We start from the raw sequence: 138,694 nt of genomic DNA, 5'->3' as shown, positions 1-138,694 counted from the left end.
AACTGGATATAAGACCTTGGCAACCTCAGAGTCGCTTGTTTCCACAAATTGAATTTCATTTTCAGCAGTTGCAGCTTTTACGAATTCTTCGTGACCAGGTCCCTGAGAACGTGTTTATCTGAGATTTATTTCATATCAATTAAAACACATCTAATAAAATCTTATTCAACTATGCGCTTGTTTTATGTACTGGTATGGTTTTTACTTTTTACGAGCTTGAATTCATGTCATTTCAAGCAGGCCAAAATTACTCTTCCCAAAAACTATATATTACGACACTAAAAGCCGAAGCTTGGAAAAGTCTGTTTTATACACTTGATTATTTCTGTCAATCAATTAGAAATTACAGTGTCGCTCAAAACAAATTTAAATGGAAAAACTTTCTTCAGAAATTTCAACACTAAATCAAATAATAATATTGATAATAACATCTGAACCTGAGAATCAGGCCATTCTGAAGTTCCATTTTATCCTCTTTCTCACAATCTCTTAAATCTTTAGACCTGGGTAATGCCTCCTATTGAAGTTAGCACTCTATCTATAAACTACAGTTCTTGCATTGGTAAAACATACTTTAGGTGAGTGTTCAGGGATATAAGTGGCATGAAAACACTTCTAATAGTGATATAACAGATATCCACGTCAAATTCATATAGTAATTTCAACAAGTCTAAGTATGAGAAACAACCATGCCACCTAATTTTCAAAATGGTTCCCAAAGTGCCAACTGCAAGTTAATTTTTTAAAGAGAACTTAACTCACATCGACTGGCAGCTAGATATGAATCAAAGAGAATTGCAGATACATCATGAGCAAGAACATCACATGGCAAGATACCTATATACCTCAAAATTTTCAAATAGCCCAACAGCATACATGGCATGCTGCTTCAGGAACTCATTTGCCTCAGTTATCGAGTCTATTCGAATGACAGGTGACCCTGTTTTCTTCCTTGCCCAGACCACCATTTCCTCTCTATTTCACAAGTAAAATCCGACAAATAATCTGCATCAGCCCGTATTCGCAAACACAAAGCAATAATGTCTGGTTATAGCAACCGATATGGCAATGCAATACAAAACAAAAATACATTCTCAATTCTCCACAACTAGCATTTGAGCCTAGAACCATAAATTCTAGTTTTCCACGCAAATGCTCATACACTGAAGTATATAGTAACTTATACACAGATCATCTTCCTCTCAGAAAAGAATTATAAATGGAATTAGACAATTTATTAAAATCAAATCGAATAAAGTAATAATGCATCCATTTTCAGCAAAGATTTATGAATGAGGCTAGGAATTTTACTAAAAGGTTAATAAAAAAAAGTAATGATACATGTGACAAAACACGTTGCACCACAATCAAGATGATAATCCACTTTTCATTCACTAGATTTATAACTCAAATCTAACAACTTCCCAATATCCAAACCACATCCAAGAATCCTCCCTTGTTCACAAACGTTATATAAACTAAAGAAAGCACAAACAAAGAAAGGGACGCTTACGATGAAAAACCGCCGGTGTAAGGCTGAAAAGTGCCATTAACAAACAAAAGCAGAGTTGGGAACCCTTTAATTCCAAGACTTGAAGCAGCCTTTGGATACCTCTCAGCATCAAGCTTAGCCATCAAAAGGGGACTCCCCAAACCCTTCAAAACATTCGCAGCCTCAGCAAATCTTGGCATTAATTCAGCACTCCTGCTACACCACGGGGCATAACCCAATACCAAAACATACTCATTTTTCTCAACAGCCCTCTCCGTATTATCACTGTTAAGCTCAAGAACTATTCTCTGGGCCTTACTCAAAACCTCGGCCTCGGATTTCTTTACGAAATCGTTGACTTCAAGATTGGTTCTGGGGTGTAAGTTATCTTCTTCTTCTTCTTGCTCGTCTAATGCTATAAGTTCTTGAATTGCCTCTAAATCATCAGCATCTTCATGTTCTAACAATGCGCTGGTGAAAATACACGGAGAGAGCAGAAGTAGGGAAATAAAAGTGAAAATAATGAACCTTGAACTGAATTTGAACTCGGACATGGCAATTTGAAGTCAAGATTGTTTGTTCTTGAGGGTTTCTGGAGCAAAGGTTGAAATTTGAGGCAAAAAAATAAATGCAGCAACGTGCAGAGTGCAGAAGAATTCGATGGATGGTTCGAGGAATCAATATTTTTTCAAGAAAAAATAAATATAAGTAATATAATCAAGAATAATACTAAAGAATATCTTAAAAATTGTATTACCAAAAAATATTGTACAAATTTATTTATAAAAATGATACTTTACTGTATGATCAACCATTGTGAACGACTTGACGGGACGCAAATCACGGCGGTGGCACCGCAACGGACAGTGATTGTTGAGAATTGAGATCCTTCTAATTATATTATGTACTTACAAAAATTTGTTAGGAGATTTACGAAATTTATTTATATTTTGTCCAAAGTTTTAATAGACATAAAATACCTGTCAGTTTCTTTTTGCCTCATAAAACAACATTGTAAAATATATCACATTGATTGAATTAAATATTTGAGAGTCATATATATATTTGGACAATTTCACTCTCTTGATCAAGTTTTTGAGGTTGAATAATATTATAATATTCAAGTCTCGATCTTAACATGTTATCAGAGTCAACTCTTAAAGCTAGCTCAAATGGAGGATTGTTCAAGTCTATATATAGAACTCTCAAAAACTTAATACAGCTGATGTAAGATATTTAATACACCATGTTCACGCCCAGAATTGAACAACTAGATCAGCGTGAAGTTTACAAGACATTATCAGATAGCTCATAGGGCAATTCAATACATAATAGTGAATCTTGGATATGATATCATGTTATAATTGAGATTTGAACTTAACTCCACCCAAAAAGGTCCAATACTTAACCTAGACAAATGCTCTGATATCATGTTAAGATTGTGACTTGAAAATATTCCACCAAAAAACATTTGGCTCTAATATCATGTTAATTAATATTGAGACTTAAACTTAACTTCAATCCAAAAACTAGCTTGAGGGGGAGAATTGTCCAAGTCCATCTGTATAACTATCAAGGACTTAAATCCATCCGATGTAGAACATTTAACACTCCTTTAACACACATTAGAATGAACTACTGGAACATGAAATTTACAAGACATTAACGGATTCTTCAGATAACAGTTTAATTTCTATTAATTTTTTCTACAAATACATCAATAATTCTAGACATCTTCGGAACTATTACCACATTACTACATGCTTGCTTAGAGGTGATCAATTTTTTTTATTAACCATCTGAATCACTCGAACCGAGTTGCACCGCATCATTTTTCCTACTATTTTATAAAAAAAAACCCCGATTAAAAATAATAATCATAAATCGCACTGCATACGTGGTTCGATTATTTTTTTTTACCAAGAACCGCACCGCCTAAACCGCTTGCCATAATATTTGGCATATGATTATAATAATTTGTAAACAACATATTCAATTAAAGAAGTCGTCATTCGTTATATCTCATCTCTCTTTAAAATTATTACTCTTATAAAGAAAACTTATCTTATTCTTAATTATTATTAATATTAGTCTTTTATTAGAGTTTTTATTTCTTTTACCACAATATTTTGTTTGAAGTTTGAAAGTAAAAAAAAAAAAAGATAAAATAGTGTAAATGTCATCTTTGTTGTGAGTGTGTGATGTTGTTAAATTATTAACTTAGTTTTGAATATTGATTATTATTTTATCTAGTTTTATCTTTTTTATGATTTGAAATATATTTTATATTTGAAGACACTATATTGTTGTTGTTTTCAAATAAATTAGAATATATGTTCTAATATTTTTCATTAAAAAATCGAAAACCGACCGCAACAGCCTGAAACTGCTCAAAATCGTAAGACTAATTCTACATGTAAAACCGCGATTATTTTTTTAAAATACTAACCGACTGCATATGACAATTCGATTTGATTTTTTTTTAAAAAAAAAACCCACAAAATCGCACCGTGATCACCCTTATGCTTGCTTATTGCATTTTTTTTGTACGTGTTATAAAAAATATTACATGATTATTTAAAATTGAAATAACAATTATAATTTATAAATTAACGATAATAACAGATAAGAAAACATATATTATTTTAATATTTTTTTAAAGCACAATCCAAATGTGAAGACCACAAAATTTCTAGTTAACGGCTCGAGTTTTGAACGATGAGAAATTCAAGTGGCGAAACTTAATGCAGCTAGAAATGTACCGGCGAAAACATTGCAGCTCAACTTGCGAGCAGCGAGACTTGCAAACAGCGAGAAATTCGGACGCCGAGACATCTTTGCGGCTTGAATTATAAGCGACGAGACTTCATCCAGCTCGATTTTAGCATTTTGTAATACAACTCGATTCTACCTAATATTTTAACGGTTTCCAACGCTAACGGCTGAATTCAATGACAAATTAAAGGTCACTTTGACCACCTTGCATAACAGTTGGAGTTATGGTCATTTAATTCATTTAAGAGGGTTGTAATGACCAATAAGTGACAGCTGATCGATGAAGGTTTTAACGAAAAATTTAGGCTATGCTTGTTTCTATCTTTTGAAATTGTTATAAAAATGTTAAAATATGGAAATATTGTTATTTTATGGTATTTTCATTTCTTCTTAAGAAATTTATTTTACATATACTAAAAAAATCATTATTTTTCAAGTCGATTTTGTACTCATATTCTAAAAATTATTCTATTATTGTATTATAATCAAAATAATTTGGTAGTTTGTTAGTATTTTTTAGCGATTTTGATGTTTTGTTATTAAATTTCTCTTTTAGAATTAAATATTTTAATATTTGAAATTTTTGTCACTTTTATAGAGAAAGTTTTTCAACGCCGTGTTAATGTCACATTAGCGACGTGTCAGAAAAAAACTAATTTTTTTTAGAAAAAAAACAAATATAGTACATTAAAATTAAAATATGTTAGCATAAAAAACCAAATTATCGAAAAACGGATATACGTGACTAAAATTCATATTTCCTCAATATTTAACGTAACAAGAAATATTTTAAATTATATTTCAAAAATTATGAGATATGATATTTTCTCAATATTTAACATTACAAGAAACATTTTAAATTATAATTTAAAAATGTTGACCAAATGCTGCCACAAAATTAATTTGCAGAATATCACATTATACGTTGTACATGACCATCATCCAACATTGTCGAGATTTTAGGATGCATGACAAAATGATAATTCCATTCAATCACATGAAATTAAACACATTGTAATATTAATTAATAATAAAACGAGTCATAATAATATCTTGATTTAAATTCATTCCCTCCTCCTATTTAATTAAAGAACAAAATACAACATTACATGAGCAAGTAACATCATTGACAGTCAGTCTTTCTGTGAATTTTAGAGAATGACTGTTTCTGATGTTATAGAGACTATATTTATGAAATCTAATATTGATGATAGATCGGTCGAATCGGAACTCAAAAGCCTCCGCAAAGAGCCAGCGGAAGAGCCCAAAAATCGACCCCGTTAACGTCGTTCCCCACATGTTGAGTGTAAGATATTGGAACCAAGCAAAGCCCTCTACTTCTCAAGTCCTTGTCTACTCTCCGGGCACCGTTGGAGTCCTGCTTGTTCATTAATGATTTAAAAGAATAATATTAGTTTAAATGGAACCATTAATTCATATATGGAAGAAATTTATTTAGTTTTTGAATATTTTCATACTGAATTACAATTACACCAAACCCCAAAACAAAGTTTAATTAATTATTATATTGTTTTATATTATATTCCTCGAATAAGTCGAGTAAGATATAGGATTAATTCCATTAAAACATGGACCTGCTAATAAAAATATTTCTTAGTTGTAACTACTATATATTGCTTATGAGATATGGCTAATTTATAGTTAATGGGTTTTATGAAAATGTTTTGATATTATATTTTTCTTAGACTATTTTGTCTATTAAAAACAAAAATAACTAAAATTATTATTCCATAAATTAATTAAAGGAAAACAATTTATGGATCCAATAGAAGCATACCTTGCCATGTTCTTCGTGAAAAAAACTATTCCTTTCTTGAACCTGGCAATAAATATAATTTTTACAGTAATTATTTTTGGCTATAAAAATAGATTATTCGATGACACTCACATTTCCCAATATATCCATTAATGTATGTTAAAAGTTTGGTCTTACATTGGAAAATGCGAAGCTAAAATTGCGCGTGTGCTACTACTTACAGGATGGTGTGCAGTATCTGCAGAGGAAGAATAGCGCATGTATGGGCCGCTCAGTGCCTTCATTTAATTTTTTTAAAAAAATTTAGAACACAAGTGTTTTTTAAAAATAAATTACAATTAGTGCATAATTTATTACATATTATGGAGCATATAATTAGTTATAATTGAACATTTAGGAATAAAATTCAACAACTTTTTATTTAAGAAAATTAATTATCTCTATTCATTTCAGACCGAGTCTCTACTTTCCTTCCACTATTTAAAGTATTTATTTGAATTTTCTCTTAACCACTTTCTGAAGTTAAATGAAATGGGAAGGAAAATCAAGCAAGAATTTTCAAAGGAAAAAAAAATAAAAAATATGTTTTATAATAAGAAATAAATTATATTATATATCATGAACTTCAACGATGTTATTAAGATAAATTTTATAGCAATGTATTATGAAATGAGAGAGGGAAAATGAAACAAATGAATTTCAAATATTTATATTTCGAGTTGATAAATAACATCAAGGTTGTATTTAAATATGTTGAGAAGAATAATTAGGAATAAAGAAAATGACCTCAATTTGAGCTTGAAGGAATCTAATATGGCGAATGGCTTCAGACAAGACAGAAGCAGTATCAGTCTGCAAAAGAGGAATATCCCATTTCACCTTCAAAGCTATTTTTATCAAACTCTACTTTATAATTTTCAAAAAGATGATTATGTAACTCAGGTGCTATTATATACATGTGGATGCCAATTCACTTCTGCAAAAATTAAATGTATATTTGTTTTTTGTAATTTTAATTCATCGTGTCATTAGATTTCACGTATTCAAAGTCACAATATAACTATCGAGGAAAAATGAAAATTGTCAAAAATTGAAAATTACACTACTAAAAACTAAATTTGGACTATTTGTAAGAAACAAACACATGGAACGAGCATTTTAATTTTCCCTTAATTTCATGCATTGTAATGAAATTTCGAAAAAGGGATAGTTATTCTTGAAAAAACATTCTTACAAATTATAATAAATCATATCCTAGCTATCAAAAATTTTGATGTTCATAAGTAGACCAAGTTTATAGTTAGAATATTTCATAGGTTCGAATACCTTTCCGAAGGGGGAAACAATCTGGTGAAGAGCTATGATTCTATCACTTAACTTCTCTTTTCTCACCTGCACCATATATTAAAAAAAAAAAAAAAGAACTTCGTGAAAATCATAAGACAAAATTATTTGAAATGTAATATATTTTTTCGACGATTATTAAATATGATTTTCAGTGGAAAAAAATGTGTGACAAAATTGGTATAAAATATTTCTGGGAATTTTGGTGCTGATTGAATATTCTTAATTTGTCACTAGCTAGGGTCATATATTCGTTTATTTTCTAAATTAGTAATTAATACATTGCATATATGTTTATTATATTATCACTGGAAATATTATGAAATGAAACTATATTTTATAGTCATTTGATTTAATTTGTTAAAGAAAGATTCCTGACCTTCAAAGCTGGTTGATGTGAAGACTGCTGAACCCTAGCTTTCTTTTGTACCCCACCATTCCCAATGCTGTTGCACTTTTAATCCAAAAAAATAATTATTAATCATGAATTAAATCTGACCCCAAATTTTAGAATCTGATAAATAAATTTTCTAAACAAATAAACATATATTTTTTAATGTTAGATGTTTTAAATATTTCGACCGTAATTTTAACAAAGAATTCAGGTTATGATTGCATGCCAAGAAAACCAATAAAGTAACAATAATGAATCTTTGAACATCAATAATTAAAGTGATCTCATCATAGAAAATGATTAATTCCTCATTCCCCTTTATTTTTTTTTTTAAAAAAAATTCATGAATTTGAAATCCATTCCATTATAATATCTCGAAACATCACTTACCTCAGACGAATGCTCCTGATTATGCAGATGGTTCTTCCGTTCGACGCCAGTCATCGTGGCCTTTTCGACCGAGAAATTCAGCAAGCTGTGGCTCAAATTTGTGGTACAAGAAGTGGGAGAAGAGACTGGCATGAGTTGATGCGGCCAACTAGAATTAATATTATTGGAGGGCTGAGATGATCTGTTGGCTTGAAATTGATGGTGATGATCATAATCTAAGTCGTAATCTTGCTTGATATCGACCCCAGAATCCCTAGTAAAACTTGGGTTCAGATTCAAAACTTGCAGGTCTTGATACAAATTCTCTTGCAGCTTCCTCTGTTGCTGAACAAGACCGTCACCAGACCTGTTCTCTTCTTCATTAACAGCCAACCCGCCTCTGACAATAAATATTTACGCGTGATTTTAGCGAAAAGAATGGCGTAAATGGTCTCAGGAAACTACAATCTGTATAGTTAATTATATATGTACTATCAGCATGTATGTATATTGTATGTATTTGTGTGGATATACAAGATACATGGATGGAAAATTAAGAAGGCTGCTAAGATTCACATAAAAGGCTTTGATTGAAGAGATAATTTAATGAAGCAGAACAAGCAGTTGAATATATAAACAGGTAATGAAAAAAGTGTCCACAGAAGCTAAGAATTGAAGTTATAGATAGGTGTGATTATTAAACAACAGAATATATACCAATTTCATACACAATTTTATACTAAAACAATCTTAAAAATTGGAATAAAGGGTTTGTGACAGAATCATTTATCTCTGTGTGTGTGAAAAGACAAAGAACAAGAAGAAGAAATTTACAGAAGAAGTTGGCTCCATGACGAACCGCGAGCAGGGAAATCTTGGTGATGTTGAATATCAGATTCAGAAGGGTTTGGAGAAAGTGAAGGATTCGAACCAAATACAAATTGAGAAGAAAATTGTGGATGCATGCTATTCATGCTCCACCAATTAGGGTTTCCAGCCATCATTTGTCACACTAAAACCCACAAAAAAATTAGTAAAATTTAAATAGAGAAGAATTCTTCAACAAAAATCACTCTCAACCCTTCACTTCATATATATAACAAGAAAACAAAGCTTTTTTTCCAATGGATCTCTCTCTTTTGTGGCAAGGTTTTCTCCCAAATTCATTTCTTGGTTTTTTCAGACCTTTCTTTTGAACTTTGTTTGCTTTCCAGGAAGAGGCTGAAGAAACCCCGTCTTTGTCAAGTAAGAGTATTTTATACTTGTGGGGGTTGAGTAAGCCTTTTGTTTGTTTCCATTCCCTCCTCCATCTTTTCCTTTTTCTTTTTGATTAACTAGTTCATATCCAGAAAAATAAAATAAATAATAATAAGGAAAATATGTATTTTCGGTCTTTTTTAATTTTCCTATCATCTATATATTTCGTCGAGTTTCAGTCTTAGTCTTATATCTTTTGATTTTTAGCCTATTTTCTGACATGCGCTAATGTTAAATTAGTTTGTATATATTAATTGGTACATAATGACATATCTATATCGTCGAGTTTCAGTCTTAATCTTATATATTTTGATTTTTAGTGTATTTTCTGATAGCGTTGATGTACACAATATCTTATAAATTAGTTTGTGTATATTAATTGGTACATAATGCCATACCAAATGATCATAAGTAATTATTTCCATAAGTCACTCTCGATCATTTAATATTAGTACATAATAGGTAGGTCTAGTATGAGCTACTCTCATATATATTTATTCGTGAGATGAGTCAATTCTGGTCATATTTACAATAAAAAGTAATATTTTTTAGCATAAAAAGTAATAATTTTTCATTAGTACGTTTATATGTCTCAAAAAATTTACCCGTGAGACCGTCTCACGTGAATTTTTTTTTTGTGATATAGATAATATAATGGCGTATCGTGTGTATGCTGTCTTTTAATGTATTCATGCTTTAAACTTTATTACAAAAGTGGGACAAAAAAGCTGCTGAGTAGCGTTTTCAGGCCAATAGAAACCAATCCTTAATCCTTATGGACATTATTTCCTTAAATTGGGGGGTGGATTGTGCGAGACCTACGTTAAATTTGGGGTAGGAATGTTTTTAGGGTCGTAATTAAATTCTTATTATTTTATTATTTTTTTAAAAAAAATTTATGGATGATATATGCTAATTTTATTAAAATTGGGGTCGGAGCCAGAAACTCAATTTAAAAGAAGCGAAAATGAAATCTTTTAGTATAAAAAAAAATATAAATATGAATTAATAATTGATATGGATGCATAAAATGATAATCATCATTATATTTGAATATAACTTTAGCAAGAAGATTCTTATAATTAAAAATAATTATCTTAATTCAGTACAACCAAAAAAAATAATGGTTTCTAGATAAATTATCTAAAAATATATATGGGCAGCGTCAAAATTATAATTTGAAATTGTTAATGCTTAATTTGTNAATAACTCATTGAGTGAGAATTTGTAAATATTGGGGCGGGGTGTTGATACAATCCCATAGGTCTAGTTAAGTAACAATAAGAAAAATTTATGTAAATTAGGTCTTTTAAGATATGGTCTCACAGATTATTTTTTTTATAAACTAGTTCATGATTATTATGAAAAATAATATTTTGGAATAATAATTTTTATGAATTGGATCGGGTCATAGATCTGTCTCAAAAAATTGATCTGTGAGATTATCTCAGCAGTGTTTTTTATGGAAAAAATAGACATTGCGGTTAAAATATATTTTTTTAAATAAAAAAACATATAAAGTCTAATCTAAGGGTGATGTAGATGTAGAAAGAATTAAGTAAATCTCAAGTACAATTGACCATTGTTATGCAATCTCATCTTTCTTTTTCAATATTTCCTTTTGTATATACTTCCAGCTCTTTTAGCTGAGATCCAAAATCCTCTCTAATTCTATAATTATAAAATCCCTAGCTAAATAAATTAAGAAAACCTAGAAAAGTACTTAAAATCTAGATAAATAGTGTATATAAGTTGAAATTTCATTTGTGCCGATACAATACAATACTATTTTTTAATTAAGTAGGTAATTGCCAGGTCCATGTCAATTAATTAACAATTTGACACCGTTAACACTAATATCGTAAAAAAAATATAAATTGTTTCGCGAATATATTTAATACATCCTCGATCCTCATAAACCAAGACTTCATCAAATATTTTAGGAAAATTGCTATTTTGATCCTCTATGTTTGTCTCTTCTTTATTTTGGTCATCTATGTTGTCAAATTTTAGTAATAGTTATTCATCTTATAATTGTTGACAATTTTAGTTATGTTTCTATGGGAGTGTTGATGTGTCACTGAACACGTCGAAAAAATTATCGAAATCGCAAAAAACAAGATAACGTAACATAATGAAATTTGCAATTTTTCTGAATATTTTTACTATTAGGTAACATAACAAATCATAATTCGTTTGAAAATTATCGTATATATATAATCGAGTAATCAAGATTAGCTTGACAGCAATTGGAGATTAAAGCTTACCTTTAGAGTTTTCTATGTTGTTGGAAGTCATTTTCTTGTTGACATTTGAGTAAACAAACAACAAAATGTTGTTGGTAATCTTCTGTGTTTTCTTTTTATATTTAGGGAGAATAATCTTTAAGGATTAAAATATTAATTTACTTATTCTAATTTAAAAAGCCACCTAAACTTTGTTATTACTTTAATATTATTGTACTCTTTGCTTTATATTTAACCTATGATTAATGTGCTATTGAACGGATATATAACATTCTTCCACGACTTCTCTGCTTCAAAAAAGTAAAAGTGTGACACATAATTTATCATCACTATTTGGAAATATTAGGAAGCTGATTAAGCTCATTAAATAACTCAAACAGAATATTAGCTTTTCAATTTATAATTATTATTCAAGTGTATACAAATTAATTTTCTGGTCACGCAACTTGCACTTTTTTCATTTTTGGTTATGTTATCTTCAATTCACAGTCTTACACCATTAACTTTTATTTTTTTTAAAAAAAATTAGTAATTTTACATTGGAATACTGACATGATATCAGCATGTGATACAACCATGGATGATTCTGGATTAAAGAAAGTACCTAAGAAGGAATGTGAACCATTAGAATTGGCAATGTGACTAATTAATTACATGAGAAAGAAGCAAGAAGTTTAAAGAAACACTTCATGAACTCGTCTTAAGCACAAGAGAAACAACTACCGGTGGAGATGATATATATGCTAATTTTATTAAATGGCCGATTCACTCATTATTAAGAATTATTTTAATGGCCGATTCACTCATTATTAAGAAAATGAAACTAAAAAATATATATTATTGTTGTTTATCACTAGTATTATTATTGTTATTGCAAAATTTATGATTGTTTTATAATTTTATTTTAAAAAAAACAGAAAAATAAAAAAAGTGACCCAGTTAAAACCAAGAAGAAAATGGGACATGTAACACATGTTTGGTCACGAAGAGAATTTCTATTTTCTAATAATGGGCATGCTACTCACATTGGTCAAATAAAGTTTCTTCTCTCCCATGATTTGGATTTGGATTTGGATCCCATTTCTTTTCAACCTATTAATTTAATCAAAGTCGACACTAAATATATCCTAAAAAACATAAAATTTGCAATACAAACTAAGTAGAAAGCGAAAAGCTGAATATGAAGTACATACGAAAAGGTGAAAGGTAATCAATCAGAAAATATAAGATATCTCACTGGCGAATTAGTCACTTTTCAATGAATTTAGTTGCCGACCACTGCGTCCCATCTAGGGGATGCAAACTAGTCAAGTCAATCTCAAGTATCATACTATTCGAGCTCGAACTCGATAGAGTATTCATTTTTCAAACTCGAGTTCAACTCGTGAAAATATCAAGTTTCTCAAACTTGATGACCTTTGAAGCATAATATTACAATTTACCGACAAAAATACTCTTAATTTTTTTTTTTAAAAAATATTTATATATATTTAAGTAGCTCGTAAACTACTCAAATAGAAAAATTAAAACTAGAACTCAACTCGAGCTCAATCAAATCAAGCTCAAGTCTGAATTCCCATCATCACTTTCGATACCACTGGAGACAAAACTAGAGAAGAATGTAAACAAAAAAGACAGGTATTTCTTGATAACCACATTTATTATCGGAAGAGACCGTACTAATATAACTAGTGATACTCATGGGGTATCAGGTTAATACGAATAGGCTGTGGTTAAATTTAATCTGATTCAATGATTTCATCACGCAACATTTCATTTAATCCTGTATTGATTTCACGCCAAACCAATGAAACAGAACACAGAGAAGCTACTGAAATCTGGAAAATGTAGCATTACCCCTGTGGATACTCAACTAAGAACCAAGGAACAACTAACAATAAATATATGTGGCATTACCACGAACTGACGGACATCTAAAGAACCACAGACATCTATGACGACAGTACCTGATATCGTCAACTAATTCAAAATTACAAGCACTTGAAACCAATCCAATCCCCCAAATTCAACGGTATCATGTTTCTGGTTAAGATACCTGAAGATACACCATTTGAGTGTATCCATTGAACACAGAATTATCAAATTGAGACAAGCCAAGCCTCTTAAAAAACCCATATCTACCATCTTCTATGATTGGAGTAGATGCACGAGCTGGATCATACCTTGTTTGATGGGTTAGCGAAGGACCAGCAACGGGAGGAAGCTCCCAGCAAACATCGAGCACTGACTCAACAAATCTGCTGTTCTCAAAATGTTCAGCATAAGCAATTGGCTTGTTGCTATGGTTAAAATCATCCCGCATATGCCCTCTTACGCCCCACCAGGCTTCTCCAGGTCCACAGAGCTCGTCTATATCAACTGCTTTGTCCCATAATTTTTTCCTTCTAAATCTTATCCTGGCTTCATCGCTATCTTTGAAACAGCTATGTCCGCCACCTGGATAGACAGATAGATTATACCGTGACTGTGGTAAACAGAAAAGGTTGCAAATAAACTGATTGAGAATGTGTGATCAACGAAATGAATGGTTTGAATGTTCAAGGAAAATGAAGAAAGAACATGCAAGATGCACTCTTTCATATACTCATACAACTACTATATTCAACTGATCAAGGTATTTACAGCCTAAGAGGGAACGAATATTGTAACTTCAAAAAAAAAATAATTTTGTGGCTGCCATTTTTTGGCTACTCTTTGAATTAATCATTAACCCTGCCACAAAATTATTTTCCTTTTGAAGCTCTGCCATTTTTTGGCTACTCTTTGCTTGGTTGAATTGATTAGAAAAAGTTGTTAGCCAGTAAAACTGTCCATCATGCACCCTTTTACTGTCAAATTATTGAATGATTTGGACAGCATACATAATAACTGAAAACCTGGAAATCGATCTGAAACCTGAAAGTTCTGTTTGGTTAGCAGTTTGAAAATTACAATCCTGGAGACTGAAACCAAACCATATACATCATAGGCGGTTTAAAGCAAACTGATCCGAACCCAAACTTAAATTTAAAAAAAAAAAAAACTGAAAACAACAAACTAAACCGCGATATTTTTCCTTAACTTATGCTGTTTTGTCTCAAAACTATGTTGTTTCTCTTTATGTGTGTGCAAATATGGAATTTATACAGACTTTCTAAATTTATTTGAACTAGTTTATATCATTATAGGCAATAGTCCTGTTATTATTCTTCATAATATCATCTTATTTCTCGAAGAAAATAAAAATTTTACATTCTCATCCGAAATTAAACCACGTGCTCTGGTTCAGCCATGGTTTGGAAAAACTCTTAAACTGAAATTGACAGTTTTGATTTTAAAGAAAATGAAACTGTCCAATTCGAACGGTGTACACTCTAAGATTTGGTAATCACTTAGTGATTTTGCATAAAAGACCAATCTATCCACGATTTTCTGCTCTACATTGCACCACGACTCAATACACGCAATCAGGTTTATGACTTGTTTTTAGCTTTACGAGAAAGTATCACTTGCCCATATAAAATTGTTCTCTCAGTTTCATGTACTCTTCGAATATGAAAGTCAAGTGGAAACCAAAAACCATCATCAGTTTCAGAAATATAAGTGAAAGGAAAAATGCATCGGAAAGCCCCCGTAGGGATGCCCTCTCTTGGAGAACACTGAGCTGATAAATCTGACATAATAGCAGTATAGAATACAAGGCAATTCAAAATCAACAGACAGATCTTGCATCGCAGGCAAGGATTCAGAGTGACCAACATCAACAGACTATGAAATAGAAAACAACATACCGCTTATGTAAAATTGATCACATATCTGCCTGAAGGAATAATGGTCCCCAGTTCCAGTATCATAGTTGTCCTCAAAAACTAGATGCTTGAAGCCAGCTTTAAGTGCTAGCTTTAATCTACCATCAAAGAATAAAACCATAACAAAAAGGATACTTAGAGTTTCATGAAGAGGAACCTGTAAATTTTATGAAGGTTTACCTTTTTACTTCATTTTGATGGTCATCAAAGAAGATCAAAGCCCGGCTGAGAACTTTTATTCTGTGTTTCTTTATCACTCTTGCCCAATCCATGCTCCCAAAATCAACAAGGTCCCTTCCAGCAAAATATGTGCAATTTCCATCAACATAAGCAGGTCCTTTCTTAAGATACTTTTCTGGATGACGTGGTGAAAGTGACACAATAGGTGTATCCGGCATCGCTTGCCTTAAAACCCACGTAGAATGTCCCTTAAAAGCTCCACTTTCAATCATCAAGTCAGGCTTAAGCCATTGTGTGATAAACCAAAGTCCAAAACTATGGTCAAATCCCATCCCATACATGTTGTTCTTTATAGGTCGGGTCTCGTATATTGGCACAAACTCCTCAAGAGCTTTGAGTAAATCCTTGGACGTCCATTCAACAGTTTTTCCATGTTTCGATCTGCCTTTAGACAAGGATAATTAAATAGGTAACAGGTATAAACTCAGACGACCTTTTTTTCTACCAAATGACAAAATTTAAAAACTAACTCACAAAACACAATGATCGACTTATTGCACTGCATGGAAATATGAATCTAAATGATTCTCGAATATTTGGTGAAGAATTAAATGTTCCCATCAGTAATTGCATAGGAAATCTCAGCATATCGATTCACTAAAGGTAAAGTTGATACAGGATTGAGTGTCCGGCGTGTTATCAAAAATCACAGAAGTCACAGATGATGTTACTCAAACACCGACCGAATATAGCATAATTGTTCATCCCAGCAATTTCATTTTGGAATGACTTCCACTTTAATAAATCAACTTCTCAAAAAACGAACTCTTTCTAGAAGAGGCAAACCGGGAAATTTAGTTGAGTGTGCAATATGAGGATTATTCAGCTGCTTTCTATACAAACTCAACTTGTTTAGCTAACTTAAGCTTCAGATCTCTCAATCATCACCCATCCCCAAAAAACAAAACAGAGCATATAATCAAGCATGGAAATCTGAATCCACATGCAATGTAATCGATAATCACAAACATAAACGAGTAAGAATAATTTTATTATTCGCATTTGGAAATAAAAATTCTAAAACCCTAAGTGGGGGTGTATTCAATTCAGACTTTTGATGACTTTTAATGACTTTTTCAAATGATCGACTTTTATGGATTTGATAAAATTTTATTGACTTTTACAGAATCTCACAGATTTATAAACAGATTTATGTGGATTCATGTAGACTTTTTTGTAAGATTTTTATAGACTTTGTGAATTTTTTTATAAAATTTTATAAATTTTGTACTTAATTACAACATATTATGAACTAATAATTAATTGACATATAAAACATAGTCAATTTGAAATATTTTTTCAATATTTATATTAATAAATAAATTTATTTATTTAAAAGTTAAATCATTTAATCTTTACATTTGTATATATATGGGTTTGTACGCATGTTTGTAAATTTTTAAAAATACATCAATTGATTAATATGTAACATTTGAATTGATAATATACATGTGAAAAGATTATTATTTATTATTGTGTGAATATAATTTTGTATAAAAATATCATAGCTTACATATTAATTGAAAATACTAAAAAAAATTAAAAAATCATGGTTGTTGTGAGGTTATTCAATTATTAAGAATTAAACAGCGTTATGAAGAAAAGATTAATAAATGAAAAATCAGTCAAAAAATGAAAAATTTGAAAAGAAAATATGAAAATATATATAGATATATTGAGATAGTGATAGAGATAGATGAAAGGAAAGAAGATAAGAAGAGAGGTGGTGTGACTGAGAGAAAAATAAATAACTTGTGTATGAATTAGAAATTTTAAAACTCCGTCCAAATCTTTGGATTAAACCAAATACAATTTTTGACAATTTATAATTATGCATTAGATTTTAATGCTAAACTTTTAAAATCTACAAATATCCCACAAATCTTCTCGTTCAGTACATCCACTAATATTTCAAAACAAATAAAGGAAAATTGCAAAAGCTGCCGTTTACTTACACCAGGGAACGCCAAGAGATCCGAAATCCGATTCGACCCCATCGAACCCGAAGAATCTCAACCGCGACGTGAGATCGGATGAGGAGACTGAGATGCAGACCAAATCACGCGTATGGTAAATGAAAGAAGAGATAATCAAGATACTAAGCCCGATTATGAAAATGGGCCAGATGTATCCAGTTCGGGCCAGGTAACTACCGATCCGCGTAGCGACTGACATGTGCTTCCGCGTCTTGGACTCGTCCCCGGTTTCCTCGCCGCCACCGTCTTCGCCGGCATGCGGCGTTCGCCTTGTAGAAAGTACTCTGTCTAGCATTTTGAAATATGGACGGACACCCACAGCATTACCGAGATGAACACTTCACTGGGCTACACACAGCACAGCAGGATTTGGATTGCTTCGTGAAAAATTCCCCATAAATTCGGTTTAATCTCATATAGCTTCCAACGGACAACTATTTTTTTTTTAATACAAAATATTACTTTTCTCTTTTTTTAACTCAAATGAAATATTAGCTCACGAAATTGACCCGCATGATTATTTCATTATATTTTTGTGTATATATTATTATAAGTTTATTTGTATTTTTTAAATCATTTAAGAAATTAATTATTTTAAGTATTGCTTATACATAACCAAAAATATTTCTTATGTTAATTTACTAGTATTATTTAACTTGATTTCCACAATATTTCTTAAGTGTGTGTCTAGAAATATCGTAGAAATCATGTTAAATAATACTAGTAAATTCAACAAAACCTTATTGTTTAACCATTAAAAAAGATATGCAACATTTCACAACAATTTAACAATAGCTCTTCCAGAAATTCATTTTCAATTTGTAAAAATTTTAGCGTTAAAAATTACTGATTTGTTGTTGTGTTGGTTTTCTACTGAATGACTGCGTAGTAGCAGGGTCAAGTCTATGTATCTTAACCAAATGTTGTTTCAAAAATTATGGTACCACCGGAACCACCATCCAGTTTGTAATAATATTTAGTTTTTCAAATTTTACACACGACAAAAAGAGTTTTTTGTACCTAGTTTTTGTTCAATTTTGAAGTGATCCTAAACTTTGCTTCATTTTTCTCAGTTTGTCATCGTGTTGTTTGCTTGAGCGGACGAGAAACTCGTAAATTTACACAATCTTCGTTGGGTAGTTCAATATCATCTTCCTCTTCCTGACCAGATTCGACTTCATGAAAGTTAGAGACGTGGCCGCCAAAATCATCACCAAACTCGAAATTTGGTGTAGTCATATCTCGCCTCGCACCTCCGACACCACCACGATTTGAAGACGACATCATCAAAATTTGAAATATTTATTGTAAAAAATTGTGAAATATTAAGTAAATAAAGTTGCATAAATAAATAGCAAAAAATATATGAATGTAGAGAAACATAAAATTAGAAGAATATGATTCTTATGTAAAAATGATAATGTATTAATGAATTCAGGGCAGTTTCGGTTCCGGTTCTTCCGTACCAGTTTCAGGCTTATCAGACTGAACCAGCCCATGAAGCACACCTACCAGAATGGGAGAGATTCTAAAGTTGTGCAAGTTAAGGAGTGCTTAAAAGATTTGATAGGTACTACTCATATCAATAAAGTGTACATTCTTTTCGAGAGGTTCACTTAAAAACTGAAAAGTTAACCTTGGTAACTTAAGGCAATTATGAGATGAGTGATCTTTAAAAAGTTTCTTAGGGTATATAAGTTAGGACATAAGCACGTAAAGTGAGGATAGTAATCGAATCTAGGATGTTACAAAATGGTATAAGAGACGCTCTATATTAGTACGGTGTGGTCCAATGACGAACCAACGGAAGCTGGTGGGAAAATGACGCCTTGGAAGAGGGCGTGGATATGGTGCCAAGAGGTTGCACTTACAAGAAGTGACTATTGAAAGACTTCTAGGCAAATGAGAATATGAATGAATCGATCATATACTGAAATAAAAGAGAGATTCCAAGGTTGTGCATGCACGAGACCATATAGTTGAGGATAACTTAAAAGATTTGTTCAGGAGTTCATAACTTAAAAACTCAAAAATTAAGTGTGCTTTGACTTGAGTAAATTTTGGGATGAGTGACTCATGAGATGTTTCTCAGGTGCATGTGAGTGAAGATATAAGCACGCTAGAAAGACACGTATTGATACAGTGAGGATAATAATCGAATATGGGATGTTACATCTAAGTTCTACTAATAATCGCAAAATCGAATTTTTGAATTCGCATATCCAAATTTCCTAATTAAATTAGTTCGGATTTAACTTAACCGAAAAAATCAAAATTTCAAATTAAAATAGTTCGGATTTAATCGAACGTTTGTTCACCCCTAATCTATGAGCATGAACATATTTTTATCAAAATATGATATTTTAATTAGCCAAATAATAGGAGGCTACCTTTAATTTGGCTTAAGCTATTAAGATCCAACATATCTTTGTTTACATCATCAATGAGGAGTTTCATCATTTTTGGTTTTCAAAATCATTTTTTATTTAATAAAATATTTAAGAATCTTTGTTGAGTTAGTGGCATAGTTTCATCATTTGCCTTCGTTCGTTTTTTGCGGGCCGTTTTGGTAATGCAAGTGGGTCAATTTCGGGCCGTTCTGGTCTTATCCGAAGCCCAATTAAGTTTTATCTTTAATTTATCTTTTCGAAGATCCGGTACCTTTCGCCGCCGAGATTCGCAAATGATCTCTACCCAATCAATCTTGAGGTAATTTTCCATAATCTACAGTCCTATTGAAGTTACGAATTAGTTTCTGTCATCAAATTTTTGTTTTCAGAATTAATTTTTTAGCTTGGAGAGCAACTAATGCTTGTGCTAAATCAAAGCCCAAGCAGTACCTTCAGGTTTAGAATTTGGATTTTGGAATAGGAATATTCATATCTACGTTTGTGAAAATTAAGTTGGATGGAGAGTTTAGCCTGATTGTTGTTTGTCATGTCGCAGAAATGTTATTTTCGCCATGATTTGAGCTATGAGTTGACAATGGATGTTAAGAAAGGAATGTTAGAAAATACCTACCGGGGGAAAGGGAAACCGGTGAAGCAGAAATGGAGAGCTGTATCTACTCAATCAAGCAGCTTTGAGCGTAAATTTTAATATTTCTTTGTTTTTTGAACAGATTTTAAGTTGTGGCTGGATTAATTAGTACGAGCCCATTTCTTTGGATCGTCATGAGTTTAGGCGAATGAACAGTAATGTTTTACCATTTAACAAATGGGTTATGCTTTGCATTGACTTATCAGCTGTACTGTAAAACTATATCTATGAATTTGAAATTTTGGTATGAGTTCAAGGTAACTTAAAGCTTTAGCCTTGACCAGGTAGGTGCCAAACTTGTGAAAATAGTTTTTGAGAGAAACTACTTGAACGTGGAGATGCTTTGTGATCATTGTTTATTTTTAGGATTATGTTATTTAGTGTGGGGTTATCTTTTTTTTTTTTTTTTTCCTGTTCTAATATGTTATAAGATTACTAGCTTCTTTCTTGGTACCATGCTTTATATAGCTTCCAATAGAATTGTATTTGTGAGAACTGTGTTTTGATATTTTTGGACTTACCTCTCTGCTTCCGGTCGTAAATATATCTGAATTTAAATGAGGAGAATATAAAACTACATTTGGAGTTTTTAAAGCGTAATTGGCTTGTTAATCATTTGATAAAGTAATTGTCCGGCTTTCAAGAAATATTAAATGTTACTGTGCAGTGTATTCGATGAAGAATGTGACAATTGACCGTGGAAGTTTACATGTTTCAGGTGATGGTGAAAAGGGTGAATTACAAATTCGATTGGAAAATATATATCCTGCTACTTCTTCAACTAATTTGACAGCTGAACGTGAAAATACCAATTCTGAAGATGTGAACGAGCCAGATCATTTCGATACGTGTATTAGTTTAGATGATGGTAATGAAGATAGATCCTTAGATGGAAAATTGATGACTCTGGAGAAGCATTCAATGTCAATGAATGTGAGTTTTCCTGTCCTTTTGTTTCATGAAGAGTATTCTAATATGTCCCTTTCTTGGTGAACTTATTCAAGGGTTTTTTTACTTCCATAAATTAGAAGGTTTAAGCCAAGTTTTTAAGCCTCAACTTTTTCATAACTTACTAGATGGGATACACAGATTGGATGCGTTACTTTTTTCCTAGAAAGAGAACTCCATTCAATTCAAAGTTTATTTGATGCTTTTCCTCAATCTCTGTTTAGTTTCTTTGTTTCCATGAACTGATGCAGTTTTTAATCTCGTCTTGTCTGTGTTTGTAGGTAGGTCAGTCCTTAATGCGATTCATTGCACGGAAAGGGTATGTACATTTACAAGTACTGTATTATTGGTGGAAAGTTGTAATCTTTGTTATAACATTTTGATCAGAAGAGGCACTCAAGAGGAGATTGAAGAGGAGACTGGAGTCAAAATTATATTACCATCATCTAGAATGGAGGAGTCTATAAGTGAGCTCTTGTTCTGGAGTCCAGGACAAATTATGTTTGCATGCATTTAATTAGTCGCTGTTTCAACTTTATGAGCCAATAATTTTATGAGTTTTTGATAGTTCAATTTAAGATTTTTTTGATCCAAAGATATACTTCTGGTTTGAATATGAATCAGGATAATGTAAGATATGATCGTTGGCTCGTGTTGTTTCTACTTTTTTTATGATTGGTCCAATTCCCTTGGGTTACTACTTGATGGTAACTTAGAAACGACAATCTGGAACTTCTATGCCTTTTCAATTATTTATTTTGGAAGAAATATACCGTGAAAACCTTTAAGCTTCAAAGAACCAGAAATTTTTTTGAGTGTTATGATTGGCAACAGACAACCTTGTTTCATTTTCCTCTGTCTGTATTATGAAACTGTCATATGTTAATCATTTTTGGTAAAGTGTGCCTAGTTAAAACCGTATCAATAGTCAATGCCATCTTTGACACTCAATATTTTTATTCTTGTAGCCAATGTTCACCTCTTCCTGACATATTCCTCTTTGGTTTTTACTTTTTATGATTGAATATTGTTCAATAACTGGATATTGACAGACTTAAGTAACCGTGCTGTGCAATTTATCTGATTAATTTGTTTGACAAATGATCTTTTATTGCAGTCATTGAAGGCAACTCTATTGAAAGTGTTACTAAGGCATCTGAGAAAGTACAAATCATTATTGATAAGGTTTTGATGTCACAACTTTCATTCTTTTTGGCTTTATTAGCATTTTTTTCCTTGGCCAAATGTAACCAATTTAACCACCGTATTGTTCATGGCTTCATTCTCTTCCAGACCTACCCTTATCTGACCACCAACGATACACACGAAATTTTATGTCTGTGAAAGGTGGTTTTGTATTAACTGTACTAACTTGAATTTATATCATAAAGTAGTTTTTGAGATACGTGTGCTCACAATGATGATGTGCTGACTTCAATGTACATTTCGAAAACTTGCCTTGCAACTGATACGATATAATAAGCACAATTCAAGTATGTGTGAACTCCTAATACAACGCAATACAATAGAACTTCTCAATGCCCCCTGACTCACTCTACTATGGCTTATATATACCTCGTTCTCTAATCAACAGCATAAGTAACAACCAAAACGTGATTACAACTCAGAATCGTAACCAGCAAATATTTCCCTTCATTCGAGACTTCGAGTGAAGTAATCGTGCATCCATGTGGGCGGCTCACACTTTCTGTTCTGGAGTGCTGGCGACCCCTCCATTTCCTCTCCCACGTGTGCGATGGTATTTTGGTTGGGCTCTCTTGTGAGTTGCTCCTGAACTTGGGCCATTTCAATAATTCTTTTTTTGGTCAATTCTCTAATTTGCTGGTCCAGTAGTTGGGAGCCCATGTCAATTTCCACGTGTTATCAGCAACTGCATCAACAAAGATAGTTATACAACTTCTCACACATATGCAGAAGTTCCGGTGTAAACTTGTGTCACCCCCAACTGTGTGAGGAAGTTACTTTTATGATCAGCAACCAAATCTTTGTACTCAGTCGAATTTTGAACAATATATTTTCAACTGACTCTCACCCATCAAGTTAAACGTTTGGCATGTATTTAGTCTTACAGTATTATTGGCATGCTTAGTTTCTTCAGCAAATCAAATCGATTTCAAGCTGATTGTCTTTTAAATGATGCTCAATATATTTTGTTCTGACTTAACATTGACTGATGCAAAGTTTCTCAATTATCAATCCAACATACAGGCTTTTGATAAATGAAAACTTTCACTGGTTTTCGAGAGAAAAATGTTTTTCTCAAGGTAGAAATTTATTTTGACAAAGCACAACAGTTCTATCAAGGGAGTGTAAAAGCTTTAAGCATCTGCATCCTGATGGAAAATGTTTTACTAAAGGAAACGGACATCATAATTTTCTATCTCGGAATCTGTTGGTTCACTGAAATTTGTTACTTGAAGTTTTTGCTTTTGTGTGATATTTGATCTGCTATATTAATGTATTGAACAGGCAGTTAATAGTCGAGCTCTCGATTATTCTCACTTTGTTTCGCTCCCTTTGGCTATTCATCCTGGATTAGTGGATAAGCTCATCAAGTTTCAGAAGACAATACTACAAATTGTGGCATGTGATAATGGAGAGAACCTTGACAGTACAAGTGGAGATAAACAACCAATGAAAGCACAAAAAATTGATGTTGTGATGAATGCTGAAAAAGGTGATGCTTATGTTGATGTACATGTTAAAAGTGATCAACACTCCAGAAAAGCATCTGTGGTCAAAGATACAGACGCTGATACACCAGTCAAAGTGAAAATAGCCAATATCCCTCTTGTAAGTTTTTATCCGAAAAAATCAGAAACTCCCATCTCACAGTCCAGCTCTTCTAAATTAAGGGGTAAGCTTAATTATTGTTTTAATCACCTTGTTTGTTTTTAACTCTTTCTCTCTGCTTCCCTGCTCCTCTCCCTTCAGTAAGGACAAAATTATGCCACTATTGATTGAAACTTTCTCTTCACTCCCTTGTGGTTTAGGCTGCTTAGGATATCCTTTAACTTTTGAAACCCGGCAATTGATCTCAGTAAATTTTATGTTCTCTCTTTTCATCCATGACTCAATTTGCATTATTTGATATTTACAAAGAATAGTTATATAATGCAATTCTTCCTCTGCCTTAATCAGACTATCTCGTGCAGATTTAGGGATTGAAAAGTCAATTTTTATAAAACCCAAGACCTTTCACTTGACCATTCTCATGCTGAAGTTATGGAATAAAGAACGAGTTAATGCAGCTTGTGAGGTTTTGTGGGTAAATATTTTTAGCCAAATTATGCATAGGTTGCAGACAATATTATTCATAGTAACACTATTCCTCCTTTCTAGAGTGTCTCGTCTCAGGTCATGGATGTTTTGGACAATCGGCCAGTTTCGATTAAACTCAAAGGGCTGGTAGGATTTCTTCTGAATTAAATTTCAACTCTGACTTCAGCATTTATTTCAGTCATTGGGTGGTTACTCTTGATTGACCAAAAAAAAAAATGCAAAAATTCAGCTACACTCCTGTGTAATCCTCTACCTGACACCCCACTAGGAATATGCAGATCTACAAACAACATATGACGCTGTTTGTGTTTCTGATTTCTGGTGGTTGTAGCATTGTATCCATTATGTTCTATTTCCAATCAATCGAAATGGTAAAACCTTTCTCGGAGACAAACACAAACACCTGCATTATGTTGTGGACGTGGCCACGTCAAGTATTTCTAAACACACTATTACATTAATATTGATAAACCATGCATGAGCCAGGGTGCATAGTTTTCCATGTCTGGGTTAGGGGTTGGTTGGGGAGAAAGCTTGTTGCAACTGTGTATTACTGTTTGGTGTGGCATAATAACTTGTCTTGTTTTTTCTCAGTGCCTCTAAAATATGCACCAATAAAGTTGAATAATATTTCTTGCAGGATTGCATGAAGGGGTCTTTGGCCAAGGCTCGTGTTCTTTATGCGCCTGTAGAAGAAGTCGATGGAGAGGACCGTCTTTTGCGTGCCAGTCGTATCCATATTTTGTGTTCAATATTTTATTTCCATGTTAATTTTTTTTACCATCCGTTTGAGTAAGAGCGAGCAGCTTGAGCTGTAAATGCTCTAATTACTTGTCAATTTTTTATTTCCTTGAACTTCCTTAGAAGTTATCATTGATGCATTTGCTGAAGCTGGTTTACTCATTGGAACAGATGCACAGCAAAAGCTGAAGGTATTTTTTCTTTTTACTAGACGAAGACAAGTCCTTTCCACTCCAGTGCGCTTGGAGATGTTTAAACATGACCTGTACTTATGGTTTCTGTGATGCATTGAACTTTAAGGCATAGAAAATTCAGTTCTAGTTCTGTCTCTGTGTGTTAGTGGATGGCTGGGTGCTCCCTGTGAAACAACTGAAAAATTCATTATTTTGAACTTGATTCTTTTTCTGTATATATATATTTGCGATGCCGCTTAATTATTTTGCTACTTGATAAAATAGGGAAAGTGGCTATATTGATTCCTTTGTTTGCAAACGAACAATTAGTAGCATACTTCTATTGTTTTTATTGAGAGTTTTCCTCAGGAGACGGAGGCGTATGACACCAGCGTTGTTTCACAATCACATATTGCAAAACAAAAAGTCTCGGAAGTACAGAATTTCCCAACCAGTCTATTTATTCATAAATAGAAAACATTGTCTATACAACTCCGAAATAATCACAGAATATTTTACAGCACCTGAATGTAAAACATTAACTATTGTGCGGAAGCATACAACTTAAAATAAACTGATAATGAAAATGAAGCTTAAACATTGACAGCGGTCTTCTTTTTCCTTACCATCCCCAGAACTATTATTGTTTTTCTTCCGCTATCTGATCTTCATTCTTATCTGAGAGGGGAGTGAGTTGGTGAATGATATGGCCGTCACTCAGGAAGCAGGGGAATTCTTCTCACCCTTTAAATTCATTTTTCAACTAAAACAGTAATAGCATACATATATAGTAATATTCGTATTTTTCAGAAATAATCATGTATCAGAATTACGCACTTAACAAATTATGAATTTCATGGCTAACTGATATCAGTCCCCTATCTGTTCTCTTCTCTGAGGGGTGAGGCCATGAATCAGGAATGTTCAGAATCTATATTCCTACCATTAGTTCACAAAGTTCCAGTGTTTCAGAAATCATATTTTAAACAATATAATACATATATGTTGGTCACTTTTAAAACATATATCCCGAGTTAAAACAGAAAGTTCACTTACAGAAATGTGCTCCAAAAACTTGAAGAACCTGCTGGATTTTTCTATAATCGGTCGCCTAAACGGAAAGTCTATGCTCCTTGAATTGGACAAAAATTTGGCTCGATAATTTGGCAGCACTCTTTCTCGAAATTTTGGTATGATTTTCTTGCATGATGTGAACCTCTATCTATAGGTCCTCAAGGGTGAGGTAAGGAGTGACTCAATTCATGGTCATTGTCTTAAATGTTATTATTCATAGTCATTAACATCCTCTTAAAAGTTAAGCATTATTCAACCAATAAATGACTAATGCATATTTTAACCTTCATTATCACCCATTAATAACCATCGCTTGGTGGTTACAATCTCATGGAGGTGAGGGGTCTCATGGCACATAATTCAGAAAGTTGGTTCGGATGAGTTTGGGCCACTGGACTTATCACTGAAGTCTGTATAGTGACTGAATCACAATGTTGATGTTTTCCCTGTAATTCATCAAAAATGAAGCTCTTTCCCACTTTAACTTGATCATTTTTCTCCTTGGAGTAAGTGCTGGCCATGCTACAATATGTACTGCTTTTATGTTCTTTCTTTCTTATACTGAAGATAGGCTACTTTTCCCTTGGAATGCAGTTACACGCTACTCTTATGAATGCCCGACACAGAAAGAGGTGTTTTTTCTGTTTGTCAGTTCATACATTTGAGTATCTTTCATTAATAAATCATTCACTTTGTTGGAAACTCTACCAAGGGTGCTTTCGTTTCTCTTTATGGGAAGCTAATCCTTTCATCATACTTGTTTCAGAAACAAGAACACAAGGAAACCCGACTCATTTGATGCTAGGGTTATTTTTGATCATTATGGTTCTGAAGAATGGGGAGAGTATCCTATACGTGAAGCTCATCTTTCTCAAAGGTTTGTGTACGATGAGAATGGATACTATCACTGCTGTGCCTCAATTCCATTTCCAGAAAATAGCAAGTAGAGTGATTCATTTACGAAAGATTTTCCTTGTATTTCTCTAGACCGAACAGTGTTTATGTAGTTTTTTTTTTATGTTGATCTTTATGTTATTTAATCTGCATCATATTGTTTTTTCAGAAACTTAATACCATATCATAGAGATTTATTCTATAAATCTCAAATCTAAATAGAACTGATAGCCATCATATCATGACGATATTGATTGATCAATGACCAACATCTGGTAATCTCTAATGCTTGCTATCAGTAGTATCTTCTGTGCCCTTTGCACTCTGTATCATGGTGGTATATGAAGCTGTAGTGTTAAAAATTGCCCCTGTTAAGAAGTCGCAAAATGGGAAGCTTGGTGTATTCTGAGAGGAAAATCACATAGTTTAATATTATTCATGAAATTTGAAAATTTCCTTTTGAAGGGGCGGCTGTCCCTTTCTCGTCTGCCATTGGTCTGGCCCGGCTGACAGTTGAGCAAAACGTGATTTGTTACGAAGTGAAGAGGTTGGTTTGTGTTAAGTATACTTGATCCCCAATTCAGTGCCATTGCCAGAGTTATACTGTGAGTATATGATTTGATCTTGATATTTACTTAGTCAACAATGTGCATGTTTAGTAGTTGCAGTGGAGGAAAGGCTGGAAGGACGGTTGATAAGTCTCAGATGTGAAATATTTTTCACTTGGCCGAAATGACAGTTGAGAAGGCTCTCAGATGTAGGATCACATCATAAATAGATGTTTGTGGCTCCCTGAGAGCCTAGACCTGGCCACGGGCCGGGTCCGGGTTTGACTCGCTAGGTTGGGTCAAGTCGGAAAACCCCGCCTGTTTGCTTGGCCATCTGTGACCTGTTATGGTCTGGATCCGGGTAACCGTCGGTTTTGGGTTTAGTTCGACCATTTTATATTTAAAAAAAAAACATTTAAATAAATTAAAAAAGAAGGCTTTCACAATTGAGCTTATAAAAACTCAATTAAATATTTTATTAGCTCAATAAAAAATATTACATTTATTCGATAAAAATTCTATTATATTTCAACTTTCAACATCTTGTATAAAAATATATTATATTTTATTGTGTTCAATAACATTCACTCGCATTTCTTTTCGTCGTTCCTGATGTTTCCTCGATTTTGTCTTGGTCTTCTTCATCACTTTTAATAGGTTGTGTTCGGTTAACGGCTTTTGGTCAATCATTGAGCAAACATTGGACTTCCAAATGTTCTGCCCTTAAGCTAGAACGTCTCTCATCTAATACTAAAAGTTTGTTTCATTGCAATCGTTGAAACGAGATAAGTTAGAATTTATTTTGCTGTTATAGACAAAATTGTATATATTTGTGTTTTTTGTGACCATCGCAAAATTTCGAAAGTTTCCTCACTTGCATAACTAAAATCAAAAGAAGTGTTAAAATAATTCTCAAGATTCTGACTGGAACTTGAGGATCTTCGTGCACGTTTCGTCTGTTCTCTTAATAAAAGTTGTACTTTAATAAGTTTAGAAGTAATATTACTAATGGTAGTGGATTATGTTTCATGTGGTTATGTGAAACATATTATCCACCATATTTGATGTTATATTCATTATAAATATCATATAAATTAGTTTTAATATTAAACAAAATCAATGAGATATTAGGAATCGTTTTCATAATATGGTTTAAAGATTCATAATATATTATTAACATTTCTTGTAAACCATTTAATTTAAGTCTAGGATCTAAAATAAAAGCATATAAAAAAATTCAGGAATTTGTAAAAAAAAATATTTTTTCCATTTTTTCATTACATAAATACATTGAACTAAAGTATCATCATTATATTTAATATGTTCACTAAAAATATATGCAATGTTGTAACAATGTATTATAACTAAATGAGAAGTATGATAATAAATATAGGATAATTGGTCACTAGCATCATAAAAACTTTTAAAATTTTACAAATATTAGTGCATATGTTCCATTGATTTGAGAGCAAATAAATATCACGAGCTTGAACATATTGATGAAAAAATATACATAATAAATCTTTATATTCAAAAAATAATAATAACAATTTATATGTTGAATTCTAACGAGTTTGAACGTCTCGCGCAAACCTTTTAGGCCTCATATCATTTATTTTGCAAAATTTGCCTAATTGTTTCATAACTTATTGTTGTATCCATAAATAATGAATCACGTTCCTAATTGGTTGAATATGTGATGATAAATTTTTTAATCCATCTTGAACACACTAACTTAAGTGTACCTAATATGTAAAAATTTACCTGATAAATATGTATACGAGGTTACCATACCGAAAAATACTGGATTTACCAAAATACTCTGTACGATATGATATGGTATTGATACTGAAATATTGTGTACGATAACGATATGAAATTTGAAATTTTTTGTATATATCGAAATACCGAAATAATATATATAAATTAAAAAATATCTTATATTTTTAAATATCAAAGTTAATTTTTTTAAAAATATATATAATGTATTTTTCCGGTATAAAATGGTATATATTGATACCGTACCGAAATCTCAATATTTTTCGGTATACCGAAATTTTCGGTACGGTATCGGTATAAATATTTTTAATGTCGTAACTTTTGGTACGATATATGGTATGAGATTTTCGATACGATATGATACGATATACGATATGCAAGTTTCAGTACGGTACAGTATACCATCCCTATGCATGATGAAATTTCCCTTTCTTTTGTCACCCCTATGACTTGATCCAACACCCGGCATTTGTATAAATATGAAATTTAAGTAATTATGAAAATAAATCAACGTCCAACTCGAGAAAATAAAATCTGGTATTTTTATGATATTAAATTTCAAGACTCTGTTATTTTTTACGGAAAAATACCTCTTGGAAATTTTTTATTAAAAAAAATGAAAAGAAAAACTCATTCTTAAAAAGTAAACAACAAAAAATATACATCAAATAAATATAATCAACAATGTGCATATACAGTCTTTTTTCATCAAATAAATATATAAAAAATAACATAGTCTTGAAATTTAATATCATAAATATACCAAATTTTATTTTCTCGAGTTGGACTTAATTGCTTACTAGTTACTTTGCACACGCGATGCGTGTATATACAGTCTTTTTTATCATTATCGATGGACTAAAGTAAAATTTGACAAATTATGGAGGGACTAAATTGATATTTGAATTGTTGAAATAAAAAAATAAAAATAAAAGTGTATGTTGAAATTAAAAAAAACAAAAAAAATGTAATATTAGTATCATATAAAAGTAAAGTTGTAAGAAAAGGTTGGTGTCATTCCTAAGTGGTTACTGTCATGTCCTAAATTTTAATAAAATAGAATTGATATAGATATTTATTATTATAATTGAGTATGCTAATAACAAATTAAAAATAATTATATATATAACAATTATAATAATAATAATAATAATAATAATAATAATAATAATAATATACTGTTCAGAAAATACGTGTATAATATTGCGACGCCAAACAAAATGTCCGGTTAAAATAAAACCCTAATCGCCCTTAAATGAACCTGGAACCAAAGATATTTCTTCAAGAGAAAAATCAAACACCAGAGCAAGGGATGCCGGGATTGACTTGCAACGCTTGCAACAAGGAGTTCCTCGACGATTCTGAGCAGAAGCTTCACTACAAATCTGAGTGGCACCGTTACAATCTTAAACGGAAGGTGCGCCGCCGTCGATTCCTTTTTCATAATCTTATTGTATGTGTTTGATTTTGTTTATATTTATGGGATTCTTTTACTCGATACTTCACATCATATTTCATGTGTTATAAGTAGTGAAAGGAGGACTCTTTTCTTTTTTGGCTTTTGTTTAAGAAGTTGTTGATGGGTTGCTTATTGTACGGAGCTCATATTTGATTGAATTCATGTTGACTATCGGTGAATGATTGGCTCTCTACCGCAGATTATGATCAGAGAAAGAAAGCTGTTTCGTAAAAAAATTGACATTTGATGTTATTTGTGGAACAGTATTGTAATGTGAGGTAATTAGAGAGTAAAAGTCAGCATATTGTCTTGAATTTGAACTGGTTACTCGTGAACACGGGGTGTCTGAACTTGAAGGATATGGATTGCCTGTGTTCGGGACTCTAGGAAGAGTTCCGTGCTTGCTTATTTTATGAACAAGATATTCTAGCTACTCTCAAGGAGATTACTCGACCAAATACATGATCGACATGATGATATAAAACTTTATTGTAAGTGCTGTTATTTATCGCCTTTGTTTGAAGCTGGTGTTTTGAGTAAGATCATGATCGCCCATGTTTTTTTTGCTTATAGTTTCATGTTAAATTGATTGTGAAAGCAAGTAGCTGTAATTATGGACATTTTAGTTGTCTTCCATAACTGAATAATTTGAAATTCTTGTCTTAGGTATTGCTCCAGAGCCATCGTGTCTGTATTCTGCTGTTGTATGTTTCTTAAATTTCTCCTGATGCTTTAATTAAGTTTCTGGTTTCGTTCAGGTTGCAGGTGTTCCTGGAGTGACTGAAACACTTTTTCTTGCTAGACAATCTGCACTTGCAGAAGAGAAAAAGAAATCAGATGTAACTCCCCTTCTGTATAGTTGTGGACTTTGTGGAAAGGGATACAGAAGTTCTAAAGCCCACGAACAACATCTAAAATCTAAGAGTCACCTATCACGCTCTTCTGAATCGACAACTAGCGAAGATGAGGGAAGTACAATTATTAAGCCACTTCCACGTGTTCCGAAGGTGCCTTTGCATCCATCGGTGCAAGAGGATGAGGATAGTGAAGAGAGTGAATGGGAAGAGGTTGATGATCTAGAGGAAGACTTGGCTGGTGAAGCCAGTGATTCTTTGGCCAAACTCAGGGTGAACGAGAGTCCTGATAATGATGATGTGGATGAGGATTATGAGTTGAATCCAACTTGTTGCTTTATGTGTGATTTAGAGCTTGATTCAGTGGAGAACTGTATGGTTCACATGCACAAGAAACATGGATTCTTCATACCTGACATTGAGTATCTGAAGGATCCTAAAGGTCTTCTTACTTATCTGAGCCTCAAGGTATTATGTGTTTTTATATCAAGGACAATTTTTTTTTCAACTATAATATTTTCTCCAACTGTTTACGTCATTTCATTACTTTTTTCTTTGTGTTTCTTTAATGTTTAAATCTTGATGCCTAAACCCACACAGGTTAAAAGGGATTTGATGTGTTTGTATTGCAATGAGAGATGTCATCCATTCTCCAGTATCGAAGCCGTTCGGAAGCATATGGAGGCAAAAAGCCACTGCAAAGTGCATTATGGTGATGGAAGTGAAGAGGAGGAAGCAGAGTTAGAAGTGTTTTATGATTATAGCAGCAGGTTTTTATAACACCAAGAAACTACGTAGTTGTGTATGAATAAATTATACGTGCGAACTTTTAACCTAACCTAGTTGGTTCTTTTTTGTTTATGCGTATAAAGTTTTGTTGACGAGGAAGGAAAGCAGCTGGTTGTGGTCGATGACATGCAGAAAGATGTTGAACTTGGTAGTGGTGGCTCTGAGTTAATTATTACCCGAAGAATTGGCGGCACAACCCTGACCAAAATGATCGGTTCAAGAGAATTTTTAATATATTACCGCCAGAAACCACGGCCAACTCCTGCAAATAGCGCCATTACTGCCGCAAAATTGGCCTCTAGGTATGTGAAATGATTGGATAGATCTTTACTTCCTACTCCTAAAAGTAAAATAAAATTGGATATTTAAGTGAAATTATACAATTTTCCCGCAGGTATAGGAGCATGGGTCTGGCAACAGTGCAATCAAGAGAACATGTACTCAGGATGAAAGTAATGAAAGCAATGAATCGGTCTGGTATTGACGCCATGCGCTCTAAGATTGGTATGAAGAGTAATGTTATACGCAACCTCCCCAACAACGTTCCGTATTAGTTCTTGTTGTATCTGTTAAAGATGTCCGGTGAAGAAAAAGATTGTTATTCCTATTCTCTTCTGTTCATTCATATGACTGCTGCATGCACACCTCAATACTGTAGAAAAGTTTCATTTGTGATGGGTTAATGTGTAATCTACTTTATTTTAATTAATTTTTTTTAAAAAAAACTTTGAAATAGCATAAGAAAAAGCATACTTTCCTTTTAAGTAGACTTTTGATTCATATGACTGCTAACTTTGTAGAGATCGTTGAGTGCAATAATTGTCTGAAAAAAAAAAAAAAAATACCAGTCAAGGATAAGGTTGATATTGTCGCTTTTCAAAAAATTATGATAAAAAAGATAATGGGAAGTGGTTGAGTATAATTGGGGGGTCTCTTTAATTTGTAGGCATGCACCGATCATTTTTATTAAAAAGTTCGACATATTATTGCTCATGACAATGCTACGTTCATCTGACATAGAAATTTCAATATTTCTCCATTCCATAAATTTTAAGACATACATAGAATTTATTAATAAGTCCAAGATTTATAATTTATACAAACTTTTCACCGATTATCCTAGAACATTGTAAGCTCCATGTATGATCTCTCCAAATGAGTGTGTTCTTAAAATTTAGAGTGTTCATATTTCTTAAAACTATATTTTGTTCAAAATAAATGATGTTTGGTTGTTTTCCTTTTTAAGAATCACATTTAAAAAACGAAGTGGGAAACAGAAAAAAGTGTAACCTATTTTGTTGGACTAAACATATGTCGTTTTACCAAAAATTACAGTTGGTGAAAACTGTGCAACTCAAATATTTTAAACTGTATAGCAGTTCAAGTACTACATTTTGATTGTTCTAACCAGCAGAACAATTATTGCACCCAACAATTTTCCTCTCAATAATTACACTTTGATACCAATTCTAGGACCGAATTGCTTGGCACTTTACCAAAAGTTATAGTTGGTGGTAACGGTGCAACTCAAATCTTTTAAACCATATAGCAGATCAAATATCACGTTTTGATTGATCTACCCAACATGAACAATTATTGCAGCCAACAGACTTTTAGACTTTTGCTTTAAAATAGGATATTTATGTCAAAAAATTACTAGAATTAGTTACGTGACTTAAATTTGTAATCTCGTACATGCATAAATGAGAAAAAAGTCACGTGTTTATGGTAATGGGACTAAAATCATGATGATATTTTCAAGAATTTGTATTACATAAGAGTATTAAATATTAATCGCTTTAGAAAGGTTAAACGACATGTACATGATGAAATTTCATTATTCGCACGCTAAATTAATTATTTCATGATCCCAATTAGGGATTTTTTTTTTTTGTCTTAGTAACTTGTCGAATTTTGATCTTGGTGTATTAATTTTTAATTTTCAACTATTTTGTTTTAATTGCTGATATATTATTATACATGTCAATAATTTCGGATGTCATGCAATATTTTCATGTGCGCTAATACTCTGACAAAATAGAATAAAAAGCAAAAAAAATAGAAAAGTTATCCACGAAACCCAAACTTTGAATACTTAGTAGACTGAAACTCGAAATGGAACAAATTATTGGATAAAATCGTTATTTTCCCATCAAAATTAAAATTCTTCAATAAATTGACTGATTTCCACAATTTTAAACTTGTTCAAAGTTGTAAATAATAATAACTAATTAATTTGCGTATGAAAAATTCATCCTTTGATCCTGAAATCAAGTTGTTCCCACTTCTGAATAGGGTCCCCTGTCTGGCAGAATAACCATTTAATCCTTAAATTAAGCTTATGATCTGAATGAAAGAAGAGTTTGAAGCCAATATTACAATCTTTATTTCATCCCAAGAAAAAAAAAAACAGAACAACAAAAATTTTATTTTTGAAATTATTATTAAAAAATTTATTATCATAGTACTATTCTAAATAAATATTTGTTTTTTAAAAAATATTAGATTCCAAGATTTATGTATATATATGTGTGCGTCACAAAGTGATCACGCTGTCAACACAGAAGATAAGTAACCTTTAGTTTTCCCTTCCGATCTCTATTTTCTTGATCATAAGCATTTGATTGTAATTAATTATGGCCGGAATCGCTTTCGGAGGATTCGATGACTCGTTCAGCATTTCCTCTTTGAAGGCATATATAGCCGAGTTCGTATCCACGCTGCTCTTTGTCTTTGCCGGTGTTGGCTCCGCCATGGCTTACAGTTGAGGCTTAAGAATTTAGTCGATAATCAGGATTGATTCATACAAACCTTTTATGTTTTTTTTTAAAAAATTTACTTGACATTTGATGTTATTTTATCCGAATATCCATGTGTGGCATGCATGATCATTTCTACGCCTAACGTCCTAGATTTCATTGTCCTTGACAGACAAGTTGACAACGGACGCCGCCCTCGATCCAGACGGGCTGGTCGCCGTGGCCGTTTGCCATGGATTCGCTCTTTTCGTGGCGGTGGCGGTAGGAGCCAACATCTCCGGTGGTCATGTCAATCCGGCTGTCACGTTCGGTTTGGCTGTTGGCGGCCAGATCACAATCCTCACGGGTATCTTCTATTGGGTTGCTCAGATTTTGGGATCCATTGTAGCTTGCTTATTGCTTAAAGTCGTCACAGGAGGCTTGGTAAGTCTAATTATGACATTTTAAGTTAGTGCCAATTGTATTATGTCTAGCCAGGAAAAGAAGGAAGAAATTAAAGAAAAACAATAAATTTAAGATCATAAATAACAGGAGAAATTGCATACCGAAATCCCGATATTGCTGAAAACCTCCATGTCTATTAACTCTACGTGTTTTCAAATCTTGAGCATAAATATTTTTGAAAACATCTACGGACAAGAGTGAGAATGTATGTAGTCAAGATTTGAAAACACGAGGTATCAATATTTTTATAGAAGTATTTTCTAAAGCATAGCTATTAATAACCACGAATATGAAAAAAAATTCTAAAATATAAATAAGGGAGAAGCCAACAAAATTCCTGATCAGTTTCTGAACCTTGGGATCGATATTGGGCATGTAGGCTGTCCCAACCCATGGTGTGGCTGCCGGAGCCGTTGAAGGAGTTATAATGGAAATAATTATCACATTTGCATTAGTCTACACAGTCTATGCTACGGCAGCTGATCCGAAGAAAGGCTCGTTGGGCACCATTGCTCCGATTGCTATTGGATTTATTGTGGGTGCAAACATCTTGGCCGCCGGACCGTTTTCCGGTGGGTCGATGAACCCCGCCCGATCTTTTGGACCCGCCGTGGTTAGTGGGGACTACTCCGGCAATTGGATCTATTGGGTCGGGCCACTTATTGGCGGAGGATTGGCTGGGACCATTTATAGTAATGTATTCATGCATAGTGAGCATATACCACTTACGCATGAGTTCTAAGTTGGATTTGAATGTTTTTATGCAATTTTTGTGATGTTTGTGTTGGAAAATGAGATATCCCTTTTGATAAGGGATTCTTTTGTAATAAGAGAGAGTTGAGGGAATTTGTTTTCTTTTTCTTCCTTTTGTTTTTATTGAATTTGGTTTGCAGCGTTTGGATCCATTTTCTTGGTGTCTTGTTTGCTTGGTAATGATCATGTGTGAAGTAAAAAAAAAAAAAATATTCTGATCAGGAAAAGAATAATGGCAAAAAATATAGAATTTAGAGCACTTTTGCCCGGACGCCTACACTAAACACGGAATTCATGCAATAATCACACTTAATTAAAAGAGTAATAAAATCCAACATATGTCCAACATGTTCATAATCCTCTAAGAAACAAGTGGAAAACCAAGTAAATGTAATTAGTTTACAACCATATATAAGGCATAATGTAAAAAGCCAAATAACAACATATATACACCTTCTCGATATCAGACACTGATTCAAGATAACCGCTGTCATGTCCATGTGGTCTGTCTAACTTAAATTTTGCCCCGAGAGAATGGGATGCTCAAGATAAAAATAAGCGCATAAACGACCTAATCGCCTGATACATAAATACAAGTATACAAACATATGTGAAACTACATGAACATGTGCTGGTGATCATGTATCAATATTAGAATCTCATGCTCAAACTTTAGGTGTCAATGTGGGTAGCACACAGCTCCATCGAATCAACTGATAACTCTCACACATGATAAGATCTCGAACTTACAATGTGACGGGTTGATGTAGTACGCTGCTCCGAAGAACCAATAGGTCGCTCCTATGCCCGATCGTCAAAGAAAAGAGGGATGGACGGCCTTACTCAACAAAATAATGTCGAAGAATATCATGATCAACGTGATATACAATGCAACATATATGCTATTAGGTATCATATTAAAGTAAAATGTGCAACACAGAAGAATGTTTGTACAATTGGATATTTCAGGCCGTACATGCGTACTTTTACATTACCTTGGGAATGTCTACGCTCTGATCCCAGATATTACATCAATGGAACCGATGGCTCTGATTTTCCGACATTTATTGATAAAGGCAGCAGAATCATAAAATTGTTGCCGCAACAAAATTATTATTCGATCCATTTTGCGATTCTGAATTCTAATATTTAAAATTCCAATCATTGTTCATCTTAAATTTTATTCTTGATCATAATCACTTTTTTTTTAAAAAAAGCTATTATTATTTAATCCCGAAAAAATAACCGGCATTCGCAAGGTAACATATATTTTCAGTGTTCCAGCAATTCAATATCGATTACTAGGGGTGAACGAATGTTCGGTTAAATCAAACTAACCGATTGACTCGAATTAGTTCGAAATCCCGTTTAAATATTTTGAAAAATCAATCAAATCGGTTCAATTTTGGTTTTTATTACTAACAGGTTCAATTTTTAACTAATTTTCAATTTATATATAGGGCCATTTTGTTAGACCATAGGATTTGGACTTCCTGGCCCAGCTTTAAGATAACCTTTCCCCTCATAGGTCTAAATCTTTTCGCCCTTTCCAAAGAATCGGAGAAAACCTTTTAGTCGAATCGTACATCGTGATAGGGACGACATATCGTATCGTACTATATCATATCGAAAATTATATATCATATCGAAAATTACGGTATTAGCAAATTCATACCGATACCGTACTGAAATTTTCGGTATACCGAAAATCGGTACATATAACTAGCATACCGATTATACCGAAATTGTACGGTGTACCGAGATTTCGGTATGGTATCGTTATATACCGTTTTATACCGAAAAAATTTTATATTCTTTAATTTTTATAAATTTATTGTTTTAAAATATTATATATATTATATTTTTTCAGTATTTCGGTATTTCGATATGTACCAAAATTTTCAAATTGCATACCATTATCGTAACGAAAAATTCGGTATTGTTACCGTACCGTACCAAAATCTTCGGTATATCGAAAATTCGATAAATTCGACATTTTTTTGTATGATAATCTCGATATACCGAAAATTCGTTATTTTTCTCTCCTCTAATCGTGATTCTGTCGGACATATTTCTATTTTTTAGTTTTTATTTTTATTTTTGAAAATATAGTTAATTCGGAACCGATAGAAATAATCGGTTTTTTTCGATTAGGTTATTTTCGTTTAAACAAAAAATTAGGTGGATTCGGTCCGATCGAAAAAAGATTCGGTTAACTCGGTTCGATTGGACCGAATGTGATTACTGAAACAGTTGGGGTTTTTCAATTATTATGATAAGCTTCAGGGGGGGACGAACGAGGAAATTTCGACAATAGTCTCATTTGATTAGTTCCCTATATCCTTCCCGAAAAGCTATCAAAACCCTAATTCAATCGCACTGCACTATTGCCAGGACATGTAATTCATTCGTTTTTCAGTATTATCCGATCCAAGTTTACCATTTCCACCATACACAGGATGATTGGTATTTCCTGTTTAGTTCCATTCTCACTATATTTGGTTATTTTTCTTTAGGATAAAATTTGGGTAACAAATGTTGCCGCGGTGGAGCAGAGTTACTGGCCGTATTTGGAGAGCTAACAATTCACAAAACATCTCGGAAGTTGTGAGGAGAGATTTTCCCCTTTGTTCGTTACAAAACTATGCGAAGGTTGCTGCTGCTGTGGAGGCAAATGTTGCTAATTCTACTGAGACAACTGGCATTGTTAAGACGGAGGTATCGAAATGCGTAACTGTTGTTGTTTTATTTTGTTTTTTCGATTATGTGTATGGCTTTGTTGTGTGTGTACTTGTTATTTGTTTATTTTTTGAATGAGAGCGCTTAATTGTTCTTAAATGGCCGAATTTCCTATTGTTTGATTATGTGTTTATTCATTTTCAAAGGGGAACGGAGGGGTGTTCTAATTTTGAGGTAAAAATGGAACTTGAAGCTTAGTTACATCAAAGGGTATGGGACTTCCAAAATTAGTAATTTGATAACTAGTGCTTTAGTGAAAGTTCGGTTCACTGACAACAATTGAGAAACTGATAACAATATTGAAGCATCTTGCCACGGGGTTAAATATTTTTTCATGCAGTAGATTTCTGTATTATCATTATGTACTAAAATTTGAACTAAATGGCTGTGGTGCATAAGGTAGAAATAATTCTGTGATATTAAAGCTTCACAGTTAATCCAGGATCACCCCATCATAAGTGTAATATGTGGGATCAAGTCAACAATTTATCACCGTATCAAAGTGAATGGACTAGTGAGAACGTAGAGAAAACTTTCACTGCATGAGTTGGGAATGGAGTCGTGTACCATATGGTTGATGCTATACTTATGAGTATTTGTAATTATATTTGTTTCCTCATCCACGTTAGTTATCAAATGTTTCATGATACTTGATTTACATTATCATATTTATTCCATTAGGTGAATCTGAGTCGGATGTTTTGGTCCAAGCCTTGTTCATTGGCATTGGCTAGTGATTCACGATATAGAGTTGAAGACCCTGATTATGAGGGTGTTAAGCGGTTCATCCTCAAATTGATGTTGTTCTACAGCAAACAAAGCCAATTCATTCGTCGGGCAAATGTTATATACAGTCGTGTAACTTATCAAGTTGATAAACCTGCTATTTATGATGGTCAGTTTATTTCTCACAGCATTCCTTGTTGCAACATTTTTTTTGGATGAGATGTTTTCCTCATTTCTTTTGAATTCTTTTTCCTTGTTTCCCTTGTCTACATCATGCTTGAAATTTTTACAAAGCTGCGTGTTCTGTAAGGTCTTGGAGGAGAGATGGATTAAGCTGGGGTTAACAGTTGAATTGTTTTCTTGGAAATTAACGTGATTTGGAGACTGAAATTAATTAGTTTACTTTCTTTAAATTGCATGGATTCTTAATGTTTCGAAGATTCTCATGTCATATTTGAACCCCAATGCAAAATTACTACCTTAATTGTGTTTTATGCACTTTGTCAACATTTACTGTTATAAGTTCGATGACAGCATTCTCTTATTTGCTGGCAGCTTTTAGCTTGGAGCAGACATTTAAAACAACGTTTTCTTTGCTTGTGCTCCATATGTGGCTTTGTTTGCGCCGGATAAAGGAAGAGGGAAAGGAAGGTGTTGAATTGGGACAGTACTTGTATGAGATATATAATCATAACCTGGAACTGCGTGTGTCTAAAGCCGGGGTGGGTAATCTGTACACTTGCATTAAAATTCATTCGTTTTTTCCTTTCTATGATCTCACAATTATGAAGGTCTGGCATAAAATGATGAGAGAAGTAATTATTATGTTTAACATTGTACATTAATTAAAATAAAAATCTAAAACTCATAAATTATTAGATGATGTATGCCTGATCATGTAGTTTTGTAGTTTGTTATTAACTTCTTTAAAACAATTAAAATAGCTATGTTTATGATTTACTATTTTGGTTTTTCTTTGACACTGCAGGTAAACTTGTTGCTAATAAAATGGATGAAAGAGTTGGAGAAAATATTTTATGGAAATATCGTTGCTTATGATGCTGCACTTGGGAAGCGGGATGAGTTGCAAACTGTCATTTGGAAGTATGGCACTCAGGAACATTTATTATTGTTTGTTTTGCATACTTTTCATTTTTATTTTGTCCACATATCTAGTTAACAACAATGCTCTTAGAACCATGACAAACTTACTCCAATTTTGGAATCCTGCCTTTACGTATTATCCTAAACTGTGTTTTGTAAGGAATATAATCTAATAATTTTGAAATATTGTTGATGAAGATTTTAAATATAATTTCGATACATTTGCTGCTTATTTGGATATAAAGCAGAAGTAGGCTTCAATTTGAGTTCGTAACAGAATATTCTTCAAACTGTTACATGTGAATTTTCTTATCCTAGTGTTTCTCTGCATTGTAGAAATGTGTTCTCTGATGATGGTTCACCAGAACCAAGTACTGCCGCCTTGCTTCCTGTCCAGGCAAGTTCTCATGTATAATGTTTCGACATAGATTCACTATTAATTTTCTACTATTGAGATACTTTGATTATTAATTCTCATTTTCTCATATGATTATCAAATAAACAAATTATTGAGTTGCACTTTAAAGCTAGTTGGGAAAAATTGCACTTGCTTCAACTTGCATTCCAATTCTTGGGTTTGATCCAAGCTGTTATTGCACTTGTTTTGATGGGTTGAGTCAACACAGATTTCATCACATTTGACAAATTTCTGTACATTCTCTTGATTATTATGACGGATTTAAGTTCTTTATATTGGATCCTTTTGAGAATCTCGCTTTTATTTCGATGTTCTTTTTTCTAGTTTGCGAAGAAATATTTGTAGTTTCCCCAAGACAAATTTAAACTGATGGGTAGTAATTTTCATTCCACGGATGGATTCTTTTGAGGTCCTATAAGTTGGTGTTAATATTAATGAGATTCTCATCATCCACATGATTCCCAAGGTTAGTTACTTGTGAATTTGAAAAGGAGTATTGCCTATTTTATTAACCCTGCATGTGTAATGATCTCATTTTTTCATATCCATCTTTCTGATATGAACTGTTTCCATTTTCTTTGAAATCGTTTGACGGAAGGGCCGTTGTATTCAAACTTTTATCACATTGAAGGTTAATGAAAGGTCACCCATGCTTATAGTTCTGTTTGTAATTCCAGGCTATGACAAGATATGTTCAACGGGAAGCTAGCTGTCTGTCATTAACTGGTATACCCCCAGTTATTCATGCCGATTTGAGTCTACATAAGATTTTGATTACTGTGCCAATTCAGCATGGAATGAAACTGACTAAATTTGAATTTGGAGACAAAAGTTGATAAGTCTGACAGTTTTTAATGTGATTAACTCGATGTTGACCAAAAAATGATAATGCTCCGTATAGTGAAGTTAAACGAAGACAATTCGTTAATAGGAAAAGCAAGGCTAGGATGCATATTTAAAGCAACTTGTGATGTGTATGATTTGAAATTTCAATTTTTTATTGCAAGAATGTTTATTGCCGTGAATAGGTAAAGTGCCCATCTATTTGTTAGTTTATTTGGGAGCTTTTTTTTATGCTGGCATCTCTGTCAAAATTGCTTAGAAAAGGTCCCTTGCCGATTAGCTAATTTCAAGTCAAGGAACTCGACTCATAAATATTTATTCAATTTTTGGCATGCTTGCAAATGTCCCCTGAGGATTACATACTTGATTCGATTATGACTCAAGCCTGTAGCATATTTTTTGCCTCTTGCATCATCAAAAGACTTGGACCATTTAGACATGATTGTCAATATGTAGATTCGAATTCATGCTTTATATGGAACACTCATAAATGGGGAACATGTAATTGTGTCCTTTTGATTCTTTAAAAAGTTTGTTCCCATGTTTATTTCTCGAACTTCATTTATTACTATGATTGTAGCAAGTCTGATTCAATTGTCTCCCAATTGACAATCTTAGTTTTATCGATCTACAGATAAAGAAGCCATTCTATCGGGAAACTTTATGTTTACATCCGTAGGGAGTTCTGGTTCTGATGCAGTGGGAAAGTAAACCAGAAAGGGAAAGATAAAGGACTCAAGTGTTCATCGAAGTATATACAAGTGAATCAAAATAATGCTGGAAATGATTTTCAGTTTTGGCTTGTATTCAAACAGCCGATCGATTATCCATTCGGTGTGAACATTGCAGCTATGATTGGGCCAAAAATTTTGAAAGGGCTTTTTCAACTTTTTAACTTATTGCTTTTGGTATTAGAAGTAATTGAAGAGTTTGAGACGGTCGAAACTTGCTCTTCTTACCTTGATGCTCAAGAATTATTATATATACAATAGTGTTTCGACGCACACAATATATAATCGTTTTGTAATTAATTTGATTTATATTAAAATAAATATAATATGTAAAAATTTGTGAGATGTTATATTGTAATTTGAGAGAGGTAATATGAATAATAAGTTGAAATGACAAATTTGGGATACATTTTTGGTTAAGGACGATTTTTGGAAACATTGACATGTAGTAAAGACATCAACTTTCGTAGGAGGAACATGTAAATATGATTGATAATTACAAGGTAACTCACCCGCAGGTGACCATGCTAAAGGTATGCTAGAAATTTGCGGCCCCTCGCAAGGATCAAATGCACACATTTGAATACGTCTGAGTAGATTGACCCACGTACCCAACCATGCTAACTAAAAAAATAAGAAAAAGGAAGCAGATGGTGATCTTGTAAAATAGCTGACAATGATGATACGAATTCATCCCTACTAAGATTCAATGACTCGTTTTCTAATCCGACCAAGTAGATGCCCACTACTAAACTAAAAAAAGATTTCGAAAAAGGCTGGTGACATCGTAATAGAGCTGACAATGATATACAAAATCAACCCGTCTAAGATCAATGACTTAGCAAGTATTGTCCTCAAACTAAACTAAAAAACATATTTTAAAAAAAGGGTGCAGATGGTTATCTTGTAACGAAAGCATATAAAAAAGAGCGAGCACCAAGGCTCTACAAAAACAATATCATGTCTTTGAGTAAGCCGCCACTGAGGTTACTTACAAGGTTAAACTTAAATTAATAGCATCAAATGATCACAATGCTACTAGCAGAAGAGGAACTAAAGTAACCACAGCGAAAGATCTCCACTAATTAAAACACAGCAGCATTACACATTATGCTTGCGCCTAATCTTGCCCTTTCCGTGATGTTTCCTTTTGGAAATCTTGATCTTCCTTTTTAGCTTCTTCCCAATAGGTTTCAAAAACTTTGAGCTTTGATTGCCATTAGCCATCTCCATATCTGCCATCCAGCAGTGGAAAGATTAGAACATTGTTTTATGAATGCCAATATAGATTGCAGACAATAAAGCTTCTTTATTTTAATAATCAATCCAGTGTATAATGATATTCTAGACTTGTGCAACTGTGCAACCAAATGGATGACAATGAACATTTGCATAAAATCGAATTTCAGCACTATATTTTGCAAGGTCCTTCCTCGCCATTCCTGCTGATATACATGGGGCTGGGATCATAGTAGGATTGTGTCCACCTCCAAACGATTAGCCACTTGGGAACTAAACCAATAATAATCAACAAATCAAATATAACAGCTAGCCTGGAAAAAACACAGAATTCTATTAACACTGAATGGATCAAATATATCCCCTAGCATAGAAAAAACACAGAATTCTTCTTTACTACGAGTGAGGATGGTGAGGTAAACAGCTTTGTAGCTCATATATCCTCAAAAGTTGTAGTAAATCAAACTCTAAAATAGCAATTGCACATCTAAAATACAGAACCAACAACAAAATACAGACAAAGCAAACCAGAAAATAAATCAAAATAGAACAGATATACATAAGATAAAGAAACGTAATTAACGACAGATTCAATGCAAAACGAGAGGAATATAAAAACCCACAAAAATTACGAAGAGAAATGATATCGTACCGTCGTCATCATCTTTAGCAAAAGAAGTGATGGCCTCGGCGGTGACATCCATGGCCTCGGCAGCAGGAGAAGCCTTGACGGGAAGCTTGGGGGCGGCGAGGGCAGCTTCCTGGGCAGCAAGCTTGGCGGCTTCTTTCTTGTCGTAAAATGGCTCAACCAAATCTCTCCTTATGGCTCTCAGCCTCTTCTCCCTCTTCGATCTCATTGATTTTGCCATATTTTGTTCCTTGAGTTCTTCGGTCTCTGTGTTCGATAAATCAGATAAAAGCTTCAGTCTTTTTCACTGGAGGCTTGGAGGACCAAATTAGGGTTTCTGGGTTCACCAAAGTTGATTTAAGCAACCTTTTAGCTTTGGATTTTCTAAATAAAAAAACACAAAAAATAATATCAAATATTTGTTTCAAGAACCGGGCGTTGTCATAGCGGTTCCACAAAAATTTGGCCCTTTTTCTATAATAAAATTTTATTTTTATTTTTATTTTTGATAAATATTATTATTTGAATAATAAAAATTAGAAACCTATGAAATTAATGTAATAATAATGTTAAATATTTACAAATTAATCATAAACATCCCTAACGGATAACATTATTTACAAATTAATCATAAATACTAGCAGATGACGTACACGCGCTGCTTTTATTAAATAATAACCAAGACACATTTAAACCAAGTGACAACCTTAACATAAATTTGTAAATATCGTCTTGTGGTTTTGGGGTTGATGGTAAGACAAAAGTCAATATTTATACATAATGTGATTATGTGAACATAGATTTTTAAATATGTTTAGTTTCATTTCTTTGAAGTGTTGCACTTATCATCTAAAACATAATATGACTCACGCATCCAATCTTCGTTATTACCAACCACTACACTTCTCTAAGAAACATATATTGGGAATAGAAAACAACTTTAGATAAAGAAAAAAAAACCCTAAGCAAATAACATGAAATATCCAACAAATTTGAAAAATGGGAAAAAAATGAGATTTAGTTATTCAATATGAATAGGCAATGTCACGCCCCGAGCCCGCGCCTGCGTGGCTGCGTGGATGCACAATGAACCTCTATAGCAACTACTTCGTATTCGTCATCGCTTTACGAAAATAATTAACTCAAGTTACTCTAGAAATCCATTGTAAACATATTATAAACTCATTTTAAATATTTAATTTTTAAGATGTGAGACAAGGGTATCATAGACAATATTGCTATAAAGAATAATAGATATTTGTAAACAATGGTAAAATGATAAACGTCAAATCTAAAAAGAATAGATATCGCTGGAAATTTTGGCGCAAAAGTGGATGAATATTCACTAAGCTACATGCCAAGTTTTTAAACTAATTTGTCCGAGAAAAATTCATATATCATCATTCTTCGTTCATAAAGTGTGAGCAACGGATATAGGTAGAAATCAGTACAAAGATGGTTTCTTACATTCCAAACTCAACAGGAGATGAAGTTTTGCATTTGAAAGATTAATATTGTCGAAAGACTGATAGCTGCAGTTAGGGTTGTTTAAATTTCGAAAAAAATTGAAAAAACCATAAATCTAAATAGAAAAACAGAAAAACAAATTTTTAAATTCGGATATAAATGTTAAAACCAAAGTTTATATGGTTTAGTTTCGGATTTTATTTGTCAAAGCCTAACCGACTGGAAAAACCTAAATTTAATTAATTTTTTTTATTTTATTTAGATTAAAAAACCTAAAAATACATCTTTAAAAATGTAGCAATAATAAATAAATACGATAAATAAATAAATAGACAAGAATTTGTTTATGTATGTTCAGATATTAATTCTTATGTCACCCCTTCTTCTCCTTGATGAGAATGATCCACTAGAAAGCTTTGATTTATGCAACTCTTTGTAAAAACCCATTTCAACTAAGAAGTTATCTCTTGCTTAATGAATTCCTAGCACACTCTCGATTGTTGGCCGTAACCTCACACTCTGCATAATATTTAATGTCTCTTATACCAAGACAACAAACACAATCTTTAATGTCTTTGTGTAAAGACTCACTCATCTAAACTTCGAAGCTCAACTCTCATATATATGTGTGAGTGATTGTGTGTGAGGATTTTTATAATGTATGGATATATCAAATATATCTTCACACTTGGATTTGCTTTCATTCTAGCTAATTTCTTTATATATATTGCTCATGCATTGAATCTCCTTCAAAAACTTGTATTTGATCTTAAATTTTTATAGGCTCCAAGAATTATATATACATTAGACACTAGAATATGACTGTTTGGAAATTTTCTGATATGGAAACTGTCATTTCCACGTTACTGGCAACTTTTCTCGATCCTAACTGATTTTGAGGTCTGCTGTCAGTTGGGCTTATCAGCTAGACTGATCATCCAGTTGGGCACGTTAGCTAGACTAAACAAATTGATGATGTGTGCTGAAATCAGCATGTGCAGAACTAGTAGACGATTCATCGTTATTTATCATAATCTCACACTCCGATTCACACTTCGACATGTGAATATTAATTTTGTAGATAATCTTCCTGAATCGTTTCATTTGGATAATCGAGCTGATCCGGCCGACCAAAATATCACAACTAATCATATTCCACTGATCATTGCCGATCATCCAAACAGATGAGCCTTGTTGCCATAAGTTTGCCTATGTTACATTCGATCTAGTCCAATAGACATGAAATACGATTTGTCTCAAATATAGTTTTATGTTCAATAGTTTTAGCGGCTGATCAATTGCGTCATCAAGTTGTGAGATATCATCAAAATACTACAGCTCACCAGATTTTGAGTTTAGCTAAATTCGAGCTTCAGTTTTCATCTTGAATTAACAACTTCACGCTTAAGTAAATATGTTCTAAACCCAATAAAAAATTTTGTTATCATAAAATTCAGGATTGTTAGATTTTCTAAACCCTATTTTTTATGATCACAAAACTTAGATAAACAATTATTTCACGTACATATTTCTCTCTTTTTGTGTGAATCAAAAAGTCATATTTTTAATCAGTTTAAGCACAAAAATTTTCTGCCCTTCAATATTTAAAATCAATCTCTCCCTTAAAATTTTAATGAGTTCTTACTTAATGAGTTCTTACTACATCTCTGAAATTTTGAAATTGATAAATGTAGATGGATAATTAACTAATTTTCTTCATAGCTCATTTTCTATCACAAAACACTTGGTACTAATTTAATGATTAAATTGCTTTTCCTCGATCATGATCAGGTTTCAAATTTTATATCATTGTGATCCTATAAAGTCTAGTTTGCAATGCAAAAAGCGATTCGGTATTTTGATACTCGAGCAAGGAGTTATGCCATTTTTCTTACGGTTGCTGCAAGCTGTTAGAAAATTCAACTCTGAATATATATGTTTGAAAAATATGAATTTTCGAATTTAAAATATCAAAATCAGTTTCAAACGCTTATTCAAGAATAACCAGCTCTGATACCACTTGATATGATCGATTGGAGGATAATCATTGAGCTACAATAGCTCGTTTTTTGAAATATTGTACACCGATAAATTAAATCGAGTTTGTTTTTTAAACTAAGTGGAAGATACTCAAAATAATCATTCGTAAAAATCGAATATACATTTTGATAAAATAGTTAAAATGTATGCAAGTTGAATGTATAAAAACATTTTTGTTTGAATTATTTTATCAAACATTTAATATACAATGTTTTGATATTTGAAATACACATAAAATGCTTCAACAATGCATCTTAAAAACAGTAGAATTAATAAGTAAATGTGATAAGTAAATAGACAATAATTTGTTTATGGATGTTCAGATATTATCAACTCCTACATCGCCACTTCTTTCCCTTGGGAATGATCCACTAGAATACTTTGATTTATACAATTCTTTGTACAAATCCATTTCAACTTAGGACATAGCTCTTGTCTAATTGAAACTCCTAGCATGCTCTCGATTGTAGGCTGCAACTTCACAATTCACATTATGTTTAACGTCTTTTATGTCAAGACTACAAACACAATCTTTAACGTCTTTGCGTGAAGACTCATTCATATAAACTTTGAAGCCTAAATCTCATGTATATGTATGAGTAATTGCGTGCGAGAATTTTTACAATGTATGTATATATCAATTGTATCCTCACACTTGGGTTTGCTCTCATTCTAGCTAATTTCTTCATGTAGGTTGCACATGCTTTAAATATCCTTCAAAAACTTGTATTTGATCTTCAAGAGGTTGTATATATAGGGTCCATAAATTATATATACGTTGGACATAAGAATATGTATAACCGTTTGGAAAATTTCTGTATTGTTTCTGATATTGAAACAGTCATTTCCGTTTTGCTTGTTATTTTTCCCGTTTAAGGCCTGCTGCCAATTGAGTTCATCAGTTAGATTTAGCATCCAATTGGGCAAATTTATAAAATTTATTTTCGCACATCATGAAGAGACGTATCACAAATTTTTTGAGTGAAAATGGCCGAAGGAAGAAAAAGGGCGTGATGAGACTCCAAATCTGCATAAATAAATACATTAAATAAAATAATAAATTTACCTGAAATATTTTGAAAACATTTGATTACAAAAAAGACAATATTTCGATTATCGTATAATTGCAGGTCTGTGGTCAGCAAACAAACCACGACATATGTCTTTGGCACCAAAAGTTATAATATCTGTTTTTTTTTTTAAAATATAATATACATGAATTAATCATAATATAAGTCGAAAATTAATAATAACAACATAAATAAATTGATCATCTCAAACTTAATAAATTTAAGGTACTGTGGTCAATAAGAACTGATCGAGGGAGACGATAAATCGATCGATCTCCGATTTTTAGTCTCCAAATACATGAGATGAGATTCATATTCGACTCTAAAGTTAAAAAAAAAAATTTTGAATTAATGTTGGTGAAGTATAATATTTATAGGTTCGGTTTAACTAATCCTATGCATTGAGTGTGTATTATACTAATTGGTCCACATTCTAAAAGAAAGAAAGCCTATTTCGATTCCAAATTAATCATACCAAAGACCAAGCCAAGATTAATATCCTTTTTTTTTTAAAAAAAAAAGGATTAATATTCTTTTATTATATTTGAATTGGGTCCAATTAGTTTCAAGAAAAGAAAACAATCAAAAAGGAAAAGAGAAAATGGGTCGCATTCAAAGTCTCTCATTTTGACTGGCAACCGATACTAGTTGAATATCGTGAGCAAGTCCCAATTGATTGGAGGAAAATGGTAATCAAAGACAAAAATTGAGCCATCATGTAAAATATTATTCATTAAAATGAGAGTAAATGAACGTATTTTTTCGATTATCTCAAATATATATTTAGTTTTTATATTTAGGGTATGTCTCCTGTGAGACGGTCTCACGAATCTTTATCTGTAAGACGGGTCAATCCTATCGATATTCACAATAAAAAGTAATACTCTTTTCATGCATGAACCAAATAAGAGATCTGTCTCACAAAATACGAACTGTGAGACCGTCTCACACAAATTTTTGTCTTATATTTAATAATATTTTTTATTAAGATACAATTATTAACTAAGTCTTAGAAATACATGTAATTTATTATGTTTTATTTTATCCAATTAAATATTATATTATGTGAGAATTTAAATATTTCTTGCATAAAACATATATTATCTGAGAATTTTGATACGTTAGCATATCTATCATATACATTTATGTGTGTCATTAACATATTTGATATGTAATTTTCTATGTTTTATTTGATCCAATAGTCGAATGACACCTCATCGGTGCGTGTACAGAATAATTGTATAGTGTATCAAAACTCATTCATACCACAAATTTGTTATGCTAATTAAGCTATGCTGGCTGAATGAATCCCTACTGGGTAACCACAACTTTCTTCCAAAACCAATGCTCTTTCCATATCCTGTCCATCTGTTCCATCGGCACATTCTTCGTCTCCGGTAACAGAAAATAAACAAACACCGTCATCACCAAGACCCACCCCCCAAAGAAGAAGAAAAGGCCAGACTTGAAACGACAAAGCATCGCCAAGAACGTCTGCCCGACGATGAAAGTGAAAAGAAAATTTACAGCCACAGTAATACTCTGTCCCGCAGATCGGATTTCCAGAGGAAAAATCTCACTAGGGATCAACCATCCTAATGGACCCCAAGAAACTCCAAAACCAGCAACGTATATGCAAATCCATGTCAAAACCGTGTAGGAGTATGCTTTGCTTAATTGATTATGATCCTCTAGTTTAGCTGCCAGTATGCCACCGACAATCAATTGAGAAACTAGCATTGTTATTCCCCCGATTATTAGCAGAAGTCTTCTCCCGGTTCTGTCGACAACCATCATTGTTATCAAGGTTGTGGTAGAACCCACAACTCCGGTAAGCACGGAAGACATGAGGGAAGCACTTTCACCCAAACCAATTGTCCGAAATAGTATAGGAGCATAGAATCCGATCACATTGATTCCTGTTACAATCTGAAAATATGGGATTGCTATCGACATCACGAGTTGAGGCCAGTAGTTCCGCTGGAGGATGATTTGGTATTGGTTTTTTTTGGTCTTTGGAACGTCCCTTGCTTTGACAATATCTTCTAGTTCTGCGTGGATATCATCTGTGCCTCGAATTCTTTGCAGTATACGTTTTGCTTCCTCATAGTCGTTTCTTCGTTGAATGATGCTGTTTGGTGTGTCTGGTAGAAAAAGTGCTCCCAATGTTAAAACTGATGCTGGAACTGCAGCCATGGCGAGTGAAACTCGCCATCCCCACCCACCAGTGATTTTTTCGGTACCGTAGTTAATAAGGCTTGCTGCAAAGAACCCTATACCTATACACAACTGGAACCCATTACTGATCGCTCCTCTGTACTTAGGCAGCGCCATTTCGGAAAGATACAATGGGACTGCCTACAAAACAATCCCGAATATAGTCAGATATACTAAGAGGAATTTCGCAGCGAACATCTGGTCAGTGTGTCGAAGAATGCAACATTTAGTGTAACGGAAGATCTGAAATGATTTAGATCTACCTGATTAGTGAAACCCACACCAACTCCAAGCAGGACTCTGCCAAAAATCAGCATGTACATATTGGCGGCAGCACCATTAAGTGCTGCACCAAGAAGAAAAGCAGCACCTCCAACAAGCATGGATGTTTTTCGTCCAAATGATTTGGTGACAAATGAGGCAAAAAGTGAAGTGATCAAGCCAGCTAAGTATAGTGAGGATGTGAACAATGTCAGCAACTGGCTGTCAAATTTACAGTAGTTGCTGATATCTCTGTCTTCTATCATCCTGGTGTAGACTTTTGAGAAGAACATCTTCAGGAACGGCTCCATAGATGTCACTCCACCTACAGGTTAAGGATGCCACTTTTTTTCTCATCATACCAACATCGAAAAATCGGATTAACAAAAGTAAACAAGAACAACTCATGCTATACAAGCTGTGGTTTATGTCAAAATCGAACTTTCTCTGTTTGTTATCTAAAGATGAGTTTCACCCTTCTTATAGAGATGAACAGTCTTTCACTTCTTCTTAACCCGTAGGCTGTATCTCGAAAATATTAGAGCTATTTCTTAACAGAAATCAAAGCTTCAAATCTTGAAAACATCCATCGATATAAATATCTATACAAACCCATGAAATGAAACCAGAGCCCGAAAAACTGACACCTAACAATAACCACCCAAGTTCTGGAACTGCATAAAAATATAATCTTTACACTCACTTAGTGTGTGAAAAACCCAAGTTCAAGAACTACACAAAGCACAAAAAACTGGATTCTATCTTCTCCACAAGAAACAGCAAAAGTGATTAATCTTTACATTCAAATAGCAAATGAAACCCAAGTAATCAAAGCTGAAAGCTGTTTCATCAGTAGAAACCTGAAACTCCAATATCATAACCAAAGATGAAGCCTCCCATGGCTGCCACTGCACAGGATAAGATCACAAATATTGTAATTCTTCCATTGTAATCCCCTGCTTCACCTGTAATCACAAAGCCCGCCGCCATCTTTCTTCAAGTTTCTTGCACAGCATCGCATATACTGATTGATATACCTATAAATATACATGTGCTACCTTTCAGACTTGCTGCAGTAATGGTTGACTGAGGACAACCAACGTCATCCATTGGTAGACATTATTCGTGTCACGTTCAAATTAACCCAATTCAAATAAAGGAATGAAAATAAATCGATTAAATGAACTCCAAGGAAACTAATATTGGTTTTGGTCGACTCCACGATTGAAATTTATTAATTTGATCATCATGCAATAAATTTTAATTTATATTCAAATATTCACCAATGAAAATTTAGGTTCTATTTTGTCATTATCAATTGAAAATTGAAACATATTAAATATAACATTAATCCATATTTATTTTCCTTTTTAGCATAATATTTTTGGTGCGAACCTACTATATATATATATATATATAGTAAAACAACCCGAACACGTACCTAAAAAATTCACTACCCGACTTTGCGGTTGGAAATTTTAGGCGTAAACACCCAAAAACAATCCCTCCACCGCATGAAAACAAACAAATAAACAATATTTTTAAAAGAAATTGACCCATTATTTTGAAAAAGATAATGAAACCAAATTTCTTTTTTGCTGATTCGGGTCCTATTCTAATTTAGCCAAGATTTATTTAATCTAATTTAAAAAATTTAGCTCAATTTTTTAGTTAGACCAGTCGGTATGTTTGTTTTTTTAAATTTTAAATGTATAATATTAATATTATATATATCACAAAATTAGAAGTAATTTTTAATCTATAATGCTACTAATATAAAATGAATTCATGTTGCGATTCTATTGAAATATCATTTATGATTTTGACTGCACGAGTGAAATTGTTGAGCAAAACAAGCACTATTGTAAAATGGAAATCCATTAGCTAATGCAACAAAATAATGAGTCCGCGTACCAAATGATGCGATTTCTTCTACCACGAAAAGCAAACACACTCAAAAACGGAGTTTCGTCCTCGATTCGATGAAACAAAGAAAATGTTGTGTTGTCTCGATCTTTTTGAAACAAGTAATGTTGTAATATTCACGTCTAAATTACGAAAAACTTAGTAACAAATATTAACGAGACCAACAATCGATCTCAAGCGAACCTTCAAAAACCCGCCTTTGACAATCAGAGTGAAGAACAATAGACAAACGCCACAAAGTGTTAAACTTTGATAAGTTTGATTTGAGAAACACACAAAGATATATACAAAGCCAATCTTTTAAATTTGAGAGAAAGGTAGAGAAAGAAGAGAAGCCGTACATGGTAGATACGATGATGAGAATATGGAAGATAGTAACATGGGTAATATTAAGATAAATATTCCATTGTTCCATGAGAAATCTGACCCGCAGGCATACTTAGAATGGGAAAAAGTGTAGAGTTTGTGTTTGAGTGTCACCACTAATCTGAACAAAAGAAGGTTAGGTAAGTGGTGGTTGAATTTCTAGAATACGTACGCTCTCATTTGGTGGGATCAACTAGTGACCACTAGGAGGAGATATAATAAGAGGTCTGTTGAAACTTGGGATGAGATGAAGAGGGTTGCCCAACCACCACTATAGAGATATGTTTAAGAAGTTGCAAAACGTGAAACAGGGTACGAGGAGTGTCGAATACTACTATAAGGAGTTGGAAGTAGTCATGATTAGGACAAATATAGAGGAGGATAGTGAGGCGACGATGACACTTTTTCTTTGTGGTTTGAATAGGGATATTCAAGATCAAGTGGAGCTTAGGCACTATGTGGACCTAGACGAGATGGTTGTTGCGTATTTTCCGCTCGCAAGCGCACGGTTATCAAATTTTAATATATGTGATAAAGTATCGTTCCCACGAGGAATGTGTATGTAAAAATATATCAGTGCTTGTAATTAAAATAGTCACGACTTTATTTAGAAGAATCAATAAAAGGTTTTGTTTATTGTAAATGAATTAATTGCAAATAAATATTAATCTAATTACCGAATCGAGAAAATATCAAAGAGATAAAATATCTAGAGGAGTGATTTCACTAAGTTTCCACGATAATTATTCTCGGTTGAATTTATATTAATGAATTTCAATTATTTAATGGCCAAGAACACTTAATTGCTTTATTCCCCCTTTCCCAAGTGACGAATAAATTGTATCATTCAAACCTTGATTTAAACATTCCTAATAAGAATCTAAGCTTAAACGATAAATGCAAACGATGATCTTACCTAGGCCTCTCTAAAGTTATACGCCTTCCGAACGATATAAACATTCAACGATGTGTCTCTAATGATCTATAATCCTAGTCCATCTCCCGAGGTATAATTAATCAGCCAACAAACAATTTATGGCCAATAAATTGCAGTCGAATAAAAACAAAGAAACACAATTAAACCAAAAGAGAATTCAATCACATAAACAATCGAGTCAAAATTCAAACACACCCTTAAAATCCTCATCTAGCACATATAACTCGTTGACATGCTCGAACCCCAAGATTTTAGATTTCAAGGTAGAAAATAGTATGTACCTTCGTGATAGTGTATCGGCCACTACGTTTTCCTTACCTTGCTTATATTTGATCAGGTAGGAGAAGGTCTTCACAAACGTCACCCACTTGGCATGTCTCTCGTTCGACTTCTACTATCCCTTAATATGCTTTAAGGATTCATGATCCGTATGAATCACACACTCCCTAGGCCTCAAGTTGTGCTGTCATATTTCAAGAGTCTTCACAAGCGTATAGAGCTCTTTGTCAAATGTTGGATAGTTCAGCGCTGCCCCATTGAGCTTCTCGCTAAAGTACGCCACCGGCTGCCTCCTTGCATCAAAACTCCACCAATACCTACACCTGAAGCATCACATTCAATTTCAAAAGTATTAGCAAAGTCAGGCAAAACAAGTTAAGGAACATTAATTAACTTGTGCTTAATAATACTAAAAGGCTTCTCTTGCTCCTCGCCCCAATGGAATGGGACGTTCTTCTTTATCACTTCCGTCATCGGTGCCGTCAATGTGCTAAAATCCTTTACAGACTTCCTATAGAATTTTGCAAGACCATGAAAGCTTCGGACTTGACCAACAGTAGTAGGCGTTGGCCAATCTCGAATAGCACTTACTTTGTCTTCATCCACTTGTATGACCTGTGAACTTACAACGAAACCAAGAAAGAAAAGTTTGTTCGTACAAAAATCACATTTCTTTATATTAGCATACAAACTTTCCGCTCGAAGTGTGATTAGCACAAGTTTTAAGTGTTCAACATGCTCTTCTAAATTTTTGCTATACACGAGGATATCATCAAAGTAGACCACAATAAATATCCCTATGTGTGCAAGCAAAACCTGGTTCATTAACCTCATAAAGGTGCTATGAGTGTTAGTTAAGCCAAAAGACATTTTCTTCAGCTCATATAACCCGTATTTGGTTTTGAAATTTTTTTTCCACTCATCACCTTCCCTCGTTCTAATTTGATGATAACCAGTACTCTTCAAATCAATTTTGCTGAAAACACATGCACCATGCAATTCATCTAACATATCATCTAGTCTAGTTATGGGATGCCTATACTTGATTGTTATATTATTGATTGTCCTACAATCTACATACATACGTCACGAGTCATCTTTCTTAGGAACTAATAAAACATGTACAACACAATGAGACATGGACTCACGCACAAAACCTCTATCTAACAACTCACTTACCTGCTGTTGAGGCTCCTTAGTCTCCTCCAAATTGCTCCTATAAGCTGGACGATTTGGCAATGCACTCCCAGGCATTAAATCGATTTGGTGCTCAATTCCCCTCAATGGTGGTAATCCTTGGAGTAGCTTCTCGGGCTATATGTTTTCTTTTTGGCATCTTTCTTCTCATTTTCTTTTCTCTCCTTTTTCTTTTGTATGGCCGTCTCACTCTTTTGATCACTTTTTTTTTCAGCCATTTCATTTTTGCTCTCAAAGGCCATCTCACTTTTTTCTCACTCTTTTTTCGGCCTCATCTCTCTTCTTTATTTTCAATTGGTCTTCCAAAACTTGCTTTAGGGACAATGAAAGTAAAACAACAGGTTCTTTCTTGAGAACAAAAGAATACATATTCCTAATTCCATCATTCGTCACTTGTCTATCATATTGTCATGGCCTTCCCAACAAGATATGACATGCATGCATTGACACCACATCACACAACACCTCATCAACATACTTTCCAGTCGAAAAAGAAACCAGCACTTGTTTGCTCACCTTCATTTCCGCACAATTATTCAACAATTGAAGCCTATATGGTTGAGGGTACTTTAACATAGGCAAACCCAATTTTTCTATCATCTCACTACCAGCCACATTAGTGCAACTTCCCCATCTATGATAAGATTGCAAACTTTTTCGTTTACAAAACACTTAGTATGTAACAAGTTCTCTTTTTGGTTCGTCTCCTCCTCCTTGACTTGGGCATTCATGATCCGCCTAGTCACTAGTGCTTCACCTACAACCGTCTCATATCCCTCATCAGGATCCTCTAATGCAGACATCTCATCATCGTCACTTTTAGTTATCACCATCACTTTGAGACTCATATTCACCATGGTCATTTAATATCATTACCTCTTATTAGGACATTGGCTAGCAATATGACCAACCCCCTGACACCTAAAACATTTAATATCCCTAGAACGATTAAGAGGAGTTTCAGATTTACCTTGCACTCCTTATTTAGGCGTCTTTTGCTTGGTCTTAGTCTTGGGTTTTGTCATCACTTTACTTTCTTCACGTTTCACCACCAAGAAGATGACGAACCCCCAATTTGATTGGTGTGGCCAACTCCTCGTCTTTTGAGATGTTGCTCCACCTTATGACTATTTGCACCATCTCGTCTAGATCCAAGTGGTGCCTAAGCTCCACTTGATCTTGAATCTCCCTGTTCAAACTACAAAGAAAACGTGCCATCGTCGCCTCACTATCCTCCTCCACATTTGTCCTAATCATGACTACTTCCAACTTCTTATAGTAGTCATCGACACTCCTCGTACCCTGTTTCGAGTTTTGCAACTTCTTAAACATCTCTCTATAGTATTGGTTGAGCACAAACCTCTTTCTCATGACCTTTTTCATATCATCCAAGGTCTCAATGGACCTCTCATTATACCTCCTCCTAGTGGCCACAAGTTGATCCCACCAAATGAGAGCGTAGTCTAAAAATTCAACCACCGCCAACCTAACCTTCTTTTGTTCGGAGTAGTGATGACACTCAAACACAAACTCTACCCTCTTTTCACATTTTAAGTATGCCTCCAGGTCAGATTTTCCATGGAACGATGGAACTTTCAAAAAACTCATTTTTGACAATCCGTGCAAGAACGATCGAAAAAGTATAAACTTTGATAAGCTTAATTTTGAACAAAGCAAAAGTTTTTATTGTTTGAGAGAAAAACTCAAGAACAATGTATTCTATCAATGAATAATCTGAATTGTGTTGAAAATTCGTCCAAAATATGTTTACATACTCAAAATATATCAATATCTAGTTACCAAAATAATTAGGACTCTAAACTAGGAAGCAAAGATTTTCCCCGCAGGTCTTCATGCTCGGACGGTAAAATGTGATCGCTAGGACGCCGAGTGTTCTGGACTTTTGGCGCTCGAGCGGTAAGATGTGACCGCTCAGGTGATGTTTTGGAAATCATATCTTAGACAGTAAGTGTGGCGCCCGAGCCGTCGCACTCGGGCGGTAAGATTTGGCTGCTCGGGCGCCGAGGCTTCTGGGCTTCTCATCATTTATCACTTAAATAATGTTCCTATTTCTCCCAAACTTACTCCCATGTATCACGAACTTTTCGGCACTTTGTACCTTGCTTATAAGCCCTTCACGACTTTTTCAAGCTATTTCGATTATTTATATTAAACTTTGATATTGTCAAACCTAAGCAGATTTTGAAAATGTTTTAACGTACGTATTTCAACCCAAACACAAGTCCATATTATTTTATTCGATAACTTAGGAGTAATTATTCGCTAGATTAATATATATTTTACTAGTTTTATTTATAGATATATCAAAAAACTAAATGAATCCTTGTCCCTTGAGGCATAATTTGAAGATTTACGTGGTAGTGTTTCATAATTTAGTTAAAATCAAATCCATGAAGGCAACCTAAATTCTTATATATACTCGAATTGAGCTCAAACTCAAATAATTAAATTAAATAATTAAATTTTTTTAATTCTAATTCAACTGAATATAATTACATAAATTAAACTTTATTTGATAGGTTTCTGCCCATTTATTTAATATAAATATTGTTTTGGACCTTATTTAATATTTGAAACATAATATGTGGTTGACCGATCTACTCCTATAGATTCTACCAGCTATAAATACAAAAATAGGGGTATATTTGTAAATTCTTATCATAAATCTGCTGAGGGGACCATGTCTGCAGTGCGTGTGTGTGAAGTGCTTGCAGTACCTGTTTATGTGAAAATTTTCGTTTTTTTTTTTTTTTAAAAAGACAAATTTCGGAATTTTTATTTTTAAAGTGTTTTTGGCTAACAAACTATAAACACATTCTTCTGATTAAATCCACTTTCATAGATCTTTTTCTCCATTGTATAGTTCAGTTTTTGCTATCCATTTTCTCTGGATTTTCTTGCATCTTCTTCTCCATACTTCACAAAATCAGCTGCATATTCTCATTCAAGCAAGAAAACCCGTCGCAGCTCCTTCCGAATCTGCATCTCAAAAAGGTATAATCTTTTGCTCCCAGCGAAAGTTTTTCACTCCAAGAACGTGATTTTTCTTCTTGATCATGCATGTATATGCGTACAAAATCATTATGCATATTAGGGTTCTTGTAAACAATGGCTCTTCTGCGAAGAAAAATGGATTCTTGGGCACTAGAAATCAATGGTTTGTGCTGTACTGAAGTTTTCGTTCTAGGGCTTGTTTGTTAGCACAGTAGAACTTCGTTTGAGTCGTTTGCGCCGGTTGATTTTTTCTACGTTTTTAGAAAATGGGTTCAGTCTATTTCTTTAATCCTTGGTCTTTGATTCAAAAACAAGAGCTGAAACTTTGCTTCGAACTTGAGATTTCACAGAACTTTACAGCTTTATTTCTTGCTGTTTATATGAAAATGCATGGAGTCTGCAGCCACTGTTAATGGTGCTTATATCCAGGTTGTTTGTCTGCTTTGATTTCTATATCTGTGACATAACCTTTCTGATACCCAGCCGCAATATTAGTTTCTTTACTATACATGGAAACAATAGGTTTTTTCAGATTTTTTCAGACAATCTGCACCTTTCTCGAAAACCCTAAATCAGCTTCAATATTTTTTCTCGTTTCTTGATTCGTTATTTGCCGAAAACCCCATTAACTTCAGCATTACAAAGCTTGGATTTTGTAAAAAAAATAGTTGGTTTTGTTCTTCCATGTTCTTATGCAGATTATGGCGATGGAAACCTATCACAGAAAACGATCCAGAAGAGCCCTCCAAAGCAACCCTGTGACTGTAAGCTCTCTCTCCTCTCTCTCTCTCCAACCTGTCATCTCACGTATGGTTTCACATCAAAAAATTCCCTTTCTTCTGTTATTTCTGTCCCACACAACCGTATCAATCTCTCACGCGCTTTCACTCTCCATGAGTTCCAATCCAGATGCATGTGTAGTGCGTGATTTTCATCATACTTGGAAAAATCCCAAATCTTTAAATCCGTTGTGTTGTTAGCTAAAGGAACAGCACGATCGAGAGGGACTTGAAAATTTTTCGAAAAACCCTTTTGGGTTCAATATTTTTATTTCTGTGATCACGCACACGCACACATGTGATAAGTATATTTTTGCATAAAATATGAGAGGAAGAAACATTTTGTTTAAGTAGAGAAGACAAAAGGTCACTGTGATTTTCGCAGGAGATGGAGCCACTGGCAAAACAAGGTGGCGGAAACGACGCCGGGAAGTCTCTGTTTGCGAACAGACACCACCTCGTACCACCGCCACCAACATCCGACCACTGTACTCTCCTGTTTAAAGGTGGAGGTACTGTTTATAGTTTTCATACATAATTTTGTTCAACTTATATTTACATGAACTTGAAAAAGGTATTGACAATATTTGTTTAATATCATGAAGTTTGGGTTTCGGGATTGGGTTTTATGGGAAAAAATGTGTGCTAAACCTTTATCTTTCAGTAGGAGGTGAAAAAGAGGAAGACGACATGGACAAGCATATTCAAGTGGGTGCATTTTACGAGATTGATCATATTCATTTACCCCCAAGAACTCCGGTCCAGCTCAGATCCGTCCGTCTAGCAATGGTAAGAAAATTCCATCAATGAAAATTACCCCGAATGTTCTTTATTTTTGGTTCTGGAAATTTTGAATAGTTATTATTTCATGGTGTTGGGTTAGGTATGCGAGAAGACAAAGCTTAATGTGGCAGTAAGGTTCCCAAGTATGGAGTCATTGAGAGCATTTTTCAGCTACAGCAAAAGGGAAACGCACCCTGCATTGGATGAGAAATTTGTGATGGGATTCGCTCTTTCTGGAAAGGTGCTTTTTCGACTTGTTTCAGAGGAGATATTTGCTGAAAAGAGTTGTTCTGAGAATTTCTGGCTGATTAGTTCTGTGGTGTGCTCGGTTAGAGATAAACAAGATGGGTATTGCTTGTCCGAGTTGAAAGGTAATGGGATGGTAAGGTGGGGGATTAGGAGGCAAGTGAAGTATTTGGGAAGGCATAAAAGTGATGGAGATGATGATAACGGTGGGAAAATTGATGCTCAGAACTCTTCTTCAAGCTTTGTGAATGGATTTGAGGAAAAAGGGATGAGATTAAGGGGTGGTGATGATAAGAGAGAGTTATCAGGAAAAGAAGAGGGACATGAAGAGAGTGATTATGATGTGATTAATGGCGAAGAAATAGTCAAAGAAGAAGAAGTAGACATGAGAGAAGAAGAAAATGAAGATAATATTGAGGAAGATGATGATGATGATGATGATGAGGAGGAGGAGGAGGAGGAGGAGGAGGAAGAGGAAAAGATTCCTGAAGCTGAGTTTAATTTGAAAAGAAAGAGGTATTCCTCAAGAAACATCAGTGTTAAGAAACGAAAGAATGAAATGATTAAGACTAAAAACCGGAAGCAGCTTGACCAGAAGAAGAATCAGGTTAAGAGAAACAAGAATGGGATCAAATTTAAAGAATCCCGTATTCTTCGAAATCCCAAAGATCGTTGGTCTGCGGGAAGGTAAGTTCGATGAATGGGTTTGTGATTGATTGATAATGTCTAGTGTATTGACACTGTGAAATGTTCAGGTACAAGCTTGCAGAGCAGAATCTTTTGGAGGTGATGAAAGTGAAAGAAGCAACGGCTGAGAAGCCTATTCTTCGGCCTCAACTGAGGGCCGAAGCAAGGAAGAGGATTGGCGACACAGGGCTCTTGGATCACCTCTTAAAGCACATGGCAGGGAAGCTTGAACCTGGTGGGAAAGAAAGATTTCGGAGGCGACACAATGCCGATGGAGCAATGGAGTATTGGTTGGAAAGTGCTGATCTTGTTAATGTAAGGAGGGATGCTGGGATCACTGACCCTTATTGGATTCCACCACCTGGTTGGAAGCCCGGTGATTCCCCAACCCAGGATCCCATTTGTGCTCGTGAGATCAAACTTTTGAATGACGATATTTGGAAAATAAAACGGTAAGAAGGTAATCCGGGAAATATGCATTTGTGATCAATAACCAGCAAGTCATATGCCCGATAGGTGTTAGGGATCTTTAAACATTAAGCCTAGAAAATAGATGTCCATTTCAAAATTGGGATCTTTCAGACATCCTCGATCGCTAGGTTGAATTCATATATTGCGAACTTTTTTCATGTTTTGTTACAGAGATTTGGAGTTAATGGCAACAAGAAAGCTATTAGAGGAAGAAATTATGAAGTTAAGGAGGTGATACTAGTTAAAACTTAAATACTTATCAAACAAAGCTTATCCTTTTCCGGACTTTGAAATTTATTGATTGTTTACAGAGAACTGGATGAACTTTCTTGTAAAACAAAGCTAGAAGAGAATCAATCAACGGCATTAATATCAAGCGGTTCTTGCAATATCAGTCAACTTGCTGTTAAATTGGTACCCCCAAAAAGTGATCTAGACAAGTCACCTCTTTCAATGGTAGTTAAGATTTAGTTTCCAGTAACTTTAGCAATTTTACGCTATTAGATCATGTATTAAATGTTCATTATGGTATGTGCTTTTCAGGAAATGTTCAAGGAACAACTCATGGCCATCTCTAATTTTGTGAAAGAAGTGGAGGTAATAAATACTTGGCCATTAATTAATACTGCATGTGAACCAATTATTGCTTTAAATAAAGAACTGCAAGTTATTTATGATTTGAATTGAATAGCTTGCTTCCAGTTATTGTCGTTTAGCATTCCTCAAGTTTATAATTCCCAATAAAAGAACATTTCCATTTTATATAATTAACTATATTCACTGAGCGATATATGGAATGTATGACTAAATTTTTCCTTTTTTTGTCATAATATCAACATGTGAGCTAGTTGTTATCTAAGAAGTCTAAAGAGTTAATCTCACATAAATTATAGATGAATTGCGTAGTTCAATGTATTGCAGAAATATTGCAAAAAGACATTTCAATCTTGGGAGTCACACACACATATATGTGTGTGTATACATATATATTTATATAAATATCCATTAAATGCAACCATTTATTGGATGTCATAACCTTTGACTCGTAACTTTATCATTGCATGGTTATGGAAATTTTCAATCAGAAAAAATATGGAAAGCTGATGACACCAAATGAGGAAGAAAGAGAGAGAACAGACTTCCCATTAATGGCTCCAACAAACCAGTTTAAATCTGAAAAGGATGAGAGAAAGAACAAGCAACCTCAAGTACAAGAAATATCAACGGTGTGGGATGAAAGATCAGATTTTGGAGAGAAACCAGCCTTCAGATCATCACCATTGGGTGACCAAAAGGCAGCAAAGATACAAAGGCTGAAGAGTGGGTTCAGAATCTGCAAGCCTCAGGGGACTTTTCTTTGGCCAAATATGGTGAACAATTACTCCGCTCCTTGTGCTAACATGTTGTCCCCTCAGCCCGATCAGGTTCCTGTCCAGGTCGACGTTCCAACCCCATCTTCAGTTTCATCCTCCACCGCCTCAGCTCCTCCGCAGCTGCCTTATCAGCACCTCCTCCACCCTTCACCGCCGATGAAGCCATTGGCCGAGAGAGGTGCAGTTGCAGTTTCACTCCCCACCGTACCTAAAGGAACAAATATTGAGGATGTCGGTGCCAACGCTTTCTCCACAACTACTGTGATCAATCTAAAGAATCTCCCCAATAGTCCTAACCATGTCATTCCTCTTGTAAGTGAATACTATATTTAGCCTCCTTTCCTTAGTCTTATATCATATGAATTGATGATAAATATTAGAAAAAATGAAATCTTGAAATTGACATTTGTATATAATAATAATATATTATGTGCACTGCAGGTGTCAACTGCTGCAAATATAAAGATATGGGAGGGCTATGTGTATGGGCCAAGAAATGCAATGGGATATGTCCAAAATCAACAGAATGCATGCTGTTCTTCCCCAGCAAGTTTGGCTTCTAAAGTTGGAAACTGGTTGGCACTTTCTGCTCCCAAATCAGGATCTGATGAATCTGCCTAACCATGGTTAATGATTTTTTCATTTCATCATATTATGGAACTTAATATATCATTTTGCCCTTTGTTTTTTGTCATATGAATTTTTGGCTTATTTTCGAATCCTATGATATATGAATCTTGTCTCATTGTGTGTGTATCATCTAGATTTAGAACATTTTATATCACATTAGGCTATTATGATTCTAATACCTGAAAGTGTTTCCACTTATATCTAAGAATCATCTAATTAATTAAATATATTTACATTATGATATAAAATTAATTATGGAAATTCCTCCAAAGACGATTCTTTAATTGTGTGTCGATGGGAATATTCAATTTTAAAAAAAATGTGTGAAATTTGAATTTCTGATTATACGAAATTTGAATGGTTTTGAAATCACTACAATTTAACAATTCTATAATATGGTTGGTTTTTAATGGAACTAATGGACTAATATGTAGCTAAATTCAATTGGCCGAAAATACAAGTTTCTTGAGAAATTGGATTAGCATATATTATTCAGCCAAACAACATACTCTATCATAAGTTAAAATTCATCACAAAAAATAATATATAAACTCGTTTATTGGAAGAGAAATTTATTGCCAACAATGAGCAATTCAAACGTCCCATGAAATCTAGATCAACCTAGTAAGGAAATGAAACTACTCTATCTTCATACATCGTTGCGTGATCAGGTCCACACCGACGAAAATATATTAACCGAATCGTTCCGTCAATATGACGCTAACGTCAAATTACATATATAGTCTAGAAAAATCGCACATTCATTTTTTGTTAAATAACATTGAGGTCAAAACCATATTTCTTTCATCCTTATCTTGATCATTTTTTTTAAAAAAATTCATTTTCTTCCTTAAATTTGGTAACTACAAAATCTATAAATCTTATGATTTGGCTTTTTGTTAAGTGGTTTTTAATTATATTTTTGATGACATATATCCAAATTTTATTATTTGATTGCAAAATGATATACATATGTTTTCAAATAATAATCTATTCAATGATAATATCTAATTGTTTTAAAAAAAAAGAGATAATATCTATTAAGACTTAAACATTTCTAGTTTTTCCATATCTATTAGAATTATAAGTAATTAAATAAAAATTTAGAATACCATCACTAAAAAAATATGTTAAAAAAATAAAATACATAAATTCAACAATTAATATTAATTGAAACACAAGTAACACGTGTACCATAAGAATTAGTATAAATTATATCTCAGAGTTCGTATGGTTTGAGAAGTCGATGATCTAAATTTTTTATAAATATAAAAAAAATTATATTAAAAATATATTATTTGGTTTCAAAATTGTTTCTACTTTTATTAGTAGGTCTCTTGTGAGACGGTCTCACGAATCATTATCTGTAAGACGGGTCAACCCTATTGATATTCATAATAAAAAGTAATACTCTTAGACTCCGTTTGGTACGTGTGATAGGATAAGTAAATGATTAATAATTAGAGTGATTAAAAAATAAGATATATGATTAATAGTATAGTGAGATAAATAACATGGTGTTTGGTATGATTTTAAAATGATGGATTAATTTTGTAAATTTTATTGTAATGACCAAAATGCCCTTAATGCATTTATTTTAATAGCAATAATATTTTTAATGTTAATATTAAATAAAAATTTAGTAATAATTACAATATTATTGTTTTTTCTTAAAATAATTATAAATATTTTTAAAATAATTTGATAGATAATTAAATATTTATAATTAATAATTAAAATAATAGTAATATTTTGAATATTAATTTTAATGTTAAATAAAATTTTAGTGATAATTACAATATTATTGTTTTTTCTTAAAATAATTATAAATATTCTTAAAATAATTTGATAGATAATTAAATATTTATAATTATAATTTATGTTTATTAAAATTAATTTAAATATATTTATTAGAAATATATTTGAAAATATTATGGTAATCATTAAATACAATAAATTAGAATTTAATAAATATGTATTTTCATAAGAGATAAGAGGATAAAAATGTAATTTGTGGCGTGTTGATAACTTATCCCACTTAAAGCCAAAACTTGTGTGAGACGGTCTCACGGGTTGTATTTGTGAGACGGATCTCTTATTTGGGTCATACATGAAAAAGTATTACTTTTTATGCTAAGAGTATTACCTTTTATTGTAAATATGGGTAGGGTTGACACGTCTCACAGATTAAGATCCGTGAGACGGTCTCACATAAGACTTACTCCCCACTTAATTTGTTAGATTAATAATCAAATAATTAATCATAAAATTAGGTTTTAAACCGTGTCAAAATGATTATTAATATATCTTAAAATTTTAACCAAACATTAGATAAGTATGTGATTATTCATCTATCATTATTTAATCACATCAACCAAACACACCCTTAGTATTAAAAATAATACTTTTTCATGGATGACCCAAATAAGAGATTCGACCCACAAAATTGATTTGTGAGACCGTCTCATAAGAGTTTTTGTGTTTTAAAAATACACATTTTTCAACATTTATGAAAACTCCATTATAAGTTCTTTGTTTTTAATAAAAACATTTTGAAAAAAGGTCTTATTTTAATTTTCTTTAAACTAGAACTTGTTTATGATACTAGGCACAATATTATAATTAAAAATAATAATAATATCATTATTATAATAGAGTTGATATTTATATTTTATTTTGTATTATTTATTATTATTATTATTATTTTAAATATAAAAGACGTGTCAAATTTAGTGAATTAGTGCAAAAAGTTATATGTCAAATTCCATGTACGCAAGCAGAAGAATCAGCTTGCTACGATTTTCCGAATTCTCTCCAGTTCCCAATCAAAATCGCGGGGAACTTAGAGTCGTGATTCTGATTCCGGCGAATTGCGAAGATGGTGCTGTCACAGAAAATCCACGCAGCGTTCAAGGGAACGGTGGAGCGAATTACGAGCCCCCGCATCGTCTCCGCTTTCAAAGAAAAAGGCGTTCTTACCATCAATGAGTTCATTCTCGCCGGGGATAACCTTGTTTCCAAGTGCCCCACATGGGCTTGGTAAGGTTCCGGCTCGTGCCCTTGATCCCAAATTTTTATTTTCATTGATTGTCATCCCGTCTTGTTTATTCGCTGTTTCTCTGCTATTGAGTTAACTGTCAATCTCTGTTCTATATGGGTCTTGGCTCTTGAGTTTGATTTAACCTGATTTGAGAATAGATAATCATGGAGCTAAAATGTGAAATTGGATTTTTTGGTATTGAGTGGAATTTAATTTGCGAGTCCAAAAAATTCTCTCTAGGCCAGTAGACATTGCTGACACCTACTACTCAGTGAATTTCAAATTAATCATCATATATTCAGACTAATATTTCGGTGCTAAAAAGTTGGTGGGAGTGCTTATTGTATACGTTATAGCGTGAATTTGTTATCACATTTTATGTTATACATGTAAGAGACATGGCATAATTGGAAGTTCGTTTTTGCGTGGAAGGAACTTTTGCTCTATTGCAGGTGAGATACAGTGTGATTATTTTTCTTTATGTTTTACTTCTTGATCCTCAGGGAATCAGGTGAACCTAGCAAGAGGAAGTCGTATTTGCCGACAGACAAACAATTTTTGATAACTAGAAATGGTAAGTGGTTTCCTTGGATTCTGGTAAATGCTGGCAGAGCTCAAAAGTGTGCAGTTATGAATAATATAATGAGTCACTGATTGGTTGTGCTGTTAATTGGTTAGTCTTGAGGTTCTTATTTTTAATAGGTCGCATATATTCATTTGTTATAGTATTGAACAAATATTGCCCAAGATAGGTCCTTCCAAAGCCTTTTCATATCCGTTTCTATTTTCTTACAGTAGCACACAGGCCTGTAGAATGTCTACCACCAAATGCCACAAGCCACTACATTCTTGGAGATGAGCTTAGTTTCACCTTGATTTGTCATTTTATAATTCCTGCATGTACTTTGCATTTCTTTCTTTACCTTTTGTACTCCATTCTTACTTTGTGAGCTTTCTACTTGCAGTCCCCTGTCTACGCAGAGCTTCCTCTATAGAAGAAGAGTATGAGGCTGCTGGAGGTGAAGTTTTACTTGAGAATGATGGTTGGTTGGCAACTCATGGCAGACCTAAAGGTGTATCAATGTTTTTATTACTTTTGTGAGTATGTAATTTTTATTATTTTATGTGTTAGTCTTCCTTAACGACATTTTTCTGTGCTCGCTAGAAAGCATAGACGATGTGGATGAAAACTTACCCTCCATGGAGACACTTGAAATCAGCAAAAAGAATACAATCCAGTCAATCACATCTTATTTTGGTGGCGAGGAAGAGGAGATTCCAGATATGGCAGAATTTGGTGAAACAGATAGCCTTGTCGAAAATGATCCGGTGAGTTAGGATTTCCTGGGTGTGCATTTAGTGAAGTAGTTATACAGCTCCACTTGCCAAATTATTGGTGTTATTTATTAATTTTTTAAAAAAAATTGCTTTATCCTTGAGCACAGTGAAGTGAGTAAGACTTTTCAGCCCTTCTGACAACACAAGAGTTTAAATTTCAAAATGTATAGAAAACTGTTTCCTTTTCTGTGGCTCGTTTTTAGTCAACTTTGTTTTCTTGTGTATGACTCCATCATACTGTAATCCTTGAACTTGTTTTTAAATGAGGATTGAAGTGATGAAATTTTCAATGATGTGGATTGTATTCACTGTCTGGTTTTGAAGCAAGACAGTAACTAGAATATACATTAGCCAGCTGAACTGAACATGCAAAACAAGAAAATGAAGAAGATACCCTGAAATGGATTTTCTGTACTTATGTTTGCTCCATGTGGATACCATGAAAATGTTGTTAATGTGCATGCTTCGTTTGAATTTTGGAATGACTGTATGAAAACATTATAATACATAATAGCAACCGTTGATGATACTACTACAATTTTGAACTTTTGGTGAATGCAGGCAATGCTTCAGACTCCATACCTTGTGGCCTTTGAACCTGATGATGACAACATTCTATTAACACGAACATATGATGTTAGCATAACGTAGGCCACCTTTGTTCTTAAAACCCACAAATACTTCTAGTTTCTTGTACCTTGTATGATATTCTCTGACTCAGGTATGACAAATACTACCAAACTCCCCGTGTATGGCTCACTGGTTATGATGAGGTCAGTTGGCTTTATTTTTTAATCTTCATGGATCATTTTTAATTTCTATTTAACAAAGTCAAACAATTAGTGAGATGTTTGTGCCCGGTTATGGAAATTTTTCCTTTTAATAGGAATAATAGTATTTGTTACTGGTCAATGGCAGTTGAGGATGCTTTTACCACCAGAACTTATTCTTGAAGATGTTAGTCAAGACCATGCTCGCAAAACGGTGAGTAATTATTTTAGCACATTTGGATGCCTGAGTCCATTTGATGGACCTTATTTTTACTTGGTCTTCTTTGGATCATCATAGTCATGTTTTTTAATTCTGTTGCTGATTTTTAAGACCTCAAGAACCCAATAAAAGATAGGAAGGTCGAGGTTAAGAGTTTTAGGCCTCAAACTTTGTCATTACTTTCCTGGCATCTGACTAGGTAAATCCTCATAATATTTCTTTACATTGCTATCAGGTCACCATTGAAGACCATCCGCACTTGCCTGGAAAACATGCTTCTGTACATCCATGTCGCCACGGGGCAGTGATGAAGAAAATCATCGATGTTCTAACGTCACGAGGAGTACAGCCTGAAGTTGACAAGTATTTCATTTCTCCTACCTTTTATTTGGCAGCTATTGTTTTCCTATTGCTTCTTCCCGCAGTTTTTCATTTTTGTGGCAATCACTGTTATTTTGACTCCTTGGGAAGACTGTCGTAGGACTGTTTTATTATGCTTTGTAAGAAAGACATATATCAGATTTACTCTTAACTATGATAAGATTAATCCCTGAAGTAATATAACTAAAACTGTTTAACATGTCTAGTCTAAAATGCAAATCCCTATGGTATTTTTTGTAATTGTTCTTTCTATATGTACTCCATGTGGCAAACCCGAAACTAGATAAAAGGACATGTTTAGTTAGATAGAATATTGAACAGGTCTTTGTATTTCGACATATTGTTGAGATTTTTCTTGTAGTACAGAAATCGGCAAACTAAAAAAACAGAAGTTGGTTGAAAAAGGTGTGTAATGAATATTCTGATTCACTATTGAATCTTATGGTGGTTAATAAGGAAGGAAGGAGAAAAGTGGAGAATCAAGGTCGGTCTGTTATGACACTTGAATATATGAACTCATCATGCCGAGAAACAGCCCTTTAATTGATTTTTGTAAAGACTAGTTAAATTGTGAATTGGAAGAATAAACCTTGCAAATGCGGAATTTTTCTAATCTGAACTTGAACAAAATGATTATCAAATCCTAAAGGTTCTTTTATTAAATGTGTTAATTTTTACTGTTTTCGTTTGTATTTTAATGCACAAATTTCACTGTAGCTTGATACAAGGATTAGATTATTTTATTTCGACTGATCTATTTTCCTCTGATTCATTTAATACTGTAGCTATTCATAAAAACCATTTCTTACAGGTACCTATTCTTGTTTTTGAAATTCATGGATTCTGTGATTCCTACCATAGAATATGATTACACGATGGACTTTGATCTAGGGAGCTTCAGCTCCTGAGTTCAAGTTGAATCCACTGACGTCATTTTACTTATTTGTGGTGTTCTGTAAGTAATAGAACTTGCGTACTTTTCAGTAACATCCCCTCTTTTTTAATTTCACTGAAATTGGGAAATATTTTTTAGAAAAGCAAATGTGGTTTTACATTAGGCTAACTACCCACATAACCCCTATTCTTTTGGGGGCAGAAGATTGTAAATCGAGAGCGAATTCACCATATTCAAGTTTTTAATAATTCATTGATGACCAGCTCAAAAACTCCTCCTATGACCATCTCTTTGTGTGCAGCATGTCCCAGTTGAGTAAAATCTTACATTTTAAATCAGATTGGCATTTATTATTTTGTACTTGTCTTCAGTGCACCTGCATGTTTAGCACTTTCCTTAAACGAATCATTTTAATTTGGTGCCTTTGATGGACTGTGTTTCAGCCTTTCTCCTTTCACTTCGAAAATAAGTCTTTTTAGAAGTTCCATTAAACAATCCTTGAATACTAGATTTTAAATTCCTTTGCTTCTTTCTCTTTTAAATGTGTTCAAAACCAAAGAATGTCAGGCACTGCCTCTCTTTTGCTGTGGATTCATGAACTTGTTCCTTTCTCAAATTATTTATTTTGTACATGCTTACGATTAGAATGTTTTTCGAATCATACTCAATATTTAATGGTTTGAAGCTTATTTTCTTGTCACTGCTTTTACAGATCGGTGCTAGCTAGCTATCATCAAGAAACCTCATCCTTGTCGAAGCTGTTAACCCACCCCAAGATATGTCTCTGCGTTCTGCTGCAAATTGCCATTCCTGTATATGTGTTTATGAGTGTCAAAATGTAGTAGATTAATGAACCATATGATACACTCATTCGTTGTAAAATCTGCTAATCCCATATTTCAAATGGATCTGCTTCTGTTCACTTCATCACACTTTCCGAATTCGGATTTTTTCCGAACAAATTTGTATGCAGGCTTCACGCATCGGATTTACAATTTCGGTCACAGATTTGATTTGAAATCCATATGGGTCAAAAAAGAGTGCCTTTTTAACTTTTTTTTAATAAAAATTTCAAATACAAAAAATAGATTCATTATACATAAATTTAAACCTTGAACGTTACTACACACGAAGTGATACATAAATGGTACTTTGAACTCCGAACTCCGAACAGATGCATCAAGCTTACGTAAAAGTAAAACAATTTGCAGGAGTAATTTTGAAAATCATAAAATCTACATCGAAATCTTCAACTATAATAAAATAAAATTTGTTCCAAAAATAATAAATTACATCTATATATAATATAAATTACAAGCAAGAACAAAACTTCTCACTTGGTAAGGAGGTAAGCATAGTTTGGGTTTTCAGCGGGTCGCAGGTTCGAATCTCTCCTAGCTCCTTTGTTTTTGCTATTTTCCTCTTCTTCATCTCTTTCCCTACCCTAACTCTAGATTTTGCAGAAAATATCTTCGATCTTTTCATCTTTTGATTCAATGCTAACTGATTTTGCTCATTCAACATCACCGGATTAAGTGATTTGAAAATCGTCCGCATATTTCATGGATCCCGATCCCCCTTCTGGAAGTCCTAGAAAGGTTTGCACGTAATCATTTTTATCTTTTTTTGTTTTCTCCATCAAAATTCTCAATCTATTTAAATTACTTGTTCCAGGTGAAATTTGCTCCCAAAGGACCTCCCCGCCGACCTGTGAAATCCGCCGCCACCAAAATGTATATTACCCTTAACCTCAACTCGAAATTTTTATCCCTTAATACGTTTATCCGCGTATTTTTGTTTCTTTTCTGATAAAATTAAAGAAATTTGCAGTGAAACAGTAGCTGAGGATGACGGAAGCGATGACGTCGAAGCTGAACAGAGAGCTCTTCTTCGCCGAGTCGAAGTGATTTCTCTTCTTCTCTCCCTCTCTCCAAGATTTGAACTTTTGATTGCCTTTACAATGTATTTGGTTTTTATTTTTTGGTATTTTTAATTTGCAACATTTGACTTTAGTGGAGATAACGGTAATAAAACAACATTCTTGATATTTAAATTGGGGGATGCTACCATACTGGCTATGTAACGCATCAGCTACCAAAGAAGCCATATAAGATAATTGGTCATGTGTTAGTGGTTAATATAGTTAAACTATACTTTGATTTAATGTCAGTAGGATATACTAGAAATGACGAAAAAGTTGAAATATAAGTAATGATTAATGTTGGCATGCGTTGTGTAAAACAAACACTGTCTCAGTTTGGGATTCTCTGCATCATGTACATGGATTGAAGAATCAAATAAAGTTTCCATGAAGGGCAGGAACTGGAGAAAAAGGAGATTATCGTTTGACAAACTGATTACACCCCGCCAATACCATTTTGTCTCTATATCTTCTTTTGTTCTGCTGTGGGATTTGACAGTAAATTTATAAAATGATAATGTGCTGCAAGTTTTTTACTGCTATAGTTTTCCACTGTAGGATTTAGCGAGGCGTGGATCTAAAGTCGAGAAAAAATGTAATCTCCTTTCCTGCACTTCGCATTAGCTTCTGTATTTGTTCCTCTATTCAGTGTCTACTGGTTTATGTTTGGATCTATAAGAGTATAAATAACTTAATATATGCATTGAAAACTACAGCTTCGGTTCAAGTTGTATTTTCCCATGGTGTCGCGTCAACACCCTTGAGGACCTTTGGCAAACCAAGGGAAAGGACCATAAATAAAAGTGAAGCTGCTGATGCAGAAGAGGTGGCATTTGATAATGGGAGAATCAGTTTTACCTCACCATCAACTGATGAGACAGGAGTTGAAGAAACTTATGCAGAGTCAACCAATGCTGTTATCAAAAAGAAGAAAAGAGAATATATGGAACCCTGGGTAATAATAAATTGATATTTGACTCTGATATTTCCTTTTAAGAAAGCGGGGAAATAAAAAGCCTGTTATCTGTTTATGGTTTACCTATTATTTTGTGATGCTTGCAGGATTACGAACATAGTAATTATCCTGTTACCCTTCCTTTGAGGAGGCCTTATTCAGGAGATCCAGGTATTTCCCAAGTGCAATGCAATACATCAACAATAGAGCTCTTTCTGATTTTTGTCTTTTAAAAAATAAAATGGAAAGTCTTCTCATTATAATCGTGGTGTGGTAAATTTGGCCAATTTGTGTGAAAAGCAAGTGTCCTGAATGACCTCCAAATTTTTCGTGAATTGAACTGTTCTCAGTATCTAAATTTGTAATTTAAATATTAGCAAATTATGATGGTCGTGGATCCATTAATGTGCCCACTACTGTCTTTCATAAACAAAACCAAAATCATAACATCTTAATCTTGGGAAACCATAAGTATCGGGGAAAGCTTAGCTATCTTCCCGTTTCCTTTTCCCAGAACTTCTCGATGAAGCTGAATTTGAGAAAGGTGCAGAGTATGATGAAAACAGACTTTGTTCAGCTAAAGATCTTGGCTTGCTGGTTGGTAAATCTGCCTCACCAGTTCCACACTACTCCCCACCATCCCCTAACCAAACCTACAAGCTCACACATGTTGATGTTTATGATCGTAAATTAATGCAATTGATATTCGATTTCTGCTCATCACAGGACCAAGGTGATGCATCAAAGATGCTTCTATTTCAGTTTCCTGCTAATCTACCTCTAGACAGGGTAAACTCGAGAACCAATCGGGTAGAGAGAGCTGATAGCTTGCAGGTACTCAGTAAATCAGATGCAAATCAGAAAGAGATACTTGGTAGCACTTTCCCATCAGTGCCTTTGTCTGCTGCTGCTAAAGGGAACCAGATAGCTAGCAGCCCCCCTAGTGTTTCTGCCTGCGCAAAGGGTAAAGGAATATATTGGAGCCCGACAAATCAGGGTTCTGGATATGATTCGAGAAAAAAAATTAGTTTGGAGGAGTTGCCTAAAGGATGCATGGGCAAAATGCTGGTATACAAAAGTGGCACTGTTAAATTGAAGCTAGGAGATATCCAGTATGATGTGAGTAGCCTACCCTTTCTTTAGTCTAATGACACAAGATTAGCGAAGATATATCTTTAAGGTAATGAGTTTGTATATTTCAAACCACCAAATTGCCCATGCGTTGCCTCGTGTTGTTCGTGCAATCTTATCTCTGTCATTTCATAATCTTTTAAATGGGAACCACATCGTTTGTCATCATGCTCTTTCTGACAGTCTCCTGATATTTGAATAATTTTGCTCTCTTCGTGGAATGCAATTACAGAAATCTCTTATCTTTCCAGGTTTCTCCTGGTTCTGAATGCACATTTGCTCAAAATGTTGTGGCAATCAATACCAGCGACAGACACTGCTGTGAATTAGGGGCGGTGATGAAACTGGCAATTGTGAGTCCTGATATAGATTCACTGCTGGATAATGTAATCAATTTAGGATAAACTCATTCGTCCCCATCAAGTTTTGTACAAGACTTAGAATATATGACTGGGAAATGATTGCAACGGCGTAGGAGTGAAAGAGGATACTAAATTGAGAGCAGAGCAAATTTCAGACACAGTTTGTAAAAAATGATATTTTGGTGATCCAGGTAAGAGAAGTTTGATATTACCTGAACATGAACTATAGGTGTACGTTTAGTGTAAAGATGTATAACTTTTTTTCTGAACACAAGTTGTAACCTACTTGACTACTTCCTGCAGATCCCATAATTCTACTAGTTTAAAAATGTATTGTGATAGGATTCTAGTGGCTGACATTTCAGCTTGACTAGATTAACAATCTAAATATTCGAGTTCGGATTGAAAAGATTGGTTTATTTTACATACAAGATCAAAGGTCCCTCGATATAAAGGTCTACAGAAGTAGGAACCATCAGTGAACTCGACAGATTCATGATCAAGCGCTCTGGACTCGACTTAAAACAACTATCAATAGGACGACAACCGAAAGAAGCAACGAAGTTCTCAGCTTTCCCTCGACAGAATCCATATCATCTTTCTTGCCTTCGTCTGACGGATGAAAAATATCATGCACAATCCCGGTGATCTTGTTAATCAGCTCCATGATTTTCGCTCTAGCGTTAACGAAAACCCAATCCATAATATCCTTCAATGGATTGGATCCATCGTCAGAGGCAGCCTCCGCGCTTTCCCTTACTTCGTTATCAACTGATCAAGAAGATTAGAAATGAAATTAGTTGCAACGAATTTACAGGGCTCATATTCAGATTTCCTGTAGGCCAGTCACAAATTGAGAGATGGTTTATTCAGTGCAAACGATTCAGACAAACCAACCTTGAGTAATCGAACCTCTGAGCTCCCTAACAACATCATTGTTCAAGACAGCATCCCAAACTGCTTTGTCGGATGATAAAGAAATCACCATCCTCTAAAACAAGTGTATCACAGATCAGTAAACCAAATCTAAAACAATAAAATCGAAACCTCTCTCGTTTGTATTGCGATTTTCGGCTGCAACTATTACGAAAGCTCTATGTATCTTACGAATAAAAGACAGAAACTAGATAGTATTGATGAAGAACCTGAACAGAAGGGTCGGTCTGCAATAAATGGAAGGCATCATAAACTCTTTGTGATCCTCGAGGTTGCAACTGTTTAGAATGGCAGAGATCGGGGGACGGCTCGATCCAATCCGATTCAAGCTCCTCAGAAGATATACTCTTTATTATCCCCATTGGACTTCCATTTTCGTTGGGAAAATTCGTGCCTGAATCGTCCGCAAGTTCTTCACTTGGATATCGTATGCCAGCAACTCTGGAGATTATAAATAACTCAAAACGTAAGCTCTATCAGTAGTTATTTGTATAACTAACAACGAATGAGTGGCTAAATATCGTTGGTCAAAACTAAACCACAAGTGGAGTCTGTTCTTCATTCATTCGTAACACTTGAAACCAAGATCTTATCTTTTTGCAAAGAAAAACGAGCCCAAGAAGCACACTAGATATATAAATGTATCATTGGGGACATAAGGGCTGCCTAAAACAAACAAAAAAAGTTGAATCTTTCTGGTACTCTAAATCTCTAACGACTAAAACTAAACGTACATACAAATTTTCGTCATTAGTTTTCCCATTAGTTACCAATAAACTACTAATATCAAGAATTTATAAACCAGCTTTCTTTCAAGAACTTTTAAAATTTTCAGAACCCTTCTGAATCAAACAAAGACATACAACAAATCCATTCTTATGAATTAATCAGAATTAAAATACTTCTTAAAAATAGGCAGATTCAAGAACTCGTACTGTTGAAGAGCAGAAACTGCATGCTGCACTTCATCTCTAGATGGAATAGTTCCAAACACAAAATCATCGTAAAACGCACGCGCCGCCCTTTCATATCCACCGCTTCCCTCCACAACCTCCCACTCCAAATCTTCACAATTAGGAGAAGGACAAGCTCCCCACGCGGGCACAGCCGCGCCGGAAACAGCTGAAATCGGAAGATTTATCAGCGAAGAAAAAGGCGACGACCCATTACTGTTATTATTGGAAGAAGAATTAGAAAGGGCCAAGTTTCTGTTCGGAGAGGATGGTTGCTTAATGCGAGACTTCTTCGTTTTCCTTGAACTGGAAGCAGAAACAGAGCCAGAGCCGGCGGAAGGCGAAAATGGTTCAGGCGGCGCGCCGCCGATGCCAGCTCTGACAGCTCTTTGAACGCTTCTGAGCATCCCGCCGCCTCCGCCGCTTCCTCCACCCATACTGCTCCCGCCACCGAATGACCTCCGCATGTTCTTATCTATATAGATTTGGTTTTTTGTCTGTAGCTTTGTGTTTACTCGCTATACTGAGAAGGTGACGCTGCATGGTGTTCGATTTTTTTGTGGATGTATGCATTTTGATGGCAGATTTAATTTTTCTTTTATTTATTTATTTATTACATATTTACATGCGAGATCTATATTTTTCTATTACTATATTTTCAAATTTCGAAAAAAAAACCTATAGTTACACAAAAAAATTAAGTCAAAAACTTGTATTAGACGATCTTACAGGTCATATTTTGTGAGAAAGATCTCTTATTTGGGTCATCCATAAAAAAATATTACTTTTTATGCTAAGAGTATTACTTTTTATTGTTAATATCGGTACGGTTGACCCGTCTCACAGATAAAGATTTGTGAGACCGTCTCACAAGAGACCTACTTGTAAATTAATTAGGGCGAGCAGAAATATTTTAGCATATATTAGTGCACTCCCTCACGTGGTGCGTGCATTCATGACCTTTTTTAGTTAATTTAATTTATATTTAAATAAAAATAATATCATAGTTGTAAAAATTAATGAAAAATCATACTATCATTTGAATTGATCATATTTATCTGAGTGTCATATCGTAATTTTAAAATTTATTAAGGGACTAAAGTGCAATTTAAGATGTTGATATAAAAATTTAAAAAAAAAACTAAAGTTTAGGAATTAATAATTTAGTTAATATTTTAATTAAAAAAATGCAGGTTGAATCTTGGACTTAATTTGGTGTAGGAATTATTTTAATATGGGTATATTTATAATTTGGATTTCAAATTATTTCCGAAAGGTAAAAAAAATAAATAAAAAAAAAGTGGATTTTGACTGCATTTTTGAATGGGAAAATGAATTTAAACAGCTCCTATAATTGAGGATTTAAAATATCTTAATTCCTTTGGATTAATAATTTAAAATTAAATTCAAGATTTCAAATATATTTTTATTTGTTTGGATAAGTTTAGCTGAAGGGATGATATCCAAATAATGTCCTATCAACCTAGTATTAATTGGGGTAAATTTCAAATATATCATTTATATTTTATATTACTTTACAATTTCTTCCCCAAATCTGAAATTCTTCCCTTTAAATGCAATTGGATGTATTTTATCAAGATCTAAATTAATTAATAAATTAAATAAATCATCAAAAAATCATTCATATATTAAAATCTAGGATTTCACGCAAAAATAATATTTAAAAGTGAATTAGAAACAGAATAAGTCTATTGTGAGATGGTCTCACGAATTTTTATTTGTGAGATGAGTCAACCGTACCGCGATATTCACAATAAAAAGTAATACTCTTAACATAAAAAGTAATAATTTTGTCATGGATAACCCAAATAAGAGATTCGACCCACGAAATTGATCTGTGAGATCGTCTCACAAGAGTTTTTGTGTTAGAAATATACCTTTTGTTTTTCTAAATTAAATATATTTTTTAAAACAAGATCACCTATATTTGAAGCTCCCAAAAACCATAACTCTAATTTAAATTACTAGAATGAAACTAAAATATTATAAGTCCTAATTTTGGAATAAATCTCGAATTAAAAGGCAATATAGCATGAAAAATGTTATTCGTACATCATCGAGAGTTACGTATTGTATTTGAAATTTATAAATTTCAAAATTAATATAATATTATACATGTATCGATCTCCTAGCCTAAAAAAAACATAAAAAGTTGAAATTTGTTGGAAACAAGAAGGCCCAATGAATCAGTCCAGACAACAAAATATGGGCCAATTACGAAAAAGCCCAAAATTACGTAACCCTAACATTTTTATTAAAACCCTGAATTCCAGTAGCGGTTTTTGTTTTCGCCACTGCAGCAACAATGGGTGCGTCTGAGGCTCTGAGCTGACCTTTACGAAACCGAATTTTCTTGTTTCGATTGCATTTTATAGATCAGTAACCTTTATTGTTGTAGCTTCATCTGTTATTCTATTTGGAATTTTCTGTTTTAATTATTCATTTTTTTATGATTTGATTGCAGGTGCGTACACGTACGTAACGGAGTTGTGGAAGAAAAAGCAATCTGATGTTATGAGGTTCTTGCTGAGGGTGCGCTGCTGGGAGTACCGTCAGCTTCCGGCTATTGTTCGAGTCACTCACTCGACTCGCCCCGACAAAGCCCGACGTCTGGGTTACAAGGCTAAGCAAGTAAATGATTTGGTGGTTGATATTTTAAATGTTAGATGACATTCTTGGTTGTTACGTGGACGATATGAATCGACTGAAGCATTGATTTGTGATATATTTAATTTTGGATTTTTTTATGACATGCTTTAACATGCAATATATCCATAGTGATGATGTGATGGTGCTCGAAGTTGCCTGAATTAGTGTTTGTTGCGAAAAGTCCGACACCTGTGTTTTGCTTTCTTTGGTGAGTTTAAGATGTCAGTTGGTTTTCGTTTGTTTTGATGTGGGGATTGGGATAATTCATGCTACTGGCTTTATGATGCAGTTGCTTTTCTTGATTGTGTGATTTAGTGAATATGAAGGATTTTCTTATCGTTTCGATGGGCTGTTGATAAATGCAATTGATCTTCTTTTTTATTCTCGGCTACGATAAGATTGTGGCTTTCTTGGTAACCCTGGTATATGTTTATGCTTCTTCATGTGTTGTTCTGTGGTATTAATGATATCTACCAGGGATATGTTATCTACCGTGTCCGTGTTAGACGTGGTGGAAGGAAGAGACCTGTTCCTAAGGGTATTGTGTATGGAAAGCCCACCAACCAGGGTGTTACACAGCTGAAATTTCAGCGCAGCAAACGTTCGGTTGCAGAAGAGCGAGCTGGAAGGAAACTGGGTGGGCTGAGGGTTTTGAATTCCTATTGGATCAACGAGGTCTGCATCTTTTATTTGTTAACATTTGAACCTCAACATTTCTCTTTGCATTAGCTACATAAAGCTTTTGTTTTGTCTTACTGCAGTAATTATGATAACTTAGCTTGCATGGATGTGAACATTCTAACCATTCATTGACTTTTAGACTACTTAGGTTGTCAATTTTCCCATGGTATACCTAATTGCGACGAATTCATCCACCCCACTTTAAGAAAAGAATCAGAAACCAAAAACATTGATTGACCAATCTTAAGTAGTACAGCTTGGGCATGATATATCTATGTGGTGGATTTTGTAATTTGAAGAAGCTAACTTGTGCCCAACTGACTTGTTATTAACTAGTTATAATTTTCGGTTTTTTTGTGCTTTGATGAAGATATCCGATCGTCTCATTTACTTAAAAGACTATGTTTTTTGTCCTTGTAAATTTCAGGACTCTACCTACAAGTATTTTGAAGTTATTTTGATTGATCCTGCCCATACTACAATCCGGAATGACCCAAGGGTTAACTGGATTTGCAATCCAGTTCACAAACACAGAGAACTGAGGGGACTTACCTCAGCAGGAAAGAAATACAGAGGTCTACGAGGGAAGGGCCACCTTCACCACAAAGCACGCCCTTCAAGAAGGGCTACATGGAAGAGGAACCAAACATTGTCACTTCGCCGATATCGTTGATTTTCTTGTTATGTTTTGGTACTCCCACAGTAGACTTGAATCTTTTGCCTCTGCGTCAGTAATTTTTAATTTTATTTGTTGAGCATGGAGTCTGTGTTTGGCTGAGAATTTGAAACCCTTCCGTTGTATTCCATAATTTTGAACTCTTTAAATTTATCTACTGTTTGAATTGAATGCCTTTTTCACCTTTTGGTGGAAGCATTATGAATCCTTTTGTTTTTCCATTGATTAGTACTAGCTAAACGCGACGACCATATTTCGACCCTGAGAAGGCTTAAACTTGGTATATCTTTTGGGAAATCAAACCGAGTTGAAGATTTGTTCCAACTTGTGAGATCTTGATTGTGTTTCATCTCCAGTCGATGACAAACCTGTCCTAAGGATCCACGCTTTTCTAAATTTTGTTGCCACTAAGTACGAAGCTATGCTTTATGTCTGGAAGAGAGCATTGTTGTTGACGAGGTGGACAAATATTAAGCTTAGAGTCTTATGTTCAAATCTCTTTACTATTATTTTACTTCAATACATGTATTTTACTTCTCCAGCTAAATCACTCCATTTTGTAAAAGCCTTGGTTCAACACTAACTTCATAAGTACTTTCTACTTGCATCGAAACACAGACGCTAGACACAGGATCCCTAGTGAAACCCCCAAACTTTGTATCCCCGACTTGGTGTGGTGCTGCACTTTCTTTTTTGATTGGGAACGAAACATCCGAAAAGAAACATGCAGGGTCATTTTTGCGTTTTATACTCGTGCAAATTATCAAGTTTAGAATCGGAATGCGCCATATAACCAACACTTGACTAATTAGTGACTATGATTTAGATCTACATTATGCCTTCCAGGTACCAAACCAACAATTATAGATGTTGAATAACATAGACCAAAGAAAGAACATCACTTGACTAGTGGGTCTCCTCCATATGGGCTGTCCTCCATGTAAGAAATAGTCACCAACGAGACACACACACAAAAATCATGGCTAATTATGAACTTTGAAAACGTGGACGTGGATAGAAAGTGAGAGGCAGTAAGATTAATGATGAAAGATAAAGACTAGAGGGTCTTTGACGAGTACCCAATTAATTAAGCCAAAAAAGTCACACTAAGTTGAAAAAGCTTTCAATCTTCTAAAACAACATGATGGGATTTGAGTAGTTTGCTTAAAAGGATGGACTCCTTAGTGTTTTCCTTTTTGTACGTCTGGCTTTCCCTTCCAGATGCAGGAATGTTTTGGGGTGTGTGTATAACGTGAAATTGACCTTCACTCTCCGGCCGTCGATTTTTTTTGTGTTCAGTCACTGGGTACTTTTTTAGTACCACATTTCCACATGAAGTGTACCACATTTTGTATGACATAGTACCACAATTTTGTGGGTAGGGAGTGAACCCAAAGAAATATTTTGATTGGGGATTTTTCACTAACTTCCCTTATATATAAATGAAGGGGAAACTTCTTCATATCATTACATATATTAATATATCTGACCAATGTTTATTTAGTGTGGTGAAATTGAATACAAATTTACTCGAACTGAAATATAAGATAATTCTTGGATTCTTGCATTGTCAAACTTGCCATCGATACCTCTTTTCAAAAAAAATTTGTGACTCCATTTTTCAATATATTTATGTAATTACTTGTTGCGGAAAACGAGTTAAAAATCATATATTTCTATATCGAAAGTTATAGCCTGTGTATAGATACAACAGATTATTTAAATTATATAAGATATAGTTTTTCAATCATTATATTATATATCACAAAAACTCTCACGAGACTATCTCAAAGTTTTTGTAGTATGCATTTCTTATGCGGCTCAATAAAAAAATACTTTTTATGTAAGATTTTTGTTTAAATCAAATCAGTCATATATACAATCGTATATACAAGCATTTGAAAATATTTCACACAATCAATCGAATCTTCATTCTTGGTGATATAGGGGAAAATCTCTTTGGGATTGAAATGATGTCGGAATTGATTTAACAGCCTACTTTATGCTACATAAGATAATATTTTCTCAATAAATTAGGTACTAAAAAATATTTTACTTTCATTTCTCGTTGGGCAAGAATCCAATGAAGGCCTGGGGTTAGCTCAGGTATATCCATGGTGGCGTTTTCCATTTGGTTCCATAATAATTTCGTGAAATCTTTCCGGGTGTTCTGTTCATATCTTGTCGAAAACTTATTTAGAAAATTTATATACATTTAAAAGATATAAACTCATGTAGGTTTTGTTAAAGTAGAATAATTATCTTCATTAGGAGAGTGATCAAAACGTATTGTTTGAGCTGCTGTACAATTTAAAATATTTAAGTTGTACCGTTACTGTTAAGATCAAAGATATCAATTTAGAGGGGGTAAATTAACTGTTATTCAAACTATGTTAAATAATATTAAGCTTAAGCTGTGTTAACATCTCAAGACAATATTCCCATCAGACTGAGTAATTTGACGTATTCTAAGCGCGGAAACTGCTCAAATTACTTAATGAGTATGATACAAGATGCAACAGCTCGATTTACTTTAGTTCACTTATCAGCACAAATAATAGACTTAGCAGCTCCAGTAAATAGTAGTAAACAAAAAAGCAGGTAGTTGTTTGTGGAAGTTCGAATGCCAAACTTCTACATCTACCATTCTTCTGTTTCCAAAAAGATTCTACTAGAAGATTTGGTCAGTATAACAACTTGTACAAACTTAATTCAGTTCGGTTCCACAACCCTAATGAGCTGAAACTCCTAGTACTCTTTTTTTCAACTTGATATGTTCAAAAACAAGTTTCTGTCAATTACAATTGATTTTAATAATACAACGACACATGTGTTAAAGATAAGTGATAATACAAAGTGTACAATATTGTTTTTTAATCGATTTGATGAGAAACTGAGTGTGTGGAAAAACAGCTTAAGGATAAATCCTTTGAGGGATGCAGTGCAATTTGAATGTTTGATGAAGATGGACAAAGCAATAGTAATTTTTCCATAGCTTTTTCAGTCTTGATGCATTCTTTATTTATAGGTGCTGTCCTCAACGATATAAATATATATGGTACTCATAGATATACTATGTAGTCGACATTTATGCGAATATATATGTGTCCTTGTTGATTTGTCAAGATATAGTGTCAACTTCAAATTCTTTGAATATTAGCTGAAGGAGTAACCAACAGATGCTGACATCTTTGTTATAAACTAATAGATAATGTTGACCGACAGGTCTTGAAGTTTATATCTTCTGTTTGAACAACTTGGCTCAAGTTGTGCTGATGAATAAACTCTATCAGATTTAAATAGTTGAACAACTTGATTTGTCAGTTCAGTTTAATAGTCTGCATTAATATGAGTTTGAGTTAGATCAATTTAGTTTGTGATCACCAAAACTTATATATAAATTTTTTCCTTAACAATTATAACTGTAGTTTTTGGTAAAACAACAAGTGTCTAATCTTGCAAGTTGTAACTGTATTCAAATTATTTATTTTAGAATAATTTTACCTATAAAATATCCACACCTCTATATATATGGGATTCTGTAAAGAAGAAAGAAAAGAAACAATATTACATAGATTTAGTATATGCAAAAAAAACTTTCGACTCCTCGAACACTGTTAATACTATGTGAAGTTATGGTTTCCGAGGTATAGAGAATACAAAGAATATCTATGACACACATATTCTAAATCTATCTCATTCAACCATCTAAAACAAGAATAAGGTGGTCAATTCTATGTTGCTTTGAAAAATTCATAACTTCAACGCTAGATCAATCAATGGATTCTGGTACACGTTTACTGTTATTTATATTTTCTGATAATTCGACATGAATTTCTGACGTATTGTAATATATGTATGTAATCACGTGATTTATATATTTAAATTTATTAAATCTCCAATACAAAATTAGATTATAACAAATCATATATACATTTGCGAAAAACTGAATGATATTACTGGAATGTCTTTTTCAGAAATGAAGTTCCCACATTTTGATGACGACTGAAAATTCATGACAGTCTAAAAATTTTAGGATTCTGTGTTGTTTATTTGCAGTGATTTTTAGAAGCTTTGATACTGATTTTGGAAGGGGTCTATGTCACATACAAGTCAANAACTTTTTTTTTTTTTTTTTTGATTTTCTCCGAAGCTTTTTGTTTTTGTTTTTATTTTTGTTGTTTTTGTTAAAAAAAAAAAAAAAAAACTCGAACAATTTACTTTCATCTTTAAAAAGTTTGCTTATTATCAATTTTCCCATTTTAGATCAATGTGACCATTTATTTTACTTAAGTCTGGACTATTATATGGTTGATTCGAATTCATTTATTGAGCTCAATGAAGTAAAAACTCGAATTTTGTATCTGGATCGAGTCATAGAATGTGTTCGAATTCAACTCAAATTTAAAAGCTAGAAAATAAAAGATTCAAGCAAAAATAAAACTTGAAATTTGGGATCTAAAAAGAGCGTGAAAATGTATATGGACAATAAAAAATAAACTATTCGATGTTTTAAATAAATAAAAATCGAACAAAAAAGTTTACATTAATTGAATGTTTCCTGATTGACAAAAAGACATCCTACCACGTCTAGTCTCTAGGGTTATTTCAAAATTTTGTTTATTTTAATATATTAATATATAGCTTCGTTCCATTTCCTTCTTATTTTTCAAAAATGCTAATATTATTATAATTAAAAAATTAATAAAAATTATACGTAAGTAGAAAATAATTAATCGATTATTTTATACATTCTAAGTCTATGCATTCATTAATATCTAGCTAATCACATTATGTGTATGTACACAAGTAGCATGCCTTAACACAATTCATGTTGTATCGATTTGCATGCCAAGAATTTTTTTTTAAATCTACCCGACACTTCCGATTAAAAAGATTAAAATTATCAAAATTTAAAATATACAGTACACGTACTAAATTTAACAATATTGAATATCAAATTGACAAAAAAATAAACATAACGACCAAAATTTGAAATTTTTCTTTTCTGTAACAGATACATTCGATTATAGACATTTTATGTAAGAGCTACTCGTATACGGAGTGGAATGATTTAGGGATCACACCTTGCAAAGAAAAAAAATTATATTTCATATAAAGAAAATTTTCATCTCTCATATATTAAATTTCTCTATTTGTCCTTAGAGATATCATATACTTCATTCGTCTCAAATATATAAACTTCATTTCTTTTTCTTTTTTTATTGTCTCGAATATATATACATTCCAGTTTCTACTTACATATTTTCTTATTTTACTCATATTTACTAAATCTAAAAAAGAAATACAATCAATTTTTGAATAAATTAAACGATGAGAAAGTGAGAAATTTTACACGTAAACTTTGTCTTTTCAACGAATTTTTTAGTTATATGAAAAAGTAAAAAATGGATATATATTTGATACGAATGAAGTATTACATAAATACGTAAACCCTAGAGAGGTTAAAAAAATAGTTATATATTTAAATGTAAAATTATGGTCTACATTTTTTGTTAGCAAGCAAATTAAATTAAATAGACAATGATTTATCCACTTCTTCAAAGCGAGCTTGTTATGATGAATAAAAAACATTAATGATGCGAAGTAAATAGCCATCATTTTTAAACCTTCCCGAAGTCAAAAAAGTACTGATAAAGCAGTCGAGAAATTTAATATCCCACTTATAATTATCATAATTTCTACAATTATTTTGTCCACACAATGACAATATTTTTTAATTTCTTTATTGATAAATAAAGGGTATATATTTGCAAATTTTAAAAAATATTAATGCCAATTAATATTGGTGGCTGGGATTGTTAGAAATGCATTCAAGAATTAATTTCACGAAAAAATAATGGTTATTTTTTTGTTACATTTTCGGATTTCGGAGGAATATATGTTTACTATATATGCAATATGTATTGAATTATTTTTTTTAATATATATTTTAATGTACAAGTGTGTCGAGTTACTTGTGTCAATTTTATATACTTTAGTTTTTTCAGCATAAATATTTCAAAATTCAAAATTTGGAGTTATATATTAAGTTGGAATATGATATAATAATACAGTTATTGTGGGAAAATGATTACAATAAATTTTTGAAAGAAATGTGTAAAGTTTAAGAATTTTGTATTTTCCGAGAGGATTATATCTTGGGGCAAATGTATTTGATACTCACGGGAAATTTAGGATCCGATTCCAGCAAGTGTCACTAGTCCAGACGCAGGTGTCGAAATTGTCCTGAGCCTGAAATCACGAATAAGACCGTTAGAAGGGGGTCAGGAGGGTGCCCTGACGTAGCCCCTCCGACGCTCAAGTCAGAGACTCGGGTTATAAGTGGAGAGCAGCTAAGGGTGCTGCTGAAAAATAATATAGTGAATTCATTAACTGAACACTCAAAACTGATATTTATAAGAAAATACATTGGTCCTTGATGGACCTATCCACTATTTGGGCTAGAGATGAGCCAGGGATAGTATGCTCATCCATGAGATATCAGTATTAATGAAAAAATTGAATGTTTGAGAGATCTTATTATAATTGAGTTTTGAACTCGATATTTCATTTCAAATTTAAAATCTTAGGATCAGATAGATTATAGGTCATCATATCCTCCAACAGGCATTGCCCTTATTGTGCCCATATTTATCGAATTGCTGCTGAGTGCTGTTTGGCTGGCTGGCCCAAACAAAATAAAGCAAACAAGGAATGATGAAAAGTTGGTGAGGAAAAAATAAAAAAAAATTAAAATTAAAAAAACAAAAGAAAAAGTGGAATGCAATCCAAGATAATCCACAAGTATTGTTGGAGAGAAAGACAAAGGTAGAACACACACATAGAAAAAGGAGACATTGGACGGATTTTTATTGGTAAAACAAGTCAGTTTTGTTCATATTTATAATAATAAGTAATACTTTTGACATAAAAAATAAAAATTTTTAATCGATGATTCAAATATGAGATATGTCTCACAAAATTGACTCATAAAACCGTATAACAAATTTTTTTATGTAAAATAAAAACAGTTCATGCTATACATTTCTATTGTTTTATATTATGGTTAACCACATATAATGGTCCATACTATTTGTTGAAAGTATTTTAGTGTGGAAGTTGGAAATAAATGCAACAAAGGGTAATATAGAAGAAGGAGTAGTTTTATGTTTTTTGTTTTGTCTATTCCCCTCTTCTTTTTCTATTTCTCTCTCCCTTCATGCCAAAGAACACACACACACCCCTCCCACTCTGTGAAACTATTCATCATGAAAAATCCTCTCCATCTTGCACTCCAAAAAAGTAAATTCAACCATCAAAATCTTACAATTCCCCACCTTAAATTTACTTCACTCCACACTAATTGTTTCTCACCAATTTCCGCCATTGCAAAATCCTCCAAAAAATGAACCACTTCCCCTCATTCCTTGGTTTGCTTTTCTCCATTTTCTTGATTCTTGTTACAGTATTAGTGTTCTTCTCCTCCGCCGTCTTTGCTGCAGCGGCGCCGCCCCTTCAGCTTCTTTCTCTTCTTACAATAAAATCATCGCTCAAGGACCCTTTAAACACATTTCGTGATTGGGATCCGCAAACGGCGTTTTCCAGGCCTGGTTCACTGCCCGTTTGGTGCTCCTGGTCGGGAATCAAATGTGACCATAAGACAGGCCAGGTAACAACCTTGGACCTGTCGGGGCGTACTCTTTCGGGCATAATTCCTTCGGACATCAGATATTTGTCCCATTTGCGTCATTTAAATTTGAGTAGGAATTCCTTTGATGGACCCTTTGAAGATTCCATTTTTGAACTGCCGAATCTCAGGACTCTGGATATCAATCACAATTTCTTTAAATCAAGTTTCCCTCCTGGAATTTCGAAACTCAAGTCTCTCACTTATTTCAATGCTTATAACAATAATTTCACCGGCCCTTTGCCGGAGGAAATGATATACCTCAAGAATCTCGAGTACCTGAACCTCGGCGGATGCTACTTTGAAGGTGAAATCCCGGCGGCTTACGGCAGATTATTGAATCTGAAGTCTCTGTATTTGCACGGGAATTCACTTACAGGTTTAATTCCAGCTGAATTGAGTTTCTTGAATCAACTTGGACATGTAGAATTGGGATATAATGCGTACTCTGGAGGGATACCGGCACAGTTTTCAAGCCTATCAAATTTAGTCTATCTTGATATCTCATCAGCCAATTTATCGGGCAATGTTCCATCTGAATTAGGCAGCTTGACAAATCTTGAATCTGTATATCTTTACAAGAATCATCTATCAGGATCGATTCCGGTGAGCTGGGCCGGATTAGTATCCTTACAGGTTCTTGATTTATCAGATAACAACCTCACAGGCGAAATCCCGAGAGGATTTTCAGATTTGAAAGAGCTAAAGAGGCTATCATTGATGGAGAATAAGCTGACAGGTGAAATTCCAGGAGGGATAGGTCAGCTTCCCAATTTGGAAGTTTTGCATATCTGGAACAATTCTTTTTCAGGGATGTTACCTCAAACACTCGGCTCAAATGGGAAGTTACAGCAACTCGATGCCTCTTCAAATTTGCTGTCCGGTCCTATCCCACCAAATCTTTGCCTAAGAACCTTGCTGACAAAGCTCATTCTGTTTGACAACCAGTTTATTGGTGAAATACCTCCATCTTTAGCAAATTGCACTTCTTTATCCAGAGTTAGGATTCAAAACAACAGGCTCAACGGGTCGATTCCAATCGGATTTGGCTCCCTGCCAAACCTCACTTACTTCGATTTAAGCGATAACGACTTATCTGGCCCAATCCCCAAAGATTTTGGCGATGCTGCAAGATTGGAGTCCTTGAACATATCGGCGAATTCTTTCAATTCCGAGCTTCCTGATAACATATGGAAAGCACCGAATTTACTGGTTTTCTTGGCAAGCTCTGCTGGTCTCAATGGAAAAATTCCTGATTTTATCGGGTGTTCGAGATTTTACAAGATCGAGCTTGATGGAAATAATTTTAGTGGCAGCATTCCATGGGATATTGGCCATTGTGAGAAGCTTGTTACACTAAATTTACGCCAAAATTCCCTGACTGGAATCATTCCATGGGAGATTTCAGCACTCCCGGACATAACAACCGTTGATTTGTCCCATAATTTTCTGACAGGGGCGATTCCCTCTAATTTCAACAACTGCAGCACATTGGAGAACTTCAATGTATCATACAATCAGCTCACAGGCCCTGTTCCATCATCAGGATTACTATTTTCAGCCCTTCACCCATCATCATTCGCAGAAAATGAAGGGCTCTGCGGTGAAATTCTCAAGAAACCTTGCCTTGACGATGGGCTCGAAGCCGGAGAGGTGGAAATCCACCGCGAGTCAAAGAAGACTGCCGGCGCCATTGTATGGATCATGGCCACAGCATTTGGTGTTGGCTTGTTTATACTTATAGCTGGAAGTAGGTGTTTTCAGGCCACATATGGCCGGAAATTCTCAGATGATCAGGAAGTCGGGCCATGGAAGCTGACCGCTTTCCAACGGCTGAATTACGCCGCCGATGATGTGCTCCAGTCCATAAACATGACGGATAAGATAATCGGGATGGGGTCCACAGGGACGGTCTACAAGGCCGAGATGCCAGGTGGTGAGATCATAGCCGTCAAGAAGCTATGGGGGAAGCACAAGGATACCATCAGGAGGAGGAGAGGAATGTTAGCAGAGGTCGATGTCTTAGGAAATATAAGGCATCGCAATATTGTAAGGCTATTAGGTTGTTGTAACAACAATCAATGTACGATGTTGTTGTACGAGTACATGCCTAACGGAAGCCTGGACGACTTGTTACACGGGAAGGATAAGTGCGACAATTTCGCGGCGGATTGGGTTACGAGGTATAACATAGCATTAGGAGTTGCACAAGGGATATGCTATCTTCATCACGACTGCGATCCCGTGATCGTTCACCGTGACTTGAAGCCGAGCAACATACTTTTGGATGTCGAGATGGAGGCTCGTGTGGCCGACTTTGGTGTGGCCAAGTTGATTCAGAACGACGAATCGATGTCGGTCATTGCAGGATCATATGGTTACATTGCACCAGGTTAGGGTCAAGAAACTCCATCTTTCAATCATTTTATCAGATTTCACAATTTTAATTCTTAATTTTGTTTCAATCATGCATAGTCCACCCTTGGCTCAACTCATTTTTAAGCATGCTAAGTAGAATTGGGTGAAAGTTATTTTCAATTTGGAAAATTTTAGAGACCGGGCTTGTATTTCAGTGGTCTCATCCCTGCCGGAATAGCCGGTTTCCCCGGGTTCGATGTAATAAAAAAAAAAAGGAAAATTTTACAATTTTTAAAATTTAAAAAATACACACAAAAGTCCACCTTGATGTGGTGCATTTGGGGTCCCTTTCGGTTGATAAGGATAATGGGGTTTGTTTGTGTTGCTTTGTTTTTTTTCAAATTTAGTCATCATATCGTGCTTAATAATTTCTTGATTGCCCCTCAACTAGGTAGCACCAACAAAACAAAATCCACCCTTTTCAAATTAATAAATATATACTTTTTGGCTCCAATAAAATCTTCCTACTTTAAATTCAAGTTTACATTCACAACAAGTTAATTGTAATATTTGTCTAAAGAAAAGCTTATTTGAATCGATCCACTCCTCGAAAAATCGCCCTCGAAATTTTTCAAATAATACAAATTTTGATCCTAATTTAAATGTTTGATTTCATATGGATTTGTGATATAGATTTGTTATGCATTTCATTACCTTTTTCCCCTTTGTCGCCGTGATTTCCTACTGTTTAGTGGGTTGTCAACTATTAAATTTAGGAAATGTTACATGTAAAATGAGGGTTACAAAGTGTATTTGATGTTATAAAATTATTTTTGCATTTTATTTGGAAAATTTTCAAAAATATATTTATGATAGTTTTGTTATTTCAAATATACTTTGTAACCCAACGTGTAATATATATGATGATCCTTAGTTTTAACCTTTATTCAATTACTAAGGACCCACCATGAATTTTGTCAACTTGATTTCAAAACAAAGATACAATTTGTTCTTATTAATCGTTTTTTTATGTTGTTTTGTTAATCTTTATGATTTTTCTTTGATTTCGAATCTCTCTTTTTATTTTTTTGACAGAATATGCTTACACGTTACAAGTTGATGAGAAGAGTGACATATACAGTTACGGGGTGGTACTAATGGAAATCTTGACGGGGAAAAGATCTGTAGACGCACAGTTTGGGGACGGAAACAGTATAGTGGATTGGGTGAGGTCTAAAATCAAGACGAAAGATAATTTAGTCGACGTATTAGACAAGAAGGCTGGATCGTCGTGTACTTTGGTGAGAGATGAGATGATGCTAGTCCTAAGGGTTGCGTTGCTATGCACGAGCCGGAATCCGGCTGACCGGCCCTGCATGAGGGATGTTATATCGATGTTGCATGAAGCCAAGCCTAACCGGAAACTGCCCGAGAACGGGGTTTGTGTAAGTGGTGATGTGGTGTTGGACTTTCCCGAGCCACAAAAACCAACAGTTGTGGAATGTTGATATATTTTAGTTTTGGGGCTTTTAGACTTCTTTTTTATTTTTTCAATTCCTTCAATTTTATTTTATATATTTTATTATGTTCCTTTAAGATGGTGGGAATTGGTATAGAAGAAGAAGTTTTCTTGTCTCGTTTCTCAATCGAGTCTCTTTCTATACCAATTTTTTAGAGACAAAAACTTGTGTGAAACGGTCTCACCGGTCGTATTTTGTGAGACAGATCTCTTATTTGGGTCATCTATGAAAAAATATTACTTTTTATGCTAAAAGTATCAATTTTTATTGTGAATATCGATAGGATTGACTCATCTCTGAGATAAAGATTAGTGAGACCGTTTCACGAGAGATCTACTTTTTTTTTATATATATAAACACAGAACCCTGATTTTTTATATATAAATATTTTTACATAAAATTAATAATAACTATGTAAGTTAAAGTCATTTGTTACGACCATTTAATATGTAAGCTGACAGACTAACATGACCCTATCTATATTCTTGGTAGTAGATGAATTATCAGTGACATGCATGTAATAGCTTGTTTTTAAAACTATTTTTTTTAATTAATAATTAAAAACACATGTTTAATTCATTTCTCTCACATTTATGATGTTTTTCTATAAAGCTTTGTGATAAAATACAGTTATTTAAAACTAGGGCTGGATAAAAACTCGAAAATCTAGACCAAACCCGAACCCCGTCCCATGCTCATCCCGAAAAAATCCCGACCCGCATTTTTTTCAACCCAAGTTTTCGAGATTTTCGCTTACAATCAATGTTGGGAGAGAATCGGGATACTAATATCATCCGGACAAGATCCTCATCCGACCCAAATATTTTAGTAATTTTTTAAATATTTTATAAAAATTATTATAATATTATTAACACATTAATTTGAAAGATTGTAATTTCAAATAAAATAATATCAAGTCGAAGCCTATATAAAATTGGCTAACGTATTTAAAATGGGTTCATTCATATATGACGATTTTAAGGCTTAAGTTAAATGTGTTGTGTAAATATTTATGAAAAATCAAGCGGGCAATGAAATTTGTATATAGGTTAGGCACATCAAATTTGATGCTATCTTTAAAGGTATTAATTCCTCCCACAAAAGGTGCAAATGGTTCACAAAGAATTAACCTTCCAGGATACAAAACCTATAATCACCACAATTCGAAGTTTGCACTCCCTCGAATTTTCAGAGCAAGAGTCTTTCAAGTCTGTATCAAAGTTGAATGTATATATCAATTCTATTCTGTGAAGAACGTTCTTGTATTTATACAAAGAAGATGTAATTTAAAATATTAATTATGAAAGATTGTAATGATTCACAAAAAGCCAAAAGACACATCCAAATGAGTAAGATGCAACCTCTCACAATGCATCTCTGCAATTCAAATTTAAATTTTAAAATCGTTTCATTATTATTTAATTTACTTCTAATATTATTATATGTAAATATATTAATATATAACAAAATGGTCATCCAAATAAAGAAATCGCAGCTTTCGGACTTGGCTTGGAAAACCCGGAAAATGTTAATAAAGCTGGGAATTTTCGCGATAGCCTGGTTCCTATAGATCGGGGTCGACCTTGAGGGCTTTACCTAGAGGTAAGTCCCGGGAAAAATTCAAATTGATGAGTAAAAATTTCTTCAACTAGGTATATGAAGGTTCATTATTTTACCTTTCACGAGAAATTAGATAAACTCAGAAAAACAAAAAAGAGAATAGCATTGAAATCGACTTCACCTCGACGGTTATGCCACGATGCCAACCGGCCCAAAAGAGGCTCTTTCCTTGATTAACCAATTCCTTAAAATGGGAAAAGGGGATTCCAACAAAGAAAAAAAATGGTCTCTACGACGGACTATTATCTCAGTGGTAGAGCACGCCCCTGATATGCGTCGTTGTGCCTGGGCTGTGTATGAACACACACAAAATTTATAATTCAAATAAAATTATACAAAATAAAAGTGAGTTTATTGTCATTTTCTCTCGTTCAACCTTAACTTAGAAGAGTGAAAGGAACACATTGTTATTATCACAACTATATTTATCTGTTTATTATCTCCCTACGAGATTCCGAACTTTCATGATATCTTATCATTACCCGACTCGGGATCACAAATATTCAGGTCTCGATATTGTCGAGTACGAGATCGGGAGGAAAAATTCCAATTCTTATTGGAATGAAAATTGGGTAGAGGTTTACAGAATGGGTCCCGACCCTATCCCACCCCTATTTAAAATTGTGCTAGTTTTTCTTGCACTTCAAATCCTCAAATAAAATTAAACCTTTTATGCTCGAATAAATAATAAGTACATGAGTCAAATTATAATATAGTGTACGAAGTACGTGTATCATCCCACTGATATTGTATCAGACAATTGTTATTTTCATAAATCAATATTTAGTATAGTGTACATGATAAATTGAATTGTGATTTATCCTAGTTTCAAAGAAAAATATAATTCGTATAAATTAATTCATTAGAGTAAATGGACCTCACAAAAAGAGTAAATGAAACAAATTAATTTAAAATAAATGCTAAGAATCAATTTGAAAGGAATTTATTGGGAATATCAGTTCGCATATCGCTTATTAATTCATATAATTAAACTCGACTTTTGTTCAAGCTTTTGACATGATTCTCTAAATTATTAACGTACATTTTCAAGATATGTTAAACTAACTTGACACGATGAAATAATTAAATTTTCTTTAATTATTTATCAAAGTTGAGTTGCATACATGATTCTTGGAATCCTCCAACTTTCGATATTTTGGACAGTGACTATCAACGTGCATTCAATTTCATATGTATATGCAAATTATAAATCCATATATTGTTTTACTAGTTCATAGCACAAACTATTCTTTCAATTTCATTCACAATATAAAATACGATAAAAGTTATCTAGATTTCAATAATTCCAAGAAAAACAATAACACAATCATGTATAAATCAAAAGTCGGATGTTTAATTAAATAAAACAACGTCTCAAGGTATGATCCCCTTAAATCCCAAAAAATAAAAAGTTAGCTACTAAAGTCATAATAAAATATTCAAACAATAATTAAAATAAAGTTTTAAACTAAAAATACTAGAATAGATGAATAACATAAGACACGCTGTACGAAAATATCGAATTTTTCAAGTTTCCTCGACTCCAGTTTTTCTTTTGGCATACGGAGGCTCTCCCTAGCTGATAAAAGCTCTCCAAATTAATGAAAAAATGTCCCAAAAATATGTGCTAGAGTTTCCAAGCAGGTGGCCATCAAGAAATTGTAAATAATATTAATAATCAAAATTATAAATAAATAAATAAAATAAATAAATGTAATAAACAGATGTAACGAACATGGTATGATTTTATATTATGACATTCTCCATTCGCTCACAATTCCTACATGCAATCCGATTACAGAGAATGCGTTAACTGAGCTCCGAAATTGAAATGAAGAAACAAAAAGGAGTGGTAATAGCAAATCCTAGGTCGGAGAATCACCGGAAAGAGGAAGGAGAAGATTTGGAGCATCGGAAAGATATAGAACCGCCCGAAGTTCTGCCGTTCTCCACTCGCAACGCGTCTTCGAAATACGATTTTGTGAAGGTCTGGGGTTTTAATCGAATGTGTATTTCCCGAATTTGTGTGTTTTTAGTTAATTGTTTTTATTTATCGATGTTTTTTTAGGTTAAGGTGTGGTTGGGTGATAATGCCGATCACTATTACGTGCTCTCTCGACTTTTGCTCAGCAGAATGTTGACTGTTACTAAGGTATGATATCGCCGTCAAATTCCTGCTTTCTGCATTTCTGTTCTGGATTTGATATTGGTTTTTTTTCTTCTACGCTTGGTTTTGTTGATGGTTGTCCGTGTTTTTTTTCTGTCCTGATTATAGATACCAAATCATGTGGCTATTAAGATTACCCTCGAGCTGAAAAAGCTTCTTGTAGACAACAGCCTTCTCGACGTGTATGTGCGTGCTGTTTTTTATTTGATCTTCTTAGTTACAGTTTGTGAGGAATGTTTGCTGGTTAGTGTTGTTTCATTGATTTTGCAGATCACAGTCGGACCTGGAAGCTAATTTATTTAAGGTACTCTGTTTTTTTCTTTTCTGATTGTTTTTCCAGTTTCGTTGTATTGAATGAAAGTTTGTTAAATGCATTAAAGACATTTATATTATGACAAACTACAACCATTTCCTGGATGTTGCTTGAGTATTTTCTCCTTCAATATGTGCTTTATTTATTTATATCACGCTTTTAAATGTGGTGGTTATATTTTATTTTGGCAAATATTATGAGCAAAAAGAAGGGCCCTTTTTGATAATTGTTCCACCTTCTGTATGATGAGTAATTGAAAAAATATACTCTTTGGGCATAGAAATATCTAGCCTGTACCCTGTGGTACCACTTGGAATCATATAGCTTCACTTCAAGCCTGTTTCACATTTCCATTTTTTGTCATTTGTTTCTCTTTGATGAAGAAAATTTCCTATTGTCTTTGCGACCTTCAGCTTATGGAGCGTTGAGGTTATGGTCAAGAGTACATAAACAGATATAAAATGATGACAAGGCAAGTTTTTGTCTGATTGTTATCGATCTAGTGATATGACTCTCTTCTGATTATATTTTGAAAGCTTCGAGATCTTGGGTTACTTTCTCCTGAATCGATTAGAGAAAATGAACTTCTGAAACTTCTTTTTGTTACTCTCTTCATTCTCTTTATGCTTAGATTTCACCATCAAAGAGTGCCACTGGTTATCCTTGTATGTGGTACCGCATGCGTTGGAAAGTCTACCATTGCCACTCAGCTTGCCCAAAGACTGAACCTGCCAAATGTTTTGCAGGTGATTTCTCTTCTGTATAATTGCTTGCATCTTTCTTGAAGAGTGATTCCAGCACTTCATTTTTTTAACTTTTCCATTCTCGTACTGATTTTAGTATATTTTGTTAATGGCACAGACAGACATGGTGTATGAGTTACTATGGACAGCAACAGAGTAGGTGACTGTTTTAATGCACGGATTTTTCTTTTCATCACTGTCTGACAATTTATATTCAAATCCGCACCTGAGTGATTTTATGATTAGTGTTTTGACTTGTCTTCCTTGGATAAATGTTGACTCATTCTCTCGCTTAATGTACTACATATATTTATGAAAAACTTACAAGAGCTGTTACAACTTAAGCGGCTAAGTTACTTCATTTTGAAACTGTGAGATTATGTTTACAATGCTCTATTTTATGACATACATAATCATCAAATATCCGTTAAATAACAATAATTCTGACCTTTATGAGTGAGTTTGTATATATCTTTTTTCTTCTGCCGTTGAACCTTGTTTGAAGGTTGATTTGTCATATCCTGTTGGACAAATAGTTGTTGCTTGCTTCCTCTCGCCCTTCAAAATCTATTGTCATTAGGAATCTCTCTATTCATGGTGCTACCAACTATTAAATTGTCGAAAAATCTTGTGCAATCCTGGGTGATACTAAATCACTGATTCGTCTATAAATTTATCTCAGTGCACCATTAATGTCTTCCCCTGTATGGGCACGAGACTTTGGTTCATCTGAGGAACTAATAACTGAATTTTGTAGAGAATGCCGGATTGTTTGTAAAGGTACTGCGTAGCTTTTCTTAGATTGCTCTCTAGAATTACAAGAATTATGACAGGTATATTAATTGGTATTACTTGTAGGTTTGGCTGGTGATTTAAAGAAAGCAATGAAGGATGGAAAGCCAATCATAATCGAGGTTTGATTCTTCAAAAGATACTACCATGCTGGATTTACTTATTTGGTTATGTTCGTGGTGTGTTAGTTGAACTCCATTGTAAAGGAAGTAGCGAAGGTCCATTGCATTAACCCATGAAAATAAATGTGGTAGAATACAAGTAATACAGATGCTATATGGTCCAAATATCGCTTAAGGTATACCAAACAAAAGAGAAGCACAGTTACCGAGGTGGAAGAACTTTGACAAATTTAGAACTGAGGGTAAACAGGCCACAACCCACTCTGCAGAGTCTGAAGCAAAGAGCAGCCTTGATAACTGCAATTTTGGGTGGGAAAAAATTTCGATTGTCTTGGCATATTTCTGCTTTGATCTTTAATTTTGTTCATTATTTGTTAGAATAAGTAGCATATATCTGAAAGAAATGGGAAAGGTACTCGAGAAAGATTTTGTTCAGGGAAAAAGAAGTTGTAGAAACTATCATTAGAGTGAGAGTAGAATCAATATTGTTGTGTTTATAGAAATCAATATAGAGGGTGAAAAAGCAAGAGTAATTACTAGAAAGAAGAAAATGTGAATATGCTCGTAGTTGAACGTTTTAATTCCATTCTCAACATCATGATAATTAAGAGTTCAGCCATTATGTGTGGATCACTAGGTAAAGAAGAAATAAAGGTGGTGGTAATGGATGGCATGCATGTGTAATGTGTATGCAGTGGAATCGAACATATATTTTTTGCGCTCATGCTGATATATTGAGTTATTTCTGACAATGGCAGGGAATACATTTGGATCCTAGCATATACTTAATGGATGATGAAAATAAATCACCAGCAGCGTCTCCAGCAATAGGCAAAGAGAAAGGTTCAGAAAAAAGTAAAAATGGAATCCCAGCTCAGAATAATCATAGTGATCCATGTGGTCGTCAACCCGAAAAAAATTCATGTCCCCAGGTCGGTAGCTCAGGGGAAAGAGTGTCTGCCATGGATATGGTTTCAGGTGCTCTAAAATCTGCGGATATAAGTGCTAACACTCCCAATGATGTTGGTGAAAACTCTGTTTATTTCCTGCTCTGCTGTATAATATTACTGAATTAGACTCTCTTGAATATCATTTTTCTTCTTTTAAAAATTTATCTTGACCAGATTAGAAGTTTGCATATAAATTTTATCTATTTCTTTCAGGTGGAACTGTGAAAGCATCTGATGCAATTGAGGCTCTTCCTAATAAAAAAGACAAGGCTGGTGCTGAACCCATAATTATCCCCATAATTCTAAAGATGGCTGAATTTGATCACAAGGTCTGTTGAATGTGGCTTCTCGTTTAAGTGTTGTCCTTACGAGCAAAGTGAAAAGCCCAAGTCCTTTTAAGCTCAAAAGGTTACCTGCTCCTCTTGCTCAACAAACTTAGTACCATAAACCCTTGATTAGTTCAGATGTGCTACATGTGTAGACCCAGTGTAAAAGTTGACAGACTTTTGTTGGAGATCTTGTGAATTTAGAAGTAAAAATAACCATTGAAGGTGAAGTTGATATGGAACACGAATTTGGTGTCGAATATTGGAAAATTATTAGTGACCTTGAGATGGGAAACTTTTGATATTGAGTTATAGAACCCTGTTCAAATAATCAGCTCGGAATATGGTTTGATGGATTCCGTCTTTGTTACTATTGCTCTAATTTTTCTGTCTTCTCAGCATCGTACTTTTCTTGATTTCTCTCAGGCATTGCTAGAGGAGTGGATATCTACTCGGAGCATTGAAAAATATCCCATTCAGGTTTTCCTGAAAACTTAAACTTACTCTGGCACAGAGTTTGGTTCCATTCGCAGACTTTATGAAGATGAATAACTGTTCCTCCTGTAGATTAATTTGCTGATCATTTTTATAGAAAAACAATTGAAACTATCTTGTTTCACCTGAACTATAACTTTTGGCGGTGATGTCATGAATTTTATCCCCTCGTTGATGTTGATTCTCTGATGATATTGAGCTTTGTAATGTCGTTCAATGTAGAGAGAAATTGTGAGGAACATTATGATCCTATATCGTGATTGATGAAAATTATCTTTGGAGTTATGGGAACAGGCGTATTTTTACTTTTTCCTACCATACGTTTATCCATGTGATAACACATTGTTTGCTGGTTTGTATCTATTGATAGCGTAGTAAGTGCTTGCAGGTTCATAAATCTTGTAGGTTTGGATTTTTTTTTAATTTATATACTGTGCAAGAAAGTGTTTGATTAGATTCCTGGTCGTCATCTATATTAGTCACAAATAACAAATAAATCTTTGACACATAAACCTTCTCCAATCTTTTCCAGGACAAGAGTACACTAACTAGCAACTTAAAAACACTCCAGGATTATCTCTGTTCATTTAAGTCGCAGGTATGTATGTTTGTAGGCGACGCAAAAATATACATCTTAATGAGAATGCAATACAAAGTTAAGTTTTTGAAGGTATTCAGACGCTATCTGGCTGTAGAGATACCCAGGGTACTCCTTAATTTATAGTACTTTTTCCGAAGTAGTGAAAGAAATTTGCCAAACAATTGCTGGTCAAATAAATATCCTTTAGTTTCAAGACATAAGAGATTGAAAGTTGGCAAGTTATTCTGTTATCCCACATTAATCCTGATAATCATAAATCAGAAAGCAACTGCTATATCAGCCATATAGAAAACGAAACAGATTTTGAAAAAGCAAAAAAAAATTCCACAATATGGTACAACTGCAACTCCTATGTCCTATCCACAACATAAAGAAAAATGAATCACAAGTTTTGCAAAAGTAAAATGGAATTCCAGAATATGGTCTCGATTGAGCAAGTTATTTTATTAGACAAACCACATTGTGGGGTTATATCTTACTATTTTATCTTGCAAAATAGGTTTTAATGGTCACAGTGTTTAATTTGAGCAGGGCTTAACAGTTGTCAACATATCAGCGACAACCTTCCCTCAAACACTGGATTGGCTACATAATTTATCTTCTTCAGGTTATTGAATATCTCTCTATATTTGAAGAACATCGCCATTGCTAATTTGCTATGGTAGTTCGCTATCATATTATACTTAGATTAAATGAAAACTGGGCAGAGGACTCTTGTATGGGAAACCATTATGTTTTTTATGCAATACCAATCAATTGTACGACTCAAGTTCCAAAATAACAACCCTGAAAAGAGTGGAAGCCCAAATTCTATTCACATGTATATCTATAATTTACTTGGCATGGTAAATCAAACCATTCTGATCAATATGTTTCCTTTTTTACATCAGTGTATCGAGCAAGGTATACCATCTCCCAGTGGGAGTCGTGGTCAGACAGTGGAATATTAGGTCAGTCGACTCGAGGTTTTTTTTCATGCCTTCTCTTTATTATATGCAAAAATTAGTGTTTCCACGAGTGGATCTGTCCTGTTGATGTCTGTTACAAAATGTATAGTTGTATAACATGTTACCCAGGTCAGTGGGGTGGATGGTCCAAACATCAATGTACGTACTTTATGCATGGAATTTGTGAGACATTTGATCGGGATAGATTTAAATTTTACTGCTCCACTTTCTTTTGAGTGACAATTTAGGCTTCCAACTTTTCTCCCCCCCATGAAGTTTTGCTTTGTCGTTAGTAAAAATCATTGGTTGCTTAGTTTCAAAAATACTCCTCAAAGCCTCTTTCATCCCTTTTCATATCTGTCAATTCCATTTAATAGGAGGAAGAACCATAAATTTTGAGAAACATTGAAAGGGTTGGAAAATAATGATTTTATATTATTATGGTAAATCCTTCTTAACGGGCACTTACGTTCATAAACCATTTAAAAGAAAGCAAGATCTAGACTAGTTAGAAATAAATGATTTCATATAATATGGGAATGTTGCAATTAGGGTTTTTCCTTCTGCTTTGACTTGACCGAAGCAGGAATACAAATTAGTGCTTAGTATCTTATTTTTATGCGATAACTTCTGTTTATCAGCACTACAATTGCCAGCATTGCAATACTGTAAATGGATCAGCAAAAGAGAAATGGTGGCTATGCTCCAAGCCGGCTGTAACTTGATGACACAAGTTTAGGTGGAGGATTGAGGTCTTGGTTTTAATGTTGATGGCTTGATTGAATTGAACTACTGAACACGGACGATTTTAATCTCCCAGTTCACCACCACAGCCGGTAACGAACGGTGTACTACTTGTGTGCTGTCACGCTTCTAAAGCTGTCCATTAAACATATTTATTGCATAAACCTCTGGTACACTGTTTATACAAGGATCTTGCCGTTGGCAGCTTGGTTGCGGTCGTGTTGTTCTATTTATGTAATTGTAAATCATATACGCAGAGTTGTAAAAAATCAAAGTTCTTGATGTCATCAATGTCTTAAATGTGGTGTTTGTACATTGTTTCTCAAGTTTTTATGCCTGCTTTGTCGTTTATAACTCAAAACTTTACGTTTTAAATTTGATCAAATTCGACAATTCAACAAGATTATAGAAAAATAGTCGATGCTGCGTAATGTAGACCAGTAGATCTAACATAAGATGCGATACACGATCTGCGTAAGAATTTTTCAGATTGTGAGGAGCTGATAGTGAGGGGCACTCGTTTATTTGCTGCAAGAGTACAGCAAACGTTTTAGTAAGACGATCAAATTTCACCATCCCATAAATCTTGGATGGTCCTGTAAGGGCTTGTTGTTCGATTGACATAATACTCCCCCCTCATTATTTTCCATTGCTCTATCTGCTTAATTTCAAGTAAATCATCGTCTTCTAGTTCGATATTGAGGGCTCCTATATTCTCCTTCAACCTTTCTTTGTTGAAACTCTTCACGATTACGCTTGCCCCCTTGGACAATCCCCATCTTAAAGCAACCTTCAAGAAAAAAAAAAAGAACATGTTACCTTTGGCTGAAGTGATGTACCTTATCCAACTTCATTGTGATTTTTCATGAAGGAATGTGTCTGTGCAGAGTTAAGGAGGGAAATTTCTAAGTTGGATAAAAAAGGGATATTTACACAAATTCACTTTTAACTGTTAACGCAGACACAAAAACTGTTGCACTCGATGTAAATAAAAATCCCTCTCATGCGCCTGTACTGGCTTTGCATGTTGCTTTAGGTACCTACAAGCACACTAGGGAGTTTTCCAGGTCAGTCAAATTGTATTTTTTCAGTTATTTAACATACATGGATGCTTGAGAAAATCGCAAAAGACATGCTAGGGAGATACGAATCATTCTTGTATAGGCCGGTGCATGCTTTTTGTAGGTTTTACATACAACATGGAGTGAATGTATCGCAAGCACTTTCCCAATTCAAGGCTCACCTGAGCTGGGGTCGCATTGTGTTTAAGAGCAATGGATTGAATAATGGGATTTTGAACCACTGCTGTGGAACCCCAATAATTGCCTGGTCCACCAAGGGCTGAATATGCACTTACATGAAAATTGTAATCCTTGCAAAATGCCCTCAGTTTATTTTGCCTCCACATAGGATGCATTTCCACCTGTATCAAATCAACTTTCTCAGATTTCCTCACCATTAACTTTTCCTCTAACCGTCTTTTGAATCTTTTCCTAGTTAATCACTTGTAGAAAAAGCTTATTACACTATCCATGTTCAATAGTTCCTTTTTAAAGTACCGTTTGTACATCATTGTTTCTCTTTTGATCCAATGGATAAATATATTTTATCGTGCTTGCATTCGATGTTTAGATGATGTGTTTGTTTCTAAAAAAGTAACAATGGAGATGGACACATAAAGATACCTGATTGACAGCAGGAATGATAGATGCATAATCCAAGAGCCTCTCAATCTTTGTGCAAGAGAAATTGCTTACACCAATTCCTCTGCACAAACCCAATTCCAGACATCTTTCCATTCCTTCCCATGTTGTCTCAAGGTCTAGTTGCTCGAAATCTTCTTCATTTGGCAAAGGGTTAAAAACCCATGGCTTCAATCTCACAGGCCAATGCACCAAGAACATATCTATATATTCCATCCCAAGATTGCTGCAGATGACATGGATACTTTCAAAATCAAGACCTAGTAAACTTTCTGCTGATGTAAATTTTATTTCAAAGTGTGTGTATATATATATGGAGTTGTGATTCTCGCGAGGATTTTCTGAGTTAGGCCTCATTAAATTGTACTTTTGAAGAGTTTGTAATAAGCACTTACTTTAAAGTTTGTTCAATGGCTGAAACAGGGTCATGGTGGTTACTTCCCCATAGTTTAGATGTGACAAAAAGGTCCTCTCTTTCAACAAGACCATTGGAGATTGCTTTGTTCAAGGCATTTCCCAAGGCAGGTTCGGAGCCGTATATTTGAGCAGTGTCGAAATGGCAGTATCCCATCTGTAAGATACAAATCTTGGTTGAGCTCATGTTCAACATGCCACTTGCATTTAGAAATATATAATAGAAACATGACTATATTTGAATGTATTCTTTTCCTCTCTTTCACGTATATACTTGCTTCAAGACAAACTACACACTAAATTCTTAATTTTTTTCCATTCAAGAGATGAGCCGATTGTTCTTGCTCACCCTCACACTTACACATGCATGTTATTTTCTTGAAAACCTTGAAAAAAGACATTATGAAAGCGAAATTTAAAGACAAACTTTCGAGAAAATATTTTCTGAAAAAAGATTTCGTGGAAAAGTAGTTATCAAATATTCATACCTTGATGGCCATTTTGACAGCATTTTCAGTGGTTCTTCTATCATTTTCGGGGGAGTAAGTCCCCATTCCAATTGTTGGTATGGCCATTCCATTATTCAATACCTGATAATTGTCTCTCATTCTTCTTTGAAATCCTCAAATTATCTCTCTATTTGTTATTCACAATTTGCATGGAAAACTCCATATTTGGATTGGCTTATTTATACTTAAATTCTAGAGGGAAAAATACCCATTTAATGTAATAAACTAGATTGTTATCTTTGAAGTAGTTATTTGAAAATGTTATAATCGAGAAATGAGGGGATCTCCCATGTCTTGAGAGATTCCCCAATTCCAAAAACAGTATCTTAAAGTACACAACACTTAAAAAAAAAAAAAATTCTTTAATTTAAATATTATAATTTTGTTGCAGATCTTCTCTTTATAAGTTGAAAACCTCAGTTTTGTTATTTTTTTTTGGGTTTTAATATATTTTTAACAAAATACATTAATATAAAATTATTATTAAAAGATAACTAGAATAATTTTTTTCCCTTCTTGAACACACTGCTGAAAAATAATTTTCGATCAGTTCTTTTTCTTCACAAACTTGACATGAAAAAATCATCAACAAACAGAACATTAATCTTTTACAATCAATTTTTCAGATTTTTTTTTTAAAATCTTCAATCCAATATGTTTTGAGAATTACATTTTTCGGCCGATAGCTTATATCTCATCCGACACCAAGATTCCAAATTTGGGGCCGGGGCCGGGGCCGGGCCGATGATTCATGCGTGAAATTCCGAAATAAAATCTTAGCATCATTTTTTCTGTTTCCAATTATAATGGTACAACATTGGATTTTATTATATTTTTAAAGAATAATGTTAAATATTAAAAAAATATCGTAATCGATTTTGACGACAACTATATCGTGGGATTTTGCAATTATCTTATGAAATTTTGTGTTGAATTTATCATGAGATTTTTATAAATGAAATTTTTACATCGAATTTTTTTGTTGTACAAATCTCGTTGTAACTGTAGCATGCATGACTATTAATCAAGTCAAATCAATTTGCATTTCGAAAACCTATAATATTAATTCATTTGACAGAACTGAATCAATTAATCCTCAATCACAAAGGATCACTATATTAATTAATTAGCTTAGTTCATTTTGGAAGGGTGGGCTGTTGCCTGTTGACTTTATATCGTTCCCTGTATATTTATACGCATTGACTTATTTCTTTGTAATAAAAATAAATAAATAAATAAATTGAATTTTTGATCAGGCTGTTTTCTCCAGTACTTGTTTATTGCAAGTCAATCGCCGCCGACTTCTCCGCAGATGCCCCGGCAGCTAGGTGGCGTTTGGGTATGAGTTTGACCAAAAAATNTTAACCGTATTTGATTTATTTATAATTTTGTCAACAATTTTGATTTTTGATATAAAAAAATTGTGTATTTTTAAATTAATAAATTTGAAAGGTAGAAATAGATAGTGAAGCAACAACGTACAAACGAGACATCAATGAACGACCACCCAACCTCCGATCGATATCACAATTCCCAATGCTCTTCTTCACATGCATGCATCTAAATTTAATAATATACGATCGAAGATTATAATTATAATATATATTGTTTTTGAAAAAATTGCAAATACATGCGAATTTAACAAGCTTGGGAAAAAAACTGGGAAAATTGTATTTTTATTTCAGTAGAATTACGTTTTCGGGATTTTAGTCTTTTATGTTCTACAATTTTAGTCAATTTTTCTTCGACATTAGTATTTTCGCTGAAAATGTCAAAATGTGAAAGATTGAAATTTTATAGTATAAATGATCGCAAATATGTAAATATATAAGACAAAAAATAGAAATTTTCTTACAAAACAATGCAGTTGACCAAATTTTATCTAATAAAAATGATGATTATAAAATTTATAATTACAAAGATATGGATTTAGGAACTTGAGGTCCAATGCATGTTGGGATCTTGAAATCCCAACACGTGGTTTAAAGATTATGCCACGTTCTTCCATCGGGCACAAACAGACTGTATCAATAATCAATTTGGTATTTGAAGAAAATCGAATTCACGGATTTTGATTTCTGACAGCAAATTTAAGATTTTGAAGCAATCGGTAATTACATCAGAATATAAGATGTAGTGTACATCTGTGTATTTTGATGACCAAAATAGATCTTCTCATACGTTATATTATTTTCAAGAAAAAAAATAATTGAACATAATGAAAAAAAATATAACACAAATATGATGTTAGTTTACCTTTATGGTATCTTTAAGAAAAAAACAAAATTACAAGAAGTTATCCTAAGTGATATTCGAGTTGGTGGAGTAGGTGAATGCTCGATTTCTCCTGCAAACACCTTTTTAGGAGAGCCTGTGTCACAGAGCTTGCCTAGTATAGTTTACTTGGCTAACATGATGTTAGGATCGGGTGATTGGTTAGAAGGAGAGGTTGAATAAACATTCACAATAATTTTTAGCTTTTAATTGAGTTGGATGAGCAATACATGAATTGTATTCTTGTCATGTCAATATCAGTGGGCTAGCATGTTGTTCTGTACGGAAAGAGGTTTACTGATAGATTGAACACACGAAATGGTTAAGTAAGAAAATTAGTTAGCTAGGTAAAATGAAGTGCCAAATGAATAAAATTAACACAAGTAATTTTATGGATGTTCAAAGACTGAATTTCTTTTACGACACTCTTTCTTCCTAGATTGCGAAATGTTTTACCATGTATTGCTAATTTTGTGTAAATTTAAGTTAAAATCATTGCTAATTATTGTTTTTGTGGATTAGAAATGAAAAGTACTACAACAAGAAACACAGATGACAATGATGGAGATGTTGGACTAATTGAAATAGAAGGTTACTCAAGGTGTTCTCTAACAAAATTTTTATCAGTAATGGAGCGATTAATTCCCAAATTGTGTGAATTATAATTAAAGTTGATAGAGGTTTCACCTCTTGTGCCTCGGTTGAAGATCCAAAATCTTTCTATAAGCAACTCAATAGTCCATGCAATGCTTAAACACTTTAAAGTAGAGACGTACAATTTTTGTTTTGAAAGAAATATCATGGTGCCATTCATTTCTAGGAATTTCTCGATCGTTATAAGTTTGTCTAGCGTTGATCAAACGATTAACACCGATTTAAAATTGGGTTATAACTTCATTTAGCACCATTTCAAAGGAATGAATTGTGTTATGAGATATGTCATCATAGAAAAACTATTTGAGTTGACAGAGAATGAGATTGAAATTAATGATTTTTTTATATTTTTTATTTTACTGTTTTTTATTTGTGCTATTTTTCCTATTAGTAATTAGTAATTTTGGCACACCAAAGCTTATTTTTTCATACTTGGACAATTTGGAAACATTTTTTAGGTATACTTGGGGAGATGCAGCTTTTAGGTTTTTGCATGATGAAATTGAATATCATCTTGGATTCTCTAAAGTGAAAAAAAGGATAAAAAGTATATGGAATGTTGCATAATATTATTGATGGTATTTTTTTTCAAGCTTATATATATTATCTCATGTTGAGTTAGTAAATGATAATCATTGTATTTGTATAGGCTTGGGTTTATGAACGAGTTCTTATGCTTGATGAACTTCGTGTTTTATATTGTTTTCCTCGTTTATTCAAGTGGGGAATGAGAAAAATTCTCGTTAATCCTAAAGGTGTAAAGGCTGCAATAATGGTTGTGAGAGGTTTACACATTTTAATCTATATCATTTTAAAATTTTGTTTAAGTGTATTATTAAAACTAAAAATTTCTTTTTTTTTTAGATTGTGCCGATCAAATTATTCCAAGACGAAAAAAATACTTGTTGATGATATAGAAAGAATTGGTGAGGTAAATATTTGTAAATCATGATCGCAAATTTATTGATAGTATATTATTCAATCAATTAGTATTATTAATTAACACTTCTATTTTCATGTTATTTTTTATACAATGATTCAGAATTTCTGGACCACATAAAAAAGCTTGAAAATGAGATTAAAGTTTTGAACGAAAAAAATGAAGTGGTTGAAGATGCTGTAATCTGATCTGGCTTTAAAGATGCTACACATATGTATGATGAATGTAATACTGAGCAAGATGTAGATGGAGATGTTGATCCAGCTGTTGAAAGTTAGAATGAAGTGGTTGACAACAAAGTGAAAATGAACACAAACGACAACGTTAAACTGGAGAGTTTTGTTAGAGTGGTTGTGGACGAAGTGCAAATGAACACAAATTATGGAGACAACGATCACGTAGCTAGAAATATTGAAGAAAAAGAGATGATTATTTATAAGCCAAAATCATCTATTGTGGACGTAGTTCAAACCGGTTGAAAAGAGAAAAGATCATGACTATGACACTCCCAGTACGACCCCAAATCGGAAAAAAAAGCAGCATTCAACCCAATTCTTGGAGGTGATAATTTCAATACATATGTTTGACAATACCTACAAATATTTTATATATTTTATGATTTTGTAGTGCTATTTTTTTTATTGAATTTTGTATTTGCATTTTTTTTCCTTTTTTATAGGATGATATTGATATTGAAGGTACAACTGAAAGTGCTGTAAAGGAATCTTTATAAGAGTTCCGAGGAAGACAAGACTACAATAAGCATGATCATTTATCAACGGAGAAACATTATTGAAAAGTACATCTGCGACGATATTTTGGGGTAAAAATATCTTAAATATTTTTATTTTTCTGAAATCATAATTTAGCATTTTATGTTTATTTGAGTTGTTAAGTTTGTTATTTTTGGCTTATAGTAATTCAGTTTGGCAAGATGATATCGTAATATTATATGGGCACGAGTTAATACTTTTTTTCTTTTTTTTTTTTTTTGCAACGAACTACGGTATGACCTTGTTCATGCCTATTTCAATATTTTGAGCAATGAAAAACATATGGTCATGACATATATTTTATGTTTCAAAGTGTTTAGGTAGACATTATTGATGTTAATTAATTAATATTTTCATCAAAGGGATAGTTAACAAAGCAAAATATGGTCAAAAATAAAAAAATTTCAGAATTTACGTCAAAGTTGGACAAGAGTACATTGAGCAAGCTGTCAGAACTAAACAAAGAGGTTTCAGAAGGACATAAGAACTTAATTTTCGCGATTAGTTACATAGCACATTGGATCTTGCTCGTGTATACTCCAAGCAATAAGTGTTTCACACTAAAAGATTCTATGAGTGATGTTGTTTACAAAAGCATGACAAAGAAAATTTTAAACTAGACATGAAAATAATATTTTTTAAAAAAAACGGACATCTTTTAGAATTGATTTGAAAATTAATATTGATTAAATTTCTTATTTAGGCCAAATTTATGTTTGGATGTATTTGGAATATGAAAATTTGTGATATTGGCAAAGGTGAAGTGATAGCAGTAAAGAGTTGGAAACAAGAAAATGATTTGAATTGTGGCGTTTATGTTTGTCTATGGGGTGAATGTTTTGCTAGATATAAGCCGGTATTTTCGAATGAAGAATGAGAGACATCAATTGAAGGATATAGAGCTCGGATTGCTTTGGCGAATTTGTCTGATGCACGAGACTTGTTCAAATGTTTGAAATTATTTGTATGTGATTAGAGGGATATTTATTTGACAATGCATGTTCAAATATTTACTTGTTTTGTTTTTGCGATGATGAGGATAACTACGTTGTTGGGTGCGATAATTGTCTCTATTTGGTAGAGCGATCGAACCGTGGTACTTGAGCTGCTATGCAGTTTAAAAGATTTGAGTTGCACCATTACCACCAGCTATAGCTTTTGGTAAAGCGGCAAGCGTTCGGTCCTATAATTGGTATCAGAGCTAAGGTTACGGGTTCGATTCTCATTGATTGTAAGGAGTGCAATTATTGGGAGAGAGAATGTTGGGTGTAATAATTGTCCCTACTTGGTAGAGCGATCGAACCGTGGTGCTTGATCTGATATGCGGTTTAAAAGATTTGAGTTGCACCATTACCACCAGCTATAGCTTTTGTTAAAGCGGCAAGTGCTCGGTCTTATAATTGGTATCAGAGCCAAGTTCACAGGTTCGATTATCATTGATTATAAGGAGTGAAATTATTGGGAGAGAGATTGTTGGGTGCAAATATTATCCCTACTTGGTAGAGCGGTCGAACCGTGGTGCTTGAGCTGCTATATAGTTTAAAAGATTTGAGCGATCGAACCGTGGTGCTTGAGCTACTCTGTGGGTTAAAAGATTTGAATTGCACAATTACCATCAGCTATAGCTTTTGGTAAAGCGGCAAGCGTTCGGTCCTACATATGTTGTTTTTTGCTAAATTGGCGTTGTCATAAGCAAATATGGTGTTGCCATTGCAACTTATCGTATGACCCCTTATCAGTTCAATGAATATCATACCTCGTTATCTCTTTGTCTGCCCAAACTTTATGATGCTTAAGTTCTATTCCATAATATCTTTGAACGTCTTTCATCATTGTACATGGGCGAAATGATGACTCTCCCCTTAACTTCTCATTCACAAAGTTAGCTACCCATGATATATCAGCTTTAGGGTGACCTCTAGTCCGTAAATTGTCATCCCCACAACTATAGCTTAGGTTGCACTTTCTTATGCTGAATGAATTGTTCGATTTATGTTTGGAAGCATAAATTTTCCACTCACAATTATCTCTGCTGAAAACAACTAAGATCTTATATATCACTATCATTTTTCATATGGGAAAAGATCTTCTATTTTCAATGTCATAGTTTTTAAGATAAATCCTGAATTTTGCAACATCTTTAAATTTTTGTCCAACATCACGTATGCAATGAATCCAAGAATCAATACAATTGCTTAAAGTGCTAACTTCAAGCTCGTGACCTCTATCAGAACAAATTTCATCATTGAAATATAACCTTACCATTTTAATACAAATCAATAGAATATATGAGCGACCACTTCAATCTTCGGTTAAAGACAATTTACTTGAACTATAAACTATAACACATTTTAAAATGTCATTAATTAAATAATATACAAAATAATGAAACATAATAGTCACGTGATGCACATAATAAAAAACAAGTATAAAAATTTTTATCAACTTTGCAAATTCTGAAAATTACACTCAAACTAAAACAACAATGCAAACAAAAAATATAAAATTTACCTCTCAACATTTATTTAACTAAAACAACAATGCAAACAAAAAATAAAAACTTTACCTCTCAACATTTATTTTACGCTAACTATGATCATCTTTTGGATATGCTCCCAATTTGATTATATTTAATTTCAAACAACTATGAATGTTTATCATGTTTCGAATATCATCATCTTCGTTCAGGGTTACTGCAATCTTCTCATGGGGTGCTATGTATTGCAATACCATTAATTCATGATTAATAACATCACATTTCCGTCCTACACTCTGAAAAATCAATAAAAGAATTGCGTCATTAGGAATTGAAATCAAATAAAGACTATTGGTGTAGCAGCAACTTCCAAGAAACGAAAAATTAGTGCTCTTATATCCGGATTCTATCAATAAAATGACCATGGAATATATTAAAATTAAAATTTCACTTTGTCAATTTAGGCGTCAATAACAATAGATATCCAAAAGAGAAAACTATTTTTACAATTTTTAAAATTTTTTAACAACATTAAATTTGTATTCAATATCATATTTTTGAGAAAAAAATATTAAAATTCAATAATGTAAGTATCAAAATAGCAAATGAATACAATAATATTCATGTTTAGAGGCTCTTCTATAAACCCTCATTAGGCATGAAATAATAACTCAAATAATTGAGATAATTGAATTACATAAAGTAAAATCACAACCAAACCAAACCACCATGTTTGCTAAGTCAATATTGAAGTAGAAACTCAAATTATTCACATTATATTCAACAAAATCATCCAAATACTTCTGTACTGATTTTAAAAATTATTTACTGCAAAATCATCCTAATATTTAAGTAATTATTTTCAAATTGTTTGATAAAAAGTAAGTGAAGTCACACAAAAATCGTGAAGAAAAGAAATCAATTGAGAAGCATAAAAAATGAATAACATCGTTTAAATGAACTCAATCTCGAAACAAACTCATAATCAATCAAAGCAGTGTGATGATCACTTCCAACCGTGATTGGTTTCTTGGTGACTACTCAAAAATCCAATATTTTCATATATATTTGAGTATTCAAACGACAAAAGCAAGTATATGAAAATTCAAATTAAGTACTTTGTATGTTAAAATAAGTGCTTACTCGAAACAAACTCATAAAAATAAAACATAGATCAGCTGATTTGGTTGTCTCAACTATAACAAATCATAAAATGCATGACATATAACCACAATAGACCCATATTCATGAAAACACAGATTTGTTATTTGTTTGACCATATAGGTTGAACACAAATCTCTCAAGACTTCTAAATAAGTAGGTAGGTTGAACAACAACAATCTTGCATTCATTAATTACAATAAAAACGATAAATGTGGGAAAAAATCAAAATCTCATTTTTCTATATATTGAATTTCATATACATTTAAATTTGACAATGACAACAATCTACTTACATTACTGAGTTTGACCTTAAATCGTCTTTTTTGAAGCCAGGATGGAGGATGATGGATAAGGTATATGGATTTGCCTGGCGTAGGGGCCGATGGATTTGGTTGAGGGGAGGTTAGGGGTATCAAAATGCAACACGACCCGTCAACTCGACACGACCCAACACGAAAAAAATCAGGTTCGGGTTGGGGTTTTTCGGGTTCGGGTTGGGGTTTTTCGGGTTCGGGTCGGTTTTGGGTTGGGTCGCGGGTTGACCCGAAATTTTTTTTTTTGAAAATATTACCTATATTTTTATATATTGTATGTTTAAACAAAATTTATTGTATATTTATATGATAAATTTTCATCGTTTAAAATTTATTTTGTATATTTTTTTTAACAATTGTTTATTTGATTTAGTAAATATACTTTTAATTTTCTACAATTAAACTTTTAAATTTAAATCGAAAATTTTGTTATTATGTGTTTAAATTAAAATATTATTATTTTTTATTTTTTCGAATTTTTTTCATTAATTTTTTAAAAAAATAAATAAAATTCGGGTTAAACGGATTCGTGTTCGGGTTAGGGTTTTCGGGTTGCTTCGGGTTCGGATTGAAAAAAAAAATGTGGGTTGACCCGAAACCCGACCCACCCGACCCGATTGACATCCCAAGGGGAGTTGACAATTATTTGGGCCGATGGATTTGGTTTAGGGAAAGTATATTTATATTTTTATGTAAAAAATTTAAAGGGTAAAAAAGTACATCTAACTTTGTAGGGAGCTAGAACCAAATACATGTATGGTCCATTTAGTACCACCATTGAATCAATTCGTGATCAGATCAACCAAGGGTGGTTCGAATAAATCTAGATACAGTAACTACTGATAACACAGAAGAGATATTCAAATGTAATTTACTCTCGAAACCCTATCATTAAAATGCTTACATGATTTAAATAGATCTCGCTTGCTCGCTGATTTTTTGGGTAGCTTCAAATATGATTTGATCATATTCAAAGGCATGAAACTCGAACAGGCTCGATATTTCAGATCAAATTCGAGTCCAAATTATTTTTTCATCTGGATTCAAATGACGTAAAACTAAACGAGTTCACGATCCCAAGCCATAATTTGACCCATGCCAATGTTAATGCATTCGGTATTCCTATATCATCTAGCAAAAATATATATTCAAGGCAAAGCAGAAACTCAAATTGTTCCCTATTAGACAAGTATAATCAATGATAAATATTCACTGTTCCAATCAAAAGGGGCTAAAACTGGCAAAGTTTAGTTTCATATTATACTGAAAAAAATATCAACTTTCTTGGACCATTCAAAATATAAACGATACTTAGGGACCATCTTCTCATACAAATGACCTCTATAAAGCTTGCATCTCTACAGTAACTCGCTCGGTATTGTTCCTAGAGGGCGATGCCGAATCCTGTCTATCACCAGAAGCATTCATTTCTTGAACAGGAGGAGGATTCACAATGGTCATTGGGGTTATAGCATCATCTTCTAGGCGAGCCTTCATTTCTCTGTGCTCCTGGCAGATTGCACACCAATGCATACAGCAATGCACCATGCAAGGGTCGCAAGGCGAGTTCTACATTGGAGCATGGAAATAGAATATGGTGAGTTAACAATGAAACAACATATCTTCCTATTTTAGACTTAAGCCCAACAGCCAACACCAACCTAATGAACACCGGATAGTACTTTTGGAACATAACTAATACCTACTCATTTGTGAGAAGTGAAACTATTAGCGACTGAAGCATCGAGCACTCTGTGTGCATGATACTCTAGTGATTATTGTCTCATTTTTAGTAAAAATTAAATTTAAAGTATTTAATGATATTGATTCTAAATATTAGAATTTATCATCATTTAACAAAAATAATTGGTTAGCTATTGAGAAGGTATTTAAAAAAATTTTAAAAAAAACATGCCAAGAGACCGAGTGCTGTTATTATGTGGTTATTTCTCTTAACAATATAATCGGTCTCGAAAACTAGGGATTCCAAAATTGTATTGTTTTTACTGAAACAAAACTCTTATCAAAACCAATCCAAACACACCCACAAATATTATTGTGTTCAAAAAATATCTGACGGGAAAAGAAGGATACTAATGAAAAACGGGATATGAGATTATGGAACAAATGCCCAGACAATTGGAAAATGACAGAACCAAGGCAGTTATATGAAAAGGATAGCCACAATGAATCAACAGCTTTCTGAAACCACTTATAGCCTTTAAGCAAAAAATAATCAAAAATAAGTGAAAACCAAATAAATAAAATAATCAAGCTCACCTCGAGATGGTATTTCTTCTGCAATGACTGACGTACAAGGCCAGTATATATTCCACACATCCACCAACTGAATAACAAACCCTCCCATATGAGGCAGGTAGTCCCCGGGTCAATAAAACCATGTAGGGCTGCTGTTGCTGCAGCAAGTGCCAGGCCACCCTCCACAAACACGGCATGACAAATGCAGGGCCCAGTCCATGTTGCGTCGTCTTTTACTTGTTCAAAGTTACGACCAAACAAAACACAGGGACAGCATAGTCCCGTCCAGCCTATTGCAAGAGGGGGAAGGGAACTTCAGAGCAACTATTTTAATTTGTGGCATTAAGTCACGATAAATAGATTAGATGGTATTTAGAAGAAATCAAGAAAGGAAAACCATTAATAGTTTGAAAGTTAGTGTGCTCACATAATCATGAAAGCTTTCCCCAGCAATTTATAATATATATAATATATGTGTAAATTATATGACTTTGTTTCACATGTATTTTACTGACATTTTCATGCATCTAGACGTGTTTCATTCCTAATATTGCAGGTTATGATTGTATTTTTGTTGAAGGTGTAGGTTGACTGAGAACCCAAAATGGGAAAAATATGAACGAAATTCAACAAAATTCATGCCACGTAGACTAGACGAGCCAAATGACATGTTGCATGCCCAAAGAGATGGAGAGAAGACAGTGTTGAAAAACTTGACCAGGGAAACCACGGATCTTGCCCTGCTCCATAGTTACAACCGTGTTAGGCCATTTTGCAAGGAATCAACCATGGTTCCATGCCTGTGACAATGATAGGTTCCATCCACAGGCTCTGCAGATCTAATCTCTGAATGACACTACGGAAGGTGAACCTAAACAGAGATGGTACCCATGTAGAGTGGAACAGGTATGTGCTCAAAACCATGCTTACTAATGAAGAATCGACTCTATCCCAGATTCTGTGAACAAGCATGGAGATCAACCACGTCACCATCATCCACATGAAGGTCAAAGAAAAGAACAAGACAAGAGACCTGTTCAACATTCCGTGGTAGAAATCATGATCTAGTGTCTTAATCGAAGAAATGAAGCTCATGGACACGAGAATGCACATTTTTCATCTGCCATAGAGAGATCTTGGACCAACCCTCGGATCCGTGATTCATCCATATGGAAGTATTCAAAAAAATTTCAGATTTTAATAGTGGAGGGTCCTACTCTATTTATTTTCTCATTCCTTGATATTTGGGCCCAGAATCCATTCTTTTGCCATTAGTATATTTAAGGAAAATTGTATTCATTCTGAGGATTTTTAGAGTTTGGAGGCTAAAGTTTTCAAGTTTATAAAGGCATTTAAGATGGAATTTACAAGCAGGAATTTTTAATATTTGATGCCCCAACACAGATCATTTCTTTATCTTCTTTTCTGAATTACTCTCGTATTTTCACATACTAATTTAGAGTGGTATCCAGCGTTCATTAAGTAATTTTCAATAGCTTAAGATCATATTTAGAGCCAAGATTAAGTTTATTTATTTTGTTACTTTAACTTAATATTTTATATTTGATCATAATCTAGACAATTATTTGCATGATTGTTGGTTCTTATTGAGATAGAGAGGAAAAAGCTTAAGATTATTTAAAATATCAAATAATGATTGGCAAAATCGATCAAAACTAGAATTCGATTTTTCTTTACGGCTTTGGGTGAAATGATCTCAAAAATCACATATCATTGATGCATTTTTATTTAAGAAAATCCTAACAGAAATATCATAGATTCTTATATAATAGATAATTATTACTTCAAATTATTACATAAAAAGAGGCCACCACTTGATCAAGGAATTTCTTGCCATGCATTAAGCAAAGTCCTTTGCTTTGATTATCTTGAATTACTTGGCAAACAGTTGCATGTGTATTTTAATTGCAAGTTGATTACTGTTTTTTGATTCTTTGGAATCAAGATGTACTCTGTGTTGGCAAATTTGTAGCTCACAGCATGCTCCATATACTTGATTTGGCAGGTTCTTAGACATGAATTTTTTTATCCATTTACTTGCACGATACTTTTTTGAGTTCAAAGATAAATCCAATTAATTAAGAGTGTGACTGAACATTTGGCAATAGCCAATAGCTGACGATCTACTTCGCTATAGGTGACAAGAATTCAACTTACAACTTTCAGTATCTTGAGTACATGCAAAAATCCCAGTACTCCAAGGTTCATCTGCAGGGGCCCGATAGCTTTCTGGTAAAGGCTGTCCACATTCATTGCACTTTTGGACGTGCAACTGCAGATTGAAGCACACAAATAGAATCTAAATCCTAGCTTAAACATGTTTTGAAAAATAAGCAAGATTGTTGAAACCACAAAAGCACAAAATAAAATTCAACGAAACTAAATAAAAAATATAAAGTGATATTTAAAAGGATCATAGACAAAATACTGGCACGTTAAATCTTTCATAGAGAACTAGCTATCCATGATATATCCTAAGAGCTTATATGCGGGATATCCTTGAATCAGTTCAAATATAAATGATCCGCTATATAGTGGAATTAAAATCAATGAATATGTTTTCTCCTCATCTATTAATTTACCGTCCCCACAGGTATAAACTTAGCCCCGATTGACAAAGTGATGGTAATCATAATTGCAAAAAAAAACTCCATCTTACACCCAAGATCATAGTAATGGTTGCTCGAAGAAAGAATTACACAGAATTATGTTCTCTACTTGTCACTTCATCTTGAAAAGATGTCGATGAGATTGCTTTTGATGGCATCAAGACCAATCACGCACAAGTGAAAAAAATCAGGACATAGATACTGATCAACCATATCAAGGTAATAATACAATGCAAACCCAAATGTACAATTCTATATTTTTATTAATGAATTCCAATTCTTATAAAATTAAACTTCATACATAATAGAGAAACCTGAATCAAATGGATCAATACACATGTAAATCCCAGTATCTTTGAGACATTAAAGCATCAAGACAAGAACTCATAATCTAAATCAGGAAAAGTCATTACAGCGGCCCATCTCCCCCGAACACAAACGAGCTACACAGATCCATTCAAGTCAAACTTTTTCAAGAAGAGTCCACACCACAAAAATACATCATCAATAGAAAAACACTATGCACAAATCTAAATACATGCCTGAGGAACATCAACGGGCTGATTTAGCTCTCCGGGAGTAATGTCTTCAAGCGGCACCTGATCCCTCTTCAACTTCACATACGCAGACGCATGCTTCACTTCCTCCTCCATTTACCTCTTCAAGATCTGAGGGGAAAAAAAAGAGAGAACCCCCAAAAGCCCAAATCAATTTAACAGTGAGCAATTCGTTCTCTATCACCTTCAACTCAAATTCAAGAAAAATCAACCCAAAAGAAACAAACAATGTGTACAGAGTACTTACAATAGCTTTGCTTCGTAGTCGAAGGGAATGAACGTGCGTATACAATCAATGTGCAATTATATTCTGATGAGTAACGCGATTCTCATTGAATTAAAATTGAAGATTTGCGACGACTTCTGTGGATTTTGCTGCGAAAATTCCTTCTTTTTCGGGTATTAAAGCTTTTACTTCGACACGGAAAACTTGCAGGTAGGTTCCAAGGAGGGTTTCGTTGTACTAAAAACGTTGTGTTGTTTTAGCCAATCAGGTTATTCCACGTCAGATTAATCGCATCTTTTTTTCCCTTCCTAAAAACGGAGGACACGAAGCTTTGTTAGAATCGAGTCTCGAAATTAAGAGCTATATAATGTCAGCTAATTCTATTTTTTATTCTTTATGAATTTATGCATATGAGAGATTCGATCCGTGAAATTTTTAGAGACCAATACATATCTCGAATCTAAAATTTTAACTCATATCTCATTCGATTTACACTCCAAGTTTAAAATGTTGGACTTGTTAGATCCATCAAAAAATTATATTTATACTATATTTTGATATTTTAATTAACATAATCATTAAAAAATAAACAAAGTAATTAAATTAAGGTTTTTATTACAAAATTAACTCAATAAAATTAAAATAATCAAAATATTCCTTGAAATTGTTTCGCGTTACCAAATATAATAAGAAATATTCGTATATTTTTTTATGCTTGATATTTATATAGTTCGTTATATGATTATAAAAATATAATAAAATATATATTTACAATTTGCATCGCTTTGTGATATACATTGATGTTGTTCGAAGAAAATGAGCGAGCTGAGTGAGAAATTTCTCAGGCATGTATTCTTTCTTTATTTGTGTTGGTGACTGGGCAAGATAAACCGAGCTGGATAGCATTGTCTACCTAAGAATGAGAAACATTTGTGGGGCGTCGAAAGGGTTTTCAACGTGACCATTCCGACGTTCTAGTCAATCAAGTATACACGCTGAGGAAAGAAAGTTTGTTTAAGTACACATGAAGAAAGTGCTAGTAAGAATAAAAAGTGAAATACATGATTTTTCCTCTGTTGAGGATATGTATGGGGTACCAGAATCGGTGACCACTTTGAGATGCTCGGGTAGTGATCACGATGTGAGGACGCGGCCCATGTCTTGATTTCAGCAAATTCTGAGAAGGTGGAGGGGAAAAGGCCCCTCGATTATCAGTGGACGGGGTCTACTATCAAATGATTTAGTTTTTATGTGTTGCCCGGTAGATGTTATGGGCTCGGGCTTGTATCAGTTGGTAGTTGTGTGACAAGCTTCTTGGGTCAATGCATAACTTCCACTCGGTCTCCTTTTGGCTTCTCGAGATCAGCTCTGGAATCCGTACTTGCTTCCCCGTCCGAGTCCAAGGATGACCCAGGGGATATTTCCAGATTATCATCAGTCTCTCCTTAAATAATCAGGCTAGAGTCCTACTCACTATCCCGAGTGGTCAAATTTGGAATAGGGCGGGAGAACAGTTACATTTCGAATTTTAAGTGGGCTAAGGCTAATGGAAAAGTGACATTAGCCCTAGCAGTTGAAAAGATGGGTGTCATGTCAGACATCGCTTCACCTATCGACCCGACTTTTCGTTTTCTCGTGTGACCCGGTTCAATTTCCGAGATATATCTTGTTTGTCCACCTATCTCCATGTCAACAGTATGGATTACTCCTCCCTCGCTTAGAAATATCTATCATCTTCCACCACTTTACACTTTTTCATTCTCGGATTTCTGCTCTTCTACTCTTGCAATTCCGCATACCGTGTCTTCTCCGACGAGTCTGTTTCCAACATTCTGACCACTTCTTATCTTTTTCTATCCTTGTAAAGTTTCTTGTCAATTCTTAGCATGTATACTTCTACTTCTTCTACCTCTGGTGCAAACGCTCGTGGTTCATCAGACTTAGAGTTCACCGTATTGCATTCTGATTCCATCCTTTCCACTGCCACCTCTAAAAAGTCCATTCCTTCCATTCTGTCCAAAAATTCACACTTTCTAACTCGGTTTTCGGGCCCTCTAATACCCGAGAGAAAGGTAAAGGGAAAGTGAAACTGGCTCCTAAAGCCAAAACTCCAATTCCTTCTTCTCATCCTTCCGAGGGGATCGAGTCTCTGGGTGCTCTATGGGTTGCGCCCTTCTTCCTGGGGCGGTCGAGGACATTCATGACCTCGGGTCCATCCCCTCCAATTATTCTATCATTATTCTCGATCTCTCGGACCGACCTGACCAGCCCCCATAGAGCTATTACACCTTCTTCCGGGACCAAGTTCATAATGGTTCCGGTCCCCAATTCCTCTCGTCTATCTCGATATGGCAAATTTTCTTGAGGTCCCTCTGAACCAGCTTCATCCTAACTCTTTTTGTATAATAGTCAAGATCTTTGTTTCAAATCCTTCTTTTTATATTTTTGGCAGACAATGATGAAAGAAGCTTTTGCTCGGAGACGGGTGGCTGAGAAGTCAGCAGAGGAAAAGAAACTGGCAGCCCGAAAGGCTGCTGCTAAGAAGAAATCATTGGCTAGGAAAGCGATCGAGGAAGAGAAGAAAGATGTTGAGACCCGAGAGGCTGAAGCTCAGGAGGCCCAGGAGAGAGTGGCGGAGGAGAAAATAGCCATGTCTCGTGTGGAGGAGCTTGACCTCACATCCTCTCCACCCTAGAATTTACTGACCATAAACATGTTATCCTTACCGACACTAAGGAAGGGATTCCAGAGTTTACCCAGGAAACCGACCCGTTCTCCCTGAAGTGGACTGTTTGCAGGCTTTATCTGTCAAGTCCTTCAGCGGCTCGGGAAAAGTTTTCCTTGATGGGGTTTCCTCCGGTGGAGTTTGGCAGGTGAAGAGACTGACTTCCCGGCTGAGCAAGCTCACCTTGTGAGCCTGGGCTCCAAACATAAATTTTTCGATAGCACCACACGCACCTTCTCGGTAAGCCATATTCCATTATACTTCATTTACATTTTCAACCAAAATTTTTTCAAATTTTTTGTTTATGTGGGGTCTTCGAATGTTGATAGTGCAAACGAGGAGACTGTTTCCCTAGCCCGACAAGAAATAGGTTGAGCCATGCATGCCATGGACCTTCATGACCAGGTCAGGAGCGAACAAGAAAAGGTCCGACAGATGCACGAGCAAATAGTTGATGGGATGAAGACGACCTCGAAAGTGTCTTATCGGCAACTGAGTATAGCCCAAGCTGGCCTAGAGTAGGCCAGAGCAGAAGCGGGAGATCTCAAGGTGAAGCCGGAGGCAACAGAGACTGAACTCGAGGATGTCCAAGCCCAATTTCGCTAAGCTTTAGGTAAGGCCAACACATGCAAAACTTGGGCCCATGCTGCGGTCACTGCCTTGGAGGTCCGGTTCAAGTACTATGAAGAACGGCGAGCTTCCTTCCTCTTGTCCTCGGAGTTTAAACAGGCCACGAACGGTAACGCCTACTCCTACTTCCAGACTGTTTTCCAAAAATGTCTGGAGCAGGTTGAGGAAGCTGGTGTCCTAGCGATGGACATGGAGAATTTCCCAGATTTTGACAAGGCAATTGACTCCCTTCAGGACTAGGATGCCCAGGAAGCAAGAGAGAAGAATGTCGATGATGCTGATCCAGAGGACATGGAGAAAATATATTAGGTTTTTTTAATCTGGGCCTCGAGCCCTTCTTTGTACTTGCTTTTATTATCAGTAAAATATAATTTCTTCATAGTTGGTACCCTTTTCTCTTGATTTTTCTTAAGTTTACCGGACTGACCAAATAGTATACGAGAAATCTTCTGTTGGGATACAATTGGATCCTCTGGGATGGGCTGATATAACCCGGGTTAATAACCTTAAAAACTGTAAAAAATAAAAATTAATAAGTGTTAGAAAGTAAGTGGACCTTTTAGGTCCTGGCTGATATAGCCCAGACAAATAAATTTAAAATCGTAAAAATTTATAAATGTTGAAAATTAACCGGACCTTCCATGCCGAGCTGATATAACCCAGGCACCCGATCAATGATTGAGTATTCTAATAATCTGAAAAAATTTAGAACACTTAGCGGCCATTGATCACAAAAGTAACATGCATGACCCTAACATCTAGAATCTCTGGGGACCTGGACTTATTACAAAGACGGGTCTGAAGGTGATTTTTACAATTGAGTCTCGAATTCAAGACTTCGTCTTAAGTTTGAGATCTTGATATTAGATTAACTACAAGCAATCGACTACAAAGGACATCTTCTAGACTTCAAAAACTGAATTTTCTGGCATAAAATTAGATATTTTTTTATAGCTGAATGTATGAAATTATTATTAGTTATTAGTTGCAATAACGAATATTTCATATCATTAAAAAATATCTAATAATATTTATAATTTTAATTTAATTCATCAAAATTTGTCATACCTAAAAAATTCAACTATACTTTATTTATGCTTAAAACTCATTCTATAGTTTTCATGTAAAAAAAATATAAAATACCATATAATATGATATTTATTCTTCAAATTATTTCAATCATACATTATTTGTCCATTTAAATTTGTTATCCCCGATGCACGCTATTGAACAAAAGGCAGTAAATTTCACTCTAAATATTGTTAATATTAGGATTTGAGTTTATTTCTACTTCAAAACCTAACTCAATCAGAGAATTGTTCAAATTCATATATTAGATTTAAAAAAATATCTTAAATTTCAATTTTTTGCAGAAACTTTTCAAATATGACAAAAACTATGATTCATATATATGTGAGTGTGTGTTGATAAATATTTTATTTTTTATGTTATTTAAGTAAAAAACCAAAGATTGAATATAATAAAATATGCCTCACCGTGCCAAAAAGTCATTGGCTTGATGATAAGGATGTAAATGAACCAAGTTGCTCATTAGTTATTGAAACTCGATTCAAGCTCATTTAATGAAGCTCGTTAAGATTAACGAACCAAACTCAAGCTTTACAATATTTGATTCGTGAACATGTTCGTTGATAGACTCATGAGTCAGCTCTTAGATTAAAAATAATATTTTTTACGTTTGATTTATAGATTTTACACTTTAATTATGAAAAATAAAAAAAATCTATTAAATTTATTTATTAAAAAAGCACAAATTTTAATAAAAATATTATATTTTTCTCTAATACGTAATTTAGTTTTTGGCGGATGTTTAAATTTATATTTGTTAAGCTTGTTTAGGCTCAATAAATGCTCGAACTCTTATGAGTCATGAATATATTCGTTAAATAAAAATCAAGTTCGACTCAATTATAAAAGAATCAAACTCAAAAATTCTAAAATTCATCTTGACTTGATTACTTCTCATGATGGCATGTATCTCTCACTTAAGAGATGGTAGAGATTCAATCCCCAACCCTATATGTCAATGTCAAAAAATAAAAATATGTCTCGCCATAAATTATGATAAATTTTATTATATTGCAAATTAGTATTTTTCTAAACTACCATATACTTTTACAAACAACAACCATTCAATATTATTTGGTTATACGTTAACAAATTAATAAAATATTATTAATTTAATACTTTTTAAAACTAAAGCATTTTTTGAATGACAAAAAAACTCTTGTGAGACGGTCTCACAGGTCAATTTTGTGAAATAAATATTTTATATGGGTTATCTACGAAAAAATATTACTTTTTATGTCAAATATATTAATTTTTATTGTAAATATGGACATGATTGATCCGTCTCACGAATAAATATCCGTGAGACCGTTTTATGAAAGATATACTCTTTTTGAATTTGTTTTCTTCACCAATTATAGTACAACGAATCAATCAGCACCTTCTTTTTTTTAAGGTTTTAACTATTATTTTTATAAAATGGTTGACTTCTTAATTCTTTTCTAAACATTTCATATGCTGACGACTAAATATATGGTTCCATAATATATATAATTTTTTAATTTTAAAAATTAATCATTGATTGGGAAGAGCATAGCTAGGCATAACTTTGCTCATATGATAGAAATATTGAAGGATATGATGATAAATAAAAAAAATAATAATAATAATATAGTTATTTTTTAATTTAAATTTTTGTAGTTAAATGAGTAGGCTTGAGATAATGTAAAGATGTTGACTCTTATTGTCAACAATGTGTCAAATTTTATTTTATTATATTTTACGGTATCACGATAGATATAACAAAATTTTACCCGATATAAATGACTATTCTGATTAATTATCGAAAAATGTCACAAAAAACATCTCTAAAATTTTATATTTTAATATAATCTTGTAACAAAAATAATTTATTATAAAAAATATTAAAAGAATAATGTATATGGAGAGGATTACTAGTTGATTAATTATTTAATAAGTGTGGGTTTTATAATTGACTAAAAAATAGAATATTATAAATTTAAAATGTTTTTATTCCACTAAATGTAATAATAAAAAAAGAAGACATTTGAACAAAAAACATATATTTTTTTTCTACAAAGTCGCCAGTATAGACCCGCAATTTGGTCACATTCTTCTTTCCGGCAAGAACATTCATCTCTGCGAGAAGAAAATATTACCAGAATCTACTTTCTTGCCGACGTTTTGCGATCATACTTTGTGATCTGTAAGAAATTCGTCTTTAATCATCGAATTGTGGCATAATTTCATTCAATTATTGCTTTTTCTTGACTATGAATTCGTTTATGAATCTCGATCGTTCATGATTTGGTTGTTTAATTCTGGAAAAAAAAAATTTGTCAATTAATCATTTTGAATTTTATTGTCCAATTCTTGATTCTTTATTATTTCATAAACTGAAAATTTGTGTTATTATTTCTACTTTCTTATTGGTCATAGATTTGGCTCTAGGTTTTGACTTGAGTGTTCCTCCAGTTGACTGTATTGTGATCGAGTTGCCATTAGAAAAATTTATGCTGTCTTGTGAGGTATAGGTTGTTTAAGCGTCACTATAATGTGATATTTCATTTTTTAGAACTCTTACTTTCTGTGCATTTGTGTGATCGCTGGCTGATATTTCTGTGTTCCTCTTTTCTGTTTCCCACTGAAAATTTTAGTTTTGATGTATTTATGCTCCTGTGTTATTTTCTGTTTTGCGGGGTTTTTGGAAATTTGAAAACCGCTGTACTCCGTTATCATGTTCTTTGTGGTGGAGAATGTATGAAAGTAGATGATTAAAATATTGATAATTCCTATCTCTACCAGTGAAGAAAGCATCGCTTCCCTATCCATTCCTTCAATTTTTGGATTTGAGTTGAATTGACCCTTTGATTTGAGCGTGGCTGTGACTTTATAACAACCTTATAGATGCCCTTACCATTGGTCATTAGAAAACTCTTGCTTTGGTCTGTTTTCTTCAGAAGCTCCATCAACTTGCTTTCATACCTGGTCAGTTTGTACTGATTGTTTGTGTTTTAATACCCGAGGCTTCAGTTCTTGTCTGATATATATCAGTTACCTCCCATGGACTGGAGCACATCCAATTGATAGTTGATACATATCTGGCTACATAGATTGGTTATGGGGCTAGTTGGTCTCTTTGATTGAGTATTGAAAGATTTCTTCTGGTTTTACTCGACATAGAACCATACGGTGTATAATATCCTCAGAATATTCCTTTGAGTAATATACATTTGTTTGAATGTGCATAATGTTCTTGGGAGCACAGGATTCCACTGTTTGTCATTTATCCAATTTCATTCTCCTCCGAGTCTTGAATGTTCTGCATTTTGTAAAGACTCTTTAGGCTTTGTATCAGTTTCTGATAGTTCCTTGTTACACTTATTGTGCAGGACCAATTGTTGCAGCCAAGATATCTCTGTGCTAATTTAAACTGATGTTTTTGTGGATCGCAGAATTTAATCTGGATTCTGTACCTCCGGTCTGTTGAAATTCTATGTTTGGTATTGCTGGTCAAGGATAATGCTAGGTTTGCTCTCATGGTAATTTTGGGTTTTCGTGGAAGATCTGTATATATTTCCCATGGGTGTGAAATTACTATCCGCTTCCGTTGTTTGCACCTTTTTGAGCATTGTTGGGCTCCAGTATTGGACAGATGCGTCCTTGGAAAAGTACAACTCAGATAGCTTGATTGTAAATGATCTTATTAATTCTGAGAATGCAAGCAGTGCCTTGGAGCTACTTTTGGGTTCATACACCACTCTCGTGCTGGTGGCCAGTTTTGCACTAAATTTGTTTATCACAGTAATGGTGGGCCTAAAGGTAACTTCTACCTATGTGGTTGTATTAATAGTCTGGCTTTACAGCTTACTTCTCCTACCTGTTTCACGAGGAAATAGCATACCCTTTGCGCATGAAACTGGCGTATATGACTTTCATTCTGTTAGATTAGATCTAAGCTTAGCTGATAGTATTTTTATATGGCATTAAAATATTAGTTAATATGCATGAGGGAATATTGTGAAGAATATCAATTTTTAATTGAAGGTCTTTTTTAGCATCAATGAGTTGTGGTTTGGATCACTGTTGTGATTGATAGGGAAAGAATAAACATATACCTTTTTGGCATTTTTCTTCACCTTTTGTGCAGATGTTATTTTTCTCGGAGCTGTCATCATCTGAACTTCGAAAACTGCTTGAGCGCCTTGTTAATTACATTATTTATAAGGTAAGTTCTTAAGCAACTGACATCATGTTCTCTTCTGCTGCAATTGTACAGACATTAGGTTTACGATTTTATGCCTCGCTTTTGGCCTTTTTTCTATTGGCACAGTTAAATTTTACTGTGTGATGAGAAGATATTGTGGTCTAAGCTTTATCAAATGCATAATCTATGACGAAGTTCAAAGCCTAACAATGCAGTGTTAAGTGAATGGTATCAGATAGTTGAACCTTTGGAACTTATTATTAATTTAGATTCTCTTGTGACTGTTCTTCAGAAGATTTTAATTTGCTAATTACTTTGCTGTGGAATTGGAAATATAGAAATATAGACTATGCAATATTGTAAAGTAAAAACCAGATTAGATACTATTTTCCTATAATGAATTTTACTGTACTTGTTTGTGTGTGTTGAAATGCTGTGCCTAATGTGCTTTTGACAGGGGACATTTCTTCCATTAGTAGTTCCACCAACAATATTTCAAGCTGGTCTATGGTCAACTTGGTTAGCTGTGCTTTGTTTCTTAAAGGTATTTAGTATTTTCTAAGCCCCAGCAGTTAACTGAGAGGTGATGGCTTATACTTTTTTAAAGTAACATGCATATTGTGCAGATGTTTCAAGCAATAGCTAGGGATCGACTTGAACGCTTGAATGCTTCTCCTTCTGCTACTCCAGGGACATATTTCCGTGTGTATTCGGCGTTGTTACTTGTTTTCATTCTTGACGTTCTCTGGTATTTTCTGACGCCTTGCTTTGTGCTTGTATCTAAAAATGTACTTTTCATCAGCAACATGAGGATCGTTCAAGCACTATTATCCTTTAAATATTTGTCCAGTGTTGAAGAAAATGAAAAACTTACCGACTCACTTTAGCTTCTTAACCTGCTTTAAGGTTTATGACTTATTGAAAGCATCCTGAAAACAAATATCTCGCACTTGCATTAAGGTTGTACCTTTTCATGTCGTCTCCAGTGTTGAGGAAAAGGAAAAATTTAATGACTTACTTTAGCTTCTTAAACTGCTTTAAGGTTTATGACTTATTGAAAGCATCCTGAAAACAAATATCTTGTACTCGGATTAAGGTTGTACCTTTTCATGTCGTCTTATTGTCTACCGCTCATTGTATGGAAAGAAATGTGTGATTTGCTAGTCATCTACCATGGAAATGATACTCTAGTAGTGTCTTTCTCTAGATTGGTTGCACTCCCGTAACTTTGTTTTAAGGGAGAAAAGTGGTGGGTTCACCTTTCGAGAGTTGCGACAGGGAACCTTTCAGCAAATTCAGTGTCGCCGACAATTTGGTCAGCTGTCTAATAAAGGCCATTGAACTCCTGTACTCAAAACCATTTTTTGGTATTGTTCTAGTCTTTCTTCCCTTTGACCTCGTTTTCTCTAGAAGTGTAATATATTGCTGTTGCGCCTGTTAAATTCCCTCCAGCTTGCTGTGTTAACCTCATTGCTTCCTTTGCATTTTGTACAATGCCTTGAACCATTGAGCACTTAACATTCTGCATCGTTCAGATTCATTTGCAACATCTATTGTGACTTCTGACTGTGTTATTACCGCAAGTGTACGGTATCAAGTTTTAGTATCGGATCAAGTACGGATATTGTTCCCACAGAGAATGTATATTTAAAGTATATTTAAAAAATAATTAAAACAGGCGAACTTTATTTAGAGAATTTAAGAAGAATTTTGATTATGGAGTATGGACTAACGACTAAAATAAAGTCAAGCGCACAAACAATGAAAAATCAACGGGAGAAATAATTTAGAGGTGTGATTTCGCTTGGTCTCCACTCTACATTATTATTATTGACATCTATATTCATAAGTTCAGCCTGTTCACTAACCAAGAATTCTTAATTCTTCCTACTCTCTTTCCCAAATGATCAGTAGTTTTCCCAAATGATAAGTAGAAATTAATCATTTAATATCATTATTAAGAATCAAATATTAAATAATATAAACAAGACAATAATTCTTTCAATGGTTTCAAAAAAGTTATAAGCGTCCTGAACTCTATGAACATTAACAATGTATTTTCATATGTTCCTATTCAAAATCTCCTCTCTCGAGTAATAAATTTCGAATAAATATAACAATTTAATTATTGATCAATCAATTAAGCGCAATAAATCCAAGAAAACGCAAATAAAAAAATAATCAATTTGAATATATAAATCAATGATTCAAAAATATAATTTCGACTAAATTACGTCGTTCTCTAAACAAATGAATTAGTTCATGACAAAATAATATGCAAAACTAGACATGTTTGCAACATCGAACTAAGGAAATATAATAATAAGCGGGTTATTTAGGGCATAAGACGCACTAAAGCGCTAGGGTGTTCTTATTTAGGGCGCAAGGCGCATTAAAGCGCTAGAGTACCCTAGGGCGTGAGACGCTTGACGAAACACACATTTTATCAAATTAAAATGCATTTGGTATAAATTTTAAAATTCAATATATGTAAAGTAATTTATATTATAATATTACACAAATTAAATATTTTTCACAAAGATAGCAAACAATACATATAAAAATTCATTAATAGATAATGTAGCATAAATCATAACTAGAAAAAATATTAATCATCTAAAATTCATTAGTAAGTCATAAATTTATAGTATATTAAGAAAAAAACTTCAAATATCTAAATCATATCATCATCTTCCAAAACAATAGTGAGTCATGAGTGTAGAAGAAATTAGATCATTGAATGACAAGAACTTACCTTGTGATGGAAAACATATTTGTGTCACAATTACCCGTATTATTGGTATATCCTTCTTCAAATATGTCTCCATGTTTTTTCTTTTCGGTTTTCGTTTTCTTTTTTTATTTAACTAAAAAACATTATTAGATTTATAATGATGATACTGTAAGGAGATGAAACATTGTAGATACTCATATTGAATAAAATGACTGACAATAGGGGGAAGATTACAACAAAGGTTTGCATAGAGAACATCTGAACTTTCTGATAAAAAAGTCTTGTATAAATTAGTGACAATAGGATTTTTTTTCATTAAATAGCTATGGACTTTGCTAATTGAACTTAAAAATTGGTCGGGCTTGAGTTAATTTTTATTTAACTACAAAATATCAGCTCAATTCTTTAAAGCGCACGCTTCCTGTGCCTCTTGGATGTCTCGAGCCTAGGCTGGGGCGCGCTTTAAACACGTTTGTATCAAGTGCTGCGCCTAGGTTATTACTCAGGCGCACTGGCGCTTTTAATAACTATGATAATATGGAGAGAATAAGAAGGATTGAAGCCAAATCAGCGTCTCCATCTCTGGAATATGCGCCTTCATTCTTCAAGATCTTTGTCTTCGTTCTTCAAGTTTATCGCTCTCCTCTCGTCTCAGAGTTTCTGTGTGTGTGCGGCTCTCAATAATATCCTCCAAACCTAGGGTTGCATCTTTTATACTCGAGGAAATCCGAAGAATCCGTATTCTGCACGTCGGGGCGCATGGGGGTGCATCGGGAACGTGTGGATGCGCTCTTACTTCTGTCCGGGGTGTTGGTGTGCATCTCGGACGCGCGGGTGCACGTCAAAGTTTTGTCCTGAGAAGATGTTTTGTGTCTCAGGAGCGTGGGGGCGCGCTGAAAATGTGCGGGTGCACTCTGGAGCGCGCGGGGGCGCTCTGAAAACGTGTGGGTGCACGTGAACTTCTGCCCCGACATTTATCTCTTTACTTCTCCTTAGCAACTTGTTCCATTCCTCATCGTCCTTAGCCCCAAATTGCGTGTATCACTGATATCCCTGCGAATGACACTAATAACAACCAGAAACACGTAATTCTGCTCCGAAACGTTGACATAAGTACGCATAAAGATCGTAATATAAGTGCAATTGTTGCACTTATCAGTTATGCCCTTAATCCTGCAACTGAGAGATCAAATTTATATTTACTAGTTACACAGTGCGAGCAATTGAAGTATTGTATATATTATATACATTTTTTGATAAGAAATTTTTATATGACTTAAAATAGGATTTAAAATTTCTTGGTTGATAGCCAGATTTTGTAAAAATTTGANAAAATATTTGAAGAAATTGAAGACTATTTTAGTCCAAATACGTTGGGCAATCAAGATAGTTGTTAAAAGGCTCTCACACTTCACAAATAGTGGTAGATCTACCAAAGCGTGTTATCTAAAGGTCTGGCTCAATCCATGGGTATATCATGAAATTCCACTGTTCTTGCAAGAAATCAAACCAGATACGTACCAACTTGAGATGCAATATGTTGGACAGTGGATAATATTTTATAGTTATGGGTGAAAATTGTAGTGCAGTGCATCTCTTACTTTGCTGTGACTCGTGTTGGTAGCTTTTTGTTTTCCTGAATTTAGTGATTCAATGATGAACTGCTAAGTGAAGATATTTAACCACAGTCTCTTGTAACTAATTGAATAAAGCAAAACAATTCTGGCTATTATTTGCATTGTTTAACCACAGTCTCTTGTTCCAGGATATTGCTGTGTCTGACACTATACAGTGTAACAAGTTCATCCATATCTTTGTTATTGTTTTTTGAGCCTTCTAGCATTGGTTTTGAGACATTACAGGTAGCCTTGACATTTTAAGGTTGAAATCGTTGAAATATGGAACACTTGATTTTAGCTTACTGTTAAGTTACTTTTATCTGTAGGCTATTGTGGTTCATGGGTTTCAGTTTCTTGAGATATGGCTGCATCACGCTGCAGGAGATGGTGCTAATTGCCGATTATCTAAAATTTTTGATATATCCCCCACAGGTTGGTTGAAATTGCTTTTAATTACCTTTTATTTTGATAATTTGTCTTTCTTTTGATTAAGGATTTTTTAGCATGTCAGTTTATAAGTTCAAACTGACATGTCCAAATACATGACAATCTCTGATCGTTGAGCTTGTACTGAACGACATCAATTAGGATTGTGTTTATACTATTTTTAAAATGTTAAAATGCCTCTAGTTGCATGTGTTAACTCAAATGAGATCACACGTGTCCATGTTTCACTTTTGTTATTGATTTTTGAAAAAAAGTGTATTTTTTTCCGTGTGCTCAAGTATGAACTGAATTTATTTTATCATAAATTTTTTTTGTTGTCGTTTATATTCTAACATTGTGTTATGCTCTCAGGTTCGTTGGAGGAATGGAAAGGCATGCTCATCCGGAATTTGGGTTTTTTCCTGGACATAATGACGTTGTTAATGGCTCTTGCTCATTATCTATATATTTGGTGGCTTCATGGCATGGCATTTCATCTTGTAGATGCTATTCTTTGCCTGAATATCCGTGTAAATTTCTTTTAATTTTTACCGCAATTAGATCTCCACATAGTCTACTCGTTCAAATTGGTGTAGCTGTTATTGATTTGGGTGCTACTTCATTTTTCTACTCCTCTGTTGTCTGCATTTATATTCTCTTGTATTGGTCTTAGGCCCTTTTAAGTGCAACTGTGAAACGTGTCAGAGGTTTCATCAAACTGCGAATAGCTTTGGGAACCCTTCACGGAGCACTTCCTGATGCAACATCGGAAGATCTTCGAGCATATGATGATGAGTGTGCTATTTGTAGGGTAATTATAACCCATGATACTTCTCCTATCCTAGTTATGTCTCTAATGTCCACGTATATGATTCATCCATAATTTACAGGAACCAATGGCAAAAGCTAAGAAGCTGCCTTGTGGTCATCTTTTCCATCTTGCATGCTTGAGATCATGGTATGCTTTTAAATGATGATACAAAATGCTTATGTCTCATGTGTAACTTTGTGATGTAGCATTTGATTGACTTGTTGATGACAGGTTGGACCAAGGTTTAAGTGAGAGTTATTCATGCCCCACTTGTCGTAAGCCACTTTTTACAGGCAGAGCTGAAAGTGGGATAAATACCAGAACTCCAGACATGTCACGAGATGAGGAGCTTGCTCGTCAAATGAGTACTGGAATTGATAGGCCAAATCCTCCCGGTCATAACCTGCATCCTGGAGTCTTTCCAAACCAGTCTCAGAATGCCGAGATTGGTGATTGGAGGTGTGGGTTCTCTTGATTTTTGAGTGATTATCGGCATTATATACGGGTGTTTTTTTCTGGGAAAGAACAGAGTAGCTTATTGTTGATGTAAATGGTAGGTAGATGACGGATAGCATTGTGGTTTGAGATGTGGGCTGGCCCCCCGCCATGTAAAATAGACGGGTTGAGTTTCGCATTTCCCAACCCGCCGCCAAAATGGCGGGCCGGCTTATGCATGGTTTTATTTCAGTTGTTTACACTAGTTTCTGTTTAAATTGAAGGTAATTATTTTCAAGGCTTTTTCTTTCTACCCTTTTTTCCTACCAGTGGGACAGGAATTGGTCCAAGTTGGTTGGGTTTAGACGGAACTAGCCCATCTGGATTTGGCCGAGTTCAGATGGTAATGAGGCAACTTGCAGCTGTAGGAGAAACTTATGCTCAGACTGCCCTTGAAGATGCTACATGGAATTTGTTTCCCTCGAATTCCTCTCAGGCTGGTACGTCCCGGTCAGCCCTTTCTACTGGTTCCGCAAGATATCCTCGAGGTTCTGATGGTTTGCATTTGAGGTCAACGTCACTTGGTACAAATGACAATTTAGTAAACATAATTGCCATGGCCGAGACAGTTAGGGAAGTTCTGCCACACATCCCTGATGACATAATCTTCCAGGTAAAAAGACTTCCAATATTTTGAACTGTTTAAATCGATTTCTTGTGAGTAGTTAACATAGAAATTTAGTTGATGGGAGGACTTTATCTATGTTGGGTACGAAATCTACTATTTTAGAAAAATTACATATTTTAAAGAAACTTGAGTTTGGGAGAACTTCCAGCACTCCTGGCTACTGGGGTTCATCTCCGAGTTAAATTTGCTACCTTCCCCCAAATATTGAACCTCTATCCTGGTCATTAGGATAGTCGAGGTTATCATGGAATTTAACTTCTGTTGGTGAAATTTCCACGACTCAGTACACAGTTGATGAAGTATTTCTTGAACAGAAAAAAAAAACATACGATTTTTTTACATATTGTCCCTGAAACATTTTGGGCTTAGTGATTGAAGATGCAATTGATGAGATAAAACAATAGGAGCCACGGGATTCTGTCAGCAACACAGCGCGTCCGTTTAGTCGAAACTAAAAATGCTTTATGATACGATGATGTGCATCCTAAGTTAGCTTCTCTATATTGCCTTGTCTCAAAAGTTCATCTAATCTTCAATATACTGATCTGGAATATGCACGCAGGATTTGCAGCGGACAAATTCTGCGACAGTGACTGTGAATAATCTTCTGCAAATGTGACATTAGTTTGTTCCTTTACCTACCACAATTTTCTTCTTCGAGGCCTTAGTAATGGGTGAGTTTTATCTGGTTTTGCACCAAATATTTTCAAGGTTCATTGTGTTGTATATAGAAAATGGTTTAGTAAAAACTTTGCTCTAAGTACAATCTGTAAACGTCAACTTTTATATGAAAATAAGCAGTTTCAATAAAGGTTAGCCTCTGCTTCACTTGAACTCATCGCGGATCGATACGATGAAATCGAGCTAATGTGATGATGGAGGATGAATCGAGGCACAATTAAAAGTAGAGTTTGGTAACAAATATTTGATTATTATTCACTTGCATCAAACAACAATCTTGTTCTGATACGAAGAATGAGTCAAAAAATTAAATAGGGGATATTGCCACTAAATAATACATTTTAAGCTGTATTTTGAAGAAAGTATATATGCATAAATTCAAATAAACTTTTTGTTCTTTAAATGGTAGTCACTATGATCTCTCTGCGATCTCAATTATTATTTATACGAAAATGAATTGTTTTCAGAATAAGGATAATTAACAAATAATAATTCTTATGAATTTCACATTATGCATTTTTACAACCTTGTCTACTTCTCAATTATTTTATTATTTTTTTTGTTTTAAATAAGAAACCATAGGTTGTGCATGATTACCTTGTTCTTTCAACCGCGTTGAAATACATAAGACTAATAATCTAATATTTGAAATTGATCACCAAAAATATCGGGAAATGTTTAAAGAGTCATCGATAGTTGTGTTTGGATTGATAATTTTAAATCGATATATTTTAATCTTATTTTACTGTTAGAAAAGTAATATCTATTTTAATCGTAGTTCACTCATAAAAAAATAATGGTAAGTAAGGAAAAAGTAGATTTAATATTTGATCTATTGTTTCATTATAAAAAATAAAACTATAATCGAAATCTATTGATTTCAAATTCATATCTTCAAACACAACCTCTAATTATTCGTACTAACAATTGTGACGTGTACATTTATATAAAAACTTATTATAAGATTATGTATTATTTGATTTTTTTTAGAGATCTTAAATATTAAGATTATAAAAACATATCTTTTAAAAAAATAGAAACATATATGTGTACGGAAAATTCAAAATGATTAAAAAAATATAATTAATTTTTTTTTTTATAGACGGAGCTTTTGCCCGTTTAATTCATTAATATTTCCCTCCATTTTTATGGGATAATTTTTTTTTAAAAAAAAAATTGAGATTAACCGCCGCGATGGATAACTCAAAAGTGCCAAGAATAACTGTGATAATCAAAATTAACTGACCAAAAAACTTCAAACTTTCAGAAATTGCTGGAGAAAAATGGCTCTGAAATCCGCAATTTTGCAGAAGAAACTGCGCGAACTCGAATTGGAACTCGCCGATGTGTTCCGCATCCCGCTGGATCCACTCCCCGGGCCGCGCCACTGGATCAGCTTCGACGACGTCGCAAAGCGGATTGAATTCCTGAAGAATCTTCTGTCGTATGAAGAAGTCACCTCTCAGCCGCAGAATTCCGACCAACTGCACGGCATCGCGAACAAAATCGCCGCTCTGGAGACCGCGTTCCATGAGTGGGGTGAATCTCGAACTTCTGCTCCCAGTAATTTCGATGACACGCTGTCGATATGCTCCGACTGCACTCACGCGATTCTGAACGACGGCGCAGACTCGGTGCATGATTCGGAGACTCCTGTTTCGGCGCCGGAAAATCTTGACGGCGAGAAGTGCTTCGAGGAGGCAGAGAAACCCGAAACTGAGAATTATCGGGAAGAAGCGCGAACTACTTGGGGGAAAATTCGGAATTATTGTGGGATTTTTGGGAGTGGAGTGATTGTTGGGGCGATTTGCACGGTGAAGCTTTCTTCGATTGTGAGCATGATGGATACTGAAGCTTTTCTTCATCCACCAACTTAAGAAAAAAATTCTCTATTATTTTAGGGTACTTTTTTAGTTCAATATTGTATGTGATTTTATATTTATATATTTTATAATTTATAGTGTACCTGCAATTCTTGTGATTGTATATCAACATGGGTTTCAATTCGTATTCCAAATTTTTTTTAAATTATCTTTTTATTATCGATACTGTTATGAAAAAGTAAAAATT

The 138,694-nt window shown here is 33.8% G+C and overlaps 19 protein-coding genes and 1 pseudogene across 41 annotated transcripts in view; 12 read left to right on the top strand and 8 right to left on the bottom strand.

The window, feature by feature from the left end:
• LOC140986739 (protein disulfide isomerase-like 1-6) overlaps positions 1-2,193 on the bottom strand; it is a 4,907-nt gene extending 2,714 nt beyond the window's left edge. The window contains exons 1-3 of the mRNA XM_073455072.1: positions 1,514-2,193; positions 846-975; positions 1-102 (exon numbers count right to left, since the gene is read on the bottom strand). The exon at positions 1-102 is cut by the window's left edge and continues 64 nt beyond it. Coding sequence (XP_073311173.1) covers positions 1-102; positions 846-975; positions 1,514-2,046 — 765 coding nt within the window. The 5' untranslated portion in view covers positions 2,047-2,193. The remainder of the gene's footprint in view (positions 103-845; positions 976-1,513) is intronic.
• A 3,072-nt stretch (positions 2,194-5,265) lies between these two features.
• LOC140986656 (uncharacterized) lies at positions 5,266-9,373 on the bottom strand. Of its 5 annotated transcripts, XM_073454962.1 has the most exons (8): positions 8,986-9,373; positions 8,173-8,551; positions 7,768-7,842; positions 7,371-7,436; positions 6,831-6,896; positions 6,266-6,322; positions 6,066-6,107; positions 5,266-5,645 (listed from the first exon to the last, which is right to left on the bottom strand). In XM_073454962.1, the coding sequence occupies exons 1-8, from the start codon at positions 9,153-9,155 to the stop codon at positions 5,499-5,501; spliced, it is 1,002 nt and encodes a 333-aa protein (XP_073311063.1). In that variant the 5' UTR covers positions 9,156-9,373; the 3' UTR covers positions 5,266-5,498. The 5 variants fall into 5 exon arrangements, with proteins under 5 accessions (XP_073311063.1, XP_073311064.1, XP_073311065.1 ...); XM_073454963.1 differs by lacking the exon at positions 6,066-6,107; XM_073454964.1 differs by lacking the exon at positions 6,266-6,322 and having other exon boundaries at positions 5,266-5,648.
• Positions 9,374-13,462: 4,089 nt separating this feature from the next.
• On the bottom strand, positions 13,463-18,116 carry LOC140985568 (uncharacterized). 2 transcript variants are annotated; one of them, XM_073453420.1, is made up of 5 exons: positions 17,857-18,116; positions 17,659-17,745; positions 15,644-16,088; positions 15,446-15,561; positions 13,463-14,111 (listed from the first exon to the last, which is right to left on the bottom strand). In XM_073453420.1, exons 1-5 carry the CDS (start codon positions 17,972-17,974, stop codon positions 13,702-13,704), a joined length of 1,176 nt encoding a protein of 391 aa, XP_073309521.1. In that variant the 5' UTR covers positions 17,975-18,116; the 3' UTR covers positions 13,463-13,701. The 2 variants fall into 2 exon arrangements, with proteins under 2 accessions (XP_073309521.1, XP_073309520.1); XM_073453419.1 differs by having other exon boundaries at positions 17,659-18,115.
• Positions 18,117-20,217: 2,101 nt separating this feature from the next.
• Positions 20,218-28,120, top strand: LOC140986023 (uncharacterized). Of its 7 annotated transcripts, none has more exons than XM_073453967.1 (15): positions 20,252-20,388; positions 20,459-20,525; positions 20,626-20,767; positions 21,437-21,517; positions 21,608-21,651; positions 21,948-21,985; positions 22,057-22,133; positions 22,784-22,851; positions 24,157-24,544; positions 24,843-24,955; positions 25,030-25,095; positions 25,610-25,700; positions 25,834-25,901; positions 27,552-27,589; positions 27,724-28,120. In XM_073453967.1, the coding sequence occupies exons 1-15, from the start codon at positions 20,252-20,254 to the stop codon at positions 27,902-27,904; spliced, it is 1,599 nt and encodes a 532-aa protein (XP_073310068.1). In that variant the 3' UTR covers positions 27,905-28,120. The 7 variants fall into 7 exon arrangements, with proteins under 7 accessions (XP_073310072.1, XP_073310068.1, XP_073310071.1 ...); XM_073453970.1 differs by having other exon boundaries at positions 20,253-20,388; positions 21,635-21,651; XM_073453966.1 differs by having other exon boundaries at positions 20,253-20,388; positions 22,054-22,133.
• A 3,295-nt stretch (positions 28,121-31,415) lies between these two features.
• Positions 31,416-34,030, top strand: LOC140985506 (cytoplasmic 60S subunit biogenesis factor REI1 homolog 1-like). Its single transcript, XM_073453332.1, has 5 exons — positions 31,416-31,595; positions 32,396-32,959; positions 33,092-33,261; positions 33,364-33,582; positions 33,675-34,030. The coding sequence occupies exons 1-5, from the start codon at positions 31,434-31,436 to the stop codon at positions 33,832-33,834; spliced, it is 1,275 nt and encodes a 424-aa protein (XP_073309433.1). The 5' UTR covers positions 31,416-31,433; the 3' UTR covers positions 33,835-34,030.
• A 1,719-nt stretch (positions 34,031-35,749) lies between these two features.
• Positions 35,750-37,384, top strand: LOC140986662 (aquaporin TIP2-1-like). Its single transcript, XM_073454972.1, has 3 exons — positions 35,750-36,043; positions 36,212-36,462; positions 36,863-37,384. Exons 1-3 carry the CDS (start codon positions 35,917-35,919, stop codon positions 37,223-37,225), a joined length of 741 nt encoding a protein of 246 aa, XP_073311073.1. The 5' UTR covers positions 35,750-35,916; the 3' UTR covers positions 37,226-37,384.
• Positions 37,385-39,529: 2,145 nt separating this feature from the next.
• Positions 39,530-44,013, top strand: LOC140986723 (uncharacterized). Of its 3 annotated transcripts, none has more exons than XM_073455048.1 (8): positions 39,530-39,635; positions 39,753-39,954; positions 40,657-40,870; positions 41,257-41,423; positions 41,690-41,805; positions 42,142-42,202; positions 42,901-42,949; positions 43,701-44,013. In XM_073455048.1, exons 2-8 carry the CDS (start codon positions 39,772-39,774, stop codon positions 43,775-43,777), a joined length of 867 nt encoding a protein of 288 aa, XP_073311149.1. In that variant the 5' UTR covers positions 39,530-39,635; positions 39,753-39,771; the 3' UTR covers positions 43,778-44,013. The 3 variants fall into 3 exon arrangements, with proteins under 3 accessions (XP_073311149.1, XP_073311151.1, XP_073311150.1); XM_073455049.1 differs by having other exon boundaries at positions 39,544-39,654; XM_073455050.1 differs by lacking the exon at positions 42,901-42,949.
• A 590-nt stretch (positions 44,014-44,603) lies between these two features.
• Positions 44,604-46,041, bottom strand: LOC140985711 (uncharacterized). Its single transcript, XM_073453595.1, has 2 exons — positions 45,689-46,041; positions 44,604-45,032 (listed from the first exon to the last, which is right to left on the bottom strand). The coding sequence occupies exons 1-2, from the start codon at positions 45,903-45,905 to the stop codon at positions 44,899-44,901; spliced, it is 351 nt and encodes a 116-aa protein (XP_073309696.1). The 5' UTR covers positions 45,906-46,041; the 3' UTR covers positions 44,604-44,898.
• A 5,427-nt stretch (positions 46,042-51,468) lies between these two features.
• On the bottom strand, positions 51,469-53,841 carry LOC140987020 (hexose carrier protein HEX6-like). The gene is made up of 3 exons (XM_073455447.1): positions 53,580-53,841; positions 52,722-53,044; positions 51,469-52,599 (listed from the first exon to the last, which is right to left on the bottom strand). Exons 1-3 carry the CDS (start codon positions 53,707-53,709, stop codon positions 51,553-51,555), a joined length of 1,500 nt encoding a protein of 499 aa, XP_073311548.1. The 5' UTR covers positions 53,710-53,841; the 3' UTR covers positions 51,469-51,552.
• A 6,988-nt stretch (positions 53,842-60,829) lies between these two features.
• On the top strand, positions 60,830-64,149 carry LOC140986562 (protein DYAD). The gene is made up of 11 exons (XM_073454857.1): positions 60,830-60,868; positions 61,138-61,203; positions 61,604-61,730; positions 61,886-62,007; positions 62,102-62,626; positions 62,699-62,934; positions 63,003-63,386; positions 63,577-63,636; positions 63,717-63,861; positions 63,949-64,002; positions 64,108-64,149. Exons 1-11 carry the CDS (start codon positions 60,830-60,832, stop codon positions 64,147-64,149), a joined length of 1,800 nt encoding a protein of 599 aa, XP_073310958.1.
• Positions 64,150-64,494: 345 nt separating this feature from the next.
• LOC140985759 (uncharacterized) lies at positions 64,495-65,490 on the top strand. Its single transcript, XM_073453673.1, has 2 exons — positions 64,495-65,090; positions 65,220-65,490. Exons 1-2 carry the CDS (start codon positions 64,509-64,511, stop codon positions 65,397-65,399), a joined length of 762 nt encoding a protein of 253 aa, XP_073309774.1. The 5' UTR covers positions 64,495-64,508; the 3' UTR covers positions 65,400-65,490.
• Positions 65,491-68,159: 2,669 nt separating this feature from the next.
• Positions 68,160-72,979, top strand: LOC140985741 (autophagy-related protein 3-like). 5 transcript variants are annotated; one of them, XM_073453643.1, is made up of 10 exons: positions 68,160-68,447; positions 68,952-69,022; positions 69,414-69,521; positions 69,614-69,777; positions 70,348-70,433; positions 70,508-70,559; positions 70,705-70,770; positions 71,012-71,139; positions 71,969-72,112; positions 72,765-72,979. In XM_073453643.1, the coding sequence occupies exons 1-9, from the start codon at positions 68,287-68,289 to the stop codon at positions 72,063-72,065; spliced, it is 933 nt and encodes a 310-aa protein (XP_073309744.1). In that variant the 5' UTR covers positions 68,160-68,286; the 3' UTR covers positions 72,066-72,112; positions 72,765-72,979. The 5 variants fall into 5 exon arrangements, with proteins under 5 accessions (XP_073309744.1, XP_073309742.1, XP_073309745.1 ...); XM_073453641.1 differs by lacking the exon at positions 71,969-72,112; XM_073453644.1 differs by lacking the exons at positions 71,969-72,112; positions 72,765-72,979 and adding an exon at positions 71,943-71,968.
• A 433-nt stretch (positions 72,980-73,412) lies between these two features.
• Positions 73,413-76,495, top strand: LOC140986324 (uncharacterized). Of its 3 annotated transcripts, none has more exons than XM_073454514.1 (9): positions 73,413-73,650; positions 73,727-73,785; positions 73,883-73,955; positions 74,532-74,568; positions 74,690-74,928; positions 75,036-75,090; positions 75,443-75,525; positions 75,655-76,047; positions 76,311-76,495. In XM_073454514.1, the coding sequence occupies exons 1-9, from the start codon at positions 73,615-73,617 to the stop codon at positions 76,461-76,463; spliced, it is 1,128 nt and encodes a 375-aa protein (XP_073310615.1). In that variant the 5' UTR covers positions 73,413-73,614; the 3' UTR covers positions 76,464-76,495. The 3 variants fall into 3 exon arrangements, with proteins under 3 accessions (XP_073310615.1, XP_073310614.1, XP_073310616.1); XM_073454513.1 differs by having other exon boundaries at positions 75,036-75,099; XM_073454515.1 differs by having other exon boundaries at positions 75,036-75,099; positions 75,655-76,108.
• Positions 76,496-76,851: 356 nt separating this feature from the next.
• Positions 76,852-78,876, bottom strand: LOC140986325 (uncharacterized). The gene is made up of 4 exons (XM_073454516.1): positions 78,293-78,876; positions 77,567-77,798; positions 77,319-77,412; positions 76,852-77,192 (listed from the first exon to the last, which is right to left on the bottom strand). The coding sequence occupies exons 1-4, from the start codon at positions 78,775-78,777 to the stop codon at positions 76,921-76,923; spliced, it is 1,083 nt and encodes a 360-aa protein (XP_073310617.1). The 5' UTR covers positions 78,778-78,876; the 3' UTR covers positions 76,852-76,920.
• A 1,697-nt stretch (positions 78,877-80,573) lies between these two features.
• On the top strand, positions 80,574-82,542 carry LOC140986829 (large ribosomal subunit protein eL15). Its single transcript, XM_073455194.1, has 4 exons — positions 80,574-80,640; positions 80,796-80,962; positions 81,458-81,655; positions 82,089-82,542. Exons 1-4 carry the CDS (start codon positions 80,637-80,639, stop codon positions 82,332-82,334), a joined length of 615 nt encoding a protein of 204 aa, XP_073311295.1. The 5' UTR covers positions 80,574-80,636; the 3' UTR covers positions 82,335-82,542.
• Positions 82,543-89,485: 6,943 nt separating this feature from the next.
• Positions 89,486-93,912, top strand: LOC140986672 (uncharacterized). Its single transcript, XM_073454985.1, has 2 exons — positions 89,486-92,419; positions 93,481-93,912. The coding sequence occupies exons 1-2, from the start codon at positions 89,746-89,748 to the stop codon at positions 93,891-93,893; spliced, it is 3,087 nt and encodes a 1,028-aa protein (XP_073311086.1). The 5' UTR covers positions 89,486-89,745; the 3' UTR covers positions 93,894-93,912.
• A 3,360-nt stretch (positions 93,913-97,272) lies between these two features.
• On the top strand, positions 97,273-103,779 carry LOC140986443 (uncharacterized; annotated as a pseudogene).
• A 218-nt stretch (positions 103,780-103,997) lies between these two features.
• Positions 103,998-106,020, bottom strand: LOC140986444 ((1S)-1,7-diacetoxy-luvungin A aldo-keto reductase-like). Its single transcript, XM_073454699.1, has 4 exons — positions 105,824-106,020; positions 105,411-105,654; positions 104,969-105,148; positions 103,998-104,515 (listed from the first exon to the last, which is right to left on the bottom strand). The coding sequence occupies exons 1-4, from the start codon at positions 105,997-105,999 to the stop codon at positions 104,288-104,290; spliced, it is 828 nt and encodes a 275-aa protein (XP_073310800.1). The 5' UTR covers positions 106,000-106,020; the 3' UTR covers positions 103,998-104,287.
• A 10,089-nt stretch (positions 106,021-116,109) lies between these two features.
• On the bottom strand, positions 116,110-120,852 carry LOC140986417 (cell number regulator 6-like). 2 transcript variants are annotated; one of them, XM_073454651.1, is made up of 5 exons: positions 120,640-120,852; positions 120,378-120,503; positions 119,384-119,498; positions 117,227-117,495; positions 116,110-116,515 (listed from the first exon to the last, which is right to left on the bottom strand). In XM_073454651.1, exons 2-5 carry the CDS (start codon positions 120,486-120,488, stop codon positions 116,288-116,290), a joined length of 723 nt encoding a protein of 240 aa, XP_073310752.1. In that variant the 5' UTR covers positions 120,489-120,503; positions 120,640-120,852; the 3' UTR covers positions 116,110-116,287. The 2 variants fall into 2 exon arrangements, with proteins under 2 accessions (XP_073310752.1, XP_073310753.1); XM_073454652.1 differs by having other exon boundaries at positions 120,629-120,831.
• A 6,222-nt stretch (positions 120,853-127,074) lies between these two features.
• On the top strand, positions 127,075-136,754 carry LOC140986033 (E3 ubiquitin protein ligase RIN2-like). Of its 3 annotated transcripts, none has more exons than XM_073453983.1 (13): positions 127,075-127,229; positions 128,416-128,845; positions 129,174-129,251; positions 129,688-129,774; positions 129,857-129,978; positions 133,730-133,826; positions 133,910-134,015; positions 134,382-134,539; positions 134,683-134,820; positions 134,900-134,967; positions 135,052-135,279; positions 135,586-135,928; positions 136,506-136,754. In XM_073453983.1, the coding sequence occupies exons 2-13, from the start codon at positions 128,606-128,608 to the stop codon at positions 136,560-136,562; spliced, it is 1,722 nt and encodes a 573-aa protein (XP_073310084.1). In that variant the 5' UTR covers positions 127,075-127,229; positions 128,416-128,605; the 3' UTR covers positions 136,563-136,754. The 3 variants fall into 3 exon arrangements, with proteins under 3 accessions (XP_073310084.1, XP_073310086.1, XP_073310085.1); XM_073453985.1 differs by having other exon boundaries at positions 127,084-127,229; positions 128,479-128,845; XM_073453984.1 differs by lacking the exon at positions 127,075-127,229 and adding an exon at positions 127,535-127,551.
• The last annotated feature ends 1,940 nt before the right edge of the window (positions 136,755-138,694 follow it).

The sequence above is a fragment of the Primulina huaijiensis genome, chromosome 10 (genome assembly GCF_012295235.1).
Source record: "Primulina huaijiensis isolate GDHJ02 chromosome 10, ASM1229523v2, whole genome shotgun sequence".
Lineage (NCBI taxonomy): Eukaryota > Viridiplantae > Streptophyta > Magnoliopsida > Lamiales > Gesneriaceae > Primulina > Primulina huaijiensis.
Note: the sequence above shows the minus strand (reverse complement) of the source record. Positions and strands in the feature narration are given on the sequence as shown.

Coding starts and splice junctions, on each gene's coding strand:
- LOC140986656 (XM_073454962.1), bottom strand. CDS start 9,155: ATGATGGCTGGAAACCCTAATTGGTGGAGCATGAATAGCATGCATCCA. Junction 8,552..8,985: donor TCATGGAGCCAACTTCTTCT/GTAAATTTCTTC, acceptor ATTTATTGTCAG/AGGCGGGTTGGCTGTTAATG. Junction 7,437..7,767: donor CACATCAACCAGCTTTGAAG/GTCAGGAATCTT, acceptor TATATGGTGCAG/GTGAGAAAAGAGAAGTTAAG.
- LOC140985568 (XM_073453419.1), bottom strand. CDS start 17,974: ATGCTAGACAGAGTACTTTCTACAAGGCGAACGCCGCATGCCGGCGAA. Junction 16,089..17,658: donor ATCTCTTGGCGTTCCCTGGT/GTAAGTAAACGG, acceptor CCTTGTCTAAAG/GCAGATCGAAACATGGAAAA. Junction 14,112..15,445: donor TGATCAATTTTACATAAGCG/GTATGTTGTTTT, acceptor CTGTCTATCCAG/GTGGCGGACATAGCTGTTTC.
- LOC140986023 (XM_073453967.1), top strand. CDS start 20,252: ATGCAAGTGGGTCAATTTCGGGCCGTTCTGGTCTTATCCGAAGCCCAA. Junction 21,518..21,607: donor AACTAATTTGACAGCTGAAC/GTGAAAATACCA, acceptor ATAGATCCTTAG/ATGGAAAATTGATGACTCTG. Junction 24,545..24,842: donor CAGCTCTTCTAAATTAAGGG/GTAAGCTTAATT, acceptor TATCTCGTGCAG/ATTTAGGGATTGAAAAGTCA.
- LOC140985506 (XM_073453332.1), top strand. CDS start 31,434: ATGAACCTGGAACCAAAGATATTTCTTCAAGAGAAAAATCAAACACCA. Junction 33,262..33,363: donor TTTTATGATTATAGCAGCAG/GTTTTTATAACA, acceptor ATGCGTATAAAG/TTTTGTTGACGAGGAAGGAA. Junction 33,583..33,674: donor GCCGCAAAATTGGCCTCTAG/GTATGTGAAATG, acceptor ATTTTCCCGCAG/GTATAGGAGCATGGGTCTGG.
- LOC140986662 (XM_073454972.1), top strand. CDS start 35,917: ATGGCCGGAATCGCTTTCGGAGGATTCGATGACTCGTTCAGCATTTCC. Junction 36,044..36,211: donor TGGCTCCGCCATGGCTTACA/GTTGAGGCTTAA, acceptor TGTCCTTGACAG/ACAAGTTGACAACGGACGCC. Junction 36,463..36,862: donor AAGTCGTCACAGGAGGCTTG/GTAAGTCTAATT, acceptor TTGGGCATGTAG/GCTGTCCCAACCCATGGTGT.
- LOC140986723 (XM_073455048.1), top strand. CDS start 39,772: ATGTTGCCGCGGTGGAGCAGAGTTACTGGCCGTATTTGGAGAGCTAAC. Junction 41,806..42,141: donor TTGCAAACTGTCATTTGGAA/GTATGGCACTCA, acceptor TCTGCATTGTAG/AAATGTGTTCTCTGATGATG. Junction 42,203..42,900: donor CCGCCTTGCTTCCTGTCCAG/GCAAGTTCTCAT, acceptor TTGTAATTCCAG/GCTATGACAAGATATGTTCA.
- LOC140985711 (XM_073453595.1), bottom strand. CDS start 45,905: ATGGCAAAATCAATGAGATCGAAGAGGGAGAAGAGGCTGAGAGCCATA. Junction 45,033..45,688: donor TGCTAAAGATGATGACGACG/GTACGATATCAT, acceptor GCTGGATGGCAG/ATATGGAGATGGCTAATGGC.
- LOC140987020 (XM_073455447.1), bottom strand. CDS start 53,709: ATGGCGGCGGGCTTTGTGATTACAGGTGAAGCAGGGGATTACAATGGA. Junction 53,045..53,579: donor TTATGATATTGGAGTTTCAG/GTTTCTACTGAT, acceptor CTTAACCTGTAG/GTGGAGTGACATCTATGGAG. Junction 52,600..52,721: donor GTGTGGGTTTCACTAATCAG/GTAGATCTAAAT, acceptor ATTGTTTTGTAG/GCAGTCCCATTGTATCTTTC.
- LOC140986562 (XM_073454857.1), top strand. CDS start 60,830: ATGGAGTCTGCAGCCACTGTTAATGGTGCTTATATCCAG. Junction 62,935..63,002: donor GATCGTTGGTCTGCGGGAAG/GTAAGTTCGATG, acceptor TGAAATGTTCAG/GTACAAGCTTGCAGAGCAGA. Junction 63,387..63,576: donor GATATTTGGAAAATAAAACG/GTAAGAAGGTAA, acceptor GTTTTGTTACAG/AGATTTGGAGTTAATGGCAA.
- LOC140985759 (XM_073453673.1), top strand. CDS start 64,509: ATGACACCAAATGAGGAAGAAAGAGAGAGAACAGACTTCCCATTAATG. Junction 65,091..65,219: donor CTAACCATGTCATTCCTCTT/GTAAGTGAATAC, acceptor TGTGCACTGCAG/GTGTCAACTGCTGCAAATAT.
- LOC140985741 (XM_073453641.1), top strand. CDS start 68,287: ATGGTGCTGTCACAGAAAATCCACGCAGCGTTCAAGGGAACGGTGGAG. Junction 68,448..68,951: donor AAGTGCCCCACATGGGCTTG/GTAAGGTTCCGG, acceptor CTTGATCCTCAG/GGAATCAGGTGAACCTAGCA. Junction 69,522..69,613: donor AACTCATGGCAGACCTAAAG/GTGTATCAATGT, acceptor TGTGCTCGCTAG/AAAGCATAGACGATGTGGAT.
- LOC140986324 (XM_073454513.1), top strand. CDS start 73,615: ATGGATCCCGATCCCCCTTCTGGAAGTCCTAGAAAG. Junction 73,651..73,726: donor CTTCTGGAAGTCCTAGAAAG/GTTTGCACGTAA, acceptor TACTTGTTCCAG/GTGAAATTTGCTCCCAAAGG. Junction 73,956..74,531: donor CTCTTCTTCGCCGAGTCGAA/GTGATTTCTCTT, acceptor TTTCCACTGTAG/GATTTAGCGAGGCGTGGATC.
- LOC140986325 (XM_073454516.1), bottom strand. CDS start 78,777: ATGCGGAGGTCATTCGGTGGCGGGAGCAGTATGGGTGGAGGAAGCGGC. Junction 77,799..78,292: donor GCAGTTTCTGCTCTTCAACA/GTACGAGTTCTT, acceptor TATAATCTCCAG/AGTTGCTGGCATACGATATC. Junction 77,413..77,566: donor AGACCGACCCTTCTGTTCAG/GTTCTTCATCAA, acceptor CACTTGTTTTAG/AGGATGGTGATTTCTTTATC.
- LOC140986829 (XM_073455194.1), top strand. Junction 80,963..81,457: donor TGGGTTACAAGGCTAAGCAA/GTAAATGATTTG, acceptor GATATCTACCAG/GGATATGTTATCTACCGTGT. Junction 81,656..82,088: donor ATTCCTATTGGATCAACGAG/GTCTGCATCTTT, acceptor TGTAAATTTCAG/GACTCTACCTACAAGTATTT.
- LOC140986672 (XM_073454985.1), top strand. CDS start 89,746: ATGAACCACTTCCCCTCATTCCTTGGTTTGCTTTTCTCCATTTTCTTG. Junction 92,420..93,480: donor ATATGGTTACATTGCACCAG/GTTAGGGTCAAG, acceptor TTTTTTTGACAG/AATATGCTTACACGTTACAA.
- LOC140986444 (XM_073454699.1), bottom strand. CDS start 105,999: ATGGGATACTGCCATTTCGACACTGCTCAAATATACGGCTCCGAACCT. Junction 105,149..105,410: donor TCATTCCTGCTGTCAATCAG/GTATCTTTATGT, acceptor GATTTGATACAG/GTGGAAATGCATCCTATGTG. Junction 104,516..104,968: donor ACAATGCGACCCCAGCTCAG/GTGAGCCTTGAA, acceptor TTTTTCTTGAAG/GTTGCTTTAAGATGGGGATT.
- LOC140986417 (XM_073454651.1), bottom strand. CDS start 120,488: ATGGAGGAGGAAGTGAAGCATGCGTCTGCGTATGTGAAGTTGAAGAGG. Junction 119,499..120,377: donor AGCCCGTTGATGTTCCTCAG/GCATGTATTTAG, acceptor TTCAATCTGCAG/TTGCACGTCCAAAAGTGCAA. Junction 116,516..117,226: donor AGAAGAAATACCATCTCGAG/GTGAGCTTGATT, acceptor GCTCCAATGTAG/AACTCGCCTTGCGACCCTTG.
- LOC140986033 (XM_073453983.1), top strand. CDS start 128,606: ATGGGTGTGAAATTACTATCCGCTTCCGTTGTTTGCACCTTTTTGAGC. Junction 129,979..133,729: donor TTCATTCTTGACGTTCTCTG/GTATTTTCTGAC, acceptor CTCTTGTTCCAG/GATATTGCTGTGTCTGACAC. Junction 135,280..135,585: donor GCCGAGATTGGTGATTGGAG/GTGTGGGTTCTC, acceptor TTTTCCTACCAG/TGGGACAGGAATTGGTCCAA.